Below are 124,553 nucleotides of genomic sequence, written 5' to 3' on the forward strand. Positions count from 1 at the left end.
ACGATATAAATATATTTATATAATATTTAACTACCTGCTGACGTTAGTTCTAGACTAAACCTCATCCTTACCTGCTGAATCTTCCTCCCCAAGCCTAACCCTGGCGTTAGGTCTAGACTAAACCTCATCCTATACCTGCTGAATCTTCCTCCCTAAGCCTAACCCTGGCGTTAGTTCTAGACTAAACCTCATCCTAACCTGCTGAATCTATCTTCCTAAGCCTAACCCTGGCATTAGCTCTAGACTAAACCTCATCCTACTACCTGCTGAATCTTCTCCTAAGCCTAACCCTGGCGTTAGTTCTAGACTAAACCTCATCCTACTACCTGCTGAATCTTCCTCCCTAAGCCTAACCCTGGCGTTAGTTCTAGACTAAACCTCATCCTACTACCTGCTGAATCTTCCTCCCTAAGCCTAACCCTGGCGTTAGTTCTAGACTAAACCTCATCCTAACCTGCTGAATCTATCTTCCTAAGCCTAACCCTGGCATTAGCTCTAGACTAAACCTCATCCTACTACCTGCTGAATCTTCCTCCCTAAGCCTAACCCTGGTCCCCGGTGTATCTCGGTCTCCCCGGGTTACGGGCTGTCACCGACTCAACAAGGCTTCTTTCTCCAAACACCAGTTATCCTCTGAGACTGTATCTCATCTCCATATCCACCATATACATCACACAACAGTTATCCTCTGTATCTCATATCCATCCCCAGGTTCCACTCGTGTCGGCAAACCAACAGCTCCAGTGTTTGTCGGTTTATTCTGGGTGCTAATGTGAGTTAATCAAGGCGAGCAGCATTAATTGTTCCTGATATGCTATTCACTCATAAGGGAAGTCATTTCCTCTTTGATTGCTAACTGCCTCGGCATCTGATTAGCTTCTCACTTTGCATTCAATCACTTGAAAGGGTTCTCCGAGTGGCGGGCGTGTTTACCGTCCTCCAGGCGAGCCCCTTCAGGTCCTCACCCTCCGCCAGGTGTGTGACTGACAGCTCACAGCAACAACAAGAACGCTTTAATCTGTAGAACTTGTTAAAGTAGATTTAGTATTCTGTGCCTGGTTGTTATACCGTTATTCACGTAGCTTCAGGGATCTCAATGATCCCGTTGAGCAGGCTTTAGTAGTTCACCGTCCAGCTGATCTGAAGGGTTGTTGTGAGTGAGGAAGAGGATGGTGTTTAGAGGTCAGGGGTCATCAGGGAGGAGGGGGGGTCATATCCACAGTCAGAGAGAATAATCTCCTATTGATATCTGACCACGGATAAATAATACAGCAGAGCGAGTTCATGAATGAAATCGACCGCTCCTCGGATCAATACTTCTCCCAGCGTGCACCTTGATCTGGGAGTGCAGGTGAGGTCATTGGGAGTCAGAGCACGTGGCCATCGGCGTGGAGCGAGAGCCTCCGAGGATCAGGAGGGGAAACGGTGAGCTGAGCTCTCCGGCGGTAACTCCTCTTGAAGCCAATGTCACCGCCGCCGCAGCTACCGCGCATGCTAATGTTTGGATGCTAATGTTTGTATGCTAAACAGCAGGCTCTTTGAAGAAACCTCCAGACAAATGCATCCACCACTGTTTGTTTCACTGCCGCTTTTCTTCTAATGAAACAGAGTCGGTGTGGGGGGGGGGGGGGGGGGGTCGGGGGCTCTCTCTGTGACAGACAGCATCACAGCGGGCCGTGGATGAAGCTACTCGCTTGGAGGCCCAGATCCTCCTCCTGCCTCTAAAGTAAACAGCATTCCAGCGACCGATCTGAGGCCCACCACTCCTCTCCCAGGGCGTAGCCCCCACCGATCTGAGGCCCACCACTCCTCTCCCAGGGCGTAGCCCCCACCGATCTGAGGCCCACCACTCTCTCCCAGGGCGTAGCCCCCACCGATCTGAGGCCCACCACTCCTCTCCCAGGGCGTAGCCCCCACCGATCTGAGGCCCACCACTCCTCTCCCAGGGCGTAGCCCCCACCGATCTGAGGCCCACCACTCCTCTCCCAGGGCGTAGCCCCCACCGATCTGAGGCCCACCACTCCTCTCCCAGGGCGTAGCCCCCACCGATCTGAGGCCCACCACTCCTCTCCCAGGGCGTAGCCCCCACCGATCTGAGGCCCACACTCCTCTCCAAGGGCGTAGCCCCCACCGATCTGAGGCCCACCACTCCTCTCCCAGGGCGTAGCCCCCACCGATCTGAGGCCCACCACTCCTCTCCCAGGGCGTAGCCCCCACCGATCTGAGGCCCACCACTCCTCTCCCAGGGCGTAGCCCCCACCGATCTGAGGCCCACCACTCCTCTCCCAGGGCGTAGCCCCCACCGATCTGAGGCCCACCACTCCTCTCCCAGGGCGTAGCCCCCACCGATCTGAGGCCCACCACTCCTCTCCCAGGGCGTAGCCCCCACCGATCTGAGGCCCACCACTCCTCTCCCAGGGCGTAGCCCCCACCGATCTGAGGCCCACCACTCCTCTCCCAGGGCGTAGCCCCCACCGATCTGAGGCCCACCACTCCTCTCCCAGGGCGTAGCCCCACCGATCTGAGGCCCACCACTCCTCTCCCAGGGCGTAGCCCCCACCGATCTGAGGCCCACCACTCCTCTCCAAGGGCGTAGCCCCCACCGATCTGAGGCCCACCACTCCTCTCCCAGGGCGTAGCCCCCACCGATCTGAGGCCCACCACTCCTCTCCCAGGGCGTAGCCCCCACCGATCTGAGGCCCACCACTCCTCTCCAAGGGCGTAGCCCCCACCGATCTGAGGCCCACCACTCCTCTCCCAGGGCGTAGCCCCACCGATCTGAGGCCCACCACTCCTCTCCCAGGGCGTAGCCCCCACCGATCTGAGGCCCACCACTCCTCTCCCAGGGCGTAGCCCCCACCGATCTGAGGCCCACCACTCCTCTCCCAGGGCGTAGCCCCCACCGATCTGAGGCCCACCACTCCTCTCCAAGGGCGTAGCCCCCACCGAACAGAGGCCCACCACTCCTCTCCCAGGGCGTAGCCCCCACCGATCTGAGGCCCACCACTCCTCTCCCAGGGCGTAGCCCCCACCGATCTGAGGCCAACCACTCCTCTCCCAGGGCGTAGCCCCCACCGATCTGAGGCCCACCACTCCTCTCCCAGGGCGTAGCCCCCACCGATCTGAGGCCAACCACTCCTCTCCCAGGGCGTAGCCCCCACCGATCTGAGGCCCACCACTCCTCTCCCAGGGCGTAGCCCCCTGGGAGAGTATGATGGAGGGTTAGGCGGCCATGTTGGTCCAGGACGGGGGGGTACCCCCTCCATTATAAATGACCCCAGGTCAGGACCTCAGTACCATCTCAACCTACAGTCTGTAGTTGTGTCAGTGTGTCTGTCTGTAGGAGGGTGGACCACAGACCACAGACATGTGATTCATCACCAACAGGAGCCCCTAGACCAGGGGTCGGCAGCTCAGTTTGGCCTCGGCCCATTATTTTTTTTCAGCCAGCAGGTGGCGGGCCAGAACATCATCAAATGTGATTTGTGATTATTGCATTAAAAAATAAAAATAAGTTATTTCATAATGTAGCCGAGTGGGGGACATCCCGCTGGTGTTCGAATGACTTTAATTGCTGATCTCGTCCCCTAATAACTCTTACTCTTAACCCTAAATATGATGATAAAGTGAAAAGGTTATGCAGTTGTCAGCCTGGTTCTCCAGCGGAGTCTGCCAGGTGTCCGTAGAAAGAGTCTCATAATGCAAAGGCCACGCGTAAAGCTGCTCCTCCTCTCCTGTCGACATGTTTGGGGGGGGGGGGTGAGGGTTTGGGTAGAGATGTTGCTGCACTGTTTCCACAGAGACAACGCAGCGATATCATCATGAGCAGTTCTAACTGGAGGGAAAGTGAAATCCGCGAGCTGCTGATCATGTGAGAGAAGGTGATGCAGTCGTATTAAACAAAGACGTTGAAAGATGGTGCGATCTACGAGAGAGACGCAGAGGAGCTTTCCTTACGAGGCATTTGTCGGGATAAAAAACAAGTGGTCAGCAAAATAAAGAATATCTTGGCGTTTTTTGCACTTGTAAATAGTTAAACGCTTTGTAGCCTACACTCAGACGTGAACTCATTCTTGCATGCGGGTGTCTGCAATCATAAAAAAATAAAGACATTCGGGAATATGCAAATTATTCTAAAGAGGTCTAGACTCTGTGCGCAGCCCCGCCTTCTCCAGTGAACCAAGAAAGCCCGCGGCGTGATGAACGGGGGATTTTACCCCCCGGTTTTACAGTAGGGCCGAGCTCTTCGAGTGGCCAACGACGTGCGTCGCGACGTAGGTCGCATTGGTCGCGACGTAGGTCGCTTTGGTCGCTGTGTTGGTCGCTCGTCTGGCTGCCGTTTTCTCGTCTGGCTGCCGTTTTGGTCGCTGGCTGGCTCGGTCGCTCAAAGTCTATGGGCGGTCCTTAATCAGTTAATTTGCATGTTATTAACGTTTTTTTTGCGACAGTTGAAGTACCAGAAAGGGCGAAAGCTACCTACAGCACTTTATTGCTAATATTGTTTTAATATTTCTATATTGAAGTACAGTTTAAAATTATAAATTAGTTGGTCTATCAGTATCAATATAATGTATTAGTTGTAATTTGGGGCGTATTCAAATAATGAATTTTATATCTTATATATAGCCTATATATTTGTTTTGTTAAATGTCATTAAGCCTAATAAGGTATATTATGCACAAAGCACTTCGTGATATATTAGTTGTAATTTGGGGCATATTGAAACAATGTATTTTCGAAATTATACATAGCCTATTTGTTTTGTTAAATGTCATTAAGCCTAATAAAGTATAGGTACAAAGTTCTTCGTTATAGAGTTATATAGTTTAATAAAAGTACAACAACGAAACGTCAATGGGACTGTGGTAGCCTACAAGTGGTAGTGGACCTAGAATGGTAATCATCACGATGGCTGTTCGATACTCATCACGATCAGGTATATATTTACTATTTTACTCAAACTCGTAATCGTAATCGGTCTCTTTCATTTGAACATTTTTGTATGATTTAGTACGATGGTATGATAATCATACGACGTAATGACGGGCAGCAACGCCTGGCTGGTATTCGGCTGGCTAGCTGCGACGACAGGCCAGCCGCGCTGGCTGCCACTGTCCGCGCTGGCTGCCCCTGTCCGCGCTGGCTGCCACTGGCCGCGCTGGCTGCCACTGGCCGCGCTGGCTGCCACTGTCCGCGCTGGCTGCCACTGGCCGCGCTGGCTGCCACTGGCCGCGCTGGCTGCCACTGGCCGCGCTGGCTGCCACTTGCCGGCCGCGCTGGCTGCCACTGGCTCTGGCAGGCTGACCGACTAGGTCGCGACCATAAAAGCGTCGCGACCCTTTTGGGTCGCGATATAAAAATTCATTATTTGAATACGCCCCAAATTACAACTAATACATTATATTGATACTGATAGACCAACGATTTTATCATTTTAAACTGTACTTCAATATAGAAATATTAAAACAATATTAGCAATAAAGAGCTGTAGGTATAGCTTTCGCCCTTTCTGGTACTTCAACTGTCGCAAAAAACCCGTTAATAACATGCAAATTAACTGATTAAGGACCGCCCATAGATTTTGAGCGACCGAGCCAGCCAGCGACCAAAACGGCAGCCAGACGAGAAAACGGCAGCCAGACGAGCGACCAACACAGCGACCGAAGCGACTTACGTCGCGACCAATGCGACCTACGTCGCGACCAATGCGACCTAGGTCGCGACGCACGTCGTTGGCCACTCGGAGAGCTCGGCCCTGCTCCGGTTTTACACAGAAAACTTGAGATAAGACGGTGAAATTGCCGGGCGTGCCAAGCTTCGACCGAAACGGCTTGGCAGTGTAGAAAGGCCTTATGCTGGAGAGAGGGCAGCAGTGCGCACCTAAAAAAAGCAGCCAACCAACACTTCACGCAACACAACACAAACACACCATGGCGGTTGCTGACTGACTGCACACGCACACACACACACACACACACACACACGCACACCACGGCGGGTGCTGATTGACTGAGCACACACACACACACACGCACATGGCGGGTGCTGACTGACTGCGCACACACACAAACCTCCTTTCCTAGCCTACTCACCGTTAGAAGAGCTGAAGGCGAAGTAGCCTCATCAGAGACTCTACTTGCGTTAAACATCAATGTCTCAAAGCTTGGCGTCTTAAATCTTTTGTGGTCTTTTGTCAACAGCTCCTGCCTTTCTCTGCGTGCAGTATCACACAAAAATACTTAATGTTGGGTCGCCATGGTTGTTGTATATAGGCCACTGGGAACTGACAGGTCTCTCTCATCACACCTTCTCTTTGAGGCTCAACTGCTCCAAGCGACACGCCGCTGTTTGAATCGAGTCCAGGAGGCTGGAGGCTACAGGAGACTGGAGGCTACAGGAGGCTGGAGGCTACAGGAGGCTGCAGGAGGCTGGAGGCTACAGGAGACTGGAGGCTACAGGAGAATGGAGGCTACAGGAGGCTCGAGGCTACAGGAGGCTACAGCAGGCTACAGGAGGCTGGAGACCACAGGAGGCTACAGGAGGCTGGAGGCTACAGGAAGCTACAGGAGGCTGGAGGCTACAGGAGGCTGGAGGCTACATGAGGCTACAGAAGGCTGGAGGCTACAGGAGGCTTCAGGAGGCTACATTAGGCTACAGGAGGCTACTGGATGCTACTGGAGGCTACAGGAGGATGGAGGCTACAGGAGGTTGGAGGCTACAGGAGGATTGAGGCTACAGGAGGTTGGAGGCTACTGGAGGCTAGAGGAGGCTGGAGGCTACAGGAGGCTAAGGAGGCTTGAGGCTCCAGGAGGCTGGAGGCTACAGGAGGGTGGAGGGTAGAGGAGGCTGGAGGGTAGAGGAGGCTGGAGGCTACAGGAACCTGGAGGCTGCAGGAGGCTACAGTAGGCATGAGGCTGGAGGGTAGAGGAGGCTGGAGGCTACAGGAGGCTGGAGGCTACAGGAAGCTGGAGGCTGCAGGAGGCTACAGTAGGCATGAGGCTTGAGGCTACAGGAGGCTAGAGGAGGCTGGAGGCTACAGGAGGCTAAAGGAGGCTTGAGGCTCCAGGAGGCTCCAGGAGGCTGGAGGCTACAGGAGGGTGGAGGGTAGAGGAGGCTGGAGGGTAGAGGAGGCTGGAGGCTACAGGAACCTGGAGGCTGCAGGAGGCTACAGTAGGCATGAGGCTGGAGGGTAGAGGAGGCTGGAGGCTACAGGAGGCTGGAGGCTACAGGAAGCTGGAGGCTGCAGGAGGCTACAGTAGGCATGAGGCTTGAGGCTACAGGAGGCTGGAGGCTACAGGAGGCTGGAGGCTACAGGAGGCTTGAGGCTACAGGAGGCTGGAGGCTACAGGAGGCTGGAGGCTACGGAAGGCTACAGGATCCTGGAGGCTACAGGAGGCTGGAGGCTACAGGAGGCTGGAGGCTACAGGAGGCTGGAGGCTACAGGAGGATTGAGGCTACAGGAGGCTGGAGGCTACAGGAGGCTGGAGGCTACAGGAGGCTTGAGGCTACAGGAGGCTGGAGGCTACAGGATGCTCGAGGCTACAGGAGGCTACAGGAGGCTACAGGAGGCTACAGGAGGCTGGAGGCTACAGGAGGCTGGAGGCTACAGCAGCAGCGCAGCAGAGGTCTTGGGGGTGTGATCCTTTTTATTGTCGCTGTGTAGGAAAGGTTGTGATTGGTCCTCTGTCGCTCTCCAAGGGGCCGTGATTGGTCCTCAGGGCTGTTGACTATAATCTGAGCCTTTCTTCACTGGCGGCCAGGATGGGTTCTAGTCCTCTGAAAGGTCTGCCCCTGGAGATCTGTGTTCTGTAGTCGTGTATCTTTATGAGGATGCTTCCATAAGGGAACCGGTTCGATTTGACGGCTGGCTGAACACACGTGACTCCAGATCCCTCAGCAGCCCATAGCGAGCTGAACTGCCCTGAGGAGCCTGGACTCAGTGTCCCGCTACGCTCCAGAGAACCAGTTCTTACTGGAGGAGGAACAGAATCCTAATGGTGGTCTTCATCTCATGAACCAGTTCTTACTGGAGGAGGAACAGGATCCTAATAGTGGTCTTCTTCACATGAACCAGTACTTACTGGAGGAGGGACAGGATCCTAATGGTGGTCTTCATCTCATGAACCAGTTCTTACTGGAGGAGGAACAGGATCCTAATAGTGTTCTTCTTCTCATGAACCAGTACTTACCAGGAGGAGGGTCCTAATAGTGCTCTTCTCCTCTTGAACCAGTTCTTACTGGGAGAAGGGTCCTAACAGATGAACCAGTTCTTACTGGGAGAAGGGTCCTAACAGATGAACCAGTTCTTACTGGGAGGAGGGTCCTAACAGATGAACCAGTTCTTACTGGGAGGAGGGTCCTAACAGATGAACCAGTTCTTACTGGGAGGAGGGTCCTAAAAGATGAACCAGTTCTAGCTGGCGAGGAGGGTCCTAACAGATGAACAGTTCTTATTGGGAGGAGGGTCCTAACAGATTAACCAGTTCTAGCTGGGAGGAGGGTCCTAAAAGATGAACCAGTTCTTACTGGGAGGAGGGTCCTAACAGATGAACCAGTTCTAGCTGGGAGGAGGGTCCTAACAGATGAACCAGTTCTTACTGGGAGGAGGGTCCTAACAGATGAACCAGTTCTAGCTGGGAGGAGGGTCCTAACAGATTAACCAGTTCTAGCTGGGAGGAGGGTCCTAAAAGATGAACCAGTTCTTACTGGGAGGAGGGTCTTAACAGATGAACCAGTTCTAGCTGGGAGGAGGGTCCTAACAGATGAACCAGTTCTTACTGGGAGGAGGGTCCTAACAGATTAACCAGTTCTAGCTGGGAGGAGGGTCCTAACAGATGAACCAGTTCTAGCTCGGAGGAGGGTCCTAACAGATGAACCAGTTCTAGCTGGGAGGAGGGTCCTAACAGAAGAACCAGTTCTAGCTGGGTAACTCTCTCCTTGATGCTGGCTCTGGTCAAAGTCTCCTGTGTTTAACGTCTCGTTGTTCTGCTGTAAACAGACCAGCGCATCAGATCCACCTGCGCTCTCGCGCTCTGACGTCACCTGACTCCGTCAGCCTGCTCCAGCGGCGGTGACATCACCTGTCAGGGCTCGGCCGCGTCTCCGAGAGGCAGTCCTCCAGCGTCGGCACTTCTGTCTCCTCTCAGCACCGAGACGTCGGCCAATTAAAACTCTGTATTGTGTTGTTCAGCAGATCTACCTGCGTTGTTGTTATTATTGAGCAGGGGGGGGCTCGCCTCATTAGCTCCCCTGAGCACAGCCCGTTTGGGTTTTAATATCGTGAGGAGCTGGAAGTGTTTTTCTGTTTTACACGTAAAGCTGTTCATTATTCACATGAGCTACTTTGTGAATGTGAGCATGACACTACTGTCAGGTACCACAACATACAAACCCACATGCGCGCATATACACACACCCATACACACACACATAGACACAAACCCACACATACACTACACGTACAGGATATTTAAATCTGCTCCTTAGCCTTAGCACTCAATCTCTATCTCCTTTTGTTACTGCCAAGCTGGTTCGGTCGCGGCTTGGCTGTGGGAAACCGAGGGGGTAATGCCGCCTTCAAATCAGCTCGGAGGTTCAGAAGCTCTTACGCGTCTTTCCGTACGCCTTCCCTTCTTCCGAAATAAGAGTGTCCAGGAAACACCCCTCAGAAGTTCTCAAGCTATGACATAAAACTGGACAACAGATCGTTCATAACTACAAGTATGGATGCCCGCAGGGACCTCTTGGCACTTCTTAGCTGAATCAGATGAATCAGTTACCAGGACTGCTTGCGATGGTTGAACATGAGCTAGACTTTATCAGGTGATGTTTATAATTGTAAGCTATAATGTATCTTAATGCAAATGTTAGAATGGGTGTTTAGTTTGCCTATTAGTGCTTGCTGCAGGTTCACTTTGTCTATCAATGAAACGGCGGCCATTGTTGTGACGGGTTCTCGAGGGACTCGGGTAGCTTCATGGTGTGTTCCTGAATCCTCGGACGCCAGCCTTCCGAGTTGCACTTTTGATGTATTTTCAGGTACCGGAGCATTTATAGCGTTTCCGTTCGTCTTTATGATTATGTGATTAAATTGGTTAGTCGTTGTTTATTGTTAGCTACATTAGCCACTTTAGCAAACCAGCCTGAAAACAACCAACACAACTTTACATTGAATTGCACGCACAGCAAGAGATTGGCAGGAATAAAGTAGCAATGTAATCAATTGTGCAAGAGCATTTAAAATGACCAACGTGGTACAAATACAAAGAAAATAATTCTAATCACAGGCGCAGCCATTTTTGTTGAGACGCGGATCACTGCTCTCGGTCTACCCCTCAGAATTCCCAGAGATGAAAACAAAAAGGGGGCGTGCCTCCAAGAAATACCGTAAGAAAGCTGGGAGATTTCCGACTTCTGCTCAGAAGGCTGGCGTCCGAGGATTCAGGAAGACATCATTACTTACGCACGAAACTCCGAGCAAAAACTCTGACCAAACAGAGTGTTCAAAGCACTTTCCTCTGAGTTTAAGTTTCGAACCTCCAAACCTCCCGGAACTCAGACTGTTTTGAAGGCGGCATAAAATCCCCCGTTCGTCACGGCGCGGGCTTTCTTGGTCTACTGGAGAAGGCGGGGCTACGCAGGGAGTCTAGACGTCTTTAGAATAATTTGCATACTCCCGACTGTTTAGTTTTTTTATGAAGGATTTTTGAATTTTATGTTTTTTTTATGGATTTCACCGTCTCTCCAGTTAGAACTACTAATGTTGATATCGCTGCGTTTTCTCTGTTGTAGAGACAATGCAGCAACATCTCTTCCCAAGCCAATGAGTGTAGGGTCCAGGAGGGTAAATGGGATGCTAGCTCAAGCAGGCAATATACCTCAGGCAGTGTAAACGCGCGGACCATGCCAGGAAAAAGTGTGCATAAAACGGGCATATTTGGCAGGGTACAAACGTCTCTCTCTGTCTCTGTCTCTCGCTCTCTCTCTCTGTCTCTGTCTCTCTCTCTCTCTTTCACTCTCTCTCTCTCTCTCTCTCTCTCTCTCTCTCTCTCTCTCTCTCTCTCTCCTCTCTCTCTCTCTCTCTCTCTCTCTCTCTCTCTCTCTGTTCGTCCTTGTCTCTCTCTCTCCCTCACACTCTCTCTCTCTCCTTCTCTCCCTCACACACTCTCTCTGTTCATATTAGTCTCTCTCACTCTCTCTCACTTTCTCTCTGTTCATCTGTCTCTCCTCTCCAACTCTCTCTCTTTCTCTCTATCTCTCTCTTCTCTGTTAATCTCTCTCTCTCCCACTCTCCCACTCTCTCTCTCTCTCTCCCTCCCTCCGCTCTCTCTCTCTCTCTCTCTCTCTCTCTCTCTCTCTCTCTCATTCTCTTTAACATATCCATGCAGATTGATGTTATTGAAACTGTGATGCATTTTATTTGTCTTTTATTTTCAATGACATCACTGAATGATTAAATCCATTCTTGTCTGCTTTCAGCTCTCCACAGAGTTCCTTTTATAGGGCTGCTCTGATTAGTGTTATTATGACCTTGGCATCGTCCCCCAGAGTCGCCCCCCAGCCGCCCCCCCGGGGGGGACCGCGGGGGGGCACGACCCCATGAGGGGGGGGGGGCTGTGTTCTGTGGGGGGTGATGGAGGGGCTCCTGGGAGGTCGCCACTGGGACCAGTTCATCATTCATATCATGACATCATTAATAACCCCCCCATCCGTCATGGGGGGAGACCTCCACCCCCACCACCTCCCTCCCTTCCTCCTCTTCTTCCTTCTCCTCCTCCTCCTTTATCTTACCTCCCTCCCTCCTCCCTCCCTCCCTCCCTCCCTTCCTCAATTCCATCCTTCCTTCCTCTCTTTCTTTCTTTCTTCCTTCCTCCCTCCCTCCCTACCTTCCTCCCTTCCTCCCTTCCTCCCTCCCTCCCTACCTTCCACCATTCCTCCCTCCCTCCCTCCCTACTTTCCTCCCTTCCACCATTCCTCCCTCCCCCCTCCCTCCCTTCCTCCCTCCCTCCCTCCCTCCCTCCATCCCATTTATTCAGTTCTTCCTAGACGCGGTGAAATGTTTCAAGTTGCTTACTAATTTTGCTGTGTTTCTATCGTTTCATCTGGTAAATAAGACAGGACTAATTTGAACCATTAACTCTGTGACGGCCTTATGGGAAACCTGGGCAAGATCCTCTGCTCCTCCCCAGGTCTCTCCTCTCAGGTGGTTCCAGATGGGCGGAGCTGCCCAATCAACACCAATCAGAGGGTGGCAGATAAAGGCTCACCAGTCTGCCCATGGATCTCTTCCTCTCCAGACCCATTATTTTTGGTTAACCTTTCTGTCTGTCAATAAATTATGGTTAATTTTCAGTTTAAACCTTGGTGTGTCTCCATATTTGTTATGGCCAAGAGCGGGCCGTGACAAATTGGGGGCTCGTCCGTTTGAATCAGGTAGTGGTAAGCATTTTTTGTTGAACTCAAATCGATTGATTTCGGTTTTTGTTGATTGTGTGGCTCCCAGGTGCCTTGATTGGTAGGGGCACACTTGATTACTTGGGTGTACCTCCTGTGACGTTCCTTGGTTGAAGGAAAGGAGGTGTCACTTGTTGTTCTTGTTGTTAAATGAATTGATTCTGGTGGCCAAGAGGCTATAGGAAAGTGCACCGCTGTGTGTCGTGGTAAAGCCTTGATTGGCATTGGGGAGACACTCTGAGGTTTGTTAAGTTTAAATATTATTGATTAAATTAAACATGGTCTACTTTGTTTTCTGCTCGGTGTCTGGACGAGAGAGGGGGAGCATTTGTTTTGTGCAACATTCAGGTAGTTTTCATTTATGCTTGATATGTAGCCTGGAGCAAGACGCAGTACTAGGACTCAGCGTTGTGCAATTAAAATTGCAGGGCTTCCCTGTAAGGTTACGGCTTCATCCCTTTGGGTGTTGCTGAGCGCTACCAGTAGTGTTGTGGTGACCGCGGTTAGTAGCAGTTGTCTCGGGTGCACATCCATGTGCTTGGGGGGAGGCGCCAGCGTGCTGGTCTTCTTTCCCGATCCATGGGCTTCAGTGCGTAAGTACCCGCTGCCAGTAGCCACATGAAGACTAGGGTTGAGCTTAATAAGATTTTTGTGTAGGTAGTTAGAGGGAACGCACCGTCTACGAGGTGGTTAAGTGCCTCTAGTGAGCAGCGGAGAGTCTTGGTCTGCGCTCTTGGGTCCGTAGGCATTCTGCAGTCATGGCTGGCATAGAAAAAATTTTTGATGCTCCATCTGAGGAGTTATTGGAACGATTTACAAAGGCTCAATTATTACAAATCGCTGAACATTATGGCGTTGCAATTACTGGAAAGAAAAAACAGGAGGTTAAGGAATGTCTCATAGCAAATCAGGAGAAATATCCCTTTGTTGAGATGCAGCCTGCTGCTGGTCTAGGTAGAGTCGTCGGGTCAGTATACAGGAGTGATCATAGTGCACGGGAGGTTGACAAAGTTTGTAACTATTGTCACGAAGAAGGACATTGGAAGGCAGATTGCCCTGCATTAAAGGCTAGGCACCAGGTATTGTGATGAGTTGGTTGGTATGGAGATGAGTTGGTTGGTATGGAGATGAGTTGGTTGGTATGGAGATGAGTTGGTTGGTATGGAGATGAGTTGGTCGGTATGGAGATGAGTTGGTTGGTATGGAGATGAGTTGGTCGGTATGGAGATGAGTTGGTCGGTATGGAGATGAGTTGGTCGGTATGGAGATGAGTTGGTCGGTATGGAGATGAGTTGGTCGGTATGGAGATGAGTTGGTCGGTATGGAGATGAGTTGGTCGGTATGGAGATGAGTTGGTCGGTATGGAGATGAGTTGGTCGGTATGGTAAAGAGTTGGTCGGTATGGAGATGAGTTGGTCGGTATGGAGATGAGTTGGTCGGTATGGTAAAGAGTTGGTCGGTATGGTAAAGAGTTGGTCGGTATGAGGTTGGAGGAGTGGCTGGGTGCAGACGCGTAGGAACTGGGCAACAGTTTTTTTTTTAAATAAAAAAAAATAATAATTTAGTCAATCCATTTTTTATTAGATATATTAAACGTTACTATGATTAGTAGAGTTCCATTGGAACCCTTTTCCTATGGGGGGGGGGTGTGACGGCCTTATGGGAAACCTGGGCAAAATCCTCTGCTCCTCCCCAGGTCTCTCCTCTCAGGTGGTTCCAGATGGGCGGAGCTGCCCAATCAACACCAATCAGAGGGTGGCAGATAAAAGGCTCACCAGTCTGCCCATGGATCTCTTCCTCTCCATAAATTATGGTTAATTTTCAGTTTAAACCTTGGTGTGTCTCCATATTTGTTATGGCCAAGAGCCGGGCCGTGACAACTCCTAATCAGCTGAGTGTAATCAATTGTTTTGTCTGTCTGGGAGTAATTAGGTATTAATTAAGTATTGAAAGAAGGACTCAGAACATGGCAGCATCTTCTCCCATCTCCCATCAAACCAACCACTGAAACCTTGATAAATGTTACGTGAAACCACCCAAACCAAACTGAACCTGAGTGAGCTGTCAAGACGAGCTGACGTGTTCCACAGAAACATCAGCCCTAATGAACCAATTTACCAAATGGCCGACCGCTCCGCTGGCTCTGGTCTCCATGGCAACCAGCTGTCTTTAATTAGTAAATCAAGTCAGTTGTGGCTGACCAGTGAGTAAACAGCAAGGGTTCAAGAAGCACCTGAGTTGCACATAGCGAAGGCTAGTTTGGTTAGCCTACACAGCAGGGATATATGTTGCGCTAGCAGTCTGCCTGGGGTACTTTACACACTGAGTAATAGATGCTTTTCCAAAAGTGACTAACAATAATCAGAAATGGCCGATATATCATTACGTTTTTTTCAGCTGGTGGTCTGTGTTTAAAGGAGACATATTATGGTGTTTTCCCAACAAGTAAATTTAGCATTTGAGTTCCAGAAAACATGTTCTTAAAGCTGTTTGTTGGAAATAAATAATATATATATTGTCTACCGCTATTCCCCTCTGTTTCAGTCCCTTCAGAATGCGCTGTTTCTTGTGCCTGTAGCATTGATGCAAATGAGCTGCTGCCCATTGACCAATGAGCTGTCAGACTGAACCACAGCATGCACTGTAAAAAATAAAAAGTTGAGAAAACTCAAAATTGCAAGGCAACTTACTGCAATACATTTTGGAGTTTTGAACCCAACAAAAGATCTTGAGTGTTAAAAAAGTTCCATCAACGAATATTATTTTGTTTGTATAATTACATTTTCTTCTTTAGACAAACTTGAAAGTTAGATTTATACCAACTAAGATTTTTATATTTTACAAAACTCAAAAAAGTAAGTCAGGGTTGTTAAATTAATATTTCAAATTAAGGTTACTAACATTTAAAATTGCATTTTCAAAGAATACAATACAAGTTTTAAGTTCACTTTATTAAAAGTAATAATTGGAAACTTCCATTTTATATTTCTGAATGCCAGACAGCAATAGAAGAAGCAACATGTAGCTAGTTCAGCAGCAGAGAATCGCTGTCTAAATGCAGCAAACCAAAGTGCAGAACGAGTTTGACATTATGGTAAAATACATTCAAACACATTGTGGCGAGCAATGCGGGAAGGACGAGACGGGAGCCCAGCTTAAACGGTGACCGCACGACCCCGAGAGCTGCCTTTATTTAACACACACCCACAACAAACAGCGCACCGCACACCCAACCAACGGTCATGCAAGTCTCGGTAACGGTGGCGGCAACACACACAATAAACAACACACAAACAATAAAGACCCAAACCCGTTAACCCCACTTAACCTAACAGAAACAAATTGACAAAAGGCAATAAACCCCTTTTTCCCAACCGGCATCACGAATACCCAGACTCCCCGGGGGGTAGGAGTCGCCACAATATTTACCATCTTGTAAACATGTCATTGTGCAGTGCAAAACAATTGCAACAACAGCAACAACATTGCTGACATATCTAAAGAGGCCGTGTCAAATACAAATACGCATAACCTGTAAAAGCACCTGTGCGGCTCACAACACAGTTCCAACATGGAACTGTGTTGTGATACGTAGCGAAGACCCACGACGTGCAGGAATGTAGGTGAAACCCCTGAAAATTCCGTTAGGAAACCCAGTTTTTTCCAAAGTGTCGAAATGCGCATGTGCACCGTAGTTGGCCCAGCCTCAGACAGATGGTGCGTTTTAATATCCATCCGTCTCGGAGGTCCAAGGACGTTGCCTAGCGACATGCACAAACACGCCCCTTTTCCTCGGACGGCGATCTCGCCATCTCGGTTGAACTCAGTGGTGACCGAGCGAAATTCCGAGACAGAATTCAAGATGGCTGCGCCCATTGTGACTTGAAGTATGAACTGTTTTCATTGTGCTTGGACCACTTTGGTGGTTTAAATGGCAATCTCAATCACTCGTATTACTGCAATACCTTACTGCGTCCGTATCTCTGCCTATGTACACAATATATTGTATTTGTGTACAGCACTTTGGTCAACTACTGTTGTTTTAAATGTGCTATATAAATAAACTTGACTTGACTTGACTATGGCCTATAGCCTACTTATATTGGATCGCCTGGTCCTCTGCCAATGCTACCGCGACAACAGCTTTCCGGGTGGCGTCCATATTTTCCTCCAACGACCGAGTGAAATAATAAAACGCTTGAAGTGTGGGCGTGGCATCAGATCCGAGATCCGAGTCGGTTCGCAGAGAATACTCGAACGTACCATCGTCTGACTTAAACCTGTGTGTCTTGCTAACAAAGATACTACAGTGAGCCCAACTCTTGACCCAAAACTCAACATTGTTGGTTGGACTAAATTGCATTGCACAGTTGACATGAATAGCCTACTTGATGTTTTATATTCATTTTACTCAGAAATCATAATGAGACCAACAATTTTAAGTTTTTGTTTTTACAGTGTGGAGGAGAAGGGCTTGTTGCCGTTTGCTGACTCCTGGAACTCTATATCTATATAATATATCATAACATAATAATACTATTATATACAGGTATTTTTATAATCTATCTAATATCACGGCCAAAAGCTATGTGCGCCTCAGATGATATTATGAATAATAAAGACTGTGTCTGTCGTCTCTGGTACTTCCACAAAAAGTAAAGACTCGTAGTGGGGGATATCTCGTCCATGGTTGAGAAGAATTGGGGGGAAGGAACATTGGCATTGACTCTCTGAAGTCCATGAACCGAGACATGGAGAAGAAAAGGATTGTACTCCGGGAGCTGAGCTGCCGGACTGCCTCCGAACTCCCCGCGCCGGAGCTGCCGGCCGCCGTCGAAGCCGTCCGGCCGCAGTCGCGCAGCTCCGGCGGTGTACTCCGGGAGCTGAACTGGCACCGAAGCTAGGTGGCAGCTCCAGCGGACTAGCAGCTCCGGCGGAGGAGCAGCTCCGGCTGAGGTAGCTCGGCGGCAGTCCGGCAGCTCAGCTCCGGGAGTCCAATCCCTTTCTACTCCATGTCTCCTCCTCCCGACTTCCCTTCGGTGGCAGCTCCAGCGGGGTGAGCTCGGCGCCAGAGAAAGGGATTGTACTCCCGGAGCTTAGCTGGAGGGCTAGCGCCGGGTTCCCCGCGCCGGAGCTGCTCATCCGCTGGTCCACAAAATCTTCGCGATGCTCTGATTAGAGGGGAGTGGGGAAGTTGGAGGTAATATTCAAATGTGCCCCCTTCATACGTAGGAGGGGGCGCCGAAACTGACTCGCTCGTTTGGTAGCTGGAGGCGGGCTGCTTCCAGAAATGCGTATCTCACTCAAAAAATCATGTACGGACTTATTTCAGTTTGTATGCGTGTGGGAGCACCATCTACCCACAACAACACCCCAAATCCCAGGAAAAGTGCTGTTTTCATAATAAGTCCCCTTTAATGTCAATGTGGTTACGTGTTAACCTGTCTGCAGTGCTGTGGTGTGCAGTCTGCAGCGGCCAGCAGCGTCTACTGCGCCCGCACTGCAGGAGGGACGTAGCTTAAAGAACTCGATGTCCACCTGCTCTGAATGAACAAACAGCCTTGTACATAACCCTGACCAAACAGGACCTGTCCACCTCCTGTCTGCATGAACAGCGTCAGACTCCTCCCATGATTTCAGCCCTTCCAGTTGTTCCTGTACCTTGTTCTGTTTAACCAGCCACGTCAATCTGATGGACAGCAAACACAGTGAAGATCTGCTTTGGATTGTAGCTCTTGTGTGCATCTGTGGGGTTCAGCTGTAAATCTGGGGTGTGTAGCTGTGGTGTGTATATCTGTGGTGTTTAGCTGTGGTGTTTAGCTGTCAACCCAGTCTCACCAATATGCGTACAGATCGCACGGTTTGACACTTTCAAAATGCGTGCAGTACATACGCCAAATGACCATTTCGCGTGCATATGATACGCAAAACCCAGCATTAACTACTGTGGAGGGCGGATGCGTCCATTTCGCGTGCATATGATACGCAAATCCCAGCATTAACTGAATGGGAAATGCAATATTTTAGGACAGATTCACCATTAAACGTGTTCTAATGACATTTCTAGCGAGAAATGTACTTTTTCCTTGAATAATCTTCAGTCAGTGAATGTGTATGATCTTTATTAATCTTTATTATCTGAATGGGAAATGCAATATTTTAGGACCGATTCACCGTTAAACGTGTTTCTAATAACGTTTCTAGCGAGAAATATACTTTTTACTTGCATAATCTTCAGTCAGTGATTGTGTCTGATCTTTAGTTTTATAGTTATTAGGAAGATTTTATCGGCTCGCTCGCATGTTTCAACGACGTCAGGTTGTTCAACCCAGTCGCCAAGAAAAAACGTCAGTGTGTACGTTTCCATGAACACTGGATACGTAGCATTTCAACGTAAAAAATAGCGTGTTATACCTACAGTATCCACGTGTGCCGCTGTGGAGGCGGGTTTCGGGGTTTGGGTTTCACGGCTTTCGCGGCAAATTGTGGACACGATTGTTTAGGGGGGGGGGGAGACTGTTGTTGACCGGGAGGGGGGGGGGGGGGGGAGACACGTTTGTTGAGACACGTTAGTTGAAGGGGGGGGGGGGGGGGGGGGGGGGGGGGGGGGGGGGGGGGGGGGGGGGGGGGGGGGGGGGGGGGGGGGGGGGGGGGGTGGGGGGGGGGGGGGGGGGACACGTTTGTTGAGGGGGGGGAGACACGTTTGTAGGGGGGGGGGCACGCTCGACAACGAGAGTTGGTTTTTATTGAACGCTCGACAACGAGAGTTGGTTTTTATTGAACGAGACTTCAACACGGAACAGCTGCGCGAAACGATGGTCACGTCACTCTCGGTGACGGTGTCGACAATAATGAACACACGAACAATGTTAATAGAACAACACACAACCACATAACATCCCGAACCCATTAACCCCACTTAATCCTAACAACAAAACAAGTTAACAAAAGCCCCATTTGTCAACTGAGAACCCCAATTCCCAGAATCCCCCGCGGCTCCGGAACACGGCGTAGCTTATATTAATCTTTATTATCTGAATGGGAAATGCAATATTTTAGGACAGATACACCATTAAACGCGTTTCTAATGACATTTCTAGCGAGAAATGTACATTTTCCTTACATAATCTTCAGTCAGTGAATGTGTATGATCTTTATTAATCTTTATTATCTGAATGGGAAATGCAATATTTTAGGACCGATTCACCGTTAAACGTGTTTCTAATAACATTTCTAGCGAGAAATATACTTTTTAATTGCATAATCTTCAGTCAGTGATTGTGTCTGATCTTTAGTTTTATAGTTATTAGGAGTTGATCGGCTCGCTCGCATGTTTCAACGACGTCAGGTTGCTTTCGCTAAACGCAGCTCACGTGCTTCCGGCGTTTGTGTTATTAAACTGTTACTTTATGTAACTTTTAATGATATCATCTTGTTAGAAACACGTATATCTGAGAGCCAACCCAGTCGCCAAAATCATACCTACGTTGACACTGTACGTTTCGTGAACACTGGATTACGTCGCATTTCAACATAAAATTGCGTGTTATACACACACACACACGCACGCACATGCACAGACACACACACACACACACAAGCACACACAAGCACACACACGCACAGACACACAGACACACACAACACACACACACACACACACACACACACACACACACACACACACACACACACACACACACACACACACACACACACCACACACGCACACGGTGCATTTCGCTGCTAAAACCACAACAAAAAATATTCCCTCAAATATTATTACTTTCAAAACGTTGGCCAAAATGGCCAATAATATCTTTTTTTTTGGGATGCTTCTAGGACATTTTGGGTGGATTTTGAACGGTATGTGGGGGCACGTTTTTTGCAGGAAGATCTGGCTCCACCCCGGCGTGGTGGCGTCTCCTTTTGACCTTTTGACCCCAGACTTCTGGGGGAATAGCTGAATCAATTCATTAGTCAATCAGAAGCATGTAAATATCTTTCCGGTGGCGGAAGAGGACAACAAGGTATCCTTCAACATCTACGCTTCCAGGCGATTGCAACGGTGCCACACATGAGCATATTCGAACATGTTTAATGGTAGTAATTAGCTGTCGAAATTGGAGGCCTTAATCAATACTGAGCAGCTATTGATTTGCTTCCCGATAAAGATTTGTCACAAATGACATGTTATTTAGCATCTACACGTTGAGCTGAGTCCAATGACACCAAGAACGACACTCTAGCTAATGGTAACATGTATTTTACATGGTACACCTAGGTCTAGGACATGATCTCGGTGTAGCAAGAGGCCGAGCTTGATCTCATTGGACTCAGCTTAACGTGTAGATGCTAATTAACATGTAATTTGTCAAAAATCTCCATCGGGAAGCAAATCTATAGCTGGTCATTATTGATAAAGGCCTCCAAAATCGACAGCTAATTACTACCCCGAAACATATTCAAATATGATCATGTGTGGCACTGTTGCAATCGTCTCGAAACGTAGATGTCAAAGGACACCTTGTTTGCTCTGCTGCACCACCGGGAAGATATTTTCATACTTCTAATGGATTGATTCATATTTTAAGGTTCTCGGAGTGAGACTTTAAGTGGCTGCAGCAGAAGTGTTGCGACGAAAGATGATATCAAGAGATTTATAGAATATTCCCATTCACATTATGATTCTTCGTCGTAACTTCCGACCAAACATCCTTTACATTCACAGAGCGAAGATTATGAAAGTCCAGGCTCAGCAAGTGCTCCATCTCGTTGCACCTGCACCCAGCGGCTCGCTTGCAAGATTTTGGCCTGAAGTTCTTTCCAGACCCTAACAGCTAATATGCATATCTGAGAATCAGGCCTCTCTTCAATAATGACAAAATGTAATGAGAGAAATACAGATTCACTTTTTGTTATCTCATAAGCGGCGTGGTGCCGGCTCCTTTTGACCTTTTGACCCCCGACTTCAAAACGTGGCCACAGGCCAGCGTGTCTACACACCTTTAGCCACAAATGTACACCTCCATCCCGCAAAAAATGGGGCCTAGAAACTAACCTCTGTCTTATGTACATTGACTGTACTGTTGGAGGTCACGCCCCTTTTCCAGCCTTTTCGAGATAGCTAGGGATGCTAAAATGTTGACACACATTTCCCGGGGCCCCGACGACATATGCAGATTTGAGTTCTAGCCCTAGAGAAAAAAAGTTTTCCCAAATGGACTGTCATTTGGACAAAGCCCCTTCAGAAGTGTTGCCTGCGAGACCTAATGGTTCAGAATGTGGTGGAAAAAAGTTTTTGAGATAGGAAGGTCCTACCGCCCTGAAATTTGAATACCATATTCTAGGGCCTAACTGGGACCCCGCACCGAAACTTGGCCCGGTCGGACCCCGAGGGCAGGAAGGGGGGGCCTGCCCTTGGGGTCTGACCGCGCCAAGTCTCGGGCAGGAAGGGCCCCCCTTCCTGCCCTCGGGGTCCGACCGGGCCAAGTTTCGGTGCGGAGGTCCCAGTTAGGCCCTAGAATAAGGTATTAAAATTTCAGGGCGGTAGGACCTTCCTATCTCAAAAACTCTTTTTCCACCACATTCTGAACCATTAGGTCTTGCAGGCTACACTTCTGAGGGGCTTTGTCCAAATGACACTCCATTTGGGAAAACTTTTCTCTAAGGGCTAGAACTCCAAATCTCGGATATGTCGTACACGGGGCCCCGGGAAATGTGTGTAAACATTTTAGCATCCCTAGCTATCTCGAAAAGGTCGGCAAAGGGGCGTGACCTCCAACAGTACAGTGTATGTACATAAGACAGAGGTTAGTTTCTAGTCCCCATTTTTTGTGGGATGGAGGTGTACATTTGTGGCTAAAGGTGTGTAGACACAGCTGGCCTGTGGCCACGTTTTTGAAGTCGGGGGTCAAAAGGTCAAAAGGAGCCGGCACCACGCCGCTTATGAGATAACAAAAAGTGAATCTGTATTTCTCTCATTTTTTGTCATTATTGAAGAGAGGCCTGATTCTCAGATATGCATATTGGACTGTTAGGGTATAGGTCTGGGAAGAACTTCAGGCCAAAATCTTGCAAGCGAGCCGCTGGGTGCAGGTGCAACGAGATGGAGCACTTGCTGAGCCTGGACTTTCATAATCTTCGCTCTGTGAATGTAAAGGATGTTTGGTCGGAAGTTACGACGAAGAATCATAATGTGAATGGGAATATTCTATAAATCTCTTGATATCATCTTTCGTCGCAACACTTCTGCTGCAGCCACTTAAAGTCTCACTCCGAGAACCTTAAAATATCAATCCATTAGAAGTATGAAAATACTTCCCGGTGGTGCAGCAGAGCAAACAAGGTGTCCTTTGACATCTACGTTTCGAGACGATTGCAACAGTGCCACACATGATCATATTTGAATATGTTTCGGGGTAGTAATTAGCTGTCGATTTTGGAGGCCTTTATCAATAATGACCAGCTATAGATTTGCTTCCCGATGGAGATTTTTGACAAATTAATGTTAATTAGCATCTACACGTTAAGCTGAGTCCAATGAGATCAAGCTCGGCCTCTTGCTACCCGAGATCAGGTCCTGAACCTATGTGTACCATGGAAAATAGCATGTTACCATTACTAGAGTGTCGTTCTTGGGTGTCATTGGACTCAGCTCAACGTGTAGATGCTAAATAACAGTCATTTGTGACAAATCTTTATCGGGAAGCAAATCAATAGCTGCTCAGTATTGATTAAGCCTCCAATTTCGACAGCTAATTACTACCATTAAACATGTTCGCATATGCGTCATGTGTGGCACCGTTGCAATCGCCTGGAAGCGTAGATGTTGAAGGATACCTTGTTTGTCCTCTTCCGCCACCGGAAAGATATTTACCATGCTTCGATTGACTAATAATTGATTCAGCTATTCCCCAGAAGTCTGGGTCAAAAGGTCAAAAGGAGACGCCACCACGCCGTGGTGGGAGCCAGTATCTTCCTGGCAAAAAACGTGCCCCCCACATACCGTCAAAATCCACCCAAAATGTCCTAGAAGCATCCCAAAAAAAAAAATGATATTATTGGCCATTTGGCCAACGTTTGAAAGTAATAATATTTGAGGGATATTTTTTGTTGTGGTTTTAGCAGCGAAATCGCACCGTGTGCGTGTGTGCGTGTGTGTGTGTGTGGGTGTGTGTGTGTGTGTGTGTTGTGTGTGTGTGTGTGTGTGTGTGTGTGTGTGTGTGTGTCTGTGTCTGGTGTGTCGGTGCGTGCGTGTGTGTGCTTGTGCGGTGCTTGTGTGTGTGTGTGTGTGTGTGTGTCTGTGCATGTGCGTGCGTGTGTGTGTGTGTGTATAACACGCAATTTTATTGAAATGCGACGTAATCAGTGTTCACGAACGTACAGTGTCAACGTAGTATGATTTTGGCGACTGGGTTGGCTCTCAGATATACGTTTCTAACAAGATGATATCATTAAAGTTACATAAAGTAACAGTTTAATAACACAAACGCCGGAAGCACGTGAGCTGCTAGTTTAGCGAAAGCAACCTGACGTCGTTGAAACATGCGAGCGAGCCGATCAACTCCTAATAACTATAAAACTAAAGATCAGACACAATCACTGACTGAAGATTATGCATTAAAAAGTATATTTCTCGCTAGAAATGTTATTAGAAACACGTTTAACGGTGAATCGGTCCTAAAATATTGCATTTTCCCATTCAGATAATAAAGATTAATAGATCATACACATTCACTGACTGAAGATTATGTAAGGAAAAATGTACCTTCTCTGCTAGAAATGTCATTAGAAACGCGTTTAATGGTGTATCTGTCCTAAAAATATTGCATTTCCCATTCAGATAATAAAGATTAATATAAGCTACCCGTGTTCCGGAGCCGCGGGGGATTCTGGGAATTGGGGTTCTCAGTTGACAAATGGGGCTTTTGTTAACTTGTTTTGTTGTTAGGATTAAGTGGGGTTAATGGTTCGGGATGTTATGTGTGTGTGTGTTGTTCTATTAACATTGTTCGTGTGTTCATTATTGTCGACACCGGTCACCGAGAGTGACGTGACCATCGTTTCGCGCAGCTGTTCCGTGTTGAAGTCTCGTTCAATAAAAACCAACTCTCGTTGTCGAGCGTTCAATAAAACCAACTCTCGTTGTCGAGCGTGCCCCCCCCCCCCTACAAACGTGTCTCCCCCCCCCTCAACAAACGTGTCCCCCCCCCCCCTTCAACTAACGTGTCTCAACAAACGTGTCTTCTCCCCCTCCCCCCCCCCCCTCCCCGTCAACAACAGTCTCCCCCCCCCCCCTAAACAATCGTGTCCACAATTTGCCGCGAAAGCCGTGAAACCCAAACCCCGAAACCCGCCTCCACAGCGGCACACGTGGATACTGTAGGTATAACACGCTATTTTTTTACGTTGAAATGCTACGTATCCAGTGTTCATGGAAACGTACACCACTGACGTTTTTTCTTGGCGACTGGGTTGAACAACCTGACGTCGTTGAAACATGCGAGCGAGCCGATAAAATCTTCCTAATAACTATAAACTAAAGATCAACACAATCACTGACTGAAGATTATGCAAGTAAAAAGTATATTTCTCGCTAGAAACGTTATTAGAAACACGTTTAAAACGGTGAATCGGTCCTTAAATATTGCATTTCCCATTCAGATAATAAGATTAATAAAAGATCACACACATTCACTGACTGAAGAGTATTCAAGGAAAAAAGTACATTTCTCGCTAGAAATGTCATTAGAAACACGTTTAATGGTGAATCTGTCCTAAAATATTGCATTTCCCATTCAGTTAATGCTGGGATTTGCGTATCATATGCACGCGAAATGGACGCATCCTCCCTCCACAGTAGTTAATGCTGGGTTTTGCGTATCATATGCACGCGAAATGGTCATTTGGCGTATGTACTGCACGCATTTTGAAAGTGTCAAACCGTGCGATCTGTACGCATATTGGTGAGACTGGGTTGCAACCTGTATAGCTGTGCCGTTAAGCTGCATAGCTGGGCTGTATATTTGTGGTGTGTAGCTGTATATCTGTTTTGTGTAGCTGTGGTGTGTATATTTGTGGTGTTTAGCTGTGGTGTGTAGTAGCTGTATATCTGTGGTGGTATATCTGTGGTGTTTAGCTGTGGTCTGTGTATACAGGGCTCTCAAGTCTTACGCATTAGGCGCGAGACACATGAAATTCAACCCATACACACTCTCACACGCCCCACTTCGTATTTCTCTCGCAGAGAAAATACCAGTATGGCACCCACCAATTTGGGCCGCTATTTAACAGTGGAACAGGTAGGAATCAAATGAGCTCCCCATACGTAGGGTAACCACACGTCCTCTTATGCCCGGACATGCCCGCTTTTTGAGACGCTTTTAAAAAAATGTGTCCCGGCGGAATTTCAAAAATCGTAGTGGATTTTATTACAAAGCCTCATACTTGTTCACTTTGAATTTGCGTTGCATTATTGTTCTTTAGGGACAAACATTAAACAAATTCTCCTACAGGGGATTGATGAAGTTCTATCTATTGAACAGAAAGAAACACTTGGTCATACTTTTCACACTTTACCACAGCATTGGGCTATTGAATGCGACAGACATATTTTAAACATTTGACTAAATGCATATAATCTATATTTTTGCACGTTTGCAACATTTAAAATTTCAGGGAAAAGTATATGCCTCTACTGGTGTTGCTTAGGCCGATAGCCTTTTGAGGCAGTGTTGTTTCTGAATATTAGTATTAAGGGACAATAATGCTTACTATCATACCTTAGTTTGACATTTGTATGCGGTCACATTCATGTGTAATTGTATCTCTGTGGTGTGTATCTCTGTGGTGTGTATCTCTGTGGTGTGTATATCTGTGGTGTGAATCTCTGTGGTGTCTATCTCTGTGATGTGTAGCTGTGGTGTGTGTATATCTAGGGTGTGTAGCTGTGGTGTGTATCTGTGGTGTGTATCTGTGGTGTGTATCTCTGTGGTGTGTATCTCTGTGGTGTGTAGCTGTGGTTTGTATATCTGTGGTGTGTATCTCTGTGGTGTGTATCTCTGTGGTGTGTAGCTGTGGTGTGTATATCTGTGGTGTGTATCTCTGTGGTGTGTAGCTGTGGTTTGTGTAGCTGTGGTGTGTATATTTGGAGTATGTAGCTGTATGTAAGTAGCTCAGTGCTCTAGCCCGAGATTGGTGGAGGTGATGATGGAGGTGGAGGTGGAGTTGGAGGTGATGCTGGTAGAGGTGCTGGTGGAGGTTGAGGTGGAGGTGATGTTGAAGGTGGAGGAGGAGGTGATGGTGGAGGTGGTGTTGGAGGTGACGGTGCTGGTGGAGGTGGAGGAGGAGGAGGAGGTGATGGTGGAGGTGGTGTTTGAGGTAATGGTGGTGGTGGCGGTGAGCTAACTGCTGGGTGTTGCCCCAGCCCGCAGCGCAGCGCTAGATTTAGACTTCCCCGGAGTCCACCATTCTGATCCGGATCACACCGGTCCGTACGGAGTCCAGGGCCGCCCAATCAGCCCTTATCTCCATGATGACCGCAGGTACCAGCCAGCCCTGGAGACGGGTCAAGAACCAAAGGCCAGCTCTGTGATTGGTCAAAGCACTAGTGGAGGTAGAGCCAACAGAATAATAGCCCTGATCAACCCCCTTCCCCATTCTTCCCCTGGACCTCAAACACAGTGCTGCTCTCAGACCCAAGAGAGCACTCAAACATGACCCGGACATCAACCCTACTTGTATGCTAACTTCATGCTAGCTTCCTTATGTATCATGTGGCATTCTCAATACTAGGAATGTAGGAAATAAAATGTTTAAAATGATCAGTTCCTGCTTTTTCTGTTAGGTTAAAGGTTAAAGTTCTAAGAATGATAGGTCCCACCGTGTATATAAGGGCTTTAAAACCCATTTGACAGCTATTAATTTCAATGCAATAGACTGAGCCTTGCCCAACCATCTTTGGTGTTACCAGGGCGCCATCTGGTGGTATGAACTGGTGTATATAGTGTGGGTGGTAGCAGGGCGCCCTATGGTGGTGTGAACTGGTGTATATAGTGTGGGTGTTACCAGGGTGCCCTCTGGTGTGATGTGAAACAGTGTATATAGTGTGGGTGTTAGCAGGGCGTCCTCTAGTGGTTTGAATATGTTTTTGGCTGTTTGTACCGGTGTGCCAAAAGGATTGCTCTTGTAATACTTTCTTTAAACAACCTTTCTTTGTATTAATCCTGCCGATGGATTTCTGCTCGCCATTATTGCCCCTTTTCCACCGTCAGTACCAGCTCAAATCGCCACAACTTAGCGTGGCACGACTTGGTTTGGTTCAAGGCACGTCGTGTTTCCATCTAGAAAGTACCTCAACATTCAACATGGGCGGGTCGAAACTGCGAAACATACAAGACCACCGACACAAAAACAGACATGGAGACGCTCAGCAGCGTCTCCCCCTCTGTCACGGTCCACGGCGTGTTCTTGCTGATCCTGCCATGTTCAATAATCCATCACTATTGTTGTCCTGTGGTTCTTGTTGGTTAGGGTTAGGGTTAGGTCCTGTGGTTCTTGGTGTCCTGCGGTTCTTGGTGTCCTGTGGTTCTTGTTGGTTCTTGGTGTTCTTGGTGTCCTTTGGTTCTTGGTATTCTTGGTGTCCTGTGGTTCTTGGTGTCCTGTGGTTCTTGGTGTTCTTGGTGTCCTGTGGTTCTTGTTGGTTCTTGGTGTTCTTGGTGTCCTGTGGTTCTTGGTGTTCTTGTTGGTTCTTGGTGTTCTTGGTGTCCTTTGGTTCTTCGTGTTCTTGGTGTCCTGTGGTTCTTGGTGTCCTGTGGTTCTTGATGTTCTTGGTGTCCTGTGGTTCTTGGTGTCCTGTGGTTCTTGGTGTTCTTGGTGTCCAGTGGTTCTTGGTGTTCTTGGTGTCCGGTGGTTCTTGGTGTCCTGTGGTTCTTCTTCGTTCTTGGTGTCCTGTGGTTCTTGTTGGTTCTTGGTGTTCTTGGTGTCCTGTGGTTCTTGGTGTCCTGTGGTTCTTGTTGGTTCTTGGTGTCCTGTGGTTTTTGGTGTCCTGTGGTTCTTGATGTTCTTGGTGTCCTGTGATTGTTGGGGTTCTTGGTGTCCTGTGGTTCTTGGTGTCCTGTAGTTCTTGGTGTTGTTAGTGTCCCGTGGTTCTTGGTGTTCTTGGTGTCCTGTGGTTCTTGGTGTCCTGTGATTCTTGGTGTTCTTGGTGTTCTTGGTGGTTTCTGCTCGCCATTATTGCCCCTTTTCCACCGTCAGTACCAGCTCAACTCGCCACAACTTAGCGTGGCACGACTTGGTTTGGTTCAAGGCATGTCGTGTTTCTATCTAGAAAGTACCTCTTCAACATGGGCGGGTCGAAACATACGAGACCACCGACACAAAAACAGACATGGAGACGCTCAGCAGCGTCTCCCCCTCTGTCACGGTCCACGGCGTGTTCTTGCTGATCCTGCCATGTTCAATAATCAATCACTATTGTTGTCCTGTGGTTCTTGTTGGTTAGGGTTAGGGTTAGGTCCTGTGGTTCTTGGTGTCCTGTGGTTCTTGGTGTCCTGTGGTTCTTGGTGTTCTTGGTGTCCTGTGGTTCTTGATGTTCTTGGTGTCCTGTGGTTCTTGGTGTACTTGGTGTCCTGTGGTTCTTGGTGTTCTTGGTGTCCTGTGGTTCTTGGTGTCCTGTGGTTCTTGATGTTCTTGGTGTTCTGTGGTTCTTGGTGTTCTTGGTGTCCTGTGGTTCTCAGTGTCCTGTGGTTCTTGGTGTCCTGTGGTTCTTGATGTCCTGTGGTTCTTGGTGTTCTTGGTGTTCTGTGGTTCTTGGTATTTTTGTCGTCCTGTGTTTCTTGATAATCTTGGTGTTCTGTGGTTCTTCATGGTTCTTGGTGGTTCTTGGTGAAATAAGGTTACCGACTGATGAACACATGGATCCAGAGACACTCAACCGGAACACATCCCAGGACTGACCCGCCAATCAACGGCTTCAGATCTCGACCTATGGAGGTTTGATTTGAAAAGACGGACGGAGCTTTGAATGAACCTCCCTACAGGTTCGGCCCCTGCAGCGCTGAGATGCATTCATGGCCACTTTGTGTGAAATGAAGCGACCTGCAAGTTGGAAGCCCTCAGAAATTAGGCAAATTCGAGCCAAATCCAGCCTGTCACAAACAGTCCACTAGAACGTGTTGTTACTGCAGTCCTACAAAATGATGGCTCTTAAATCTTACCAACAGTACCTTAACTGGAGCCTACGCACCAAAAGAGGATTTCCAGTTAGGCTCTCTCTCTCCCTCTCTCTCTCTCTCTCTCTCTCTCTCTCTCTCTCTCTCTCTCTCGCTCTCGCTCTCGCTCTCGCTCTCGCTCTCTCTCGTCTTGCAACATAGTGTGTTGCAGCATTATATTTGTTACAACATTCATTGACTTACTTACCCACTAGGTGTGTCCAATCAAAGGGGCGAAATAAGAAACTGGTGAATGGTATTCAACAGTTCTGGACTCCATGGTTCAAAGTTTTATAATCTGCCCTCTTCTAACATTTTGTTTGAACAAGTCCGTCCATTCTGGTTTGTGGTTTAGCCTACTCTCGGACTCAGAGACAAAACAAGGAACTCTGAATGGTCACTCCCAGAAGGTCATTTGAATAGCAGTTTTCTTTCAACCCTTATCAGTCCAGCCGGGAGACAAAAGAAACATTTAGTAAGGTTGTTTTAGGACCAGTCACAGAACTGTTCACTGAGAAACCAGTCAAAACGTTTGGGTGATGGTTTGAATTATTCTGGTAGATCTACCTTGATTATGGTGGTTTTAAATGTAGAACAGATAGAATAGAAGAGATATCCCCTTAGGGGTCATATCTAGATATGTATGTATATGTGCATATGTATATATATATGTATATATGTAAGTATACACATATACATACATACCTACATACATATATATATATATATATGTATACATTTACATGTACACATATTAATGTATGTTTATATATATAAAAATAAGTTGCCATCCATCACCACAGGACTTCCTCCTCCAGTGGGTGGTCTGGGGGTTACCATGACGACGACTCATCTCTTCCTGGACCCGAGGATACGACAGAGACGAGAGCGGAGGACGGTGTAGCGTCTGTCTGTTTCCCCTGAGGACGGTTAGTGACACACTCTCAATACTTTACCGCTTAACTGTTGTGTGTCCCTCATGAGTGTGGTTTTACTGTTGCGTGTTTGTTTTTACTGTTGTGTGTCCCTTGCTGGTTTAGTTTTACTCTTGTGTGTTCATTTTTACTGTTATGTGTCCCTTGCCGGTTTAGTTGTACTGTTGTGTGTTTGTTTGTACTGTTGTGGGTCCCTTGCTGGTTTAGTTGTACTGTTGTGTGTTTAGTGATACTGTTGTGTTTTGGGTGTTGTGTGCTTGGTGATAATGTTGTGTGTTGCGTTCTACTGTTGTGTATTTAGGGATACTGTTGTGTGTTTGGTGTTGTGTGTTTGGTGATACTGTTGTGTGTTTGAGGTTACTGTTGTGTGTTTGGCAATACTGTTGTGTGTTTGGTGATACTTTTTTGTGTTTGGTGATACTGTTAGTATCATGTAGTAGGTAGAAAGCGTAACTTCAAAATCACTGTTCAGTAGATCCTTCCATTGTGTTAGAAAACATTGGCTTGCCAGAGGTATCTCTGATTTCCTGTCTGAAGCAACCCTCCCCATCAGTGGATCCATGAAAAGAGGAACACTAGAGTAAGAGAAGAAGAAGAAAAGCTCCTACTAACCGACCCTCAGAAAGAGGATGTGAAAGCAACTGCCTTCCTCCATTTAGAGGGGTATGGAAAAACTGAATGTTTACTGGGATTAAGGTCTGGTCTGCTGAGGCTGCTGGAGCGAACTGGGAGGGAATGTCCTTCTGTTGGGTTTTAGTCAAACATCTTCAGGGAAACAGACCGATGGAGAAGCAGCAGTCTGGAGGATATTGTTAAATGTCAAGGTTTTGAAACGTCACAGGAAACATATGGTGAGAGCTGAACATGTCTCCAACAGTAACAGGTCTTTAGTCTGTAGGACCTCGCTACTCAACACACCAAACTAGAGACCAAACCCAACTTAATATCACAAAGTGCTGCAATAAACAATATTTAGGGGAAATAATATAAGTGGACTCATTGACACATTACTAAAACCCTACATTTTGATAAGTGAAGGCTGTGCGTCACTGATGACTATCATGCAGACGTTTGTGCAGAATACATCATTAATGTTATTATGTCTTATCAATGCATCCTGTCAGGATGATGAACCCATACAGACAACTGCCTGTAGAAAACATTTACAATACCAGTAAAGAGGGGCAGGTTGGAGACCACAGGAAGTTACAGAAGCCAGGATATGTCATCACTCCAGAGTTAGAAGGCTGTGAGCCCTCAGACACATCCCTGCTTACAGGAACACTCTGAGGTCAGGTGAGTGGACTAACATCTGAAACACATACTAACACACAATAACACACAAACACATGCAGCCTTACACATGGACACAACCTTACGCACACACAAACATGCAAAATTAAACACACACACACACACCTACACATACAATTTTACACATACCTCATCCTCATCTCCGTCCAGAATTGCTGCTTGATTAGCATAATGATACCATGCTATGTTAGCAGCATGACACCATGCTATGTTAGCATAATGACACCATGCTATGTTAGCATAATGACACCATGCTATGTTAGCATAATGACACCATGCTATGTTAGCAGCATGACACCATGCTATGTTAGCATAATGGCACCATGCTATGTTAGCATAATGACACCATGCTATGTTAGCATAATGACACCATGCTATGTTAGCAGCATGACACCATGCTATGTTAGCATAATGACAATATGCTATGTTAGGAGCATGACAACATTCTATGTTAGCAGCATGACGCCATGCTATGTTAGCATAATGACAATATGCTATGTTAGCAGCATGACACCATGCTATGTTAGCAGCATGACACCATGCTATGTTAGCAGCATGACACCATGCTATGTTAGCAGCATGACACCATGCTATGTTAGCATAATGACACCATGCTATGTTAGCATAATGACACCATGCTATGTTAGCAGCATGACACCATGCTATGTTAGCATAATGGCACCATGCTATGTTAGCATAATGACACCATGCTATGTTAGCATAATGACACCATGCTATGTTAGCATAATGACACCATGCTATGTTAGCAGCATGACACCATGCTATGTTAGCATAATGACAATATGCTATGTTAGGAGCATGACAACATTCTATGTTAGCAGCATGACGCCATGCTATGTTAGCATAATGACAATATGCTATGTTAGCAGCATGACACCATGCTATGTTAGCAGCATGATGCAATGCTATGTTAGGATAATGAGAATGTGGTCCCCAGTCCGCTACAGTTGTGACGTCATGGCGCCTGAGTGGCTCACAGTGATGTCTGCGCTGCTGGCGTCTGCGACCTCAGCTGATGGAGGTTAGTGGACCAATCGGCAGTCACATAGTCCCTTCTGTGATGACATCACCTCCTGTCTGTCATCAATCCTCCCTCTTCCTCTCCTCCTCCTCCTCCTGGAGGAGGTCTGACTCCTCCCTCTGCTCCTCCTCCTCCTCCTGAAGGAGGTCTGACTCCTCCCTCTCCTCCTCCTCCTTCTAGTGAAGGAGGTCTGACTCCTCCCTCTGCTCCTCCTCCTCCTCCTCCTAGTGAAGGAGGTCTGACTCCTCCCTCTGCTCCTCCTCCTCCTCCTGAAGGAGGTCTGACTCCTCCCTCTCCTCCTCCTCCTGAAGGAGGTCTGACTCCTCCCTCTGCTCCTCCTCCTCCTCCTCCAGAAGGAGGTCTGACTCCACCCTCTCCTCCTCCTCCTCCTAGTGAAGGAGGTCCTACTCCTCCCTCTGCTCCTCCTCCTCCTAGTGAAGGAGGTCTGACTCCTCCCTCTGCTCCTCCTCCTCCTCCTAGTGAAGGAGGTCTGACTCCTCCCTCTGCTCCTCCTCCTCCTCCTAGTGAAGGAGGTCTGACTCCTCCCTCTGCTCCTCCTCTTCCTCCTGAAGGAGGACTGACTCCTCCCTCTCCTCCTCCTCCTCCTCCTAGTGAAGGAGGTCTGACTCCTCCCTCTCCTGAAGGAGGACTGACTCCTCCCTCTCCTCCTCCTCCTCCTAGTGAAGGAGGTCTGACTCCTCCCTCTGCTCCTCCTCCTCCTCCTAGTGAAGGAGGTCTGACTCCTCCCTCTCCTCCTCCTCCTTCTAGTGAAGGAGGTCTGACTCCTCCCTCTGCGCCTCCTCCTCCTAGTGAAGGAGGTCTGACTCCTCCCTCTGCTCCTCCTCTTCCTCCTGAAGGAGGTCTGACTCCTCCCTCTCCTCCTCCTCCTAGTGAAGGAGGTCTGACTCCTCCCTCTGCTCCTCCTCCTCCTCCTAGTGAAGGAGGTCTGACTCCTCCCTCTCCTCCTCCTCCTCCTGAAGGAGGTCTGACTCCTCCCTCTGCTCCTCCTCCTCCTGAAGGAGGTCTGACTCCTCCCTCTGCTCCTCCTCTTCCTCCTGAAGGAGGTCTGACTCCTCCCTCTCCTCCTCCTCCTAGTGAAGGAGGTCTGACTCCTCCCTCTGCTCCTCCTCCTCCTCCTAGTGAAGGAGGTCTGACTCCTCCCTCTCCTCCTCCTCCTCCTGAAGGAGGTCTGACTCCTCCCTCTCCTCCTCCTCCTCCTAGTGAAGGAGGTCTGACTCCTCCCTCTCCTCCTCCTCCTCCCAGTGAAGGAGGTCTTACTCCTCCCTCTGCTCCTCCTCCTCCTGAAGGATGTCTGACTCCTCCCTCTCCTCCTCCTCCTGAAGGAGGTCTGACTCCTCCCTCTGCTCCTCCTCCTCCTAGTGAAGGAGGTCTGACTCCTCCCTCTGCTCCTCCTCCTCCTAGTGAAGGAGGTCTGACTCCTCCCTCTGCTCCTCCTCTTCCTCCTCCTGGAGGAGGTCTGACTCCTCCCTCTGCTCCTCCTCCTCCTCCTAGTGAAGGGGGTCTGACTCCTCCCTCTCCACCTCCTCCAACTGAAGGAGGTCTGACTCCTCCCTCTCCTCCTCCTAGTGAAGGAGGTCTGACTCCTCCCTCTCCTCCTCCTCCTCCTAGTGAAGGAGGTCTGACTCCTCCCTCTGCTCCTCCTCCTCCTCCTAGTGAAGGGGGTCTGACTCCTCCCTCTCCTCCTAGTGAAGGAGGTCTGACTCCTCCCTCTGCTCCTCCTCCTCCTCCTAGTGAAGGGGGTCTGACTCCTCCCTCTCCACCTCCTCCTAGTGAAGGAGGTCTGACTCCTCCCTTTCTTCCTCCTCCTCCTCCTCCTGAAGGAGATCTGACTGGCTCCTCCCTCTGCCCCTCCTCCTCCTCCTCCTGAAGGAGGTCTGACTAGCTCCTCCCTCTGCCCCTCCTCCTGAAGGAGGTCTGACTGGCTCCTCCCTCTGCCCCTCCTCCTCCTCCTGAAGGAGATCTGACCGGCTCCTCCCTCTGCCCCTCCTCCTCCTCCTGAAGGAGGTGTGCGCCGCTGTGTGGAGGTGCGGGCGTCCAGCCAGCTAGTGCCCGTGGGGTCGGAGGTCAAGGCCACCTGTGTGGTCCGACCGGACTGCCCCTTGCTGGGGGGAGGAGTCACCAACATGGAGCTACGCCTTGACCGGCTTCTGCTCGCCCGTGGCCCCGTAACCCATGGCAACAGGTCCGTCTCCAACGGCAACATCAGTAACGTGACGGCGGTGGTCAAGCTCAACCAGAGCTCAGCGCTGCTGACCTGCTGCCTCCAGACAGAGCCCAGTCCGTCTGTCTGTCGCCTGGAGGGCGGGCTGGAGGTCCGGGCAGGATGTGAGTGTCTGTCTGTCTGCCTGTCATTAGTCTGTCTGTCTGTCTGTCTGTCTGTCTGTCTGTCTGTCTGTCTGTCTGTCTGTCTGTCTGTCTGTCTGTCTGTCTGTATCTCTGTCTGTAAGTCATCATGTCTGTCTGTCTGTCTGTCTGTCATCATGTCTGTCCGTCTGTCTGTCTGTCTGTTGCTCCAGTGTAATGTGTTGTGTATCTGTGTGTTGTCTAACTCTGTGTTGTGTACCTGTGTGTTGTGTATCTGTGTGTTGTCTAACTCTGGGTTGTGTACCTGTGTGTTGTGTAACTCTGTGTTGTGTACCTCTGTGTTGTGTACCTGTGTGTTGTGTACCTCTGGGTTGTGTACTTGTGTGTTGTGTAGCTGTGTGTTGTGTATCTCTGGGTTGTGTACCTGTGTGTTGTGTATCTGTGTGTTGTCTAACTATGGGTTGTGTACCTGTGTGTTGTGTAACTCTGTGTTGTGTACCTGTGTGTTGTGTACCTCTGTGTTGTGTACCTCTGTGTTGTGTATCTGTGTGTTGTGTAACTCTGTGTTGTGTACCTGTGTGTTGTGTAACTCTGTGTTGTGTACCTGTGTGTTGTGTAACTCTGTGTTGTGTACCTGTGTGTTGTGTAACTCTGGGTTGTGTACCTGTGTGTTGTGTACCTCTGTGTTGTGTACGTCTGTGTTGTGTACCTCTGTGTTGTGTACCTGTGTTGTGTAACTCTGGGTTGTGTACCTGTGTGTTGTGTATCTGTGTGGTGTGTAACTCTGGGTTGTGTACCTGTCTGTTGTGTATCTGTGTGTTGTGTAACTCTGGGTTGTGTACCTGTGTCCCAGTGCCCCCCCTCCCTCCAGGGGGTCTGGGCTGCCAGACCTACCTCACCCTCCCGAGCACCATGAACTGCAGCTGGGAGCCAGACCCCCGGGACCCCCTGCTGAGGACCCGCTACACCCTGCACACACGCCTAGGGTACACACACAAACACACAGCTAGAGTACACACACACAAACACACAGCTGGGGTACACACATACACACAGCTAGGGTACACCCACATTTGAGGTACACAGACATAATAGACAATGGTACTAGTTATGCTTTGTGTGTGTGCGTGTGCGTGTGCGTGTGTGTGTGTGTGTGTGTGTGTGTGTGTGTGTGTGTGTGTGTGTGTGTGTGTGTGTGTGTGTGTCAGTGAGTCAGCGGAGACCAGCAGCTACGTGGCCCCGCTTGGGGCGTGGAGGGTGGTGCTCCCCAGGAGAGCCTTCGTCCTGTACCAGGACATGACCCTGTGGGTGACCGCCTCCAACGCCCTGGGAGACGCGACCTCTGACCCCATCACAGTGGAGCCCCTGAAGTCAGGTGAGGTCACGCCTTCTGCGTCGGTATCATCATTACGGCCGGCAAGAAGAGTCATCTGACCTCTAACCCTTCATCTGACCTCTATCCTTTCATTGACCTCTAACAATTCATCTGACCTCTAACCATTCATCTGACCTCTAGCTTTTAAACTGACCTCTAACCCTTCCTTTGACCCCTTACCCCTTAATTTGACCTCTATCCTTCAATCTCATCTCTAGCGTTTAATCTGACCACTAACCCTTTCTTTGACCTCTAACCCTTCATTGGACCTCTATCCTTCAATCTCACCTCTAGCCTTTAATCTGACCTCTAACCATTCCTTTGACCTCTAGCCTTTGACCTCTGGGTTGTGTTGCAGTGAGGTTCGAGCCCCCGTTGCTAGGCCGTGTGAAGACGGACCGCGGCGGCTGTCTGTGGCTGGAATGGAGCCTCTCATTAAGGCAACAGTTCATGTCGAGCAAGATGATGACCCTGGAGGCCCGGCTCCGAGACACGCAGACCCCCTCCCAGACCCCCACCTGGAGACTCGCTACCGTGAGTCCGGTAGTCCTGGTCTAACCCTAACCCTAAACCAGTAGTCCTGGACGAACCCTTACCCTAACCCAGTAGTCCTGGTCTAACCCTAAACCTAACCAAGTAGCACTTGTCTAGCCCGAACCCTTACCCAGTAGTCCTTGACTAGCACTAACCCAGTAGTCCTGGTCTAGCCCTAACCCTTACCAAGTAGTCCTTGACTTGCACTAACCCAGTAATCCTGGTCTAGCCCTAACCCTTACCAAGTAGTCCTTGACTAACCCTTACCCAGGAGTCCTTGATTAACCCTAACCCAGTAATCCTGGACTAACACTAACCCAGTGGTCCTGGTCTAACACTAACCCAGTAGTCCTTAACTAACCCTAACCCAGTAGTTCTGGTCTAACACTAACCCAGTGGTCCTGGTCTATGACTGCTACTTCTTGAGGCCTTCTCCACCAGGGGTTAGAGAGCTGGTGATTGAGGCATACATTACTGTGCGTACATGTGTCATGTTCATGTTGTGTTGCATACATCAATGTGTGTACATGTGGTCTTGTCCACCAGGTCCAGTCTAAGCTGGTCTGTGATCTGCTCCACGGGACCCAGTACAAGGTCCAGGTCCGGGCCTGCTACCAGGGCAGTCCCTGGAGCGCCTGGAGCCCCGCCCAGACCGGGTCCACCCGGGAGAAAGGTACCACAGAACCGAGTTCTCTAGAGAGTTAAACAACAGAACCGGGTTCTCTAGAGAGAGGAACCTCAGAACCGGGTTCTCTGGAAAGAGGAACCTCAGAACCGGGTTCTCTGGAGAGAGGAACCTCAGAACCGGGTTCTCTGGAAAGAGGAACCACAGGACCGAGGTCTCTGGAGAGAGGAACCACAGAACCGGGTTCTCTGGAGATAGGCAGCACCCTGGTCCGCCCTACAGCCCATGGACATGCCCTTGCCACGCCCACCTGATCACTTGCGCCTGGCTGCGGCTGATTGGCTGATGGGGATGAGAATCATGAATCATCATGATTCACCAGGAGAGCTGGGGTTGGAGGCCCCTTGGGGTTAGAGGCTGTGGTCTGAGGCCCTCTCTACCAGAGGTTGCTGCACCATTTCAGTACAGTTGTGGATCCCGTGTATTCTAGTGAACTGTGATGCTCTGAGTGCATTGGGACCACGTGGTGCGTGTTGGTGAATTTAGGCTATACTGATGTTGTCGATGTTGCCTCATATTGAATGTTCCTTTCTTTCAGCTCCGGTCGGTCGCCTTGAATACTGGATGAAAGAGGATGAGAAAGACAAGCACCAAGCTTACCATAGTGTCCGCCTATTCTGGAAGGTAAAGACATCACCGCAAAAGGTCTAAGGTTGATGAGTTTAGGTTTAGGCATTAGGTTAAAGGGATACTTCACCGCTGGAGAAATTAAGGTTATATGAATTAAATAATTCTATGATTCTATAATTCTAAAATTGAAATCGGTTAATCCTAGCCTGAGAAAAGGCAGAAAGTGCCTCTCTGGCTCTAAAGTAAGAAATCCTCCAACTCCCACAGTGCATTGCGCTCGCTGCACCGCCCGCCTGTTTCCGTTTGGAGGGGGAAGGACCCGTGGTCCTAGCGCGAGTGGTGGGCGAGCAAACTTTGTGTAAACATATCCCTGTGATACGTTAACTTGTTTAGACTCCTGCCCTCTTTTTTCAAATGCCTCATTTGTATATTACTGTACAGCATAAAAACATTTGCTAATTACAGTAGCTCAGCATATCAAGTATTTGTACTCAACCTTTTCTCCCCAGTTGAAATAAGTGTGTATCTTAAACAATAGTTCTACTTTAGTATAACAGCACTTGGGTTAGTAAATAAATCACAACGACAAACATGAATTTGTTTGTCGTTGCTAAGTTTTATTCATGAAAAAATGTGAACTATCTACAAAAATAAAACGTGTAGTGTGCGTTTGCTATAGTCAAAATAGTCACAGCTCATCTTGAGCGTCTACTGTCTGGTATCATGGTAGCCATGGTACTGCCCATCTTGTGCTGGGTAATTAGCTCTGATTGCCTGGACAACACAGGAAGCCGATACTGTCTAAGAAAGAAAGAGAACAACATTAGCAAAGCAAGATAAATTATGCCTTGAGTAGCCTATACAGCATTACACAGACTTCAAGCTAACGTAACATAGCCTATGCTCTGCCAAAAAGATCAGCCACTTTCGGATAACTACATGGCGCTTCCAGTTAACTTTCTGGGTCCGGAAATATGTATCCAATACCCAACTGTTCAGATCATGGACCTATTAAAGATGAGGCTTAAATATGGCGACACATTAGTGCCAAAAAGCACTATTGTGATAAAACATGCATTCGGCCGTATTATATTATTTCAAACGCGTAGATATTTACTGCGAGCGCGCAAATTATCTCTGCGAGCGCGCACTCAGAGCGCTGCTCCCCGAGCGAGGAAAACAGCTCCTCGAGAGCATTACCTCATTGCAAGCCAGAGGGGGGAATAACTTTGGTCGCACAAAACAGCCTCTCGCGCCTAACAGCCTCTCGTGAATGATGTTCTGCTCTCTCGCTCAAATTTAATTTTGGCACTATGGGAGAGGGAACCAAGGCAGGGCGGGCTCTCCTGTGATTGGCCATTTCAGAAGAGTGATATTTGATTGACAGCCCTCCTCAGCCCTCCTCTCATTCATTCTGAAGATTGTCGGGGCCGTTTATGCTTCTTCATAATAGTTAACTACTTTAACGGCACCAACAATCCAAAACCAGAGTGGAATCTTGATGGAAAAAGTGTGTTGGTCAAAACGTGAGCAGCTTTAACTTCTTCGACACCTACAGTTTGTTAGGTAGGCCTACGATCCTTCAAAAACACCATGTTATTTCCCATAGACATTTGACCGATGGAACCGTAGCCTCGGAGGCGGGACTTATTCTTCAGAGGTCTATTGACTGTACAATTCAGAATGAATGAGAGGAGGGCTGAGGAGGGCTGTCAATCACAGACTTACCACCCGATCTCGTCTGATCTCGGAAGCTAAGCATGGTCGGGCCTGGTTAGTACTTGGATGGGAGACCGCCTGGGAATACCAGGTGCTGTAAGTGGTGTCGACTGGTGGCTTATAGGTGGCACTCTTCCCCCTGGCCCCTTCACTCATCAATCCCGATGCCCCAGTGCAGTGACGGGGTCACTGTGCTGTGGAAGGTGCCGTCCTTCGGAGGAGACGTAAAACCGAGGTCCTGACTCTTTGAGGTCATAAAAGATCCCAGGGCACTTATCGCAAAGAGTAGGGGTTTCCCGGTGTCCTGGCCCAACCAGGCTCATTCAATCTGGCCCCCTAATCATCCTCCTGTATAATTGGCTGACTCATTAATTCCCTCTCTCTCCACCTCAAGCTGGCGTGTGGTGAGCGTTCTGGCACAGATTGGCTGCCGTGCATCACCCAAGTGGGTGCTACACACCGGTGGTAGTTAATGAGGTCCCCCCTTCACTGTAAAGCATCTTTGAGTGTCTAGAAAAGCGCTATATAAATTCAATCCATTATTATTATTATTATTATTATTATTATAATCAAATATCGCTCCTCAGAAATGGCCAATCACAGGAGAGCCTGCCCTGCCTTGGTTCCCTCCCCCATAGTGCCAAAATTAAATTCGAGCGAGAGAGCAGAACATCATTTGCGAGAGGCTGTAGCATGGAGGCTGTTTTGTGCGACCAAAGTTATTCCCCCCTCTCGCTTGCAACGAGGTAATGGTCTCGAGGATCAGTTTACCTCCCTCGGGGAGCAGCCCTCTGAGTGTGCGCGAGCAGAGTTGATTTGCTTATTTCAGCTCACAAATTTGCGGAACCAGTGGTTTGTAGTCCTCGGCCCTTCTAGCAGGCAAGCAAAGTTTTACTGAGATGACGTCAAACGCGCCATTAGACGTTATCTCAGGAGAAAATTAGATCAGGAAAGCTGGGCCAAGGGAAGACTGGGTTAGACTGAGGGAAAAAAAACTTTTTATATATATTACAATAGCGATTTTATAATGATAGAACGCCGGTTCTGAATGGGTGAAGCATCCCTTTAAAGATGGTTACATTTAGCTGTAAGATCAGAGATTTTTAAGTCTAGGTGTTAGAGAAGATTAAGTTGTCATTATGTTAGAGATGTTTAGTTCAGCTATTATAATAGAGATTATAATAGATAATTACAAGACCTCGTCTCGTCGCCGCCTTTTCAAAATCGTGTACGACTCCCAAATTTGTCTACGACGAACGAATCGGGGCAAAATCGGGCTGAAATCGTGTAGTCTGAACCAGGCCAGCCATTAGTGGGTGTGGTTACGGTTAGTGGGTGTGGTTACGGTTAGGGGGTGTGGTTATGGTTAGTGGGTGTGGATATGGTTAGTTGGTGTGGTTACGGTTAGGGGGTGTGGTTATGGTTAGTGGGTGTGGATATGGTTAGTTGGTGTGGTTACGGTTAGTGGGTGTGGATATGGTTAGTTGGTGTGGTTACGGTTAGGGGGTGTGGTTATGGTTAGTGGGTGTGGATATGGTTAGTTGGTGTGGTTAAGGTTAGTGGGTGTGGTTATGGTTAGTGGGTGTGGATATGGTTAGTTGGTGTGGTTACAGTTAGTGGGTGTGGTTATGGTTAGTGGGTGTGGATATGTTTAGTTGGTGTGGTTATGGTTAGTTGGTGTGGTTACGGTTAGTGGGTGTGGTTATGGTTAGTGGGTGTGGATATGGTTAGTTGGTGTGGTTACGGTTAGTTGGTGTGGTTACGGTTAGTGGGTGTGGTCACGGTTAGTGGGTGTGGTTACAGTTAGTGGGTGTGGTTACAGTTAGTGGGTGTGGTTACGGTTGGTGGGTGTGGTCTAGGTCTTGCTGTGACTCCTCCCCTCTCTCCCGCAGCCCTCCAGGGGATTCCGCCCCAACGGGAGGGTGTCCTACGTGGTCACCACGGATACGGGGGGCAGGCAGCAGCTGTGTTCCACGGCGGGCTCCAGCTGTGAGCTGCGTCTCCGCAGGCGGGTGAAGAGGGTGTTCCTCTGGGCGCTGAACTCAGCCGGGAAGTCCGCCCCCACCCTGGTGCCCCTCCTCCCCCTCCAAGGTGGGAGGGTGTGTTTCTGTGAGAGGATGACTGTGTGTGAAAGAGTATGAATGGGTGAATGCTCGTCATAATCACTGAGTCTCCTCACAGCTTGTCTGGTAGCATAACGATGATAAAATCTATGCTAGCTCGTCTTGTAGCATAGTGATGCTAATAACTTTGCTAGCTCGTCTGGTAGCATAGCGATGCTAATAACTTTGCTAGCTCATCTGGTAGCATACTGATGCTAATAACTTTGCTAGCTCGTCTGGTAGCATAACAATGCTAATATCTGTTACCTCGTCTGGGAGCATAACGATGCTTATATCTATGCTAGCTCGTCTGGTAGCATAGCGTTGCTAATATCTATGCTAGCTCATCTGGTAGCATTGCAATGCTAATATCTATTCTCACTCGTCTGGTAGCGTAATGATGCTAATATCTATGCTAGCTCGTCACAGTAGCGGTTTGTCTATCTGCAGCTCGCTGGGCCGTTTCCAACCTCACTGTCGTCTCCCACGGCGACCACGCCCTGCTGGTCCAGTGGAAGACTGGATCCGGACCTACCGGACCGGGAGTCTCCAACTTTGTGGTGGAATGGTGGCCATTATTAAAAAGAAACTCCTCCTCCCTGCTCTTTGACCTGGCCAATAGGAACCAGTCCAGTCTGCTGCTCACAGGTGGGTTTAGTCCGGAGCTAACTGGTAGCCTGCTGCTCACAGTAGGGTTTACTTGACGAACTATTAAGTGACTACGAGCATTCAGATTGGCCAATGCGTAGTCATGCTATCCGTGTACTGCCCACGTCAAAATGAGTGAAAGTCAGTCAGTGTTTTACTATCCATAATAAACTCCGGTTTCGGCGTATCAACTTCGCTATAGCTTGGTCGCTATGTTAAAGCCTCAATTTGGAGATGCGAGGTTGGCGGTTGCAGCCGTGGACTCCACGGCTGAACCGTGGATCGGGCGGATGACTCGACAAAAAAATATATTTTAATTAAATTTGGGCGGTTGGCGGTTAAACCAATACAAATATAAATATTTATAAATATTTGTATTTTATATTATAAATATTTTTATTTGATTATTTATTTTCTTTAAAGTTATTTTCCCAGCAAACTGGCCTGTTCCCTAGAGGAGCAGTATGGGGAATCCAAGTTGAAACAACTTGCCCAACTAGCCCGGAGCAAACAGGTAGCATGCTGCTCACAGGTGGGTTTATGCTGCGTTTTATTATCCATCCGTCTCGGAGGTCCGAGGACGTTGCCTAGCGACACGCACAAACACGCCCCTTTTCCTCGGACGGCGAACTCGCCATCTCGGTTGAATTCAATGGTGACCGAGCAAGATTCCGAGACAGAATTCAAGATGGCTGCGCCCAGTGTGACTTGAAGTATGAACTGTTTTCATTGTGCTTGGGCCACTTTGGTGGTTTAAATGGCAATTTCAATCACTCGTATTACGGCAATACCTTACTGCGTCCGTATCTCTGCCTATGGCCTATACTCTACTTATTTTGGAGCGCCTGGTCCTCTGCCAATGCTACCGCGACAACAGATTTCCGGATGGCGTCCATGTTTTCCTCCAACGACCGAGCGAAATAATAAAACGCTTGAAGTGTGGGCGTGGCGTCAGATCCAAGATCCGATAAGTGCATGCCCTGCAACTCGGAACACACTTGTAAAATGCAGTCGTCAATTGATGGAATGGGTTACTTCATACATCATCAAATTAAAGATAAATAATACTGAAATGGCTACTTTTTAGTTGACACATTTAAAATCCCCCAATGTTGAAGTTGGCGCCACTGATTGGTCGACAGTCGGAATGGCGGTACTAAAAGCTGTTGGAATGGGCGCATGTTGGACTGGCAGCATGTCGGAATGGCAGCATGTAACTGCTCACAGCTGGGTTTAGTCAGGAGCTAACAGGTAGCATGCTTCTCACAGGTGGGTTTAGTGTTAAGCTAACTGGTAGCATGCTTCTCACAGGTGGGTTTAGTGTTGAGCTAACTGGTAGCATGCTTCTCACAGGTGGGTTTAGTGTTGAGCTAACTGGTAGCATGCTTCTCACAGGTGGGTTTAGTGTTGAGCTAACTGGTAGCATGCTTCTCACAGGTGGGTTTAGTGTGGAGCTAACTGGTAGCATGCTGCTCACACTTGGTACATCATGTAGCTAACATGTAGCGTATGGTTGTGTCCTCAGGGCCCTTTGAGCCCTTCCAGCCCTACCAGGTGTCCGTGTATCCAAGGTTCACCGGCGCCATCGGCCGGCCAAACACGGCCACGGCGTACTGCAAACAGAAGGGTGAGTCCCTGAGGGAGGGGGAGAGAGGGGAAGGGGGAGAGGGAGAGGGACAGAGAGGGAGGGAGGGAGGGGGAGAAGGGAGGGAGAGAGAGGGAGGGGGAGAGAGAGGGAGAGAGCGTGGGAGAGAGGGAGGGAGAAAGTGGGAGGGAGGGAGGGGGAGGGAGGAAGGGAGGGAGAGAGCTGTCAGACCAGAAGAGAAACAACAACCAAGTGGAAGATATAAGATCATCCGTTACGCTAGCTGGTAGGTTAGTGGCAGGCTGCTGATCAACGACCTTTCAACCCAGCCCCAGGCGTCAAATAGATGTTTGGGTTAACCCTAAAACATGGGACCATAAACACGTAGGACCATATACACATGAACACATGAACACATAAACACAAACACAGAGGAAGAATCACGTCTACAGTCCATCCTTCCGTCTGGGTTCCCCTGGTAGTCCTGGTTCTGTAGAGCCAGCAGCCTGCAGGTCAGACCTGAGGTTCTGAGGTTCTTCTGTTCCAGCTCCGTCCTCAGCCCCGGATCTGAAGGTGAGGTCGATGTGGCAGCCGTCTGTGGAACTCACCTGGGAGGAGCTCCCCCTGCAGGAGAGGAACGGAATCATCAGCAGCTACAAGCTCTCCTACTGGGCAGACCCCAAGCACATCACAGGTACCTGAAACCACAAAAACAGTAGTCTGGTGAAGTGGCTTTGACGAAGGTCGCAGAAGCATACAAGCAGGGGGAGCAGCCTTCAACAAACCAAACTCTAGTGACATCACAGTCAGTGTGTCCACCACATCACCAGACCTTCTCCTTAATGACATTAAACATTTCATTAAACACCTTGGGGTAAAATAGGGGCAGTATGTAAAATCACTACTATTCTATGTTGCTAACAGTGCTCTGCTAGACCTTGTTTAATAAAAAAACATGATATATATATATATATTGATATAAAATATACTTCAATATTTTGTGGAGTTGACTTATTTAACTATGCTTTGATGAGCTAGGATAGAAGCAACTGCTAAATGACTCATTAGTGTAAATAATTTATTCCATGAGTGGACAGCCTTCTAGCTCAACAATGCAGACTTCAACAGCCCGGAGAGTTTGGCCGATAGAGAGTCCTGCACGGGTGCATTTGTTGAGACCCGTGCAATGCATACATACAAAGTTCAGCACCAAATCTGCCCCGTCACCTGTGATGATATCAAAATGAAATCCGCACCTACCTGGACCCGTTAATATTTGGCCCGTTACCCGACCCATGCCTGCGATAAATTTGAATGAATGTGCTTTATTTTTATCTCGCATTATTGGAGCACGTTTCATCAAACAAAGAATTCAAAAGTTGCAGTAGTGACGTGATGGGTCAAGTGGTGTATCGTTGATTAAAACACATGTTTGCTATGTGGCAATGTTTTTTAGACATACCGTATTTTCCGGACTATAATTCGCGTTTTTTTTGTAGTTTGGCTTGCCCTGCGACTTATATTTCGAAGCGACTTATATGGCAAAATTGTGCGTACATAATCTTCGGCCGCAAGATGGCACCGTCATTCATTAGGCCTACAACTGAACGCTGCAAGCCTACTGCACCACCGAATAAATTATATTCTCGTCGTCATCGTCCTCAATGTCCTCCGGTTCAACCAAAGCTACCCCAGCCTTAGCTGCAATGTTGTGCAACATAGCTGTCACACATATCACAGCGCATGACTTGGCCGGCGAAAACTTGAGCCCTCCGCTGGACTTGTGAAGGCATCTAAAGCGCAACTTCCACCTCCCGATCGTGCGCTCAGGTTTAGGACCGCGGCGCATACACGTCCGGTGGAATCCCGGTGTCGGTATACTCTCAGAACTACGAGTGGGACCGACACACCTATATTGCTATTGCAATTTTATTCAGTCTCTCCAGACTAAACGTTCTTGTTAAATGTTTAAAAATAAATGCGACTTATACACCGATGCAACGTATATATGTTTTTTTCCTCTTCATGGAGCATTTTTTGACTGATGCGACTAATACTCGGGAGCGACGTATAGTCCGGAAAATACGGTACATATTTCACATATTTTTCAATTATGTTTTATTCCAGCAAACAAAAATATTGTTTTGGTTCTCATCCGACTGCTAGGAGTTCTTCTCCCGCCCGCATCCCCGCCCCTTTAATTTTTGGGGACGTCACAAGAAGTAAAGCTCACAGTGACAAAGTGTTTCTGATCTGAAGTACAGCTCACAGTTACAAAGTGTCTCTGATCTGAAGTACAGCTCACAGTTACAAAGTGTCAGATCGGACCGATTCTGAGGTTAGGGTTGGGGGTTAGGGTTAGGTGTTGCTAACCAGACGTGTTTGTGGTGAAGTGGTGACGGTGGACCCAGGTAACCCCAGGGTGCTGCTGAAAGGCCTCCGCAGAGTGACCTCCTACAGCTTCCAGCTCACCGTCTCCACCGACGGGGGGAATCGGAGCGGCTCCGTGATCACCTACATGACTTTGTCCGCAGGTCTGTGGCCTCAAACGGCCTTTCAATAAAGAAACCATAGCTTATTCTGTTCTAACATTTGATTCTATGTTAAACCAGCGATATGTTAATGATATTCATTATGCAGTCATTATGTTTCTTTGTTTCCCTAGAGACCCGATACATGTTGGGTTAATTGTTTTATGCTGAAGAAGCCATATGTTAAGTATTGTGACTGGTGTTCCAGATGCCAGTGATGTAGGGATGCTGCTGGCGCTGTCCTTCTCCGGTTTGTCCTTGGTCGCCTTCATCGCCTTCACAGCCTGGCTGAGGTATCAGAAACGGTGAGGATCCACCTAGCAGCCCAGAGCCTCACCGGTATCTGAGGTAGAGTACAGAAGGAACCTGAGGTAGAACACAGAAGGAACCTGAGGTAGAACACAGAAGGTATCTGAGGTAGAACAGAGGAGGTATCTGAGGTAGAACAGAGGAGGTATCTGAGGTAGAACAGAGGAGGTATCTGAGGTAGGACAGAGGAGGTATCTGAGGTAGAACAGAGGAGGTATCTGAGGTAGGTTAGAGGAGGTATCTGAGGTAGGACAGAGGAGGTATCTGAGGTAGAACAGAGGAGGTATCTGAGGTAGGACAGAGGAGGTATCTGAGGTAGAATACAGAAAGAACCTGAGGTAGAACAAAGAAGGTATCTGAGGTAGAACAGAGGAGGTATCTGAGGTAGGACAGAGGAGGTATCTGAGGTAGGGTAGAGGAGGTATCTGAGGTAGGGTAGAGGAGGTATCTGAGGTAGGACAGAGGAGGTATCTGAGGTAGGACAGATGAGGTATCTGAGGTAGGGTAGAGGAGGTATCTGAGGTAGGACAGAGGAGGTATCTGAGGTAGGGTAGAGGAGGTATCTGAGGTAGGACAGAGGATCTGAGGTAGGACAGAGGAGGTATCTGAGGTAGGGTAGAGGAGGTATCTGAGGTAGGACAGAGGAGGTATCTGAGGTAGGACAGAGGAGGTATCTGAGGTAGGGTAGAGGAGGTATCTGAGGTAGGGTAGAGGAGATATCTGAGGTAGGGTAGAGGAGGTATCTGAGGTAGGACAGAGGAGGTATCTGAGGTAGGGTAGAGGAGGTATCTGAGGTAGGACAGAGGAGGTATCTGAGGTAGGTTAGAGGAGGTATCTGAGGTAGGGTAGAGGAGGTATCTGAGGTAGGGTAGAGGAGGTATCTGAGGTAGGGTAGATGAGGTATCTGAGGTAGGGTACAGAAGGAACCTGAGGTAGAACACAGAAGGAACCTGAGGTAGAACACAGAAGGTATCTGAGGTAGAACAGAGGAGGTATCTGAGGTAGAACAGAGGAGGTATCTGAGGTAGGACAGAGGAGGTATCTGAGGTAGAACAGAGGAGGTATCTGAGGTAGGTTAGAGGAGGTATCTGAGGTAGGACAGAGGTATCTGAGGTGGAACAGAGGAGGTATCTGAGGTAGGACAGAGGAGGTATCTGAGGTAGAATACAGAAAGAACCTGAGGTAGAACAAAGAAGGTATCTGAGGTAGAACAGAGGAGGTATCTGAGGTAGGACAGAGGAGGTATCTGAGGTAGGGTAGAGGAGGTATCTGAGGTAGGGTAGAGGAGGTATCTGAGGTAGGACAGAGGAGGTATCTGAGGTAGGACAGATGAGGTATCTGAGGTAGGGTAGAGGAGGTATCTGAGGTAGGACAGAGGAGATATCTGAGGTAGGGTAGAGGAGGTATCTGAGGTAGGACAGAGGAGGTATCTGAGGTAGGACAGAGGAGGTATCTGAGGTAGGTAGAGGAGGTATCTGAGGTAGGACAGAGGAGGTATCTGAGGTAGGGTAGAGGAGGTATCTGAGGTAGGGTAGAGGAGGTATCTGAGGTAGGGTAGAGGAGGTATCTGAGGTAGGACAGAGGAGGTATCTGAGGTAGGGTAGAGGAGGTATCTGAGGTAGGGTAGAGGAGGTATCTGAGGTAGGGTAGAGGAGGTATCTGAGGTAGGACAGAGGAGGTATCTGAGGTAGGACAGAGGAGATATCTGAGGTAGGGTAGAGGAGGTATCTGAGGTAGGACAGAGGAGGTATCTGAGGTAGGACAGAGGAGGTATCTGAGGTAGGACAGAGGAGGTATCTGAGGTAGGACAGAGGAGGTATCTGAGGTAGGGTAGAGGAGGTATCTGAGGTAGGACAGAGGAGGTATCTGAGGTAGGGTAGAGGAGGTTCGAGGAGGGTTCTGACCCGCCGTGTGCTCTGCAGGGTGACAGTTGTGTTGTGTCCGATGATTCCTGACCCGGCTCACAGCAGCATCAGGAGCTGGTCCTTCGACACACTACAGGTAAACATTAACACCAGTACAGGTAAACATTAACACCAGTACAGGTAAACATTAACACCAGTACAGGTAAACATTAACACCAGTACAGTGCTGCCTGTGAACTGGTACAGATGGTCCAGCGATGAGAAATGTGTGTGTGTGTGTGTCTGTGTGTAACAGGAGCTGTCGTGGGGCTGGGAGGACGAGGACCCCCCCACAGTGAGCCTGTCCCGCCTCAGCCTGACGGAGCTGTCGCAGAAGGCGGGCTGGTGGGAGGAGACCAGCGACCTGGGGGACTCTGTGTGCAGCTCGCCGCTGAGCCCCTGTGGCTCCGTGTCCTACGCCACCGTGCTCTGCGGCGCTCCCTACGCCGGGCAGCGGGCCGGTGGCGCCGCGGCGTTCCGGCGCTCCGAGTCCAGCCAGCCGCTGCTGGAGGAGGAGCGCTACCAGAACCTGGCCCCTGGGGAGCTGGGGGCCCCTGGTGATGTCATCGCCCACCAGCCCTTCTTCTTTGGGGAGGGGGCGGGGTCAGACGCCGAGTGGGAGGAGTTTCCCATGCTGCGAGCGCTGGGCGACGGCTGGACCGATTCAGGACTACAACCGAAAACCGACTCAGGACTGCAACCGGAAACCGACTGAGGGCTGCAACCGGAAACCGACTCAGGACTGCAACCGGAAACCGACTGAGGACTGCAACCGGAAACCAACTCAGGACTGCATCCGGAAACCGACAGAGAAAAGCTTTGGATCCTAACTTCTTGTTCCCTTTCTTACGGATTGTATCCCTAAACCTCTTTATAGATATCAGTCGTCCTCTTTTACCGGGGATTTTAAGCCTTTGAAGATCATTATATCAGATTAAATATAAATATAATAAAATCGTCAATCATTTTGTTGTGTAACACATTAATTCCTCGTTTTCAAATCAAACCATGAAAGAATCATTTTCCCTTCTTTGTATGTTGGGAAAATAATATTTCCAGGCATGGATATCATAACAGATCGATATATCTATGATCATGTGTCCTGACTGATCCTGGACCCACGCTGCTCGGTGCTCTGTTGGTCAGGCCTACCCTAAGATGGCGGCCCCCATGTAGCGGACGAGCGTTCCTGTCTGTTACTTTATACCTTCATCCCCGATCTATCTATTAGTCTATCTCTGTCTCAGGTCCATTATCACTAGTATGGCTCTGAGGACGTTATTCAGATGTTCGTCTTTAGTTGTTAGGGAGTTCGGCGCGTTGAGCAAGAGGACGCAGAAATGGACGTCAGCTGTGACGGGAGGAACGTCAGGAGGATCCCACGGTGAGAGCACCAAGAGGAGGCTATCATCTGTGCATCATCTATACATCATCCATACATCATCTATACATCTCCTTCTCACTTTAACTTGCAAACGAGGCGTAAAGTAAGGCAGGGAAATGAACCAGTTCTGGTGTAACTATGATTCTGTCGCTGATGAAGTGATCACTACATTAAGATAAGATAATTAATCTAATGGTGTAGATGCATTAGATAATCACTATAAGAGACACTTCTAGTGATTGAAGTCGACCTGTTCTCCATGTATTGTATGTATCTGTTGTACAGCCATGTGATGCTCTCTCTCAAATTCAAATAGCTTTATTGGCATGACTAGTGTGGTAAATCAAAATCAGTGTTGCCAAAGCATAACCGTATTAACATATTATGTATAGTAACAAAAGAGAACGTCAGATCAATATGTAGATATAACATCACATACAGATGTACGTACATATAGAAATAATGGTAAAATTAAATGAATATTAAGAGAAGCTACATAAAACGCATCATAGGTTACGAATAATCCCTAAAATAACACAGTGAGGCCTGGTGTAGAATGTCATTCTCTCATTTTGTGGCAAGCTGAAATAAACTGTCCTGCGAGGACGCGTTCTCTTTTCTCTTGCCTGTTCATATTTCTAGTTGGTCTACATGGGAGTTTATAAAATGTGGGTGTTTTTGGCCGAATTTGCTAAAATCAGTCAGTGTGGTCAGGTAGGGGCCACAGTGTACTGTCTGTTTACTGGGCCAGATAACACTGCATTTTGCTCTGTGTGTGTGTGTGTGTGTGTGTGTGTGTGTGTGTGTGTGTGTGTGTGTGTGTGTTTTAGTGTTCCAATGGGTGAGGTAGGTTGGTTTCTGATGTGTTATAATTTGGTTGAGTCTAATTGATTTGTTCTCAGGCTGGTCCTGGGGCTGAGCAGAGGGGGAACCTGTCTGTGGACAGAGCTCAGGACCAGCTGAGTGAAGGGGACTCCTGTTCATCTCTTGGCTTTGCAGGGCTTTGTGCTGCGTGGTGGTCACTTTGTTTTAGACAGCAGCGTACCGTGGGGTTTAAGTCAGGGCCTTCAGTAACGAACTCCACCAACGGCCAACCCCCAAACACTCAGACATGACACACAAATGTCATATTAGGTCCCAGATCAGCCACAACCAGCCACAATATGTGCTACTGCATAACCATCCACAACAAGACAGTTGATCTTCAGCAACAACAACAGCGCACACGCACACCACTTTGCAGTACCGCAGAGCTAGAGTAATGCAGGCTCGACCATCAGATCTGTCCTTATGTCACTCCGCAACCAGATTGCACATCACACAAAAATAAGTGTTCACAGTTATTGTTATTTTCACCGGATGCTTTCGTAACTTCAACGGATTCAATAAGGTAGCCTATTGCGACAATATTACAAGTGCAACGCCAGTTCATTAACAAAAATGAAACATACAAGCCTTTATGCCACATATTTTACAACAGCTATCCAGCCAGAATATTAAGCCCACGGGAGTAGTAGTGAAAGGGTTCATTTCATATGCTTATTAAGCGGCATCCACACACAGCATTACCATTGAGCCTACTGCCCAAATTCCAGCAATATATTTCTGTTTCCAACCATTAAAAAAAAAAAGCGTCATAAACTAAGTACCACAACAACACTGGTTTTTAGATGTAGCGTTTTGGGATTTTTAATGGTAGTGGATACTGGCCTAATTCAGCTCTGGGCAGGCTTGTTGGGTAGTTTGGCCTGTTACATGCAAAATTCTTTTTACTAAATTCAGTGTTTGCAATTTCAATGAGATTTATTCCCATTGGTCAAAAAGTTGGTTTGTTTGTGGGCCTCTCTCTTTCTCTCTTTCTCTCTCATACAGTCTTGTCATTCTCTCTGTCTGTCTGTCTGTCTGTCTGTCTGTCTGTCTGTCTGTCTGTCTGTCTGTCTGTCTGTCTGTCTGTCTGTCTGTCTGTTGTACAGCCTTGTGATTCTCTGTCTGTCTGTCTGTCTGTCTGTCTGTCTGTCTGTCTGTCTGTTGTGCAGCCTTGTGATTCTCTGTCTGTCTGTCTGTCTGTCTGTCTGCTTGCCTGTCTGTCTGTCTGTCTGTCTGTTGTGCAGCCTTGTGATTCTCTGTCTGTTTGTCTGTCTGTCTGTTGTGCAGCCTTGTGATTCTCTGTCTGTCTGTCTGCCTGCCTGTCTGTCTGTCTGTCTGTCTGTCTGTCTGTCTGTCTGTCTGTCTGTCTGTCTGTCTGTCTGTCTGTCTGTCTGTCTGTCTGTTGTGCAGCCTTGTGATTCTGTCTGTCTGTCTGTCTGTCTGTCTGTCTGTCTGTCTGTTGTGCAGCCTTGTGATCTTCTCTCTCTCTCTGTCTGTCTGTTGTACAGCCTTGTGATTCTCTGTCTGTCTGCCTGCCTGTCTGTCTGTCTGTCTGTTGTGCAGCCTTGTGATCTTCTCTCTCTCTCTCCTCAGGAGTGCTGATCGCCCCCGTCCCCCCGGTGAGGCACTACGCCCGGGCACTGAGGAGGAAAGCAGGTACCCTAGTCTCCTATGTGTCCTTCCCTAGTCTCCTATGTGTCCTACCCTAGTCTCCTGTGTGTCCTACCCTAGTCTCCTATGTGTCCTACCCTAGTCTCCTATGTGTCCTTCCCTAGTCTCCTATGTGTCCTAACCTAGTCTCCTATGTGTCCTATCCTAGTCTCCTATGTGTCCTACCCTAGTCTCCTATGTGACCTATCCTAGTTTCCTATGTGTCCTAACCTAGTTTCCTGTGTGACCTATCCTAGTCTTCTATGTGTCCTATCCTAGTCTCCTATGTGTCCTAACCTAGTCTCCTATGTGACCTAACCTAGTCTCCTATGTGACCTATCATCGTCTCCTATGTGTCCCGGCCTAGTCTCCTATGTGACCTATCCTGATATCCCACTTTACTGTTGTTCCTCACTGTGACCTCTGCCCTTAACCCTACCTTACTGTCGTTCCTCACTGTGACCTCTGACCTTAACCCTACCTTACTGTCGTTCCTCACTGTGACCTCTGACCTTAACCCTACCTTACTGTCGTTCCTCACTGTGACCTCTGACCTTAAACCAACCTTACTGTCGTTCCTCACTGTGACCTCTGACCTTAACCCTACCTTACTGTCGTTCCTCACTGTGACCTCTGACCTTAAACCAACCTTACTGTCGTTCCTCACTGTGACCTCTGACCTTAACCCTACCTTACTGTCGTTCCTCACTGTGACCTCTGACCTTAACCCTACCTTACTGTCGTTCCTCACTGTGACCTCTGACCTTAACCCTACCTTACTGTCGTTCCTCACCGTGACCTCTGACCTTAAACCAACCTTACTGTCGTTCCTCACTGTGACCTCTGACCTTAACCCTACCTTACTGTCGTTCCTCACCGTGACCTCTGACCTTAACCCTACCTTACTGTCGTTCCTCACTGTGACCTCTGACCTTAACCCTACCTTACTGTCGTTCCTCACTGTGACCTCTGACCCTAACCTACTGTTGTTCCTCACCGTGACCTCTGACCTCCCAGTCCCAGAGAGCCAGCTGAGTGACCTCCAGCCCAGCCTGCTGAGGATGGACTACGCCGCCGTCCCCGCTGCTCAGACGTAGGAACCCCCACCTCACCCCCACCTCACCCCCACCTCATCCCCCCTAGGAGACATCTCCCACCATAGGGGGGTGCAGCACCAGTAGGGTGGGGGTGCAGCACCAGTAGGGTGGGGGTGCAGCACCAGTAGGGTGCACCAGTGCAGCATCAGTAGGGTGGTGGTGCAGCATCAGTAGGGTGGTGGGGCAGCACCAGTAGGGTAGTAGGGCAGCACCAGTAGGGTGGTGGTGCAGCATCAGTAGGGTGGTGGGGCAGCACCAGTAGGGTGCACCAGTGCAGCATCAGTAGGGTGGTGGGGCAGCACCAGTAGGGTGGTGGTGCAGCACCAGTAGGGTGGTGGTGCAGCACCAGTAGGGTGGTGGGGCAGCACCAGTAGGGTAGTAGGGCAGCACCAGTAGGTGGTGGTGCGCATCCGTAGTGGTGGTGGGGCAGCACCAGTAGGGTGCACCAGTGCAGCATCAGTAGGGTGGTGGGGCAGCACCAGTAGGGTAGTAGGGCAGCACCAGTAGGGTGGTGGTGCAGCATCAGTAGGGTGGTGGGGCAGCACCAGTAGGGTAGTGGGGCAGCACCAGTAGGGTGGTGGTGTAGGACCAGTAGGGTGGTGGTGCAGCACCAGTAGGGTAGTAGGGCAGCACCAGTAGGGTGGTGGTGTAGGACCAGTAGGGTGGTGGTGTAGGACCAGTAGGGTGGTGGTGTAGCACCAGTAGGGTAGTGGGCAGCACCAGTAGGGTAGTAGGGCAGCACCAGTAGGGTGGTGGTGTAGGACCAGTAGGGTGGTGGTGTAGCACCAGTCGGGTGGTGTAGCACCAGTAGGGTGGTGGTGTAGGACCAGTAGGGTAGTGGTGTAGGACCAGTAGGGTGGTGGTGTAGGACCAGATTAATGTGTACTTGTGTTTTTCTGTTTGGTAACAGAACGGATGATCTTGTTAGAAGACTAATATCGTTGGAGTTGGCCTGCCACGTGAGTGGATATTTAATAATCATTTGATAACATGTTTAACTGCTTCCTAGTACGCTGATCCCTCGCTTCCCTCCTTCTCAGAGCGACAAACTGAGGCTGAAGAAGGAGCAGTTGGTTCAGAAAGTCAGACGGGACGAGAATGACCGGAGCTCTGTCGAGGTCAAAGGTCAGGCTCCTGCTTTCTTACAAAGAAGAATAAAGAATCCATGTGTGGGATCCATTTTGATGTTTCCTCCTCTCTTCCAGTCGCGGTCCTGACAGCGCGGATCCGTAACTTTAAGGAGCACCTTCAGAAACACCACAAGGTTGGTGATGAGTTCAACCTCTTAAGATAAGGTCAACGTCTTAAGATAAAGGGTGCTTAGGAAATTCAGGAATTGTTGAGTTGGGAATGGCGTGTTAACAGTACTTGGCTATCTTTATTTAACCTTGGTAAGATCATTTACTACTTTACTGGGTGCTACTACTGATGCGCTTTCTATCCCTGATTGTACTACTGGCCTGGGGTCTCATTTATAAAACTGTGCGTGGGATCGCTACTAAAAATGTACGTACGCCCAAAAGCCAAGTTTTGCATGCGCCAAAAAATATTCTGATTTATAAAACCCTGCATACGCACACCGTACCCAATATTTGCATTATAAATCACATAGTGCCTACAAGTGTGCGCAGCTGAATCAGCCTCACTTTCCACCCTGTACACGCCCCTTTTTAACCATAAATGGTCAATGCCAATGACCTCATGAATGCGATCTGCATATAAAACAGACTCAGATGCAAGTATTATGTCTTGTCGGAAACAATGGCAGAAGTACTGAGAAAAGCAAAAAAGCGAGACACTTGTGGGTGAGATGAAGGCCCGAAAGGTAGTTTTGTTCGGCGGTCACGGGATTGGGATCGCCAACAACAAAAAGCAGAGTGAGTGGCAACATGTGGCTGCAGCAGTGAACTCTGTCAGTAGCACGGAGCGCACAGTCCCAGGATTAAAAAAGAAGTGGACTCGTCTGACACAAAGGTACATATTTTTATGTAGCCTACCAATAAATCGTTATGGTCCCTAAAGACCCTCTCCCTCCGAATCCTGCCATTTGCATGGTCCCCCAGAAGTGCCATATGGTACAGCATTACCATGGCGCTCACCTCTGCATTTATAGGGTTATGACACTGACCGAGGACACCTTGGATAATCAGTTTGTAATCAGCCACGTAAAATGTTCTTGAACATAACCCCTTTTTAATGATTTGTCATGAAAAGCATCAAGAGTAACGGACAACGATTTTGATGAGGAGTGTGGCTTGGTTTTCCACACTTGGGATTGAATTGACATTTGATTATGTGTTTACAGTGTCACATAAAAATATTATGTTGTTGACACATGTTGGACAGATGCTTTATTCCATGCAGTCGCGCCGTCAGTGGACAGTATGGAGTGACTGGATTAAATATAGAGAATTTTTTTTATTTCTATTCTAAGGAGATGTTTCTGGAGTTATAACTGAGAAATAACGCAGTTTACTTAAATTATTCTGATTACATAGATTTAACGCATGATACAGGTTGAAATTAAATGTATGAAGGGCGATGATAAAACATAATCGTTCTTCTCATTCTACAATTATTCCGTCGGACTTCAGTTCACCACCACACCATCTGTTTTGCCAACTCTCCTTTTCCTCCAAACCATGCGTACGCATGGGTCAGAGTTTGCTTAGGGCTGCGCACATTCTCCCGTCAAGTTAGTTTTTTATAGAACACAACCTTGGCGTGGAAAGTCACGTACGCCACTTTCAGCCCCGTTTTGTGCGTACGCAACGGTTATAAATGAGACCCCTGCACTGTCACTATTTGTTGATATTACTATTACAGAACCATTGATGTAATAATATAGACCTTTGAAGTACTACTATACAACATACTACTATTATGACTACTGTAGTACTGCTATTGCCTCTCATCTGCTGGCTGCGATGCAACTCTTGTATGTTCTACAGGATATCCTGTACGCCCACAAGGTTGATCTCACACTCACACAAACTCACACAAACTCACACACACACACACTCACACTCACACTCACACTCACACTCACACACCACTCAGCACGCCCACACTGGTTCTTTGTCACATGTAGTCTGGTATTTGGTAATCTGCTTTTTTGTGTATGAAGTATGGTACTGATACTTTTTATATGATTATAAATATTGGTATGATCTTCCATCGGTCGGGTGTGATTTACATGACCTCTCAGCCTCTTTTCTCTCCTCTTTCCTTACCTCACTCGTTCCTCCACCTCTCCTATCTCCCTCCCTCCCCCCTGCTCCCCTCTCTCTCTCTCTCTCTCTCTCTCTCTCTCTCTCTCTCTCTCTCTCTCTCTCATCTCTCTCTCTCTCTCTCTCTCTCTCTCTCTCTCTCTCTCTCTCTCTCTCTCTCTCTCTCTCTCTCTCTCTCTCTCTCTCTCTCTAGGATAAGGCCAATAAGAGGCACATGCTGCTGGCGGTGGACCAGAGGAAGAAGCTTCTGAAGAGGCTTCGTCTGGTGAACCACGAGGCCTTCCAGAGGGTCTGCACCCTGCTGGACATCTCCTACAGCTTTCCCCCGGAGTACTACCGGCCCGCCACCCGCCGCTGGCTGGCCAAGAAGGCCCTCTGCATGAAGGTACGTCCCTCCAGGCCCCGCCCCTCCACGCCTCCGGCCCCGCCCCTCCACGGCCCTCTGGTACTGATCCACCAGATGAGCGGGGTGTGGACCGGGCTGTTTCTGAAGAGGCTCTGTGTGGGGACTGTTTCTGAGGAGGCTCTGTGGGGACTGTTTCTGAGGAGGCTCTGTGTGGGGACTGTTTCTGAGGAGGCTCTGTGGGGGGACTGTTTCTGAGGAGGCTCTGTGGGGGGACTGTTTCTGAGGAGGCTCTGTGGGGGGACTGTTTCTGAGGAGGCTCTGTGTGGGGACTGTTTCTGAGGAGGCTCTGTAGGGACTGTTTCTGAGGAGGCTCTGTGGGGACTGTTTCTGAGGCGGCTGTGTGGGGACTGTTTCTGAGGAGGCTCTGTGTGGGGACTGTTTCTGAGGAGGCTCTGTGGGGACTGTTTCTGAGGAGGCTCTGCTTCTCTTCTCAGGTCTACCAGGAGGTGCAGAAACACAAAGCTGACCTGAGACTGAAACTGAGGAAGGAAGTACCGAGCAGCTCCTCCTCCTCTTCCTCATCACAGTAGAACTCAACTCAATCCTTTCTCCTTCCACCAGCCCCATCCTTCTCCTTCTCCTCCTCAGTAGGAGACTGTCCACTAAACCCTAGGCTCCTTCCTCCTCCTGCCTCCTTTCCTTTTCAAACATATGGTTCCACTTCTCTGCCCGTTGTTCCACACGCAGAAAATAACTTACTGTATGAGACTAAATAAAGAATGCATTTAAAAGGAAGTCAAGTGTTGAGTTCTGATTATTCATGAGGAGGAGTATCTGAGGCTCTCGTTCTAATCGGTTGTGTCTAGGAGGTCGCTCTAGATTAAACAAAGTTAGCAGAGAAGAGGTGTTGAAACACCTTTACGCAACAAGTTGTTTCCCTTAAACCACCTGATGACGCGTTGCTCCCCTTAACCACGCCGTCTCAGTTCTCTAGTCACCAGTGAACTCACAGCTCCTGAGAGCAGCTCGTGATTCTGCTGTTCGTCAGCTTCCTGTGGTTAACTCGCTGATCTCAGCCTCTCTTCTCGTATCAACACCTCTGAACATTTCACATTTCCAGCGTCTTCAGACTCCAACTTTCTGAGGTATGCTATGGTTTTCAGCTAACAGTGTTCATTTATGCCTTATTAATAGTAGTTCTGGTTGTTAAACTTGAATCATCCTTGATGATCACTAGTTTTAGTTTTGACCAACGATTTAAAATAGTAATTCAAATAATAATGTTTATAGTACCTTCAAAGGGGCTATGGCTAGCAATTTAATAATCATAGTAATAATAGTAATATTTCAATTTGTAATGCAACACGGGAGAAACACTTTCATAAGCAATGAAGAAGTCTCTGAAATAAAGATTGGGAGGGCAGCTTTAGTTACCGAGGTAGGTGGTTGGTTAGGTAGTTGGGTAGGTAGTTGGTTAGGTAGTAAGGTAGTTGGTTGGGTAGGTGGTTGGTTAGGTAGTTGGGTAGTTGGTTGGGTAGTAAGGTAGTTGGTTGGGTAGGTGGTTGGTTAGGTAGTTGGTTAGGTAGTAAGGTAGTTGGTTGGGTAGTAAGGTAGTTGGTTGGGTAGGTGGTTGGTTGGGTAGTAAGGTAGTTGGTTGGGTAGGTGGTTTGGTAGGTTAAATCATGCACTATTTTCCATTGACTATAGTCTCGTCAGTAGTTAACACTAGGATGTAAGTAGCTGGCCTTGGGGTTATCTTTTGGTAACACTTTGTATAGTTCACATCCTTTGTCCGTTCTTGCACACAACCGTCTAGACTGAGCAATCCTTTTAAAGGACAACCACTCGATCAATATTATTACATGTTTTGTTAGTTTCCATTTATTACTTATTTGAGGTTTGGTACATCATAACAAGGATTGGTGAATCATAAGTAATTACTGAAGGGGTTTGTTCGATCATTACGAAGTACGAGCGGATTAGTACATCATACGTAGTTCGATGTTTTATAAATCATCAAATCAAAAGTAGTTACTGTTTGGTACGTCCTAACTAGTTCTACCCTTGACGTATCTTTAAGCTGTGGTGTGTGTGATGCAGCTGTAAACCAGGTGGGATCAGATGTGTGTCTATGAAGCAGGTGAACATGTCCAACCCGGTGGTGAGCCAGCAGCCGGGGGCCAGCTCCTACGGGACCAACGTCCAGACCGGAGCCTGGAGCTCCGACCTCTGCTCCTGCTTCAACGACATGCCCATCTGTAAGCGCACACACACGCACACGCACACACGTGCTCGGACACACGCACACACAGAACCACCCAGTGCAGTAGGAGAGGTGTGAGGAGTGGGGACATTGTAGAAGGTGTCCGTGTTCCTCAGGCTGTCTGGGCTGCCTGTGCCCGCTGGCGCTCGGATGCTACACCGGCCACCGCTACGGAGAGGGCTTCTGCCTGGGCATCGTCCCCGGGGGGATGACCGCTATGAGGACACACATGAGACTCACCTATGGTATCCAGGTAACTACAGTCCACCTGAGAACACATGATCAATACAGGCGTTCACGTAGTGTGAGTTAAGACCAACACATGTTTTGATAGTTATGATAGATCGATAGTAATCAATAGTTACGGTCCAATTTCAATTTAATTCAGGTTAAGTTCCCTATATCTCAGTCACCTATGATCCGTTATCAGCCCCATTCGCAGCTTATATCTGTTCTTGAATTCTCTTTAAGTCAATTGACCAATTGGCTGTGTGACCCTACAGGGTAGCATCCTGAATGACGCGCTGATGACGTCGTGCTGTGGTTGGCTCGAGGTGTGCAGGATGGCGCGAGAGATGCGCAGCAGGAACGGAGACGTTTGATCTATAAAGTTATCTCTATAAAGTTATTTCTATACAATTATCTCTTATCTCTCCTGTCTGCTGTGTTCATCCATTTCATTGCATTTATTCTACATTAAAATTGTTAATTAAACGTTGTTTACTGTTGATCATGTCGTGAAAATGTGTGAGATAATTCTTTTTCAAGAACATTTGGAGGAAACACATGATTGAACCGAACTGTTTTAGGACAGGTTCACTGTATACGTTATTGATCAGAAATCCATTAACCGATAAACCGTTTACCGTTAAACCGGTGATACCCCACGTCGCTTTATACTCACCTCTGATTGGCTGATGGCCCGTCCTCGTATATACATAGATCTGATTGGCTGTTGGCGCTCTCCGTCTACCCTGGGTATTTATATACATGGATCTGATTGGCTGTTGGATCCGTGGCCTGGCAACAAGAAAACGCTGACCGCCCCCTGAGCCGTACAACCGGTACTCAACGAATATTTAGAGCAACGCACAGATTATTGAGAGTAACACACCGAGTATTTGTAGTTAACCCCGGTGTATTGGTAGTAGACCCCGTGTGCCGGTAGTTAACTAGGTTTAGGTTAGTTAGGGCTCGATGTCGTCGCGGACCCTCCCGCTGCTCTTCCTCGGGCTCGGCGGGGAGATGCTCTACATCCTGGACCAGCGGCTCCGCGCGCAGAGCATCCCGCCCGACAAGGCCCGCAAAGGTACTTGACGTCATCACGTGATGTAGTTCATGTGTTCTCTTCTCTGTACCCGGTACCCAGCATCACGATCACCTATCTTCAGTACCCGGTCCTCATGTGTTGGAGTTCACGTGTTCACTTCCCTTCAGTAGTACGTATTAACCTGTCCTGAAGATGTATAATATTCACCTGCAGGTGGACGATCGTTCATTAATTAAAGGCTTGTCGTAATTGGTTCAAAGCACAAATATCCAAGAGGCTGTTGCATTATTAACCAATTATTGTAACCTTGGATTTGATTCACAATGAATGAACCATAAATTATGGAGCCATCCCAGTTCATGTGTTAACCATTCCCTGGTTACCAGGACAACCTGACGACGTTTGTCTCCTTTGACTATAAAGTCTCGTCCGAAGCTGACTGGATAGAGAAGGACAGAAGGAGAGGTAGTATGGCTTCTCTGGCTCGCTAGTCTCAGCTGTTGCTTTGGGCCTAGAACCAGAGGGACCATGGTGGGTTTGGTGTAACGGTCCCTGGTGGCCCCATGGTGGGTGAGGTGTAACTGGGGCGGAGGGGCACACATGGTGGGTGATGTGTAACGTCCTTGTGGGGCCGGGGGGGTGGGGCCAGGGCTGCTGCTTCCTAGGGCCGCGGGACAGAGGCTTGGGGGGGCGGCCTTAGATCGCTGCTTACTAGCCACTGCGATAGCAAGGGCTTCTGGGTAACCCCTGGCTCACTCCGTCTGCATGTGCAGTGATGAACGACATCATCACCACCATGTTCAACAAGAAGTTCCTGGAAGAGCTGTTCAAGCCCCAGGAGCTGTACTCCAAGAAGGCCCTGCGCACGGTGTTCGACCGGCTGGCCCACGCCTCCATCATGAGGCTCAACCAGGCCAGCATGGACAAGGTACCTAGCCTAGCTCCAAACATGGCACCTAGCACACAGGTAGCATGGACAAGGTACCTAGCCTAGCTCTAAACATGGCACCTAGCATACAGGTAGCATTAAGAGCGTACCTAGCCTAGCTCCAAACATAGCACCTAGCACACAGGTAGCATGGCAAAGTACCTAGCCTAGCTCCAAACATAGCACCTAGCACACAGGTAGCATGTACAAGGTACCTAGTTTAGCTTTAAATATTCCTTGCATACAGCTAGCATGGACAAGCTAGATTGCCTGGGACTCTCTCCCCCCTCCCTGAGCTCTACGACCTGATGACCCCTGACTCACCCTCTCTCCCCCCCTCCCCCAGCTCTACGACCCGATGACCCCTGACTCACCCTCTCTCCCCCTTCCCCCCCCTCCCCCAGCTGTACGACCTGATGACCCCTGACTCACCCTCTCCCCCCTCTATCCGCCCTCCCCCCCTCCCTGAGCTCTACGACCTGATGACCCCTGACTCACCCTCTCTCCCCCCCTCCCCCCTCCCCCAGCTCTACAACCTGATGACCCCTGACTCACCCTCTCTCCCCCCCCTCCCCCAGCTCTACGACCTGATGACCCCTGACTCACCCTCTCTCCCCCCCTCCCCCCTCCCCCAGCTCTACAACCTGATGACCCCTGACTCGCCCTCCCCCCCTCCCCCAGCTGTACGACCTGATGACCCCTGACTCACCCTCTCCCCCTCCCCCAGCTGTACGACCTGATGACCCCTGACTCGCCCTCCCCCCTCCCCCAGCTGTACGACCTGATGACCCCTGACTCGCCCTCCCCCCCTCCCCCAGCTGTACGACCTGATGACCCCTGACTCACCCTCCCCCCCCTCCCCCAGCTCTACGACCTGATGACCCCTGACTCACCCTCTCTCCCCTATCTCCCCCCCTCCCCCAGCTCTACGACCTGATGACCCCTGACTCACCCTCTCCCCCCTCTCTCCCCCCTCCCCCAGCTCTACGACCTGATGACCCCTGACTCACCCTCTCCCCCCTCTATCCGCCCTCCCCCCCTCCCTGAGCTCTACGACCTGATGACCCCTGACTCACCCTCTCCCCCCTCTCTCCCCCCTCCCCCAGCTCTACTACCTGATTACCCCTGACTCACCCTCTCCCCCCTCTATCCCCTCTCTTCCCACTCCCCCGGCTCTACGACCTGATGACCCCTGACTCACCCTCTCTCCCCTCTCCCCCCTCCCCCAGCTCTACGACCTGATGACCCCTGACTCACCCTCTCTCCCCCCTCTCTCCCCCCTCCCCCAGCTCTACGACCTGATGACCATGGCCTGTAAGTACCAGGTGCTGCTCTGCCCGCGGCCCAAAGACTTGCTGCTGGTCTCCTTCAACCACATGGACGCCATCAAGGACCTGGTGAAGGAGGCTCCGCCCATCCTGAGCCAGGTGGACGACACCTACCGCCAGCTGATAGAGGTACTGAACCCTACCGTAACCCTACCGACCTACTGCCAGCTCATAGAGGTACTGAACCCTACCTTAACCCTACCGTAACCCTACCGCCAGCTCATAGAGGTACTGAACCCTACCGACCTACTGCCAGCTCATAGAGGTACTGAACCCTACCGTAACCCTACCGCCAGCTCATAGAGGTACTGAACCCTACCTTAACCCTACCGACCTACTGCCAGCTCATAGAGGTACTGAACCCTACCGTAACCCTACCGCCAGCTCATAGAGGTACTGAACCCTACCTTAACCCTACCGACCTACTGCCAGCTCATAGAGGTACTGAACCCTACCGTAACCCTACCGCCAGCTCATAGAGGTACTGAACACTACCTTAACCCTACCGACCTACTGCCAGCTCATAGAGGTACTGAACCCTACCTTAACCCTACCGACCTACTGCCAGCTCATAGAGGTACTGAACCCTACCGTAACCCTACCGCCAGCTCATAGAGGTACTGAACCCTACCCTAACCCTACCGCCAGCTCATAGAGGTACTGAACCCTACCTTAACCCTACCGATCTACCGCCAGCTCATAGTGGTACTGAACCCTACCATAACCCTACCACCAGCTCATAGAGGCAGAGCTCCAGAGTGCGCCTAATTTGGGCGCTCATGCGCCTAGAATTCTGAGTAGTGCGACCAAATATTTTATTTGGGCGCACCGGTGCGACTGAAAATGTATCTGGTATAATTAGTATTATTTATTTTTTTACAGAGCAGTCTATTCATAATATTGTAATGACCACGGAAGAGGCAGTGAATGAAGTATTGATTAGACAGCGATTTATTAGATACTAGGGGTGTGACGAGATCTCGTGCCACGAGATCTCGCGAGATTAAACTCGACGATATTACCCGTCGTGCTAAAAATCGGTCTCGCAAGATTTGTGATTTATACAAACTTCTATTTGTCGCCTGTGGGGGCAGACATTTTGGGTACTTTGATTTGGTTTTGCACATAATATTGTTTGCACTTGAAAAAAAGAGAATTATTTATTTTAATTTAAATAATTTATTTATTTATTTACTTTCATAAATGTTAGTTTTAGTTTCAATTTCATGCATGTAAAGAGTTATAATAAAACATTTCAAAATGCATGCGTGACTTGGTTAAATAAATGTCTGTTGGTCCAGTCATATATTTTGTCATTGTAGTTTTCTTAAAATCTCGTTCTCGTGAACCCAATATCGTGTCTCGTCTCGTCTCGTGAGCTGAGTGTATCGTCACACCCCTATTAGATGCCTAATAAACCGTTGGAACACGCAAGACCGGTAAAAATGGCAACGCCGGTAAACAAACCAGCGAAGCCCAATCCAGGGGCCTGTACAACGAAGCTCGATTAGAGGGTTAGCGAGGTATGTTGAGCTGAAAGCCTGGGTTAGCTGTACCATGAAAGTCAATCTCCTTAAGCGTCGCTGTATCACCATTGTGACTTACGCTCGCCACCAAACCTGGTCGGGAGCAGCTTTTCAGCGAGTCTACCCGGAGATCGGCTACTTATATCGGCGTGCGCAGCTTCCTAGCCCCTCCTCCGATAATGGCGTCACCATTTGTGGGTGTTCCCATGGACCTCGGCGCACTTATCGTACAGGCGTCTCTCCGGAGACGGAGGGTTTTTCGGGACAAAACCGATCCCTTGGCATTGTCTGACGATATTCTATATGAGAGATACAGATTCGGCATTTATTTAAGGCATTTATTTAATGGTCAAAATATTATTAATCAGTGGCGTAAATATCGACGGTGCAACCGGTGCAGCTGCCAACCCCCCCCCCCCCCCGTCAACAACTCAGCGCAAGGCAGGCACGGCCCAACGCCCCCCCCCCCCCCCCCTCAACAACTCACAACTTGGGTGCACCATAAATACGTGCTGGTGCACCCAAATGAAAAATTTAGGCGCACCAGTGCACCCAAGGAAAAAGTTAGTCTGGAGCCCTGCATAGAGGTACCTAACCTTGTCCTAACCCTCTCATACTGACCCAGCGTCCCTGACCCTAACCCTAACCCTGTCTCATTCTGTCCAGATCTACACTCCCCTGTCCAGTGGAGAGTTCCAGCTCATCAGACAAACTCTGCTCATCTTCTTCCAAGACATGCACATCAGGGTAATATATAGAATTTATAGATGCAGTATGTTATTTATGATTTGTTGAGTTATGTTTACAACACATTGTGTGTGTGTGTGTGTGTGTGTGTGTGTGTGTGTGTGTGTGTGTGTGTGTGTGTGTGTGTGTGTGTGTGTGTGTGTGTGTGTGTGTGTGTGTGTGTGTGTGTGTGTGTGTGTGTGTGTGTGTCTATAGTATATCTCTATATCTCTGTGTCATGCTTCCCTTTAGGTGTCCATCTTCCTCAAGGACAAGGTCCAGAACTCCAATGGACGCTTCGTCCTCCCGACCAGCGGACCAGTACCGCATGGAACACAGGTCCCCAGTTTGATCAGGTACACACACACACACACACACACACACACACACACACACACACACACACACACACACACACACACACACACACACACACACACACACACACACACACACACACACACACACACACACACACACACACACACACACACACACACACACACACAGGTTTGTGATTGGTCCAGGACGTTGAGCTGCTCTTTGATTGGTCCAGGCTGTTCCGCTGTAACGGGGAGGAGTCGAGGCGGTTTCAGTTCCAGAGCGGAGGGACCTACAGCAGCGCTCTGCGGCCGGGCTCCCTGGAGATGTTTGGAGACCGCGTCATCAAGCTGGGCACCAACATGTAGGACCTCCTACACAGGAACCAGGACACGGTCACATGACACCCTCATACCATGACTCACCCTCACACCATGACTCACACCCTGACTCACACCCTCATACCATGACTCACACCCTCACACCATGACTCACACCCTCACACCATGACTCACACCCTGACTCACACCCTCATACCATGACTCACACCCTCTCACACCATGACTCACCCTCACACCATGACTCACACCATGACTCACCCTCACAACATGACTCACACCCTCTCACACCATGACTCACACCCTCACACCATGACTCACCCTCACACCATGACTCACACCCTGACTCACACCCTCATACCCTGACTCACCCTCACACCATGACACACCCTCACCCCCTCACACCATGACTCACACCATGACTCACACCATGACTCACCCTCACACCATGACTCACCCTCACACCATGACTCACACCATGACTCACACCATGACTCACCCTCACACCATGACTCACCCTCACACCATGACTCACCCTCACACCATGACTCACACCATGACTCACACCATGACTCACCCTCACACCATGACTCACACCATGACTCACCCTCACACCATGACTCACCCTCACACCATGACTCACCCTCACACCATGACTCACACCATGACTCACACCATGACTCACCCTCACACCATGACTCACACCATGACTCACACCATGACTCACACCCTGACTCACCCTCACACCATGACTCACACCATGACTCACACCATGACTCACCCTCACACCATGACTCACCCTCACACCATGACTCACACCATGACTCACACCATGACTCACCCTCACACCATGACTCACCCTCACACCATGACTCACACCATGACTCACACCATGACTCACCCTCACACCATGACTCACACCATGACTCACCCTCACACCATGACTCACCCTCACACCATGACTCACCCTCACACCATGACTCACCCTCACACCATGACTCACACCATGACTCACACCATGACTCACCCTCACACCATGACTCACACCATGACTCACACCCTGACTCACCCTCACACCATGACTCACACCATGACTCACCCTCACACCATGACTCACCCTCACACCATGACTCACACCATGACTCACACCATGACTCACCCTCACACAATGACTCACACCATGACTCACACCATGACTCACACCATGACTCACCCTCACACCATGACTCACCCTCACACCATGACTCACACCATGACTCACACCATGACTCACACCATGACTCACCCTCACACCATGACTCACCCTCACACAATGACTCACTCTCACACCATGACTCACCCTCACACCATGACTCACACCATGACTCACACCATGACTCACACCCTGACACCCTGACACACCCTCACACCATGACTCACCCTCACACCATGACTCACCCTCACACCATGACTCACACCATGACTCACCCTCACACCATGACTCACCCTCACACCATGACTCACCCTCACACCATGACTCACACCATGACTCACCCTCACACCATGACTCACCCTCACACAATGACTCACTCTCACACCATGACTCACCCTCACACAATGACTCACACCATGACTCACACCATGACTCACCCTCACACCATGACTCACACCATGACTCACACCCTGACTCACCCTCACACCATGACTCACCCTCACACAATGACTCACACCATGACTCACACCATGACTCACCCTCACACCATGACTCACTCTCACACAATGACTCACCATCACCCCCTCACACAATGACACACCCTCACACCATGACTCACCCTCACACAATGACTCACACTGACTCACCCTCACACCATGACTCACCCCCTCACCTCCTCCACCCCCTCACGCAATGACCCCTCACCCCCTCACACCCCCACACCCTCAAGCTGAGCTCCTCCTTGGGATACATCGTGTGTGTGTGTGTGTGTGTGTGTGTGTGTGTGTGTGTGTGTGTGTGTGTGTGTGTGTGTGTGTGTGTGTGTGTGTGTGTGTGTGTGTGTGTGTGTGTGTGTGTGTGTGTGTGTGTGTGTGTGTGTTAGGTACAGTGTGAGTCGTCCGGTGGAGACCCACATGTCGGGAACCTCTAAGAACTCCGCTCAGAACACCAAGGTCAGTGACACTGAGCTAGATGCTAACCCTGCAATAGCACTCCCACAGAGATGGCACTAAGCTGAGCTTAGCCCTACCATCAACAGACTAGCCTAGCGCTGTGCTATGTTCCACGTCAACAGACTAGCCTAGCGCTGTGCTATGTTCCAGGTGGAGGACTAGCTTAGCGCTGTGCTATGTTCCACGTTAACAGACTAGCCTAGCGCCGTGCTATGTTCCAGGTGAAGGACTAGCCTAGCGCTGTGCTATGTTCCACGTTAACAGACTAGCCTAGCGCTGTGCTATGTTCCAGGTGAAGGACTAGCCTAGCGCTGTGCTATTTTCCAGGTGAAGGACTAGCCTAGCGCTGTGCTATGTTCCAGGTGAACACAACCCCCAACCCGCTAGCTAAAGAGGAGCTCAACATGCTAGCTCGGCTCATGGGAGGCCTTGAGGGCCAGAAACCAGGCAGCGCTGACAGCGGCTTCAGGGTCAACCTCTTCGCCACAGACGAGGAAGAGGAGTAAGACTGATATCTTTTGTTGTTCCTGGTCTCTGATTGGCTCTTATCAATTTTTATTAAAGTTTGATTAAATCCTTTCTGATTCTGATTCTGATGTGATGAATAACGTCTTCCCAGGGAGGCTCTGATGTCCCGACCGGACGAGCTTTCATACGGAGTGCTGAACATACAAGCTACCAAGGTACAGCCTAACCCTAACCCACACCCCCTCTCCCCCACACCCCCTAACCCTAACCCCCCTCTCCCCCACACCCCTAACCCCCCACACCCCCTAACCCTAACCCTACAGGTAGACTATAGACTGACCCCTGACCCTACAGGTAGACTATAGACTGACCCCTGACCCTACAGGTAGACTATAGACTGACCCCTGACCCTACAGGTAGACTATAGACTGACCCCTGACCCTACAGGTAGACTATAGACTGACCCCTGACCCTACAGGTAGACTATAGACTGACCCCTGACCCTACAGGTAGACTATAGACTGACCCCTGACCCCTGACCCTACAGGTAGACTATAGACTGACCCCTAACCCTTCCTCCCTGTTGCAGGACCAGCAGAGCGACGCAACTCTCTCAAGGATCATGGGGGAGTTTTCTGAGCAGGGCGACCCAGCCCCCAGAGCCTGCAGCAAGGGGGACGACCTGCTGGCCATGATGGACATGATGTAACGCTGGGGTCGGGACCGGGCTGCTGTAGGGCGTCCTGTAGGGTAGGGGGTCCCGGCGGGAGGCTCCAGGGGGTCCCGGGGGGAGGCTCCAGGGGGTCCCGGGGGGAGGCTCCAGGGGATCCCGGAGGGAGGCTCCAGAGGGTCCCGGAGGAAGGCCCTTCACTGAGGCCACCAGGCTCCAGGGTCGACTCCTGGCTGTCTTTAGAGCGAGTCTTGCTGCCATTGGGTCTTGAGGACGGCGAATATTTGATATCCATTTCAAAGGAGAACGATACATCCCATAATAGGTTTGAGTGTGGATGTTATAACTGGAAGGTTATCCTGGTCAGTGGAACCCAAGGGGGGTTGCTATAGCAATTCAAATTATTGATCCTCCCAGCAGAAGAATTAACGACATTAAGATCATTATCCTCAGTAAACGGGGTCAACTCCAGGGTAACCTACCACTTTTCCCATAGCTGATATGTTTTACGTACGCCTCTTGTGGTCCCAGGTATTTAACATCGGGTGCTGAAAACAATTTATTTGTAAATAACGGACAGAAAACTTAATTTGTCCACTTTTTAACATAATGGATGCTTCTTCATTGGTCATAAGCTCATTGTGTAATGTAATAAAATAGATTTCACTAGGGGGCGCCCTTCTAGTAGTGTATGTAGTCTTAAAGGCAACGCTCATAATTTTAAAAGAAGGTTGACAAATTGTATTATACAAACTACTCAAGCTAAGTAATAACCGTCATTATTCTGGCGAGGAATTCACTTATTGCAATAAATAGATCCTTACATTGTGTCTTTGTACATATTCATTTGTAGAGCTACTTTATTGCTATGAACTTTGACCCTGTCCGACAATACGCAATAGTATCCATCTGCGTCCTGCAAGACAGGCGTGACTTGTAGTACGATGCGTGTCTTGTACTTTTATAAATCGCGGAAGTAGGAGGCGTGTCTAGAACTTTTCTAAATCGCAGAAGTGATCTGCAGTGGTGTGCGGCTACATAAATGACCGCAACTCGGACCTCAAACATCTCATGACCGAGCAAAATTTTGAGACAGAATTCAAGATGGTTGTGCCCAGTGTGACTTGAAGTATGAACTGTTTTCATTGTGCTTGGACTACTTTGGTGGTTTAAATGGCAATTTCAATCACTCGTATTACTGCAATACCTATCTCTGCCTATGGCCTATAGCCTACTTATTTTGAAGCGCTTGGTCCTCTGCCAATGCTACCGCGACAACAGCTTTCCGGGTGGCGTCCATGTTTTCCTCCAACGACCGAGCGAAATAATGAAACGCATGAAAGGTGGGCGTAGCATTATATATCTATATCTATATCTATATCTATATCTATATCTATATATATATATATATATATATATATATATATATATATATATATCTTAACTTCAGACTTCGACTTCAAGGAAGAGCTTGCGTAATGTGTGAACCGTGATTTCCAATACTTTTTTACCGCGAAAAGATCTCGCGTGGACTGCGATTTAGAAAAGTACAAGACACGCCTCCTACTACAAGTTACGCCTACTACAAGTTACGCCTCCGCCTTGCGGGACGCAGACAGACCCCACAGTATGACCGTATGATTGTCAGTATGACCGTTTGACCGACAGTATGACTGTATGACCGACAGTATGACCGTGTTACCTTGTGACCGACAGTATGACCAACGCTAGGACCGTATGACCGTAGACTGCCAAGGGCAGATTACAGTGTATTTTGAGAAATACAAGTCTTCTGTACGTGGAGGTATGGTGAGCTTGGTCGGTATGGTAATATGGCATTGGTATGCCTTAAAAACGAAACAATCGCCAACCATGTTTCTAAAGCATACTGTGTCAAAATCCACTGTCAAACAGATGTTAGCGAAATTACGTGTGTACTGCTTTAAGGCCCCGCCTGCATTGTAGAGAGGCCATGGAGCAGAAGGGAGAACTTCAAACGAATGTTTTTTGTTGTTTTTTCAGATATAGTCTTACAATTTGGCATGGGTATACTATGGAATCTCCTCTTAATAGCCATATTCGACAGCTGAGCCTACATATTTTGGATGCTATGTAAGGACCCCTTATAATACTAACGATTAGAATAGGGTTTCTAAGGATTTCGTAGGACACCTAATAATTCCCTTTACTGGCGCCGCCATTTTGTTTTAGAGTCGTACGTTCAGCCTCACTGAACTCGGTATACTCTCAGAATCCCGAGTGGGGCCAACCAAAAGGGGGCGCAAAAAAGCTGGGAAGTTTACACCTCACGACTAGTACGGGTGGGCGTACCATAAAAATAGATCGCATCATAATCTAGAGCCCATTGGCTGAAACCGAACAACGTCTTTAACAATACCGGCTGTCAATCATCCGCGTGCGTCACTTCCGGTGTCAGGCTGGTCGATCTGCTCTCCGCTAACAAGGGTCACAATAACACGGGTTAAACATAATAACAAGGGTTAAACACAACACCGGTGGAACCCTAACATAACAGAACCATATGACAACACAAGACATGTCCAGGCTGTGAACGACGGACACTTCAGCGGAGGTTCGCATCTCGAGGTAAGAAACGACGAGCTTGCTGCTAGCTTAGCCGTTAGCATTCTGCTTCTACGCCTCCCGGCGCCTGATTCCTCCACCATGTCTCTGGGCCTTCATAGATGTTTCTGATTCATCAACCATGTCTTTGGGCATTCATACATGTTTCTGATTCCTCCACCATGTGTCTGGCCTTTAATAAATGTTTCTGGTTCCTCCATGTCTCTGGGCCTTGGTTCTTCAATGCGTATGTGTTGATGGTAGTCTTAGTGCGGTGTATTCCTCATCGAGTAGTCTATAATGCTACATGTTTATTGTGGGTGGATGATTACTCTTTGTGTGGCCGGGCACACACAATAGGTCACTTATTCACACTTCAGAGTATGAGCACAGTACACTACCAGAACCATTGCTTTTTGCTACACACATACGCAGTAGGTAGTCCCATGTCCGCACAAAGGGGCCTCAATAAGGGCTCGCTGGTTCCCAGTGAACCTCATACGACTGAATTACAGACTGTAGTTCAGCACCCAACCCTGGTCTAGTTCCCAGTACACTGTGTGGTTCACCAGCCCTGGTCTGGTCCCAGTACACTGTGGTTCACCACCCAGCCCTGGTCTGGTTCCCAGTACACTGTGTGGTTCACCAGCCCTGGTCTGGTCCCAGTACACTGTGGTTCACCAGCCCTGGTCTGGTCCCAGTACACTGTGGTTCACCCGCCCTGGTCTGGTTCCCAGTACACTGTGTGGTTCACCAGCCCTGGTCTGGTCCCAGTACACTGTGTGGTTCACCAGCCAGCTATCGCCTGTTTCCCAGTACACTGTGTGGGTCCCAGTACACTGTGTTGTTCCCAGTACACTGTGTGGCTCACCACCCAGCTATCGCCTGTTTCCAAGTACACCGTGTTGGTCCCAGTACACTGTGTTGTTCCCATTACACTGAGTTGTTCCCATTACACTGTGTGGCTCACCACCCAGCTATCGCCTGTTTCACAGTACACCGTGTTGGTCCCAGTACACCGTGTGGGTCCCAGTACACTGTGTTGTTCCCAGTACACAGTGTGGCTCACCACCCAGCTATGGCCTGTTTCCCAGTACACCATGTGGGTCCCAGTACACTGTGTTGTTCCCAGTACCCTGTGTGGCTCACCACCCAGCTATGGCCTGTTCCCCAGTACATTGTGTGGTTCCCAGTGCACCTTATCGTTCACCACCCGTCCCTGATCTGGTAGTTGGAGCGCAGTGATTGTCAGGAACCCCCATGTCACCTCTGGACCCTTGGGGTTTGACGAGGTGCCCTTCTCCTGGGAGTCACTGACCCCCTAGCCACCATCGTAAGCTTAGATTTCAATATAAACACACCAAGATAGTTACTGCACAACGCTAATGTGGTTTGATTCACGTCAGCACTAAAGGTGACACTTGCCGTCTAAACCCATCTCTTCTCCTCTGCCTACCCCTAGATCACTCACTAACCCTAGCCCCATCAACTCTTACTTTTTTCATGTTTATCTATTGTTGTGCCCCTATGTAAAGCGCTTTGAGTGTGAGAAAAGCGCTATATAAATTGAATCTATTATTAAACAATAGCCTACATTCAATGTCCTCTTTCGTTGGTGGCTCTAGCAGTATACTGAAGCCCTACTAGTCCAGAGGCTCTAGCAGTATACTGAAGCCCTACTGGTCTAGAGGCTCTAGCAGTATACTGAAGCCCTACTGGTCCAGAGGCTCTAGCAGTATACTGAATCCCTACTGGTCTAGAGGCTCTAGCAGTATACTGAAGCCCTACTGGTCTAGAGGCTCTGGCTGTATACTGAAGCCCTACTGGTCTAGAGGCTCTAGCAGTATACTGAAGCCCTACTGGTCTAGAGGCTCTAGCAGTATACTGAAGCCCTACTGGTCTAGAGGCTCTAGCAGTATACTGAAGCCCTACTGGTCTAGAGGCTCTGGCTGTATACTGAAGCCCTACTGGTCTAGAGGCTCTAGCAGTATACTGAAGCCCTACTGGTCTAGAGGCTCTAGCAGTATACTGAAGCCCTACTGATCTAGAGGAGAGGCACACGGCACCAGGGATTGATGGACAATGAACATTCACCCCAGAGGAACCCACCCTATGGTTCTCCCCGGCCACACAGGTTGCCTCTGAACCGTAGTGTGAGACAGGAGAGGTCTATGATACTAGCCTACCAACCAAACCACTTCGGCCAATCAGTTTACTATTGTTTCATTTCCTAGACTCTTATTGACGAGTTGCTGTGAGTTTGTTCAGGAGCGTGTCAGGGGACATCTGGATGCACACAGCTACACTCTGGACGTTGGTTGGGGATCATGGGAGTTAAGAACCCTAACAACTTGGTTGTTCTCCTATCAATGGGTGAAGTCTTGAAGGTCATCAGTGACGGTCTGTAGGACCGGTCCCTGTATTCTGTAAGTTTCTGGCCCTGTCGTTGCCGTAGGATGGTCTACAGCCTTCCTTTACTCCGCTGTCGTCACACCTAGAGGAACTGCACTGTGAGAACTCTGGGCCTGCTGGCCATGACTCGTCTCTCGTCGCCAAGCAGGACTTCCCTATTACGGGAACTAGGAAGTGTTTCACGAAGAGGAGCTGACTGACACGAACACAGGAACACGCGAGTGTGGCGTCCGGCGAGGACGGGTCCTTTAGGATTACACGTCCTTCAGGAGTGATGGATTAAGGCGCCGGTGGACGCATTATCGTCATGACAACAAACAAAACCAAAGCCCCTCATGTGCTGCAGAATGCGATCACCACTCCTGAACCTGGCTCTGGTGGAGGAGTGTGGTGGAGGGAGGAGGAGTGTGGTGGAGGAGGAGTGTGGTGGTGGAGGAGTGTGGAGGAGATAGAGGAGTGTGGTGGTGGAGGAGTGTGGTGGTGGAGGAGATAGAGGAGTGTGGTGGTGGAGGAGTGTGGAGGAGATAGAGGAGTGTGGTGGAGGAGGAGTGTGGTGGTGGAGGAGATAGAGGAGTGTGGTGGTGGAGGAGATAGAGGAGTGTGGAGGAGATAGAGGAGTGTGGTGGTGGAGGAGATAGAGGAGATAGAGGAGTGTGGTGGAGGAGGAGTGTGGAGGAGATAGAGGAGTGTGGTGGTGGAGGAGTGTGGAGGAGATAGAGGAGTGTGGTGGTGGAGGAGTGTGGTGGTGGAGGAGTGTGGAGGAGATAGAGGAGTGTGGTGGTGGAGGAGTGTGGTGGTGGAGGAGTGTGGTGGTGGAGGAGTGTGGAGGAGATAGAGGAGTGTGGTGGTGGAGGAGTGTGGAGGAGATAGAGGAGTGTGGTGGTGGAGGAGTGTGTTGGAGGGAGGAGGAGTGTGGTGGTTGTGGAGGAGGAGGAGTGTGGTGGTGGTGGTGGTGGAGGAGGAGTGTGGTGGTGGAGGAGGAGGAGGAGTGTGGTGGTGGTGGTGGTGGTGGAGGAGGAGTGTGGTGGTGGTTGTGGAGGAGGAGGAGGAGTGTGGTGGTGGAGGAGGAGGAGGAGTGTGGTGGTGGTGGTGGAGGAGGAGTGTGGTGGTGGTGGTGGTGGAGGAGGAGTGTGGTGGTGGTGGTGGAGGAGGAGTGTGGTGGTGGAGGAGGAGGAGGAGTGTGGTGGTGGTGGAGGAGGAGGAGTGTGGTGGTGGTGGTGGTGGTGGAGGAGGAGTGTGGTGGTGGTGGTGGTGGTGGAGGAGGAGTGTGGTGGTGGTGGTGGTGGTGGAGGAGGAGTGTGGTGGTGGAGGAGGAGTGTGGTGGAGGAGGAGGAGGAGGAGGAGTGTGGTGGTGGTGGAGGAGTGTGGAGGAGGAGGAGGAGTGTGGTGGTGGTGGTGGTGGAGGAGGAGTGTGGTGGTGGAGGAGGAGGAGGAGGAGGAGTGTGGTGGTGGTGGTGGAGGAGTGTGGAGGAGGAGGAGTGTGTTGGAGGTGGAGGAGTGTGGAGTGTTGCTCCTGTGCAGCCTGCTGCCTTGCGGTCCCATCGGGGGGGTACAGGTTGAATGGGAGCTGTCTGTTGGGTAGGGCTGGGGGTAAACGATTATTTATTAAACGATTAATCGGGCGATTATTTCATCGATTAGTCGACTAATCTAATGACTAATTGGATGGTTATCTATTTCTGTTGCTCGATTAATAAAAACCATAATGTATCTCAAATAAATTCACAAAAATTCTTAATAATATACTTTATTTAACAACAGTTTTGCGCAGCAAAAAACCTTCTGCTTTACACAAAATAAAATAAATAAAATAGTTTCACTGTTATACAAAATGAAAGGCCAGCCGTGCTCAAATCTGCCAGTGTGAGTGAGGCCAGTCTGGCAAAGCCAGGCTAATTTGGCCACTTGGGAGAGGTGTGCTGCTACGGTACGGGCCGCTACGGGACAGATGCTAATGAGCCGACACGCGCAGTCGCGCACACGCACGGCTACGCAACCTGAGCTGGATGACGTATAGTCCATGCGACGACCACGGACATAATAAAGGCGACGAGCCTTCTTTCCCATTAAACGGTAAACATATATCCAAATAAGCAACGGACTCAGCAAAGTGCGAACTGTGTTCTCTGTGTTGTTGTCCATTGTCCTCGAAAATCGTAGACGGAGAAATTTGACGTCGGCAAATTTTTGATCGGAGCGTCGCTACAGCTCTACTGTTGGGTCTCCCCAGGACGCTGGTCTGAATGGAGCCCTTATAGGCTCACTGTCGCACCTCCACCATGGGCAAAGAGGGGCGGGGCTTCCTGAAAGCCTCCTGGGCGGGGGGGCTTGACGTGAACTCCTCCCCACCCCCCGCTCTGTGTCCACCTGCCCTGCTGGGTTAGGGTTAACTAACCCAGTGAACCGCTCTGCTGTTTCACTGGGTTAGTCATGGCAGACATTGGAAAGTCTTCTGACTGGTCTGTACACGTCATCCTGTCTGCCCTGTGATTGGCCAGCAGTTCCTCTCCATCCTGCTTTGGCCTAATTTGATTGGTCCCCTGCAGAGCTCCAGGATGTCGAAGCGGCGGTCGTCATCGGAGCGGGGGGGCGGCGAGACGTCAGCCAGGGCGGGAAAACTCCTGTGTTCTGGGATCGCCGGGGGCAACGCCAAGAAGGCTGGGCCCTTCGTGCTCGGTAAGAACTCCCAAACAAAGAAGATCTCCCTTTACCTGGAGAGAGAGACACTCTAGACAGGTAGACAGACACTCATCCAGTCAATAATGTCCTTTCTAGAGAGAGACGCACTCTAGAGAGAGACACACTAGAGAGACACTCATCCAGTCTATAAGGTCTCCATCTAGAGGGAGTCACTCATCCAGTCAATAAGGTCTCTATCTAGAGAGAGACACTCATCCAGTCAATAAGGTCTCTATCTAGAGAGAGACACTCATCCAGTCAATAAGGTCTCTATCTAGAGGGAGACACTCATCCAGTCCAGGTCTTTTGTAGAGAGGGTTAGGGTTAGCTAACCCTAACCCTTTGTAGAGGGGGGGGGGGGGACAGACTGGCACTAGGTGCGTTGGTTGACCTGCTGTCTCCTTCAGGCCCTCGCTTGGGGAACTCCCCGGTGCCCAGCATCGTGCAGTGCCTCGCCCGCAAGGACGGAACGGACGACTTCTACCAGCTGAAGGTAAGGCCTGACGCCAGGACCTCCACCTCCACCGCTGGGAGAGGGCAGCAGATACGGGAGGGCTCAGCTACTACAGCTCAGGAGTAACAGGAAGTAACAACCAGAATCCTGTCTCCTAGAGGCTCTGTGGCTCGGGAGACGAGGGACTGTTTCTCTGAGTATGAAGGGTTAAGGTTAACCCTTCATAATTAGAAAGGGTTAGGGTTAACCCTTCATAATCATGTAGGGTTAGGGCTAAACCTAACCCTGGGTTAGGGCTAAACCTAAACCTGGGTTAGGGCTAACCCTAACCCAAACTGTTTCTCTGATTATGTAGGGTCATGTTTTTAATGTAGTGTAGGGTTAGGGCTAAACCTAACCCTGGGTTAGGGCTAACGCTAACCCAAACTGTTTCTCTGATTATGAAGGATCATGTTTTTAATGTAGTGTAGGGTTAGTGTTGCAACAACGAATCGATAAAAATCTATTACTAAAAGCGTTGGCAACGAATTTGGTCATCGATTCGTTGAGTCGTGCGATTAATACGTCACTCGTAGGCGCGGCACTGTTTACAGCCAGCCGCCGACAGGTTGGTTCATGCACGCCCACAGCGAGCTTCAGTGTGAGCGACCAAAGCTTGTATTTTGGTCTTATCTTAACACTGGACTGTAGGCCTATATACAAGTGTTGTACCTTCAGTGTCTTTGGGTTAAAAAAACTCCTTCAACTCAGTATCCGTCTAGTCCAACCAAAAACTCTGTCAGCTGCTGCACACGGTGTGCAGACGGGCTCGGAGTCGGTATCAACAGTAAAGTCCCGTCAGTTAAAATAGTAATCAGGTGTTTAAATCCATGTTAAAATCGGCAGGATATAGAGCTAGTTAGCTTAAAAAAAAGTAGCGTACAGTGGCAAATGTGATGTGTTCAGGTCGACTCAGTAATATGATGGTTGTGTTCAAATGCAACACAAAAAAAAAGAAATTTGAGATTTTGGCGAGAAAAACATAAAATAGATAATAAAGATGGAATTATGACCTGTTTAACGTCCTATCTTGAGCTATGATCATCTTATCAGCAATTAAATCAATAATACAATATTTTAATAAAATAATAGAAAAGTATCAATAGTGGTATCAATAAAGACTTGGATCGTTAAGGAGTCTCAAATTGTATCAATATCAATAAAAAACAAAGATCTCCTGTCATCTGAGAGAAATTAATATGATTTAATTTATTTTTAACCGTTAGTATTTACTGATTAAAGATCTTATCGGTTAACCATGGACAACCCTTGTGTATGTGTGTGGTGTGTGTGTGTGTGTGTCATCCTACAGTGTATGTTTTTTTGTTATGGTTAGGGCTAACTAACTGTTTCTCAGATTATGAAGGATCATGTTTTTAATGTAGTGTTTAATTCCTGCATCTCCTGCCACAGTTAGGGCCTCCACTCATTCACTCTATCGCCTTCAATAAACAGGGTTAGGGTTACCCTAACACGGCTTAACATGACCCAGGCGTCCAAGAGGGATGGTGTTGACCGGAGACGAAGCGAATCACGGAACCAGATTTTAATAAAAGAAAACATACTTTGTACTGTTTTGTTTGATTTCACATTTGAGGAAGGAAGGAAGATATTTTTTGTGTTGTGAAACCATTATTATGGTTTCACAACACGCTCATCGTGTGTTTGTGCGTGTGTGTCTGTGTCTTTCTTTCTTGCTCTGACGTAACATTTTTTTTTCGCAAAACTATTTTGTTACACCTCCATAATTCAACAGAATCCGGATTATCTCATAATGACATTCAGGTTATCTCATGGAATGATACATTGAGATGCCAGGTCGACATAAGTGTGATACAAGTTTATGGGTATCAGGTTTTACCTCACACCCTTTTTAGTTGTTGAGTCTGGTCGTGACCTTTGACCCCATAGATCCTAACCCTGGAGGAGCGCTGCGACCCGGCCGCAGAGAACAGAGAGAGAACGGGGAGATGCTGGCTCCACACGGAGTACTCCCTGCTGTCGCTGCTGCACGGGCAGGACGGGGTGGTGCACCACCACGGCCTCTTTCAGGTACCCCCTCACCCTCTGACTGGACTCACCCTCTGACTGGACTCACCCTCTGACTGGACTCACCCTCTGACTGGACTCACCCTCTGACTGGACTCACCCTCTGACTGGACTCACCCTCTGACTGGACTCACCCTCTGACTGGACTCACCCTCTGACCGGACTCACCCTCTGACTGGACTCACCCTCTGACTGGAGGGTGAACTCACCCTCTGACTGGAGAGTGGACTCACCCTCTGACTGGAGAGTGGACTCACCCTCTGACTGGAGAGTGGACTCACCCTCTGACTGGAGAGTGGACTCACCCTCTGACTGGAGAGTGGACTCACCCTCTGACTGGAGAGTGGACTCACCCTCTGAATGGAGAGTGGACTCACCCTCTGAATGGAGAGTGGACTCACCCTCTTCTTCCCAAAATACTGGCGTAGACCCATGTACTTTGGTGGACTGGTTTAAAGCTGAGGTATCAGGTTATTATGGTCTGGGACTCCAGTGGACTAGTTTATAGCTGAGGTATCAGGTTATTATGGTCTGGGACTCCAGTGGACTGGTTTATATCTGAGGTGTCAGGTTATTATGGTCTGGGAATCTAGTGGATAGTGATGATGGAGAACCCTCCTCTGGGCACTGGTAGATGAAACCCAACCTGTGAAGATGATGTAGTGCTGGTTGAAGGTATTCAAACCCACCTCCTTTAGTGCCTTTTGGGGGCCAGTCCTGGGGGATGAGCCTGGCCTTCTTAACTCACGTTTGCATTGTGAAATCATTGAGTTAGTTGATGGGTGATGGTTTAGTTTTCAAATTAATATCCTTAGGGAAATGATTACTAACTTATTGGCAACCAGGTTTAGAATGAGGAGCGGCGAGGGGAGCTAGACAGACAGGGTTAGGGCTAGGGTGAGGGTTGAGGGGAGCTAGACGGACAGGGTTAGGGTTAGGGTGAGGGTTGAGGGGAGCTAGACAGACAGGGTTAGGGTTAGGGCTAGGTTGAGGGGAGCTAGACAGACAGGGTTAGGGTGAGGGTTGAGGGGAGCTAGACGGACAGGGTTAGGGCTAGGGTGAGGGTTGAGGGGAGCTAGACAGACAGGGTTAGGGCTAGGGTGAGGGTTGAGGGGAGCTAGACAGACAGGGTTAGGGCGGTGAGGGTTGAGGGGAGCTAGACAGACAGGGTTAGGGCTAGGGTGAGGGTTGAGGGGAGCTAGACAGACAGGGTTAGGGCTAGGGTGAGGGTTGAGGGGAGCTAGACGGACAGGGTTAGGGTTAGGGTGAGGGTTGAGGGGAGCTAGACGGACAGGGTTAGGGCTAGGGTGAGGGTTGAGGGGAGCTAGACAGACAGGGTTAGGGGCGGTGAGGGTTGAGGGGAGCTAGACAGACAGGGTTAGGGCTAGGGTGAGGGTTGAGGGGAGCTAGACAGACGGTGAGTCTGCTCATAACCTCTCTTAAGAACGCTGCGGGCCACCTGGACCCCCAGATGCTCCCAGAAGCCTTTAGAGTCTCCAGGCTCAGGCGGACTGCTTGTCTGTTCAGGACCGGGCGTACGAGGGCCTGGAGCAGTCTGAGGCCACCAGGGGGCGTAAGCTGAAGAAGAGGATCTGTCTGGTGCTCGACTGTCTCTGTGCCCACGACTTCAGCGACAAGACGGCGGACCTCATCAACCTGCAGCACTACGTCATCAAGGAGAAGAGGCTGAGCGAGCGCGAAGCCATCGTCATCTTCTACGACGTGGTGCGCGTGGTGGAGGCCCTGCACAAGGTGGGACGACTTAGCCTAACTTATCTGACACTCACCGCTACACAAGCTACCAGAGTACTGGGTGAATCCCTTTAGGTCACATACTGGTTGAAATGGCAAAATAGTAGTGTGATAGAATGCTAGGGCATTAGCATCATGCAAGGCTGTTGGCCCTGTGCTAGGGCATTAGCATCATGCTAGGCTGTTGGCCCTGTGCTAGGGCATTAGCATCATGCTAGGCTGTTGGCCCTGTGCTAGGGCATTAGCATCATGCTAGGCTGTAGGCCAGCATTATGAGTGTTCATAACGAGGTGTTCCATTGTGGTGCCTTTGTTGTTCCAAGTGACTCACAGGGCATGAAGATACCACTCCTAGTATGACCAACCATGTCTCTCTGTCTGTCTCTTACTCTGTCCCTCTCTCCTCTGTGTTTGTCTTTCCTGTGTCTCTGTCTGTCTCCAGAAGAACATTGTCCACAGAGACCTGAAGCTGGGCAACATGGTGCTGAATAAACGGTGAGTTTAGGTGTGCGTTTGCGTCCGTCCGTCTGTCCGTAGGCCTGAGTCACACATTCTCCTCCTTCCAGTGCCGTAGTTCAGGGCTTGGGTTGGGGCCTGGCCTGCATCCACAGACAGACCTCAACCCAAACAGGAAGTCCTTTATTCTCGCAAGCGGTTAGCGCACTGCCTGGGCTAACTAGCTGGTCTATATTAAAGAAGAGCCAGCTAACTAATATGGCTTTGTTCGTATTGGTCCAGTAGCTGTGATCCTATTGGTCCGATAGCGTATTGTGTGTGTGTTTGCAGAACCCACCGGATCACCATCACTAACTTCTGTCTGGGGAAACACCTGGTTAGCGAGGACGACCTGCTCAAGGACCAGAGAGGAAGTCCCGCCTACATCAGCCCCGACGTCCTCAGTGGTGAGGCACTCCGTCACTCACACACCAGATCGTTACCAGTTGTTATCTGTCTCATCTGTTACTGGTGTTAGGGTTACTGGTGTTAGGGTTAGGGTTACTGGTGTTTTATGGACCTCATGTTCTGAATGGAACAACTAGGCTAACTAACACTAACCCCTGTATGGAACAACTAGGGTAACTAACACAAACCTGTAGGAACTAGGGTAACTAACACTAACCCCTGTATGGAACAACTAGGGTAACTAACACTAACCCCTGTATGGAACAACTAGGGTAACTAACACTAACCCCTGTATGGAACAACTAGGGTAACTAACACTAACCCCTGTATGGAACAACTAGGGTAACTACACTACCCCTGTAATGGAACACTAGGGTAACTAACACTAACCCTGTAGGAACAACTAGGGTAACTAACACTACCCCTGTATGGAACAACTAGGGTAAACTACACTAACCCCTCTGTATGGAACAACTGAGGGGAAAAAACTAACCTACCCCGGTATTGACCTAGGGTAACTACACTAACCCCTGTATGGAACAACTAGGGTAACTAACACTAACCCCTGTATGGAACAACTAGGGTAACTAACACCTCACACTGATGTTCCTCAGTGTGAGGCTCTGTTCCTCAGTGTGAGGCTCTGTTCCTCAGAGTGTGAGGCTCTGTTCCTCAGAGTGTGAGGCTCTGTTCTCAGAGTGTGAGGCTCTGTTCCTCAGAGTGTGAGGCTCTGTTCCTCAGAGTGTGAGGCTCTGTTCCTCAGAGTGTGAGGCTCTGTTCCTCAGAGTGTGAGGCTCTGTTCCTCAGAGTGTGAGGGGCTCTGCTCCCCAGTGTGAGGGGCTCTGCTCCCCAGTGTGAGGGGCTCTGCTCCCCAGTGTGAGGGGCTCTGTTCCCCAGTGTGAGGGGCTCTGCTCCCCAGTGTGACACCTGGGGGTGTAGAGTCTCTAGTCCGTGTGGTATTTAGTCTCATGGTGGTGGTTAGTGTCTCACCCTAACCCTGAGGTGGTGTTCTCCTCTCCTAGGGCGTCCGTACCGGGGTAAGCCCAGCGATATGTGGGCCCTGGGCGTGGTTCTGTTCACCATGCTGTACGGCCAGTTCCCCTTCTACGACTCCATCCCCCAGGAGCTCTTCAGGAAGATCAAGGCTGCAGAGTACACCATCCCTGAGTGAGTACTATATATACCGCTGCAGAGTACACCATCCCTGAGTGAGTACTAGTACTATATATACTGCTGCAGAGTAATATGAAGTATGAACGTTTGACCCTTTTTATGACCAATAGGGTAGCAGATTGTCCCCATGACTCAGAGCCACAGCCCAGTGGGCTGGAACTAATCCAAGCAACACCACACACTGTCTATCCCCTGACTGTGCTCCTCTCCCCCCTGTCTATCCCAGGGACGGGCGTGTCTCTGAGAACACGGTGGCTCTGATCCGGAAGCTGCTGGTTCTGGACCCCCAGCAGAGGCTGAGTGCTGCCGAGGTTCTGGAGGCGCTCAGCTCCATCATAGCCTCGTGGTCAGTACTCTCTAACCCTCAGCTCCATCATAGCCTCGTGGTCAGTACTCTCTAACCCTCAGCTCCATCATAGGCCTCGTGGTCGACTCTCTAACCATCAGCTCACTCATAGCCTCGTGGCAGTACTCTCAACATCAGCTCATCATAGCCTCTGGCAGTACTCTCTAACCCTCAGCTCCATCATAGCCTCGTGGTCAGTACTCTCTAACCCTCAGCTCCATCATAGCCTCGTGGTCAGTACTCTCTAACCCTCAGCTCCATCATAGCCTAGTGGTCAGTACTCTCTAACCCTCAGCTCTATCATAGCCTCGTGGTCAGTACTCTCTAACCCTCAGCTCCATCATAGCCTCCTGGTCAGTACTCTCTAACCCTCAGCTCTATCATAGCCTCGTGGTCAGTACTCTCTAACCCTCAGCTCCATCATAGCCTCGTGGTCAGTACTCTCTAACCCTCAGCTCCATCATAGCCTGGTGGTCAGTAATCTCTAACCCTCAGCTCTATCATAGCCTCGTGGTCAGTACTCTAACCCTCAGCTCCATCATATCCTCCTGGTCAGTACTCTCTAACCCTCAGCTCCATCATAGCCTCCTGGTCAGTACTCTCTAACCCTCAGCTCCATCATATCCTCCTGGTCAGTACTCTCTAACCCTCAGCTCCATCATAGCCTCGTGGTCAGTACTCTCTAACCCTCAGCTCCATCATAGCCTCGTGGTCAGTACTCTCTAACCCTTAGCTCCATTATAGCCTTGTGGTTAGTACTCTCTAACCCTCTGCTCCATCATAGCCTCCTGGTCAGTACTCTCTAGCCCTCAGCTCCATCATAGCCTCGTGGTCAGTACTCTCTAACCCTCAGCTCCATCATAGCCTCGTGTTCAGTACTCTCTAACCCTCAGCTCCATCATAGCCTCGTGGTCAGTACTCTCCAACCCTCAGCTCCATCATAGCCTCGTGGTCAGTACTCTCTAACCCTCAGCTCCATCATAGCCTCGTGGTCAGTACTCTCTAACCCTCAGCTCCATCATAGCCTCGTGGTCAGTACTCTCTAACCCTCAGCTCCATCATAGCCTCGTGGTCAGTACTCTCTAACCCTCAGCTCCATCATAGCCTCGTGGTCAGTACTCTCTAACCCTCAGCTCCATCATAGCCTCCTGGTCAGTACTCTCTAACCCTCAGCTCTATCATAGCCGCGTGGTCAGTACTCTCTAACCCTCAGCTCCATCATAGCCTCCCACCACCTAACCCTAGATGGATGATGATGGTGTTATCCGAAGGTGATGTTTGTTCATGCGTTTCCAGGCAGTCAGTGTCGTCCCTGGGCGCCCCTCTCCAGGTGGTCCCGGATATCGATGACCAGGTCAGCCCCCCTGAACACCTACAGGAGGTAAGATACCGCTACCTAACTCTACTTAACTTAAGTCTGCTACGCTGTGGACAACCTCAGCTTAAGTTAAGTCCACGGTCCACATCACTGTTTAATGTGTCCTAGTGTCCACACCACTGACTCCACATCGCCCCCTGCAGGCCACGGTCCACATCACTGTTTAATGTGTCCTACTGTCCACACCCACTTGAACTCCACATCTGCCCCCTGCAGGCCACGGTCCCCCCCGCACCACATCACTGTTTAATGTGTCCTAGTGTCCACACCACTGACTCCACATCGCCCCCTGCAGGCCACGGTCCACATCACTGTTTAATGTGTCCTAGTGTCCACACCACTGACTCCACATCGCCCCCTGCAGGCCACGGTCCACATCACTGTTTAATGTGTCCTACTGTCCACACCACTGACTCCACATCGCCCCCTGCAGGCCACAGTCCACATCACTGTTTAATGTGTCCTACTGTCCACATCACTGACTCCACATCGCCCCCTTCAGGCCACGGTCGCACATCACTGTTTAATGTGTCCTAGTGTCCACACCACTGACTCCACATCGCCCCCTGCAGGCCAAGGTCTCTGAGGAGGCGTCGCAGTACGAGTTTGAGAACTACATGCGGCAGCAGCTGCTGCTGGCCGAGGAGAAGCACTCTCTGCACGAGGCCAAGAGCTTCCTGTCCCAGAGGCACTACGGCAGCACCCCTGCACCCCTCCCGTCAGAAGACTGGGGCTGGACGCCCAGCCCGTCAGCCCTCTGGACGCCGCCCTGCTGGCCCAGCGCTTCCTACGGAAGTAGCCCCAACCTCTCCGACCCCACCTCCACCCACCGGGCGGCACCACAACCAAGCGCTGACGGACCGGCCCGGATCGGACTGGAGCAAACCGGGGGCGGTGCACGCCTGTGGGCGTGGCTAAAGACCTTGTGGAAAGACTGAGGACCCTGACTGGTGGTTCCAGGATGTGATGTAGCAGCGAGCGGTCTCACCCTTTACTCCCTACCCCAGCTGTCCAATCATATTGCCTCAAGTCGGATTACATGATCACAGACGTCCCTCCTTACCTCTAGTACTCTGTCTGTCAGTCCTCCCTGACCCCTCCCTGTTAACTAAGGCTTTGAATCAATCTACCTCTCTATGAACGCCAGCCTTACTGCTTTGCAGAGGCTGGGTTGGCCTGGCAACCAGAATAAGCTCCTCCCTACCCCCCATCCGTATTATGAATAAGTAGCATTTTAACGGCCCTTTTGAAGACCTTAACTACGCCACACATTAGCTTGCCGGGTCCTCATCACCTCACCCCAGCGGTTACCATGGAAACCTGTTTGAGCATCCAGGCAGCTAGCCGCGGGCGGAGCAGAGCGGTTCTGTTCTCCAGCCAAAGCTCCGCCGCCACGCCACTGAGGAAGACGCACAGACGGTTTTACTTCTTTTTTTAAGTATATAAATATATATCGCCAAAAATCATGTCTTAAAAGAACCCGACACACGAGCCAAGGAAGGGATTGTGTGCTAGTGTGAAGTCGTCATTTAGAACGGACGGTACAGTACGTACGCTGAGATGAGTCCTTCAGCTACATCAGTTGAGATGAGTCCTTCAGCTACGTCGGCTGAGGTGATGATCCTTCAGCTACGTCAGCTGAGGTGACGAGTCCTTCAGCTACGTCACCTGAGGTGATGAGTCCATCAGCTACGTCAGCTGAGGTGATGAGTCCTTCAGCTACGTCAGCTGAGGTGATGAGTCCTTCAGCTACGTCAGCTGAGGTGATGATCCTTCAGCTACGTCAGGCCTCCCACTGTGAACCGACACAGGTCCTCCTTCACAGACTACAGCATTTATCTAGATTATTTTTTCCTGTTTTCTTTTGGAAGCCATCTTGCTTCCCGTCATCAGGGACAGGATCTGGGAGAGGCGCCGTGAAGAGGCAGCAAAACTATCTACAGTCACCAGATAAGCTTCATCTGATGTTGGCAGGCAGGTGTTTATCGTGTTCTCTGCGTTACTGAAGGGTTTGTACCGAGTGTCACTGCCCGTTGTAGGTCTCCTGTATGATCTCTAAACCGATGGCATGCAAAGTTTCCAAAATGTAATTTCTACTTTCCTCGAAGTTTAATTATTTATTAATTTTTGTAGAATCCCTTTCTCCTGTAGATTTGGATCCTAGCATCTTTTCTCTCTGCTTTTGCCCAGTGGTGATTTGAGTAAGTCTTTAAAGAGACATACAATCTTTTTCAATTTTGCAGTCCTTTAACTATCTGCTTACAGCGCTGTTTTAATTTAATTTTTTCCCTACCAAAATGTTTTTTCTTGCCATGTTGCCACACTGTGGTTGAATTTTAAGCTACACTAATAATGAGACTGACTTTAAATAGTTATATTTTTTACAGAAAAACGAGCGAATAATATCCACTTATTATCATTATTATTATTATTATTATTATTAGTTGGGGTGAATGGTTGTGCTGAGGCTGACATCTCTCCTGGCCAGTATGTAAATAAGGTCAACTCTCACTGTCAGCAGTACCGCTATTTCCTAAAGTCTGGACCACACAGGCCTGTCAGCCACACATGGACATCCACTAAATGCTCGTGTTATGAAAGCCTTTTTTTGTGTCCTGTCAATGTGAATTGTGTGGGTATAGAGCAGTATTGTAGTTGCGTAGAAACAAATGTTTTTCGAGCATTGTAGCTCCTGAATGCTAACTGAGTTATCGTGGAATGTCAGTCACCGTTTTTCATTCGGCCGGTCGACTACTAAAGCTCTGAAGACTCAAGAGTTCCCTGCTGGGAAGGATTCAACTGTTGCCCAGTAAGTGTTTGACATTGTATCACAACCCCACATTTATTGTTTCTTTTTCTACACATTTGTTGGTAGACCGCAACTTGCTGTGGATCTGAGGCATGGCGTTAGTGTGAGTTTCAAGGTCTTGTAAAACCAACTAAGTGACTGTTGCATGTAATCTGGAAAGGCTACGGCAAACGGTGTGAATTAGGAAAGGATTCAAACCTTTTGTGACCTTGGGAACGAGGTCTTCCCGCCATGGAGGCGTGGTGATTGTGAAGTCTGAACACGCATCCCCCCCCCCCCCCCGAACTCTGGCATGGAGAAACAAAATAAACTGGGTAATTGTACAGATGGAAGAAAACATGTTTGTATAAAAGACATATTTTTGTACTACATCAAATCTCTCATGCATGTCAGCAATAAACTTTGATATTCAAAATATGTAGTTTTTTATTGGCTGTGTAAGATGTGTATGGATATGCAAGACATAACCTATTTTATCCATCCTCATTCAGAACCTTTAGATGATAAAACCTATCTATCCTCATTCAGAAAGGGTTGGCGTCCCTCATGGTCCCAGGAAAGACATATCTTCTGACTTAAACATCACGGTAAAACGGTTAGCCCAAACCTATCCGCTTAAAGTGTGGTCCAAATGGCACATTTAAAGATTAGGGAGTCATGGCGCCCCCTAGTCTAAACTCTTGTTCCTGGGCCTGACTGGGAAGCCCAAACAGTTCTGTTTAAAATACCGGGACTGTGCAATGATAAATATCAATGATCTCACAATAGACCAAAGTATTAAAAGATAGAATGCTTCACGAATGTGCGTTTCACCAGCTCCTCAGTTTCACGATCTGAAGGTCGTGAGGTAAAGCCTCACACAGGGCACTGTTTAACAAATCACGGCGAATCACACTTTGTGAAGACGTTTTGGTTCCCTGAATTACCAGATCCGATACCAGTTTCCTATTAACAAAAGATGGATCAATAATTTTGAAGGTACGACTAACTTTTAATTATGATTCCTAATTAATTGATTTGCTTGGGGTCACCAGAAGTGTATACACACAATTTCGATTATTTCCCCTGTAGTGACTACATTATGGGTTTGTGTTCCCCTCTTACTGTGAGTGGGAGGGAACCGGCTATGAGTCACGGGGTCAAGGGGGTCACGAGGACTTGGGAGTCGAGAGGCCCTCTGCACGCATGGAGAGGATGCTAAACCTGCTCGGTACAGAAGACCCCATGATCCTCTTCACGGAGCTGTTTATGCGCACACTGCCAGCTCTGGTCAGGATGGCGCTGGCTAACACCACCATCGTTGGAACCCGCGCCCTGGCCAGGGAGGCGGACCGGTTCGTCTTTGCCATGCCTCAACGGTCCCCCGACCTGCTTGCTCCCGCCGCTGCCCCGCCACTGGACCATCGCAGGAGAGCGAAGGACGACGTCAGACCCTCTGGCCAGCAGGGTAACGCTGCGGGCCATTGTTTCTACCTCACCAATTTTGGCACCAAGGCCAAACGGTGTCGCTCGCCCCGCTCCTTTGGACGGACGGGAAACGGCAGGGCCGGTGCTCAGTAGTAGCCCTGAGCGCTGGTGCTCAGTAGTAGCCCTGAGCGCTAGTGCTCAGTAGTAGCCCTGAGCGCTGGTGCTCAGTAGTAGCCCTGAGCGCTGGTGCTCAGTAGTAGCCCTGAGCGCTGGTGCTCAGTAGTAGCCCTGAGCGCTGGTGCTCAGTAGTAGCCCTGAGCGCTGGTGCTCAGTAGTTGCCCTGAGCGCTGGTGTCACCAACAGGCTGCTCTTCATCCAGGACACCGTCTCCGGTCGCAGATTCCTCTGTGACACAGGTGCCCAGTGGAGCATCATTCCGTCAGGGGGATCGGAGGGGGCGAAGGGGGAGCACGGCCCGCAGTTGGTGGGTGCGGACGGCACGCCTATCCGTTCCTATGGCACTAGAGCGGTGGACGTGTGCTTCGGAGGGCAACGCTTTACCTCGGATTTTGTCGTCGCAGCTGTCACATTTCCCCTCCTTGGCGCAGATTTTCTGTGCGCCAATAACCTGTTAGTGGATGTGGGGAACAGGCGCCTGGTCAACTCACAGACTTTCGCTTCCTTCGCCTGTACGCAGGGGGAGGCGGTCCACGGCGGGTTGTCCAACATGCTCGCCGAAAGCAACCAGTACCCTCCGGCTGCTGGCCGATTTCCCTGACCTTACTAAGCCCACCTTCTCTGCGCCCATGGTGAAGCACGGAGTGGAGCACCACATCGAGACCAATGGGCCTCCCCTCCACGCCAGGGCCAGGCGCCTCAACCCAGTGAAGCTGTCCGTCGCCAGGGCGGAGTTTGCGCACATGGAGCAGGTGGGCATCGTTCGACGCTCGAACAGCCCCTGGGCGTCTCCCCTGCACATCGTCCCTAAGCCAGACGGTGGGTGGCGCTCATGTGGGGACTACCGCCGCCTCAACGACGCATCCAAGCCTGACTGCTACCCGGTCCCGCATATCCAGGACTTTTTGGCGCACCTGGCGGGCAAACGCTTCTTCTCCAAGGTGGACCTGGCGCGGGGGTACCATCAGGTACCGGTGCACCCAGAGGACGTCCCTAAGACAGCCGTCATCACCCCCTTCGGTCTTTTCGAGTTGTGCGGATGCCCTTCGGCCTGAAGAACGCGGCGCAGACCTTCCAACGCCTCATGCAGTCATCCTGGCTGGAGGAGCGTGTGGAGACCAGAGACACGTTAGGCCAGTCTCGTGGAAGAGCCAGACAGAGTACCCTGACATCAACCACCGACCTGATGGTGGAGGATGCGGGCAGTCTGAGTCCTCGCTATCAGTAGGTAAACCGATCGGTATAGAGAACGTCCGAACGAAGAGGAGAAAGTTTTGAGCATGGAAGAAACCCTGAGAGCGATCTTGACAACCCAAGCCACACTGCAGTCCGCTGTAGCTGAGTTGTGCAGGGCTGACCCGAGGCTGCCGTGTGACGCCGCAGACAAAACTTCCGGGTTGCCGGCTTGGTTTGTTTGGTTTGGTTAGCAGGACGCCTAGCGTCGACCTGCTATCTCGGTTTGTATCTATTCTTCTGGTATTTATATCTGCGACCTGTTCTGCATACTCTGTATTGTATTCGCTATTTCCTCGCTGGAGCTCCGTCTGCATCAACCACGGTAAGAATGGATTCCGGTTGTTCTTGCTCCGCCTTTCTCATGGATAAGATAGCTCTGTAAGAGAGACGTATATGTCAGTTAGAGGATGGAAGGGTAGCGAGCATAAAGAAAACAGATACTCTGGAAAGTATAGAGAAGAGATCCACCAGCTGGACTCGTAGAGCTAACGCTATAGTTAGCAGTGACTCCGCCAAGGGAATCCTGTCGGCAGCACCACTTGCGTGGCAGGTTGCTGTCAGTACCCTGCCTCGCAAGTCTTTTTCGGGGGTAAAAACGCTAGTCATAGGCGACTCTGTTACACGTACAGTTAGACTACACTCGCCAGCGAAAGTTATTTGCCTACCCGGGGCCAGGGCTCCCGACATTGAAGCTAATCTTAGGGTGCTGACATGCGGTCAGACTACATACGGAGTTAGATTAGATGCACCAAACACCGACACTAGTTTCGACAACATTGTAGTTCATGTCGGCACGAACGATGCTAGGACGAGACAAACCGAGGTCACAAAAAGCAAAATAGCTTTGTGACTTCGCCAGAAAGATGTGTCGGCATCGATTAATACTCTCTGGCCCTCTACCCGATAAGGGTAATGATGAGCGTTATAGTAGATTATTGTCTCTAAATCGCTGGCTGGCATGATATAGTTCAGAGCAGGGCTTTGGTTTCATAGATAACTGGTCCTCCCTGTGAGGTCGCCCTGGTGTGCTCATGAGAGACGGCCTACACCCTACTGGGTTAGGCGCCTCAATTATGTCAAAAACATAGAAAGATGTCTTAGCCAGGCGTGACTCATCCACTCACTGCACGCTGGGTTGCAGAAGTTTAGCAAACCTGCTAGCAACATGATAGTTTACGTTGCAGAGTCTAGAATATCAGATGGGTTAGATGAACCAGTTTCTAATGCACCAATCTTTTCAGAGCTTTGTGTTAACCGGACTCCCTCTGAAATTAACGTTGAATCTATTTGTACGGTGGTGCGGCCTTGCGCTGTCTCGAGGTGTAAAACCCACAGGCGAGGGCTGCGACCAGTGTCGAAACCGCAGCATTCCCTTGACTGCTTCAGAGTGTTAACCGGACTCCCTCTGAAAATAATAAATTGGAAGCATTCAGAATAGGGTTCATGAACATAAGGTCGCGTTCATCTAAAGCGCTATTGGTCCATGATCTAATTATTGATAATAAGATCGACATACTGGACCTTTGTGAAACCTGGATATAACTAGATGAGTTTCTAGCCCTAAACGAAGCTACTCCACCCAATTACGTTAGCACCCAAGTATCTAGAGAAGTTAAGAAAGGTGGTGGAGTAGCCCTGATATCTAATTCTAAGCTTAATTTAAAGCCAAAGAATAGATATATAGGGTTAGGGTTAGATCCTTTGAGATGCTTGCGTTCTGCACCTCAGCTCCCCGAGAAGCGAAACGAGTTCCAGACTCTTTCGTTTTAGCTGTAGTATACCGTCCCCCAGGACCGTATTCACTTTTTGTTGATGAGTTTTCTGATTTTGCAGCTGATCTGGCTACATACTCAGACAATATTTTGCTTATTGGGGATTTTAACATTTATGTGAATAACCCATTTGATGCCCTCGCAAGGGCTTTTCTGTCCATTACAGATACGCTTGGCTTCAAACAGCTCATCCAGCACCCAACCCACCTCAGTGGAACCACACTGGATCTCGTTTTGACCCGCTGTGTAGACATTTCACAGCTAGTGGTGTCTTCCTACACCTCAGCTTTATCAGACCACTTTTTGCTCACTTTCCAGGTGGTGGTATCCTGCCCCTGTGACGATCAGCAAGCTACTTTCAGCTGTCGCCGCATCACACCTGCAACCATTACAGCTATGGTAGATAAGTTACCCGGTTCACTTGCACCTCTATGTAACTATAGTGGTTCTGTGGAGTGCCTTACTCATGACCTCAACATTAGTGCCATTGATTTAGTTGCTCCGCTCGTAACTAAAAAACGAACATTGAAAAAACCAGCTCCCTGGTTTAATGCAGAAATGCGCACTCTGAAGCGAAACTGCAGGATCAAGGCATGGCACAACAGTCTGCTCACCTATAAGGGTCCGCTGACTACTGCCAGGAACGCCTACTTTTCCAGTATCATCAACTTGAATAGAAACAATCCCAAGTTTATTTTTGAGTCTGACTCAGGAACAGACTCAGACCGTAGGCTCCTCGATCGTGGCAGCTGAATTCATGGTTTTCTTTGAGAATAATTTCCTCTCTAATTCTTTGAATTAGAGAGGAAATTGATGCTTGCCGTGCAGCTTGTCCTACACATTCTGCGGGGCAGGATGGGGTCCTGCAGAATAGGATGGGGAACTCTCACGCAACTCTCCTGGAGTTCAAGGCAATTCCTCTGGTGGAACTTGAAAGGGTGATAAAGGCATCGAAGCCAACAACTTGTATGTTGGATCCTCTCCCTTCCAGGGTTCTCAAGGAACTTCTTCCAACGGTGGGGCCTGCAATCCTCTCGCTTATGATCTCTCGTTTTCAACAGGAATTGTTCCCTCCAATGGCCTAGATCCTGAATTAGTCAGGAACTATCGGCCTGTATCTAATCTGCCCTTCCTGTCCAAGGTACAGGAAAGGATTGTAGCAAAGCAAATTGTCGACTATCTGACGAGGAACAATATCTTCCAACCTTTCCAGTCGGGGTTCAGGAATTTCCACTCAACTGAAACTGTTATTACAAGAGTTGTAAATGACATCCTTCTTGCTTTGGATAAAAATACAAGCTCAATGCTTGTGCTGCTGGACCTGAGCGCTGCGATCGACACGATCGACCACAGCACTCTTCTTCACCGTCTTGAGCACTATGTTGGTTTCGGGGGTACAGCTCTTGGTTGGTGTTCGGTTCATTAAGATTTCCCCACCGAACGGGGCGCCAGAAGAAGACACGTTGTTTAACTCTTTGTGGTTTTTTATTTACTTTGTATGATTTTCCTTTTCAGTTGTTTTAGTCCACAAATAACAGGTTATAAACCTGTCGAATAGAAAGGCTATGGTGTAAACAACAATATTGATAGCCACATGCATAATATATTATAATGAAATTGTATGGTTGTTATGTTCTATTAGTGTTATAACAAAATATGTATAGTAATATAATTAGTGTTTAAACTGATTATGCAACAATTGCAGAAATGCAACAATTCCCCACACAAGCAACATTGCACATTGCACATTAAACAACTAACTACATTACCCAGCCTGCATTGCAACCAGGAAGTATTCTCGTGTGACAGTGACGACACTACAATTTCAAACATTTACCGGGATACTATCAAGCAGGCAACGTTAAACATCAGACCGCAAACAATGTTTTATCAGCGTGACCAAAGTAACCAATAACCGAGTTATCAAGCATACAAATCGCACACATATACAGCGGCAGCATTAACAGACAAACAAACTTAAACCACGGCTCAAATGGACAGAAGCAGTAGCTCACCGGTGGCGCATCTCTCCTGACGAGACGACATGCCGAAACGAGTGCTCGCTCCCGTTTATAGCCCGTGCCCGTGCTCATTGACTGGCCCGCGATTCAATCAGGTTGAAGTGAACCTCCCACGTTCACCTCACCTGCGTTACATTGCTTTTGAGCACCCGTGATGTAGTGAACGTAACCCAATAACGCAGTGAACGCAACAGTTGGCTTGAATCGTAACTCAACCCAATTTGTGCTTCATGAGGGTTCAGAATCAAAGCACTGCATATTACGCTTTGTCGTACCACAAGGGTCGGTCCTTGGTCCATTACTTTTTGCAATCTACATGCTTCCCTTGGGCGACGTTATCCGCAGCTTCGGAATTAGTTTCCACTACGGGGATGACACCCAGCCCTTCATTCCTGTAGATTCCGGGCTCTAAGCCCAGATCCAGAGGGTTGAGGCCTGTCTGGCTGCGGTGAAGGGCTGGATGTCACAAAACTTCCTACAGCTTAACACTGGGAAGACGGCTGATAATTATCGGCTCGAAGCGGGACCGGAGAGAGTTTGAGGATGTCTCACTGTGGATGGATGGCCTCGCCATCCCCCAGAGTGCGTCTGTCAAAAAATCTTGGTGTCCTGTTTGACCCTCAACTATGCTTTGACCAACATGTTAGAAGTATAACTAGAATTGACTTTTTCCATCTGAGAAACTAACGGGTTCAGTGCGCGCTTGGAACCAAGGTTGGCTTCTTTGACCAGGAAGTCCTTTTATTTTCACTCAAAACGTTCAACAAAACACAACTTGATTGAAGGTAAATTATAGCTTGATCAATGCGATCTCCGTCAGCGATCGGCCCCTTCTCTCCGCTCCCGATCCTTCCTGGATTCCCTTCCCTCACTACAACACAAAGCAGGCACATAAGTACAAACACTCCCTGATTGGCCTGAGTGCTGACACCTGCTCGCACTCAGTTCCAATCCCCCCAGCCAATCCGGTGCGCTCCCAACCTGCCCATACTCCCCCTGCAGGCCAGACGTTGCACGTCCCCCCACAGAAACATTGCAAGAATCAGACCAATGTTATCTGCAGCGGATGTGTGGTAGAAATTAAGGAGTATATTCTATGGTAAACCATGATTATTATGAGGTCTGTATATCTAATAGTGGAAAAACACACGGGGCCTGGGTGTCTGGGTTCAGAACAGATGGTGGGGCCCCTAAAAGGAGCAGGAAGCTACGGGGTTAAGGCATGCTGACCTTAGCCTAGTGTCTTGGGCTATCTTTGCTGACCATTTGCTGACCATTTGCTGACCATTCAGGTTAAGATTAATTTATGACTGAATGGAGGCAGACACCTCAAGGAGAAGCCGCTCAGTTTGTGTGTATAAAGAGAAGCTGGAATCGATGTTCAACCAGTGACTCTATAGACCTACTCAGGCTGTTGTCGTTGTTGCTTTTCTGCACGATAAAGTCTTTTGTAAATTCTTGCTCCGGACCCCTCGTTTTCATTTTACTCTCTCTCTCTTGAATTAGTCTAAGTGTTATATATCTCAGTTAATCCACAACAGATGCAGAGAAACTGATTCATGCATTTGTTTCGTCAAGACTGGATTATTGCAATGCACTGTTCTCGGGATTACCGAACTCTACCACAAAAAGTCTACAGTTTGTACAGAATGCTGCAGCTAGACTGCTGACCAGAACGAGAAAGTTTGATCATATCACACCTATTCTCGCCTCTCTGCACTGGCTACCAATAACTTTCAGATCGGACTTTAAGGTGCTACTGCTAACCTATAAAGCCTTGCATGGATTATCTCCATCCTACCTGAAGAGCCTGATCATTCCTTATAGTCCTTCCCGGTCCCTCCGGTATTTGGGAGCTGGCCTTCTTTCACTGCTGAAGGTTAAAAAGAAATCGGCTGGACAGAGCGTTTGCCTATCGAGCCCCCTTCCTATGGAATAGGCTGCCATTAGTGATCAGGGAAGCTGACTCTGTGGAGCTATTCAAAAGAAAGCTGAAAACGCTCCTCTACCATCTTACATTTGGAACATAGGAGTGTGAAAACGACAGATGGAAAGTGAAGACCACTCTGTTTGCTTGTGCTTCTGTTATTACAGTATACATTCCCACTATGTACTTTTCCGTTCTAATTCACTATTCTGCCTGTTCTAGCGTGTTGCGGGTACTGAACTGGATGCCTGGACTCTCATCATGGATAACCGGCCAGAACCCCATCACCATTTTAATATGATGTGCATGTTTTACCTGTATGTCAATTGTGGTACCCATTGCACTCCTGACCATCCCTGGAAGAAGGGATCCCCTACTATGCGTTTCTTCTCAAGATTTCTTCCTTGCTAATTTAAAGGGAGTTTTTTACTTGCCCGTGTGGGGGCTTGGGTGTTAAGCCCTTTGAGACTGTAATGGTGATTAAGGGCTATACAAATAAAATTGAATTGAATTGAATGCACTCGGTGCTCCCGGACCTGCCCTTCCTCTTCGTCTACTTGGATGACATCCTCGTCGCGAGCACCAGGGAAGAGGAGCATCTGTCCCACCTCCGGATCCTCTTCACGCGGCTCAGCCAACATGGGCTGATTGTCAATCCGGCAAAGTGTGAGTTCGGACAGGACACCCTTGACTTTCTCGGGCATCAGGTCTCCATGGTGGGTGTGACTCCCCTACCCTCGAAGGTGGAAGCTGTTGCAGCCTTCCCACGCCCCTGCACAGTCAGCGAGCTCAAGGGTTTTTTTCGGGATGGTGACTTTCTACTATCGCTTCCTCCGCCACATAGTTCACATCCTGCAGCCGCTGTACGAAGTCCAGAAGGGCAAGGCTCTGAAGCAACCGGTCGACTGGACGGCGGAACGTGTCAAGGCCTTCCAGGACACCAAGGCGGCCCTGGCCCGCACGGCCATGTTGGCCCACCCCTCACCCTCTGCGCTCACTGCTCTCACCACGGACGCATTAGACTTTGCCGTGGGGGCGGTGTACGAGCAGTGGGTTGGGGATGCCTGGCAGCCACTCGCATTCTTCAGCCGCCAGCTGTATCCCAGAGAGCTTAAATACAGCACCTTCGACAGGGAGATCCTCGGGCTGTGGCTCGCGGTCAGACACTTCTGTTTTTTGCTGGAAGGCCGGGAGTTTACGGCCTACGTGGACCACAAGCCACACACGCCATGTCCAAGACCACGGAGCCTTGGTCCGACCGCCAGTAGCGCTAACTCTCCTACATCTCTGAGTTCACCACAGACATCCAGCACGTGGCTGGGAAGTCCAACGTGGTCGCGGATTGTCTCTCCAGGGTGGTGGGGTCCGTCCAGCTGAACTTGGACTGCTCCCGCATGGCTGTGGATCAGGCCGCCGACCCCTCCGTCCAATCTCTAAAGTCGTCGAACTCCAGGAGGAGGTGCTCTTCAGTGATACAGGGGCCAAGCTCCTGTGCAACGTTTCCACGGGTCAGCCAAGGCCTGACACGGTGAGTTTCTAGAAGGCACAGAATATCACACTGATGCTCTCTGCAGAGTTGGGCAACTAGTTCTTTAGTTAGAGACATTCTGTGATGGTATATGATGGTAAAGCTGGCCTTGGAGGCGGGCGTTGGCCCCTCTTCCTGTTCCGGGCTGATGGGCTACTGCTATGGTAACCCTAACCCTAACCCCTCTTCCTGTTCCGGGCTGATGGGCTACTGCTATGGTAACCCTAACCCTAACCCCTCTTCCTGTTCCGGGCTGATGGGCTACTGCTATGGTAACCCTAACCCTAACCCCTCTTCCTGTTCCGGGCTGATGGGCTACTGCTATGGTAACCCTAACCCTATCCCCTCTTCCTGTTCCGGGCTGATGGGCTACTGCTATGGTAACCCTAACCCTAACCCCTCTTCCTGTTCCGGGCTGATGGGCTACTGCTATGGTAACCCTAACCCTAACCCCTCTTCCTGTTCCGGGCGGATGGGCTACTGCCGTTTTTTGGGCTTCTGGACATCATTTGTCTTTCGGCTTGGCTTCAAAGTGTTTGGTAGAATTCCCAAGTAGTATTGGTGGTATAAATTCACAGGGATCGCGACGTGAACGCTCCTACCTTGATCCCCAGAGGAATGATGAGGGACTCCCTCCTCCTAGCCTTAACCTAGAAAGGTGATATCCTGGCTCTTGCTGAATTTAAATCCCTAGTGACACAAACATGTCTTCCTCCATGTGAGCTGTTGTCAGTTGCTGTTTTTCTATGCACTTTAATACAGAAAGTAAGGGTTAGGGAAGATTATTTTATGTGTTTAGCCTTTCATGGTCTATTTTTTATGATGTTTAATGGTTTGTTTTACGTGGATATATGTCCTGTCATGTAACATCAGGGACCATGATGGTAATAATTGCTTGCACTTTGTCATGTTTTTTCTTACATCCCTTGGAAATTTCTTTATTCCAAATAAATCAAATCAAATCAAACCAAGCCCTAACCTTAACTTCTCCCTTCCCGTAGCTCTAACCTTAACCTCTCCCTTCCTCTAGCCCTTACCTTAACCCTTCCCTTAGCCCTAACCTTAACCTCTCCCTTCCCCTAACCATAACCTCTCCCTTCCCTTTGCCCTAACCTTAACCTTAACCTCCCCTAACCCTATCCCTTCCCCTAACCCTAACCTTAACCCTAACCATAACCTGTCCCTAACCCTAACCTTAACCTTAACTCCTCCCATCCCCCCTCGAGCTGTGGTAATAATAACATCTTTACTGTTATAAATGGTTCTCATACTAGCTGTGGTAATGATAACATCTTTACTGTTATGAATGGTTCTCATAGTAGCTGTGGTGATAATAACATCTTTACTGTTATGAATGGTTCTCATACTAGCTGTGGTAATGATAACATCTTTACTGTTATGAATGGTTCTCATAGTAGCTGTGGTAATGATAACATCCTTACTGTTATGAATGGATCTCATACTAGCTGTGGTAATAATAACATCTTTACTGTTATGAATGGTTCTCATTCTAGCTGTGATAATAATATCATTACTGTTATGAATAGTTCTCATACTAGCTGTGATAATAATATCATTACTGTTATGAATAGTTCTCATACTAGCTGTGGTAATGATTAACATCTTTACTGTTATGAATGGATCTCATACTAGCTGTGGTAATAATAACATCTATACTGTTATGAATGGTTCTCATACTAGCTGTGATAATAATATAATTACTGTTATGAATGGTTCTCATACTAGCTGTGGTGATAATAACATCTTTACTGTTGTGATTGGTTCTCATACTAGCTGTAATAATAATATAATTACTGTTATGAATGGTTCTCATACTAGCTGTGATAATAATATAATTACTGTTATGAATGGTTCTCATACTAGCTGTAATAATAATATAATTACTGTCATGAATGGTTCTCATACTAGCTGTGGTGATAATAACATCATTACTGTTATGAATGGTTCTCATACTAGCCGTTGTATTAATATCATTACTGTTATGATTGGTTCTCATACTAGCTGTGGTGATAATAACATCTTTACTGTTGTGATTGGTTCTCATACTAGCTGTAATAATAATATAATTACTGTTATGAATGGTTCTCATACTAGCTGTGGTGATAATAACATCTATACTGTTGTGATTGGTTCTCATACTAGCTGTAATAATAATATAATTACTGTTATGAATGGTTCTCATACTAGCTGTGGTGATAATAACATCATTACTGTTATGAATGGTTCCCATACTAGCCGTTGTATTAATATCATTACTGTTATGATTGGTTCTCATACTAGCTGTGGTGATAATAACATCTTTACTGTTGTGATTGGTTCTCATACTAGCTGTAATAATAATATAATTACTGTTATGAATGGTTCTCATACTAGCTGTGGTGATAATAACATCTATACTGTTGTGATTGGTTCTCATACTAGCTGTAATAATATATAATTACTGTTATGAATGGTTCTCATACTAGCTGTGGTGATAATAACATCATTACTGTTATGAATGGTTCTCATACTAGCCGTTGTATTAATATCATTACTGTTATGATTGGTTCTCATACTAGCTGTGGTGATAATAACATCATTACTGTTATGATTGGTTTAATGTTCTCATAGAGTCTGACCTCTGACCTGTCTCCATAGTGGCAGAAACGCCCCCTGCTGTCCCCCAGCCTAACAGCCTGTCCCCCTGCAACAGTCTCATTTAAAGAAAATCGTTTTGGTGTGTACACACCTTCATTCGAATAGATGTAATTAAAATACAGCCATAAAATAATTAAAAGGGTTAGGTACAAGCATTAAGATGACGGGTCAAGTGCACGGGCCATCATCAATTAACAGTTCGGAAACCACGACCAACACCCACATTTAAACCCGCAGGCTGTATTGTTCCCAGTCTGTCCATCCAGAGTCTCTCCGCTCTGCGTCTCATGGCGGTGGACCAGACGGGATTGGCTTCCAGGACCGTCGCTGTCAGGGCAGGCCAGCCATGTTGGATGAAGTGCCTGACTAGCGGAATGTGTGCGTCTTTTTGGTGTCTTACGTTATACCGGTGCTGCGTGAACCTAGTAAGGAGGGTATTGTGGGTCTCACCGACGTATTGGACCTCGCACGTAAGACAGTAAATGAGATAGACACAGTTTTTGGTCGCTGGGCCCGAGTGCCTTTGGGTGCGGAACACGTCGCCGTTATGCGGGTTGCGGACCCAAGGCCGGAAGAGGAAGAATTCTGTGCGTCTGGTGGACCTAGGTTCAGATAGTGGGCGGAGTTTAGCCCTAACAACTGTCGCGCAGGTTCTTATTCTTCCTGTAGGCCGCAATGACGCCGTGGTTGCGTAGGAGCGCAGTGTTATCTATGAGACGGACGAAGTTAGTTTTTACGTGACGGGTCAGGAGCAAGGAGGACACAGTAAGTAGTCACAAAGGGCAGACGGGGGCCGACGACAGGCGGTTTGATCTCCCTAAACGTCCTAATGGAGGTGCGTCGGGCGGAGCGTGAGTAGCCCCTAGCGGCCAAGGCTGTGAAAAGCACCTTAACGGCGTCCATGAAATCCGAATGCTCCGAGCATATCCTGGAAAAGCGCAGGAGTTGCGACTTGAGCAAGCCCGCGTATGTGTGTTTGGGATGAAAGCTAGACCTGTGTAGAAGAGCGTGCGTGTCGGTGGCCTTGAAAAAGACTCTGACGTCCAGCGTGAGTTTAGAAGGAAACAGAGGGCCCTTAAAGGTGGTGGTGTCTAGAAAATCGACGGAAGAGGTGCTGATACACGATTTAAGCGAGATCGAAGGGTCGTGCGCGTTAAGGGTGACGAGAAACAGGTCGAACTCGGATCTCGAGTGAGGCCACACCCCCCAGACGTCGTCGAGGTAACGCAGGTAGTGTAAGGGCCGTTTGGAGCAGGCGGCGAGTGCCGAAATCTCCCACTGGGCCATAAAGATATTCGCGTACGACGGTGCGAATTTCTTCCCCATAGCCGTGCCCTTAATCTGAAGAAAAAATTCACCGTTAAACAAAAAGTCGTTACGGGTGAGGTTTATTTCCAGCAGGCGAAGGAGTTCCGCGTCAGGCCGCGTGATGTCGGGATACATGCGGAAGGTGTTTTGGACGGCGCGCATTCCGCCGGCGATGTCGATGTTAGTATAGAGGCTATCGACATCCATAGTGAAGAGGAGCGATTGCGCCGGGACGTGCATACGTTTGACTTTGGGAACGAAATCGTACGTGTCTTTAACGTAGCTGGCGTGCCTGATCGAAAGGGGATATAAATAGTAGTCCAGATATTCGGCTGTGTGTTACGTTTCGCTACTACAGTCCGAGACGATGGGGCGACCAGGAGGAATAACGTGCGGCTTGCTCCAAAGCGCGGGGTCCTTATGGATCTTGGGGAGCATATAAAAGAGCCTGGGTCTGGGTTCGGTGTCGCCAATGAGGTAATTCCGCTGTTTGTAATCAATGAATTTTTTATTCCATAGGGAGTTAACGATCTCAGAGACCATGGGTACGGTGTCGGTGTAAATGGGGCGAGGGAGTTTAGTGTAATACGTGGTGTCGTGGAGCTGTCTGTAGCCCTCCCAGAGGTACTGCTCACGGTCCATAAGGATAACAGCGCTGCCTTTATCGGCGGGCTTAATCACGATCTCACGGTTGTTTTTGAGCGTGAGGGTTAGGTGTTGTTTCGTATCCCATAGGTCTCCCCGGTTCGTCCGTCGACTTCCGCGGTTTAAATAGAGATCTAAGGCAAGGCACGGGCCGGCGCTTGTCATTCATGGTCTAGATGTCCACATGCATTTTTGACCCAAAAAAAAGAGATGTTTGTTTCATTCCGGTTGGGTTTTTTTTTTATAGAAGGGTTTTCCGTATTTTGTTTTCCTAAAACCCCGGATTGTTTCGGATGCTATTCCGTAAAGGTCCGGAGGACCATTTGGAGCCAATATTGAGCATTGATAGAATTGTTATTCATATTCTGTTATAGAAGAACCCCGGATTGTTTCGGATGGTATTCCGTAAAGGTCCATTTGGAGCCAATATTGAGCATTGATAGAATTGTTATTCATATTCTGTTATAGAAGAACCCCGGATTGTTTCGGATGGTATTCCGTAAAGGTCTGGAGGACCATTTGGAGCCAATATTGATCATTGATAGAATTGTTATTCATATTCTGTTATAGAAGAACCCCGGATTGTTTCAGATGGTAGTCCGTAAGGACCTGGAGGGCCATTTGGAACCAAGGCTAGGTATTAGTGGAGGCAGAGTGCACTCCACTGCACCACTGAGGCAATGACGTTACACAATAATCAATCATCAATAAAGAGGATATACATGACATCAAAATGTATGTTTGTATTTCTATTATTTCCCTTATGTTTTTTAAGAAAAACAACAGTGTTACCCCTTATGTTTTTTTTGAAAAAGACAACAGTGTTACCCCTTATGTTTTCTTTCATGACGACCAATAAAAAACAACAGTGTTACCCCTTATGTTTTTTTTCATGACAACCAATAAAACAACAGTGTTACCCCTTATGTTTCTTTTCATGACGACCAATAAAAAACAACAGTGTTACCCCTTATGTTTCTTTTCATGACGACCAATAAAAAACAACAGTGTTACCCCTTATGTTTTTTTTCATGACGACCAATAAAAAACAACAGTGTTACCCCTTAACCCCTTATGTTTCTTTTCATCACGACCAATAAAAAACAACAGTGTTACCCCTTATATTTTATTTGACAAAAACAACGGTGTTACCCCTTATGTTTTTTTTCAAAAAGACAACAGTGTTACCCCTTATGTTTTTTTTCATGACGACAAATAAAAACAACAGTGTTACCCCTTATGTTCTTTTTCATGACGACCAATAAAAACAACAGTGTTACCCCTTATATTTAATTTGACAAAGACAACCCCTTATGTTTTTTTTCATGACGACCAATAAAAAACAACAGTGTTACCCCTTATATTTTATTTGACAAAACAACAGTGTTACCCCTTTTTTTTTTTTTTTAAAGACAACAGTGTTACCCCTTATGTTTTTATTCATGACGACCAATAAAAAATAACAGTGTTACCCCTTGTATTTTATTTGACAAAACAACAGTGTTACCCCTTATGTTTTTTTTGAAAAAACAACAGTGTTACCCCTTATGTTTTTTTTCATGACGACCAATAAAAAACAACAGTGTTACCCCTTATGTTTTTTTTCATGACGACCAATAAAAAACAACAGTGTTACCCCTTATGTTTTTTTTCATGACGACCAATAAAAAACAAGTGTTACCCTTTATGTTTTTTTTCATGACGACCGATAAAAAACCAACAGTGTTACGCCTTATGTTTTTTTTCGTCACGACCAATAAAAAACAACAATGTTACCCCTTATATTTTATTTGACAAAAACAACAGTGTTACCCCTTGTGTTTTTTTTTAAAAAGTTAACAGTGTTACGCCTTATGTTTTTTTTCATGACGACCAATAAAAACAACAGTGTTACCCCTTATGTTTTTTTCAAACGGCCAGAAAAAAACGACAGTGTTACCCCTTATGTTTTATTCAATACGGCCCGAAAAAAACGACAGTGTTACCCCTTATGTTTTTTTAAAAACGGCCAGAAAAAAACGACAGTGTTACCCCTTATGTTTTTTTCAAAACGGCCAGAAAAAAAACAGTGTTACCCCTTATGTTTTATTCAATATGGCCAGAAAAAAACGACAGTGTTACCCCTTATGTTTTTTTCAAAACGGCCAGAAAAAACGACAGTGTTACCCCTTATGTTTTTTTTAAAACGGCCAGAAAAAAACGACAGTGTTACCCCTTATGTTTTTTTCAAAACGGCCAGAAAAAAACGACAGTGTTACCCCTTATGTTTTTTTCAAAACGGCCAGAAATAAACGACAGTGTTCCCCTTATGTTTTTTTCAATACGGCCAGAAAAAAACGACAGTGTTACCCCTTATGTTTTTTTCAAAACGGCCAGAAAAAAACGACAGTGTTACCCCTTATGTTTTTTTCAAAACGGCCAGTAAAAAAACGACAGTGTTACCCCTTATGTTTTTTTCAAAACGGCCAGAAAAAAACGACAGTGTTACCCCTTATGTTTTTTTGAAAACGGCCAGAAAAAAACGACAGTGTTACCCCTTATGTTTTATTCAATATGGCCAGAAAAAACGACAGTGTTACCCCTTATGTTTTTTTCAAAACGGCCAGAAAAAAACGACAGTGTTACCCCTTATGTTTTTTTTAAAACGGCCAGAAAAAAACGACAGTGTTACCCCTTATGTTTTTTTCAAAACGGCCAGAAAAAAACGACAGTGTTACCCCTTATGTTTTTTTCAAAACGGCCAGAAATAAACGACAGTGTTCCCCTTATGTTTTTTTCAATACGGCCAGAAAAAAACGACAGTGTTACCCCTTATGTTTTTTTGTCAAAACGGCCAGAAAAAAACGACAGTGTTACCCCTTATGTTTTTTTCAAAACGCCAGAAAAAAAAAACGACAGTGTTACCCCTTATTTTTTTTCAAAACGGCCAGAAAAAAACGACAGTGTTACCCCTTATGTTTTTTTCAAAACGGCCAGAAAAAAAACGACAGTGTTACCACTTATGTTTTTTTCAAAACGGCCAATAAAAAAACGACAGTGTTACCCCTTATGTTTTTTTCAAAACGGCCAGAAAAAACGACAGTGTTACCCCTTATGTTTTTTCAAAACGGCCAGAAAAAAACGACAGTGTTGCCCCTCACTCTACCTCCTGTGCTAAGCAGACCCTGACCTCACCTTTCAAATTGACATATATAATTACAGCGTTACCCCTTACGTTTATTTCGAAACGACAGTGTTACCCCTTATGTTTTTTAGGGTCGTCGCCCTAAAAAACCCGAAGAGAGCCTCCCCGCCGCGCCGGAGGTACGCTCGACCAGCCTACGGGGCCACGCGGCGCCCGGCGGCGACGTCAGCCGAGGACCAGGTCTCTGACGGGAACGGACCCACCCCTCCAGGTTCCCCGGTCCACGCCGCAGGGGCGGTAGTTTTTGGAAAGAAGGAGGAAAGGCAAAAGTACTCTGCCTTACTCGAAAGAAAAGGCCTAATAGCAAAAGGTGTGGTAAAAAACCTCGGTGTCCTTATAGATAACTTAAATTTTAGCAGTCACATTAAATCAGTCACAAAATCAGCATACTTCCATTAGTGGGCAACTAACACAGTATTAAAAGACGTTCCCGGAATTCAGCCGTGGTGCAGAGGTACAGCCACTCCGAGCTAGTGGCATATTGAGCTTCCCCAAATGCGCTGTTTTGGTGTCTGTAGCTATAATGCAAATGAGGAGCGAGGCGGGTCAAGGAGGAGGGTGGGGGTGTGGCCCTGAGCGGCTTGCAGCCACGGTACCATGCGCTCTGTCTGGATGTATCGCAATGGTGAGGCGCACACAGCCTTTAGCCGGCATGTCGCAGTTCATGTACTTCAGCGAGTCAAAGCCAAAGTTCCTCTCCCCCAATTCCCTATTCCAACCATGGCTCAGATAACCCCCACTACAGTCTCGTTGTGGAAGTACAAGAGACGTCAAAGAACCGACAAGAAACACTTGCGTTAAAGTGTGTGCATTCACACACACATGTGGCGCTCGCATGGTCGTGTCTCATTGGCGGGCCAACGTCTCTGGGCGGGCCAGGCAGAGTAAGGGGAGGAGCTTAGATGCTTTGTGACAACATACCTAAAGACATTCCAAATCAGCGTGCTTGAGCCTCCGTTTTTTCAAAGGCGAGCAGAACAGCTAGTGCTCGTTTTACACTAAACGTAAGTTTTAGCCACTGGGGGACCATAGGCAGGCTAGGGGAACTCATCTTTATGTTAGATAACTTAGAAAACATGAAAAAAATGTCATGTCATGGGACCTTTAAAAATATCAACAAACTTAGAGGATATATGTCTAAGGAGGATCTGGAAAAAATCATAGATGCATTCATCACTAGTAGGATTGATTATTGTAACGTTCTTTTCACAGGACTTCCCAAAAAATTTATAAAACCACTTCAAATGATGCAGAATAGTGCAGCCAGGGTCCTCACTAAAACAAGAAGGAGATCACATCACCCCAATCTTAAGGTCCCCGCACTGGCTCCCAATTAGTTAAAGAATTAATTTTAAAGCACTTCTGCTAGTTTTTAAGTCTTTGAAGGGGGTTGGGCCAAACTACTTGCATGACATGTTTAAGCAATATTCCCAAATAAGGTCCCTTAGATCACAACATAAACAATTACTACTGAAACAGACCGTCAGAACAAAGCAGGGTGAAGCAGCTTTTAGCCACTATGGTGTCCATCTCTGGAACCAGCTTCCAGAGACCATCAAAAACTCCCCCACTGTCACCATTTTTAAAACAAGAGTTAAGACCAAACTCTTTTTAGATGCTTTCGGAAGTTAATGCACATTGTTTTTATACATCTTTTTTCTATTTTCTCCATTTTTACTTTTAAATCAACTCTTTGCTGTTGGTATTCCATCTATATTTTACATTTGACTTTGCTAAAATTGTGTATGGTTCCAAATTTGTACTTTATTTTATTTATTCATTTTATTTTTTCATTTTGCATTTGTTTGAAGCACATTGAATTGCCACGTGTATGAAATGTGCTATACAAATAAATATGCCTTGCCTTCCCTTGGAATGTCTTGCCATCAAGTGGGCATTGGACAGCCTTCGGTATTATCTACTTGGACGGAACTTTGATTTGGAAATGGACCACCGGGCATTGAGCTGGATCAACTCCATGAGGGATAAGAACTCCTGTGTCACCAGATGGTACTTGGCATTACAGCCATATTGCTTCAATATTACTTACAGAGCTGGAAAAACGAACTTGCTTGCCGATTACCTGTCCCGCCTTCCTGAACTTGCAGTTCCTGGAGAGGAGGGAGGTGATGTGACAGTTTGACCACTGTCCCTGTCTGTTTAACTGCCTATCAATAGCGCACATTGATGGATAGTGTATGAACAGCAAACCTTCAAGCATACAGTATATTCAAGCTATTTATTCAAGCAACACTCACAAACAATCTCTCCCTCTCATCATGGCTCTGTACTGCAGACTAAAAGAGTCAGGGTGGGGCTGAGGGCTTTAAATATGGCGTCAGGAAACACCTGCTGGCACTGATTGGCCCAATTTGGGCCAAACCAATTTTCCTTGTGTCAAAGGAGTACACTGGACATTGACATTGGACATTAATGAGCAACTAGCCTAAATGCACTTGTGAAAATCACTGATCTACAAGATGAAATGAACTTTAACACGCATGCTGTATTTTTGATGAGTTTATTCATGGTTGATTTGCAAAATGCCACAGTATTATAATCCCCCTGTTGATTGGGCCTGTCTAGTGGGAGGGGCCATGGGGTATAAAAGGGGTGAGCTGCTGTCTTTCTGAAAGTCTGCTGTATGCTGTTGCCAGAAGAGGTTGTCTGTGATGCTATCTACTGAGGTGATTATGCCATTATGTTGTAAATTATGGTTAAATGCATTCAGTGATTGAGTTTAATGTGCATTTATTTTACTCTGCAATAACTTGACTGGAACTTTAGATGTTTGGGGATAAACAGCATAGGAGTCAGGTAGCTATAATAAACCGTGTATTTCGTTTATTTAGATAAAGCATTATGAAAAAGTTTGAATGCGCAATAAAGCATCCACTGGGTAGGCTGGTAGACTGATCTATCCAGCACACATCTAGGAGGACACGCCCACTAGTGATGTCACAATGCTGCACATTTTCAAACCTGCTTGTAATGGCTAATCAAACTCACACCTGGTGGTATGAAAGGTCCCCTATAACCAGTGAATTAGTCTCTCTGGTCTCTTTGATGAAAGCTTCCTCCTCACTCACTCACACAAACACACTCACTCGCGCACACAGTAAGGTGAATTGAATAAAGATTTTTTTCGTTTTGAAGTATGAATCTAAATCAGTCAAATCCGACTCATCCCTTTAATTAAAAAAGCACAACTGATGTGATGTGTATGTTGAATATAAATCACTGATAATGTGTGAAGGGGATTGTAGTGGTTTAACTCATTTGAAATTTGGACCTTGAGTAAACTGTTCCTTCCTTCAAAGGTCTATCATGGATATTTAACTGAAGTTCTGTGAGTATCCCAACTTAACCATGAAGATGAACTGCAAACTGTAAGTCATTAATTTCTCATTACTCTTGGGCACATTGATGTATTTTTGCTTCCTGGTGAGTTAACCCGTTGGCTAAAGGTTGATCTGAGTAGTAAGGATGTTTTATTGGTTCATTGGTTTCTTAGGTGTTTGGTTTATGTTGGTTTTAATGTTTTTTTTAAAATGGTTACGAGATCCAAGTTATTGTTGTAAGCTGGAGTAATTGGTTGGGTTCTGATGTCTTAAGTCTTCTTTCCAGCTACTTTCCTGAGCTCTGCATCTTCAACACACGAGTGTTGCTTTACTGATGAGGGTGTGGTCTGAGTGAGCGGAGGTGCATACTGGGATACAGAGCTGTCTGAATTCTACAGGTCTGTAGGCACGCCCCCTCAGGGGAAACCAAGTGTTTCAGAAACCGTCGTGACGTCAGTTACATGGACTGGAATGTTCTTTAAGATGGAGACGGGATTCAGAAGGAGAAACGCCAGGGGGAGATGAGGGGGCTCCTCATCTCAACAGCTGAAACACAACTTCAGTCTGACAGAGAGAACCATGGAACACATTCAACAGTCCCCTCCATGCATCGTGAGTCCTCATGAAAAGTTTAATTTCCAAGAAGGTCTTATTTGGGGCCATCCCCATATGGATCCTGCTCCTCAAGAGCCAACCCCCTCCACTGAGTGGTCTTCTGAAGAGATGACTTCCTTCCTGTCCTCAGGCTGATTAAAGCTGCACTGTTTGCATCTGTGAAGGCCCCTCATTCAGGAAACCACTGGACTACAAAGAAATGACTTCAGAAACGTTGAATCAACCTGGGACACATTTTGGAGACGCCAAGCATAATCTATCACCAATGTGGGACGCCACTGAAAAATGTTGCACACAATTAACTTCTCTGGAGACATTGGTTGTTCTGTTCTGGGTGCCCTGGCAGGAGAGCTGGGGTTGGATGATGGAACGTTATTTGGCATGAGGTTTTTACCCTGCATGATTGTTTGGCCTTTTATGGATCAGTGTTGTGTGTGTGTTTGGGTTTGACATGAGATGGATTTTTTCATCGCTAGGGTTCTACTGTGTGGGTGTGTGTGTCTCCCACTCACACCTGGTATGGGGTTCTACGTGCCTGTCCTGGGTTCTGTGTGTGTGTGTGTGTGTGTGTCCGACTTGCTTTGACAGTGATAATGTTCATACGGGGGTCTGTGTGATTGGCTTGGGATATTGGAGTGGGCAAATAAATCATACCTGATGGACGGCCACACGTTTACTTAAGGGCCTCCAGTAGACATGAAGAGCCCTGAGCGATGCTCCGGAGCGAGATCCAACACACTGGGCAGGAAGGAGAGTATCCAAATCAAGGGTAAAAGGATGCAAGCGGCGTGTTCAGATCAGTGACTTCAAACTAGGACTACACCAATCAGGATCAATGGAGGATGGACACCAAAAGGAATTCCACAAGGAGAGTGTGACGTTGGAAAGGGACCTAAATGGATATTCAAGATGACCTTCAGACCTGTAATGAGACGGCTCTTCCTACCAGCCTGGATTGATGGAGAGCCCTGTGGATCTTGTCTTGCTCTCAGTTGCACGTCTTCTCAGGCTGAACTCTAATTGTCTCGGACAGGACTAGCTGAACAATTGGTTCCCTTAAATCAGAACCAATCCGGGAACTCCATCTAGTGCGCTCTTCGAGCTGAAGTTGTGCTCTTCAGCTGAGGAGGTAAGGAAACCTTCACTGGGGCTTCAAGATGTAAAGAGGAGAATGTTTCAAAGTGTTCCATGGTACTCTGATGAAGACCGTTGGTGTGTTCCACTGGCTGAGAGGAAGAACCCACACATCTTCCTCTTGGCCTTTCTCCTCTCAGAATCCTGGCGCCATCTTGAAGGATATTCCAGCTCATGTAACTGATGTCACGACAGATTCACAAACACTTGGTTTCTCCTGAGGGGCGTTTCTATAGAACTGAAGACTTCAGACGGCACTGTATCCCAGCATGCATCTCTGCTCACTCAGACCACACCCCCATGAGTAGGATGCAACACTCTTGGGATGGAGATGTAGTGTTTTATAAGTAACGAGGGAGCAGACTAAGGGGATTAGAACGTAATGGAATGTCAAGTCTAAATCTTTAAACCATGAAGATGGTTGGAAAAGTCAGGAATTTGGCTTATTTTTAATATGGGCAGTCCTTTCACTCGGATGCTCACTTGAAATGTACATGCGTTGGCTGGCTGGCATGATTTGCTGTTGGTGATGAGGCGGTCAGGGTGACGTTGCAGGGCTATGGTCGGCTCTCTGTGAGCTCAACGTTTAGATTTTCTCTGGTTTGTACCCTGAATAATCTAGATAATTGTAAAATGTAGACACGGTTTTGCATTGAATGATTCCAGGATTTTAGGTTTAAAGTTGTTGTGCATGGTAGTTTGGTTCTTCGTATGGTTTTGAGTGATTATAACTTGTACACACTGGGTGCATAATAATGTAATGTTACACTGAATAGTATTAATGACCAACAGCAACAAACAGATCCCCTCAAGGTAAGTCTGTTGGCTGTATTTTAATGAAGACCATCGCTGGACTTCAGGATCTTCCTCCGTTCAGCTCAAGGTGAGGCGCTGGTTACGTTTTTTCTTTGGTTGGTTCCGGCTGGAATGTTCGGATTCCAGTCGGACGGTTTGTGCTTCCCGCCGTGGAAGGTTCTGAGTGCGGTCACTTGATTTAGTCCCAATGGTTAGCATAGAAAGTTGTAGTCTTGACAACCATAAGAACACTGACACGAATTTCGTACAATATGTTAATTTCCGATGGTTGCGCCGTACTTTTAACCACGTTGACGGGACTCTCGCTGCGTACAAAACGGCGTTCTACTTGCGGCCCAATTTTTGGTGAAGGCTGAAAATCATTTCAAGGTGGAAGACAAGTTGAGTAAATTTGATTTAATATTGATACTCTTAGTGTTCATTGTTACTTCACTGTTACTTGCTGATATAAACCTCCTGCTGTAGCTCAAAGGTGAGGCTGAGAGGCTTGGGACCGGAGGCTTGTGGTGCCAGGATGGACCGGAGACTGAGGCTGGAGACCAGGGGCCTGCAGCACCGGACCAGAGGGTAACCATCACCAAGCTCATCTGAAACACTAAAATCCTCAGAGGTTTAGGTCTGGTTTTGATCAACTTATGACTTTACATCTGTGCCAAGCTGTGATTTGAGTTAATTCATACCGGTTTTGTGTAGGAGTCATATGAGCCATTATTGTTTCTGGTGCTGCTATGACCGTAGTGGATGAATTGCTGAACGCAAAAATCTGCAGACGTTGTCTAATTTAAGTGTTTAAATATGTTTTAAATTAGTCTTCCATTTTACAAGTGAACCTCAGATGCAGGAGGTGGGGTGTATTGCGCCCCAAGGTGATTTACTGCTGAGACCAAGTGTGTTTGTAACCAGACCAGGAATCCATGGCTGAAGGAGCTGATGGAGGCCCTGCCTGGTGGAGGAGCCATGCTGAAAGCCCTGCCTGGTGGAGGAGCTGACGGAGGCCCTGCCTGGTGGAGGATGTCTGTCGTGGGGTAGAAGTGACCATCACACTCACTGCCACTTCTCGTAGAATACCGCTACCACAAACCACCGGCGTTTGTACCAATATACCAGACGACTACATCCGTTTTACCACACATTGAAGCAAGACTTCTGCTCTTTGTTCCAGACCAGGACTCTTTCTGAGGAGAGCAGATGGAGGAGCTGAGACGCTGGAGGACAACTAGGAATCAACCAACAAGGATTCCTCGTAAGTTTGTATTTGCTTACATGGTTGAACTAAAGGGCAAAATAGAGCTGTTACTTTGACATGCGTTAACAAACTACCGCTGTGTTTTCTTACTAGAACGTGTTTCTGGAGCGGAGGCGAGCTGATGGGGGAGCCGTGAATCTGGAGGATGACGTCACTCTACCAACAAAGATTGTAAGTTTGTATTAACCTGTATCCACAAAGTGGAAATAAAGGGCTTAAAATTAAGACAAACTACAAGTTTGTTACCAGACATTGGGACCAGACTTGCGCTTTTTGTTTCAGACCAGGACTCTGGCTGAGGAGAGCTGATGGAGGAGCCATAAAGTAAGCAGAGTGGACTTAATGCAGGATTAGTTTGTCCAGTAGAAGTTAAGGCGTACTAGTACTGTGGTTGGTTACCAGACAAACTACAGCTGCTACTTTGTAACGCGCCATTAGATCCCAACTACTCCTGTGTTTGTGACCTTACATTAGAGACCAACTACTACTGTGTTTGTGACCTTACAATAGAGACAAATTACGTTTGTAACCAGACCAGGAATCTGGAGGACTGACGGAGAAGCTGTACATCTGGAAGGCAAATCCTGAGGACGATCAGGACTCTACCATCAAGGATTCCTCGTAAGTTTGCATTATCTGGATATAGTGGACTAGGTAGGGGGTTGGGGGTTCAACTCTCAAACCAATGGTGCCGGGTTCAAGTCCTCAGAATACAGTGATACGTCCTTGAGCAAGGCGCCCTAAAGCCTGCCTGCTCCTTAATGACGTCTCTTTGGTTCAGATAATGTTGCATCTTTTGAATATTGAACCTAATCAATGTCCTTGTTTTGTCCGGGCAGACACGCATGAGCTGAACCTCACCTGATCCTGTTTGGTCGGGGGCAGACGCACCTGAGCTGAACCCCACCTGATCCGGACATCCTGCTGGTCCCGTCTCCTCAGTTCATCTGAGCCTCTTCCTCCAGAAGACATGCTGAGCTCGGCGGTCTGAGGCTGATGTATCAATGACCTCCAGTGGGAGTGATCTTCTTGACCCCACATGTAGCCGTGTGCTTCCACACGCCTTTCCCTCACGTCTGTCACTAACCTCATTACTTCACTACTCTCTACTCCTTCTCCTTCTTCTTCCTTCTCCGTGGTTCGAACCTTTACTCTGAAGGAGAATCTCCTTGAACCTTTACACTGAAGGAGCGTCTTCCTGTCCTCAGAGGGTTCAGCGTTAGGGTTGAGAGTCAGGGTTTAGAGTCAGGGACAGAGCTGGTCAGGGAGGGCTGGTTTTACATAAACCTTTTCACTTGCTTTCTGAATGGTGGTGACATTTTGAAAAGATTAATTTGGGAAAATGTTTTCCTCTTTTTTTGCTTTACAAAAATATGTATTAAACTTCTGTGTTTGTAACCAGACCAGGTATCCATGGCTGAAGGAGCTGATGGTGGAGCCGTGCTGAAAGAGCGGATGGAGGAGCCGTGCTGACGGCCCTGCCTGGTGGAGGAGCCGTGCTGACGGCCCTGCCTGGTGGAGGAGCCGTGCTGACGGCCCTGCCTGGTGGAGGAGCCGTGCTGACGGCCCTGCCTGGTGGAGGAGCCGTGCTGACGGCCCTGCCTGGTGGAGGATGTCTGTCGTGGGGTAGATGGAGCCTGACTCTGTGACATCACACTCACTGCCACTTCTCGTAGAATACTGCTACCACAAACCACCGGCGTTTGTAACAATATACCAGACGACTACATCTGTTTTACCACATGTTGAAGCAAGACTTCTGCTGTTTGTTCCAGACCAGGACTCTGTCTGAGGAGAGCAGATGGAGGAGCTGAGATGCTGGAGGACAACTAGGAATCGACCAACAAGGATTCTTCGTAAGTTTGTATTTACTTACATGGTTGACCTAAAGGGCAAAATAGAGCTGTTACTTTGACATGCGTTAACCAACTACCGCTGTGTTTCTTACTAGAACGTGTTTCTGGAGCGGAGGCCAGCTGGTAGGGGAGCCGTGAATCTGGAGGATGACCATCACTCTACCAACAAGGATTGTAAGTTTGTATGAACCAAAACAAAGGGGAAATAAAGGGCTTAAAAATCTCTCAAACTATATGTTTGTTACCAGACTTTAGGGCCAGACTCGCGCTGTTTGTTCCAGACCAGGACTCTGGCTGAGGAGAGCTGATGGAGGAGCCAAGACTCTGTAGGACGACATCACTCCACCAACCAGGATCCTCGTAAGTTTGCCTAAAAAAAAAAAGAGTGGACTTGTTGTAACGCAGGATTAGTTTGTCCAGTACAATTACGGCATACTATCGTGTTTGTTACCAGACAAACTACAGCTGCTACTTTGTACGCGCCATTAGAGCCCAACTACTCCTGTGTTTGTGACCTTACATTAGAGACCAACTACTACTGTGTTTGTGACCTTACAATAGAGACAAATTACGTTTGTAACCAGACCAGGAATCTGGAGGACTGACGGAGAAGCTGTACATCTGGAAGGCAAATCCTGAGGACGATCAGGACTCTACCATCAAGGATTCCTCGTAAGTTTGCATTATCTGGATATAGTGGACTAGGTAGGGGGTTGGGGGTTCAACTCTCAAACCAATGGTGCCGGGTTCAAGTCCTCAGAATACAGTGATACGTCCTTGAGCAAGGCGCCCTAAAGCCTGCCTGCTCCTTAATGACGTCTCTTTGGTTCAGATAATGTTGCATCTTTTGAATATTGAACCTAATCAATGTCCTTGTTTGGTCCGGGCAGACACACATGAGCTGAACCTCACCTGATCCTGTTTGGTTGGCGGGCAGACGCACCTGAGCGGATCCCACCTGATCCGGACATCCTGCTGGTCCCGTCTCCTCAGTTCATCTGAGCCTCTTCCTCCAGAAGACATGCTGAGCTCGGCGGTCTGAGGCTGATGTATCAATGACCTCCAGTGGGAGTGATCTTCTTGACCCCACATGTAGCCGTGTGCTTCCACACGCCTTTCCCTCACGTCTGTCACTAACCTCATTACTTCACTACTCTCTACTCCTTCTCCTTCTTCTTCCTTCTCCGTGGTTCGAACCTTTACTCTGAAGGAGTGTCTCCTTGAACCTTTACACTGAAGGAGCGTCTTCTGTCCTCGAGGGTTCAGCGTTAGGGTTGAGAGTCAGGGTTTAGAGTCAGGGACAGAGCTGGTCAGGGAGGGCTGGTTTTACATAAACCTTTTCACTTGCTTTCTGAATGGTGGTGACATTTTGAAAAGATTAATTTGGGAAAATGTTTTCCTCTTTTTTTGCTTTACAAAAATATGTATTAAACTTCTGTGTTTGTAACCAGACCAGGTATCCATGGCTGAAGGAGCTGATGGTGGAGCCGTGCTGAAAGAGCGGATGGAGGAGCCGTGCTGACGGCCCTGCCTGGTGGAGGAGCCGTGCTGACGGCCCTGCCTGGTGGAGGAGCCGTGCTGACGGCCCTGCCTGGTGGAGGATGTCTGTCGTGGGGTAGATGGAGCCTGACTCTGTGACATCACACTCACTGCCACTTCTCGTAGAATACTGCTACCACAAACCACCGGCGTTTGTAACAATATACCAGACGACTACAACTGTTTTACCACATGTTGAAGCAAGACTTCTGCTGTTTGTTCCAGACCAGGACTCTGTCTGAGGAGAGCAGATGGAGGAGCTGAGATGCTGGAGGACAACTAGGAATCGACCAACAAGGATTCTTCGTAAGTTTGTATTTACTTACATGGTTGACCTAAAGGGCAAAATAGAGCTGTTACTTTGACATGCGTTAACCAACTACCGCTGTGTTTTCTTACTAGAACGTGTTTCTGGAGCGGAGGCCAGCTGGTAGGGAGCCGTGAATCTGGAGGATGACCATCACTCTACCAACAAGGATTGTAAGTTTGTATGAACCAAAACAAAGGGGAAATAAAGGGCTTAAAAATCTCTCAAACTATATGTTTGTTACCAGACTTTAGGGCCAGACTCGCGCTGTTTGTTCCAGACCAGGACTCTGGCTGAGGAGAGCTGATGGAGGAGCCAAGACTCTGTAGGACGACATCACTCCACCAACCAGGATCCTCGTAAGTTTGCCTAAAAAAAAAAGAGTGGACTTGTTGTAACGCAGGATTAGTTTGTCCAGTACAAATTACGGCATACTATCGTGTTTGTTTACCAGACAAACTACAGCTGCTACTTTGCTACGCGCCATTAGAGCCCAACTACTCCTGTGTTTGTGACCTTACATTAGAGACCAACTACTACTGTGTTTGTGACCTTACAATAGAGACAAATTACGTTTGTAACCAGACCAGGAATCTGGAGGACTGACGGAGAAGCTGTACATCTGGAAGGCAAATCCTGAGGACGATCAGGACTCTACCATCAAGGATTCCTCGTAAGTTTGCATTATCTGGATATAGTGGACTAGGTAGGGGGTTGGGGGTTCAACTCTCAAACCAATGGTGCCGGGTTCAAGTCCTCAGAATACAGTGATACGTCCTTGAGCAAGGCGCCCTAAAGCCTGCCTGCTCCTTAATGACGTCTCTTTGGTTCAGATAATGTTGCATCTTTTGAATATTGAACCTAATCAATGTCCTTGTTTGGTCCGGGCAGACACCATGAGCTGAACCTCACCTGATCCTGTTTGGTCGGGGGCAGACGCACCTGAGCTGAACCCACCTGATCCGGACATCCTGCTGGTCCCGTCTCCTCAGTTCATCTGAGCCTCTTCCTCCAGAAGACATGCTGAGCTCGGCGGTCTGAGGCTGATGTATCAATGACCTCCAGTGGGAGTGATCTTCTTGACCCCACATGTAGCCGTGTGCTTCCACACGCCTTTCCCTCACGTCTGTCACTAACCTCATTACTTCACTACTCTCTACTCCTTCTCCTTCTTCTTCCTTCTCCGTGGTTCGAACCTTTACTCTGAAGGAGTGTCTCCTTGAACCTTTACACTGAAGGAGCGTCTTCCTGTCCTCAGAGGGTTCAGCGTTAGGGTTGAGAGTCAGGTTTAGAGTCAGGGACAGAGCTGGTCAGGGAGGGCTGGTTTTACATAAACCTTTTCACTTGCATTCTGAATGGTGGTGACATTTTGAAAAGATTAATTTGGGAAAATGTTTTCCTCTTTTTTTGCTTTACAAAAATATGTATTAAACTTCTGTGTTTGTAACCAGACCAGGTATCCATGGCTGAAGGAGCTGATGGTGGAGCCGTGCTGAAAGAGCGGATGGAGGAGCCGGGCTGACGGCCCTGCCTGGTGGAGGAGCCGTGCTGACGGCCCTGCCTGGTGGAGGAGCCGTGCTGACGGCCCTGCCTGGTGGAGGATGTCTGTCGTGGGTTAGATGGAGCCTGACTCTGTGACATCAAACTCACTGCCACTTCTCGTAGAATACTTCTACCACAAACCACCGGCGTTTGTAACAATATACCAGACGACTACATCTGTTTTACCACATGTTGAAGCAAGACTTCTGCTGTTTGTTCCAGACCAGGACTCTGTCTGAGGAGAGCAGATGGAGGAGCTGAGATGCTGGAGGACAACTAGGAATCGACCAACAAGGATTCTTCGTAAGTTTGTATTTACTTACATGGTTGACCTAAAGGGCAAAATAGAGCTGTTACTTTGACATGCGTTAACCAACTACCGCTGTGTTTTCTTACTAGAACGTGTTTCTGGAGCGGAGGCCAGCTGGTAGGGGAGCCGTGAATCTGGAGGATGACCATCACTCTACCAACAAGGATTGTAAGTTTGTATGAACCAAAACAAAGGGGAAATAAAGGGCTTAAAAATCTCTCAAACTATATGTTTGTTACCAGACTTTAGGGCCAGACTCGCGCTGTTTGTTCCAGACCAGGACTCTGGCTGAGGAGAGCTGATGGAGGAGCCAAGACTCTGTAGGACGACATCACTCCACCAACCAGGATCCTCGTAAGTTTGCCTAAAAAAAAAAGTGGACTTGTTGTAACGCAGGATTAGTTTGTCCAGTACAAGTTACGGCATACTATCGTGTTTGTTTACGAGACAAACTACAGCTGCTACTTTGTTACGTGCCATTAGAGCCCAACTACTCCTGTGTTTGTGACCTTACATTAGAGACAAACTACTACTGTGTTTGTTACCTGATATTGGAGACAAACTACTCCTGTGTTTGTTACCTTGCATTAGAGCCCAACTGCTGCGGTGTTTGTTACCTTACATTAGAGACAAACTACTACCGTGTTTGTTACCTGATATTAGAGACAAACTACTACTTCGTTTGTTACCTTACATTAGAGACGAATTACGTTTGTAACCAGACCAGGAATCTGGAGGACTGATGGAGAAGCCGTACATCTGGAAGGCAAATCCTGAGGACCAGCAGGACTCTACCATCAAGGATTCCTCATAAGTTTGCATTATCTGGACAAAGTGGCCTAGGTAGGGGTTGGGGGTTCAACTCTCAAACCAATGGTGCCGGGTTCAAGTCCTCAATACAGTGATGTGTCCTTGAGCAAGGCGTGCTAAAGCCTGCCTGCTCCTTAATGAATTATCTTTGGTTCAGATAATGTTGCATCTTTGGAATATTGAACCTAATCAATGTCCTTGTTTGGTCCGGGCAGACACACCTGAGCTGAACCTCACCTGATCCTGTTTGGTCGGGGTAGACACACCTGAGCTAAACCCACCCTGATCCTGACATCCTGCTGGTCCAGTCTCCTCAGTTCTCCTGAGCCTCGTCCCAGGCTGATGGATCAATGACCTCCAGTGGGAGGGATCTTCTTGACCCCACTTGTAACCGTGTGCTTCCACACGCCTTTCCCTCACATCTGTCACTAACCTCACTACTTCACTACTCTCTACTGCTTCCTCTTTTCTTCCTTCTCTGTGGTTTAAACCTTTTATACTGAAGGCGCGTCTTCCTGCCCTCAGAGGGTTTAGCGTTAGGGTTGAGAGTCAGGGTTTAGAGTCAGGGACAGAGCTGGTCAGGGAGGACTGCTTTTACACAAACCTCTTGACTTGCTTTCGGAATGGTGGTGACATTTTGAAAAGATTCATTTGGTAAAATCTTTTCCTCTGCTTCCCTTTACAAAATTGTATCAAACTTCTGTCAAGTGTTTTTGTTTAAATATTAAAATCCCACATTGACTTCTACATGTTTGGTGCGGTTCATTTATTTGTCCTTTTAACTTGGTTAATGTCAAGCTAAACTCCTGCAATACATTGATATACATGATTGTTATTCAACAATGTTCACATAATCCATTTTGTAAAAATAGGAAACCCCAATATTACTACTAATTCAAGCCTATTCATGTATTTAAAGGCCCACTATGCAAGATCGGGAATTTCTTCGCTGTTTTCTTGGTTTGGCACGCACCTTTCTCTACACAGCGCCCCCTACAGCTTCGTAGTAGATATTTTACAACACTGTCGTAACAACTCGTTGACGACCCTTCCCCATGCACTTCTACGCTAGCCATGTGCATTTGTTTTCAAAGAAGCCGGCGAATGCGTGGAGCTGTCATGCCAAATTTGTACCGGCTGCCAAATTTGTACCGGGCGCGTCATCCATACGTAATCCATTCCAAACCTGCCTGGCAACAGATGATCGCGTTGTCCGTTGCCTGGCAACGGACGATCGCGTCGAATGACGTGAAAGGTTCCCGAACATTCGCGAACCTTCAAGCTCGTTCATTCGCACTAGTCCGTTATCTGTATTGTGCTATTTCGTCCTTGACCTGCTTTAAACACTCAGTTTACTTGGTAAATTTAATTAAACAATTAAATACAATACAAATATAAAGTAAAAACAAGTGTTATCTAGCGATCCGTTTTCTGTATTATGTTATTTCGTCTTTGGCAACATGAGCGCGAATGTTTTTTTGAAACCTGCCCGGCAACGGACAACCCTTACGTAATCAGTTGTCCGTTGCCTGGCAAATTTGGCAGCCGGTACAAATTTGGCATGACAGAGCCATATCCGAAGTAGATGAAGTGCGGACAAGGTTATACATTGTTAAAACTGTATTTGTATTGCAATAAACATAAATCCATCCTTTTTTAGTTGACGGGGAGAATTTATATCCTAGATTATAATTGTTTTATTTTAGGTTGAACAGAACAATCAGTGTAAGAGTGTTGGCCAACGTAATAATCTAAATAAACAAGAACCTGGATTCGGGGATTCAGCCTGTATCTGGGGGACGAGACAGACGAACGGCAAACACCCATGGAAACAAAGGAAATGAAACACACAGGGCTCACAACAAAATGGTTGAGCAAACACATTTGTACAGAGACTATCAACATCAAGAACACCACGAAGACAAAGTTCGCAAAGTTTGCAGACTTCTTTTCCTTTCAGTTCACTCTATTCCTGAAAAGCTTGCCCAATGTTTACTCGTGTCTGGCCTCTCTGTCGGTCAGTCTCCCTTTTCTCTTATTCTGTTCCGCCGACATTGGGTTTCTCTGTCTCTTTTTAGTCGGCTGATCTATGATGAATGTAACAATCCCATTTAGTTACTTGTATTTATATCGAGCCGGTTCCGTGTTTGGGGGTCTGTGCCGTAAAGCAATTCGTTACTTCGCGAGACCCGACTCCCACGAGAGTGGGCGGCGGGTTGCCGGCAGAAAACTATTCCATTGCTCCGCCAAGATGCGCAAGGGGGAGTCGAAACAACGAACAATCGAAGAAAAATGTATAATAGAACCATCGCAATGACTCTTAGCCTGTTATATTAAGGTAAATCAAGCCAAAGAAGTTGCATAGTTCCCATTTCACTCGTGTCTGGTCTCTTTTCTGGTCCAACTTCTTTATTTTTTTCTTCTTTTGTTCCACCGACAGTCGCCTCTTGGGTCCCTTATCAGTCGATTGATCCATGATGAATGCAACAATTGCCTCGCAACTGGCTGTTTATATCTAGCGGTGCCATGTTTGGGGTGTGTCTGTGCCGTAAAGCATTTTCGAAACTACAATCTGACTACATTTTCGAGGCGCGATTGGATACTTCCGCTGCGTCACATCCGGATTGTGTCGGTCCGAACAGAGCAAGTTCCATATGCGCTTTTTCCTTGGAGAGGCGACATGGGGCAATGACACACCCACCAAACGACCCAGAAATAGTTGCAGAACCATCAGAATAACTCTCAACCTGCATAATTAATGTAATTTTGGCTAGAAAAGTTGCATAGTGGGCCTTTAACAATGTACATACTGCCCCGCAGGCCATTCTCTGCTACTACAACACGTTCAATCCAACAACCCGTCTCACATCAACGTACTATAGCTAGTTGGTTCAAACGGAAAATGTAGTTTGGTGTGAGACTGTTGTCCAGCAGAGGGAGCTGTCATACACCTTAATTATACAGGAATGTCTGTATTTACATTTTAAAATGTTCATGGGCGGGTCTAGTTTGTCTGCAAATAACTATGCCTCCAGCAACAGGATTGGTCGAAATATATGAAGTGAAAGAAATAAAAGCCCAGTTCACCAGATCTGAGGTCAGCTGCGGTCAGTTTTTGGCTCATGAATGTATTGAGTGAACGATGTCTGAGCTAAATATTAACCACCTGGAACTTGGTTTCCTGGAGCTCGGAGGACGGCAGGACGTGTGTTTACCTGGTCGAGTAGGCGCTGAACGCAGACATCCTAATCACAGACCCTGTGTTTAATTAGCCCTGAATATAATTTTTGGGTTAAAAAAATAAATAAAAGTAAAAATATTTATAAGTACTAGCCTAGTCTAGATAGTCCTTCTGGCAAGAGAATAAAAAGATTATGTTTAAAAACATTACCTTTTTACCACCTCAAGTGAATTAACCTATCCCCAGTCAGAATAGTGTGTGTAAAGTCTGTCTCACTTGTATTAATTTTACTCGATAACTCGAATAACTTGAACGGAACTTTAGACATTTGGGGATAAGCAGCACAGCAGTCAGGTAGCTATTTTAAGCTATAATAAACTGCGCATTTTGTTTATATAGGTGAAGCATTATGAAAAATGTTCATGCAAAATAAAGCATAGAAATCATTTTGGCATTTTCATTTTCCGTCTGGGCTAAGCCCCGGATGTTTATGAAACCTAGAAACACCCCTGGTGTTAGCTGAGAGTGAAAAGGATTTAAAGGATAACTACAAATAACCAATGTTAGGGAAATGGGTTTGTTTTGTTGCGCGTTTATGGATTATTTTTTTTATTGTATATATCGGCCGATATATCGGCATATCGGTTTTTTAAATCACAAAATATTCGTATCGGTATCGGCCTTAAAAATTCTATATCGGTCGGGCTCTAGTGAGGACCATTGAATCATGTAGGGCTTGTACTAGCAGTGTTTCATATTTAACAGTGTTCGTTTGTTCAACGTTGTTATTGCACGCTTGCTCTCTCTTTATGTTTTCAGGTGGTACTAAAGGACCAGTAGTTGTCTCAACATGCCCTACTCTACCTCTGTCATGAGTTTCGCTCCCTGCAGCTTCAGAGTACACTCTAAGTTTAGCAGCCATTACTTGCAGATCTCTCTGATTTTCCAGTCTTTTAAGTTCTTGTTTTTGAGCAGCTATTGCATCCTCCATTTGTACTTCTGCTTCTTTTGCGGCTAACTGCGCAGCATACTCTGCTCTTTTGACGGTGATGCTCTGCCGCTCTGATGAACAGCTTGACTTAAGGCTAGGGGCTGTACGGTCGATCACGGATGCCTCAAATATAGACTGTGCATACTCTCAATCAAGCACCATGTGAAGTCTAGCATTTTCACCCTTTTCATTGAACTCTTCTTGACCCACTTCAGTCATACGCACTTTCAATAGACCCATCAAATCTACTGTTACTGCTACACAAGAATCAATATTTCTTCGAATCTGATGAGGAGGTGCTAATTGCAATCGTATGTTTTCATATGCATCTTTAGATTAGATTAGATTAGATTCAACTTTATTGTCATTGCACAAGTAAGGACAACCAGTACAACGAAATACAGTTTAGCCTCTAACCAGTAGTGCAATCAATAAAACGTTTTTGTTAAAGCAGCGCAATAAGAATAATAATAATAATAATACATAGAACACAGATAGCAGATAGCAGCTGAATATAAAGTGCAGTAATACATAAATGGTTAATACAGTTAATACAGTTGATCCTCATTAATTGTAAAGTGCATAGGTAAAGTGCATAGGTGGTTTGAGGTAGTCAGACTGACCA

The 124,553-nt window shown here is 48.1% G+C and overlaps 5 protein-coding genes and 1 long non-coding RNA gene across 27 annotated transcripts; all 6 read left to right on the plus strand.

Annotated features, from left to right (window-relative positions):
• Positions 1–25,459: 25,459 nt before the first annotated feature.
• csf3r (colony stimulating factor 3 receptor (granulocyte)) lies at positions 25,460–50,212 on the plus strand. Of its 6 annotated transcripts, none has more exons than XM_056592119.1 (18): positions 25,460–25,486; positions 30,470–30,595; positions 31,726–31,897; positions 32,874–32,957; positions 34,980–35,303; positions 36,136–36,268; positions 36,491–36,657; positions 37,016–37,191; positions 37,738–37,864; positions 38,415–38,500; positions 42,058–42,256; positions 42,718–42,915; positions 44,441–44,542; positions 45,048–45,194; positions 46,894–47,034; positions 47,240–47,336; positions 49,263–49,341; positions 49,501–50,212. In XM_056592119.1, the coding sequence occupies exons 4-18, from the start codon at positions 32,894–32,896 to the stop codon at positions 49,957–49,959; spliced, it is 2,499 nt and encodes an 832-aa protein (XP_056448094.1). In that variant the 5' UTR covers positions 25,460–25,486; positions 30,470–30,595; positions 31,726–31,897; positions 32,874–32,893; the 3' UTR covers positions 49,960–50,212. The 6 variants fall into 6 exon arrangements, with proteins under 6 accessions (XP_056448094.1, XP_056448093.1, XP_056448092.1 ...); XM_056592118.1 differs by lacking the exon at positions 25,460–25,486 and adding an exon at positions 30,132–30,202; XM_056592117.1 differs by lacking the exon at positions 25,460–25,486 and adding an exon at positions 30,140–30,223.
• A 149-nt stretch (positions 50,213–50,361) lies between these two features.
• mrps15 (mitochondrial ribosomal protein S15) lies at positions 50,362–58,607 on the plus strand. Its single transcript, XM_056592127.1, has 8 exons — positions 50,362–50,628; positions 53,089–53,151; positions 54,163–54,238; positions 55,153–55,201; positions 55,283–55,367; positions 55,448–55,506; positions 57,666–57,857; positions 58,313–58,607. Exons 1-8 carry the CDS (start codon positions 50,508–50,510, stop codon positions 58,406–58,408), a joined length of 741 nt encoding a protein of 246 aa, XP_056448102.1. The 5' UTR covers positions 50,362–50,507; the 3' UTR covers positions 58,409–58,607.
• A 175-nt stretch (positions 58,608–58,782) lies between these two features.
• Positions 58,783–60,780, plus strand: LOC130384103 (cornifelin homolog). Of its 3 annotated transcripts, none has more exons than XM_056592128.1 (4): positions 58,783–58,963; positions 59,940–60,076; positions 60,198–60,334; positions 60,585–60,780. In XM_056592128.1, the coding sequence occupies exons 2-4, from the start codon at positions 59,950–59,952 to the stop codon at positions 60,681–60,683; spliced, it is 363 nt and encodes a 120-aa protein (XP_056448103.1). In that variant the 5' UTR covers positions 58,783–58,963; positions 59,940–59,949; the 3' UTR covers positions 60,684–60,780. The 3 variants fall into 3 exon arrangements, with proteins under 3 accessions (XP_056448103.1, XP_056448105.1, XP_056448104.1); XM_056592130.1 differs by having other exon boundaries at positions 58,787–58,963; positions 59,956–60,076; positions 60,585–60,778; XM_056592129.1 differs by having other exon boundaries at positions 58,789–58,963; positions 59,959–60,076; positions 60,585–60,777.
• Positions 60,781–61,093: 313 nt separating this feature from the next.
• Positions 61,094–70,741, plus strand: oscp1b (organic solute carrier partner 1b). 3 transcript variants are annotated; one of them, XM_056592126.1, is made up of 11 exons: positions 61,094–61,390; positions 61,775–61,816; positions 62,125–62,279; positions 63,569–63,736; positions 65,800–65,880; positions 66,112–66,215; positions 66,416–66,544; positions 68,594–68,663; positions 69,026–69,165; positions 69,283–69,346; positions 69,721–69,895. In XM_056592126.1, exons 1-11 carry the CDS (start codon positions 61,279–61,281, stop codon positions 69,838–69,840), a joined length of 1,185 nt encoding a protein of 394 aa, XP_056448101.1. In that variant the 5' UTR covers positions 61,094–61,278; the 3' UTR covers positions 69,841–69,895. The 3 variants fall into 3 exon arrangements, with proteins under 3 accessions (XP_056448101.1, XP_056448100.1, XP_056448099.1); XM_056592124.1 differs by lacking the exon at positions 61,094–61,390 and adding an exon at positions 61,400–61,520 and having other exon boundaries at positions 61,738–61,816; XM_056592125.1 differs by lacking the exon at positions 61,775–61,816 and having other exon boundaries at positions 61,098–61,390; positions 69,721–70,741.
• A 664-nt stretch (positions 70,742–71,405) lies between these two features.
• Positions 71,406–86,457, plus strand: stk40 (serine/threonine kinase 40). Its single transcript, XM_056592566.1, is given in 12 exon segments — positions 71,406–72,408; positions 77,343–77,472; positions 77,883–77,968; positions 79,880–80,020; positions 81,545–81,769; positions 82,211–82,263; positions 82,555–82,670; positions 83,694–83,838; positions 84,071–84,190; positions 85,487–85,571; positions 86,141–86,269; positions 86,272–86,457. Coding segments are annotated over 11 exon segments (1,317 nt in total). The 5' UTR covers positions 71,406–72,408; positions 77,343–77,351; the 3' UTR covers positions 86,368–86,457.
• A 24,283-nt stretch (positions 86,458–110,740) lies between these two features.
• LOC130384798 (uncharacterized) lies at positions 110,741–120,557 on the plus strand. Of its 13 annotated transcripts, none has more exons than XR_008895923.1 (22): positions 110,741–112,526; positions 112,612–112,713; positions 113,050–113,171; positions 113,309–113,389; positions 113,486–113,563; positions 113,675–113,716; positions 113,926–114,013; positions 114,232–115,248; positions 115,344–115,422; positions 115,497–115,608; positions 115,833–115,920; positions 116,139–116,297; positions 116,700–116,863; positions 117,013–117,093; positions 117,190–117,267; positions 117,342–117,453; positions 118,546–118,708; positions 118,859–118,939; positions 119,036–119,114; positions 119,189–119,300; positions 119,646–119,789; positions 119,972–120,550. It is a non-coding gene; the product is annotated as an uncharacterized LOC130384798 (long non-coding RNA). The 13 variants fall into 13 exon arrangements; XR_008895931.1 differs by lacking the exon at positions 110,741–112,526 and having other exon boundaries at positions 112,572–112,713; positions 114,232–114,390; positions 114,795–115,248; positions 119,972–120,557; XR_008895926.1 differs by lacking the exon at positions 110,741–112,526 and having other exon boundaries at positions 112,572–112,713; positions 114,232–115,018; positions 115,168–115,248; positions 119,972–120,548.
• The last annotated feature ends 3,996 nt before the right edge of the window (positions 120,558–124,553 follow it).

Source organism: Gadus chalcogrammus, chromosome 6 (assembly GCF_026213295.1).
Source record: "Gadus chalcogrammus isolate NIFS_2021 chromosome 6, NIFS_Gcha_1.0, whole genome shotgun sequence".
NCBI classification, from domain to species: domain Eukaryota; kingdom Metazoa; phylum Chordata; class Actinopteri; order Gadiformes; family Gadidae; genus Gadus; species Gadus chalcogrammus.

Coding starts and splice junctions, on each gene's coding strand:
- csf3r (XM_056592119.1), top strand. CDS start 32,894: ATGGCGCCTGAGTGGCTCACAGTGATGTCTGCGCTGCTGGCGTCTGCG. Junction 37,865..38,414: donor CGGGTCCACCCGGGAGAAAG/GTACCACAGAAC, acceptor CCTTTCTTTCAG/CTCCGGTCGGTCGCCTTGAA. Junction 42,257..42,717: donor GCCCCTCCTCCCCCTCCAAG/GTGGGAGGGTGT, acceptor GTCTATCTGCAG/CTCGCTGGGCCGTTTCCAAC.
- mrps15 (XM_056592127.1), top strand. CDS start 50,508: ATGGCTCTGAGGACGTTATTCAGATGTTCGTCTTTAGTTGTTAGGGAG. Junction 54,239..55,152: donor GCCGTCCCCGCTGCTCAGAC/GTAGGAACCCCC, acceptor GTTTGGTAACAG/AACGGATGATCTTGTTAGAA. Junction 55,507..57,665: donor ACCTTCAGAAACACCACAAG/GTTGGTGATGAG, acceptor CTCTCTCTCTAG/GATAAGGCCAATAAGAGGCA.
- LOC130384103 (XM_056592128.1), top strand. CDS start 59,950: ATGAAGCAGGTGAACATGTCCAACCCGGTGGTGAGCCAGCAGCCGGGG. Junction 60,077..60,197: donor CTTCAACGACATGCCCATCT/GTAAGCGCACAC, acceptor CGTGTTCCTCAG/GCTGTCTGGGCTGCCTGTGC. Junction 60,335..60,584: donor GACTCACCTATGGTATCCAG/GTAACTACAGTC, acceptor GTGACCCTACAG/GGTAGCATCCTGAATGACGC.
- oscp1b (XM_056592126.1), top strand. CDS start 61,279: ATGTCGTCGCGGACCCTCCCGCTGCTCTTCCTCGGGCTCGGCGGGGAG. Junction 61,817..62,124: donor AGAGAAGGACAGAAGGAGAG/GTAGTATGGCTT, acceptor CTGCATGTGCAG/TGATGAACGACATCATCACC. Junction 62,280..63,568: donor ACCAGGCCAGCATGGACAAG/GTACCTAGCCTA, acceptor CCCCTCCCCCAG/CTCTACGACCTGATGACCAT.